Raw genomic sequence first — 139414 nt, 5'->3', positions numbered from 1 at the left:
CTCTGACATATGCACGGACTTAGAGTCTATATTTGTAACATCCTCCCCATGACTAGAGAATCTAAACTAGAATCAGGCGACCAGGCCTGCATGTACTTTAAACTAACTTCATGACATAGTGTTAGCTACTCATATTTTCTCTACCACTCTCCCTCGACCTAGGACAGTACTCTAATCAATTACATCTTTGACAGCATGGATGAGCACTCTCCCTAGCCATTAGTGCCCAAGTACATGTATTTGGTGACTTGGATGTTCATCACATTAATTGGCTTGGCTTCTCTACTTACACAGACACAGCTGGTAGCGTCATACATAACTTTTCTATATCCTGTCCCCTAACACAGACAGTGATGCTTTCAACCCATCTCCCAGATCGGCAGGACCAACAAGCCTCACTTCTGGACCTATTTCTGACCACAATTTTTGAGGATTGTGTGGTAAATGACCATTGTCCTCTCAGGAATGCTGATCACACTGATAATGATAGACATCACCTTAAACTCTCGACCCCAAGTTCAAGAGCCATTGCTCAAAATGACAAGGTACTACAATAAGGCTGACTGGGAAGCCATCAGGGATCATATCAGAGATGCTCCATGGAATGCTCCATCTTTTCTCTTCCTGCAGAGCAGTATGCAAATGAGACCACTGAATGGTTCAAAGTGGCAAATGAAGGGCATGTTCCCACACAGAAGTTCTATAGCAAACTCCAATCTTCTCATTGGTTTATTTCTACTTGCACAGTTGACATTACTCAAGGGCATTACAGATAGACAAATGTTTATAGAAGCTAGAAGTAATTGTAAGCCACAGCTAAGAGAGAATATACCAAAACCACCAGGAAAAACAGTCTATATATGAAAATAGATAGTGCATCTTGACGTTCATGTTGCAGCCAAGGTTTTTGAAAATAGTCAGCATGTTGTTAGCAAGTTCTAGATAGTTTTTAGGTAGTGCATTTTGACGCTTCGATTGTAACCCATGTTCTTGACAAGTTCTAGATAGTTTTTAGGTAGTGCATCTTGACGCTTCGATTGTAACCCATGTTCTTGACAAGTTCTACATAGTTTTTAGGTAGTGCATCTTGACGCTTCGATTGTAACCCATGTTCTTGACAAGTTCTACATAGTTTTTAGGTAGTGAATTTTGACGCTTCGATTGTAACCCATGTTCTTGACAAGTTCTACATAGTTTTTAGGTAGTGCATCTTGACGCTTCGATTGTAACCCATGTTCTTGACAAGTTCTACATAGTTTTTAGGTAGTGCATCTTGACGCTTCGATTGTAACCCATGTTCTTGACAAGTTCTACATTGTTTTTAGGTAGTGAATTTTGACGCTTCGATTGTAACCCATGTTCTTGACAAGTTCTACATAGTTTTTAGGTAGTGCATCTTGACGCTTCGATTGTAACCCATGTTCTTGACAAGTTCTAGATAGTTTTTAGGTAGTGCATTTTGACGCTTCGATTGTAACCCATGTTCTTGACAAGTTCTACATAGTTTTTAGGTAGTGCATCTTGACGCTTCGATTGTAACCCATGTTCTTGACAAGTTCTACATAGTTTTTAGGTAGTGCATCTTGACGCTTCGATTGTAACCCATGTTCTTGACAAGTTCTACATAGTTTTTAGGTAGTGAATTTTGACGCTTCGATTGTAACCCATGTTCTTGACAAGTTCTACATAGTTTTAAGGTAGTGCATCTTAACGCTTCGATTGTAACCCATGTTCTTGACAAGTTCTACATAGTTTTTAGGTAGTGCATCTTGACGCTTCGATTGTAACCCATGTTCTTGACAAGTTCTACATAGTTTTTAGGTAGTGAATTTTGACGCTTCGATTGTAACCCATGTTCTTGACAAGTTCTACATAGTTTTTAGGTAGTGCATCTTGACGCTTCGATTGTAACCCATGTTCTTGACAAGTTCTACATAGTTTTTAGGTAGTGCATCTTGACGCTTCGATTGTAACCCATGTTCTTGACAAGTTCTACATAGTTTTTAGGTAGTGAATTTTGACGCTTCGATTGTAACCCATGTTCTTGACAAGTTCTACATAGTTTTTAGGTAGTGCATCTTGACGCTTCGATTGAAACCCATGTTCTTGACAAGTTCTACATAGTTTTTAGGTAGTGCATCTTGACGCTTTGATTGTAACCCATGTTCTTGACAAGTTCTACATAGTTTTTAGGTAGTGCATCTTGACGCTTCGATTGTAACCCATGTTCTTGACAAGTTCTAGATAGTTTTTAGGTAGTGCATTTTGACGCTTCGATTGTAACCCATGTTCTTGACAAGTTCTACATAGTTTTTAGGTAGTGCATCTTGACGCTTCGATTGTAACCCATGTTCTTGACAAGTTCTACATAGTTTTTAGGTAGTGCATCTTGACGCTTCGATTGTAACCCATGTTCTTGACAAGTTCTACATAGTTTTTAGGTAGTGCATCTTGAAGCTTCGATTGTAACCCATGTTCTTGACAAGTTCTACATAGTTTTTAGGTAGTGCATTTTGACGCTTCGATTGTAACCCATGTTCTTGACAAGTTCTACATAGTTTTTCGGTAGTGCATCTTGACGCTTCGATTGAAACCCATGTTCTTGACAAGTTCTACACAGTTTTTAGGTAGTGCATCTTGACGCTTCGATTGTAACCCATGTTCTTGACAAGTTCTACATAGTTTTTAGGTAGTGCATCTTGACGCTTCGATTGTAACCCATGTTCTTGACAAGTTCTAGATAGTTTTTAGGTAGTGCATTTTGACGCTTCGATTGTAACCCATGTTCTCGACAAGTTCTACATAGTTTTTAGGTAGTGCATCTTGACGCTTCGATTGTAACCCATGTTCTTGACAAGTTCTACATAGTTTTTAGGTAGTGCATCTTGACGCTCCGATTGTAACCCATGTTCTTGACAAGTTCTACATAGTTTTTAGGTAGTGAATTTTGACGCTTCGATTGTAACCCATGTTCTTGACAAGTTCTACATAGTTTTTAGGTAGTGCATCTTGACACTTCGATTGTAACCCATGTTCTTGACAAGTTCTACATAGTTTTTAGGTAGTGCATCTTGACGCTTCGATTGTAACCCATGTTCTTGACAAGTTCTACATAGTTTTTAGGTAGTGCATCTTGACGCTTCGATTGAAACCCATGTTCTTGACAAGTTCTACATAGTTTTTAGGTAGTGCATCTTGACGCTTCGATTGTAACTTATGTTAGTTTTTAGGTAGTGCATCTTGACGCTCCGATTGTAACCCATGTTCTTGACAAGTTCTACATAGTTTTTAGGTAGTGCATCTTGACGCTTCGATTTAAACCCATGTTCTTGACAAGTTCTACATTGTTTTTAGGCAGTGCATCTTGACGCTTCGATTGTAACCCATGTTCTTGACAAGTTCTACATAGTTTTTAGGTAGTGCATCTTGATGCTTCGATTGTAACCCATGTTCTTGACAAGTTCTAGATAGTTTTTAGGTAGTGCATTTTGACGCTTCGATTGTAACCCATGTTCTTGACAAGTTCTACATAGTTTTTAGGTAGTGCATCTTGACGCTTCGATTGTAACCCATGTTCTTGACAAGTTCTACATAGTTTTTAGGTAGTGCATCTTGACGCTTCGATTGTAACCCATGTTCTTGACAAGTTCTACATAGTTTTTAGGTAGTGCATCTTGACGCTTCGATTGTAACCCATGTTAGTTTTTAGGTAGTGCATCTTGACGCTTCGATTGTAACCCATGTTCTTGACAAGTTCTACATAGTTTTTAGGTAGTGCATCTTGACGCTTCGATTAAAACCCATGTTCTTGACAAGTTCTACATAGTTTTTAGGTAGTGCATCTTGACGCTTTGATTGTAACCCATGTTCTTGACAAGTTCTACATAGTTTTAAGGTAGTGCATCTTGACGCTTCGATTGTAACCCATGTTCTTGACAAGTTCTACATAGTTTTTAGGTAGTGCATCTTGACGCTTCGATTGAAACCCATGTTCTTGACAAGTTCTACATAGTTTTTAGGTAGTGCATCTTGACGCTTTGATTGTAACCCATGTTCTTGACAAGTTCTACATAGTTTTTAGGTAGTGCATCTTGACGCTTCGATTGTAACCCATGTTCTTGACAAGTTCTAGATAGTTTTTAGGTAGTGCATTTTGACGCTTCGATTGTAACCCATGTTCTTGACAAGTTCTACATAGTTTTTAGGTAGTGCATCTTGACGCTTCGATTGTAACCCATGTTCTTGACAAGTTCTACATAGTTTTTAGGTAGTGCATCTTGACGCTTCGATTGTAACCCATGTTCTTGACAAGATCTACATAGTTTTTAGGTAGTGCATCTTGACGCTTCGATTGTAACCCATGTTCTTGACAAGTTCTACATAGTTTTTAGGTAGTGCATTTTGACGCTTCGATTGTAACCCATGTTCTTGACAAGTTCTACATAGTTTTTCGGTAGTGCATCTTGACGCTTCGATTGAAACCCATGTTCTTGACAAGTTCTACATAGTTTTTAGGTAGTTCATCTTGACGCTTCGATTGTAACCCATGTTCTTGACAAGTTCTACATAGTTTTTAGGTAGTGCATCTTGACGCTTCGATTGTAACCCATGTTCTTGACAAGTTCTAGATAGTTTTTAGGTAGTGCATTTTGACGCTTCGATTGTAACCCATGTTCTTGACAAGTTCTACATAGTTTTTAGGTAGTGCATCTTGACGCTTCGATTGTAACCCATGTTCTTGACAAGTTCTACATAGTTTTTAGGTAGTGCATCTTGACGCTTCGATTGTAACCCATGTTCTTGACAAGTTCTACATAGTTTTTAGGTAGTGCATCTTGACGCTTCGATTGTAACCCATGTTAGTTTTTAGGTAGTGCATCTTGACGCTTCGATTGTAACCCATGTTCTTGACAAGATCTACATAGTTTTTAGGTAGTGCATCTTGACGCTTCGATTAAAACCCATGTTCTTGACAAGTTCTACATAGTTTTTAGGTAGTGCATCTTGACGCTTTGATTGTAACCCATGTTCTTGACAAGTTCTACATAGTTTTAAGGTAGTGCATCTTGACGCTTCGATTGTAACCCATGTTCTTGACAAGTTCTACATAGTTTTTAGGTAGTGCATCTTGACGCTTCGATTGAAACCCATGTTCTTGACAAGTTCTACATAGTTTTTAGGTAGTGCATCTTGACGCTTTGATTGTAACCCATGTTCTTGACAAGTTCTACATAGTTTTTAGGTAGTGCATCTTGACGCTTCGATTGTAACCCATGTTCTTGACAAGTTCTAGATAGTTTTTAGGTAGTGCATTTTGACGCTTCGATTGTAACCCATGTTCTTGACAAGTTCTACATAGTTTTTAGGTAGTGCATCTTGACGCTTCGATTGTAACCCATGTTCTTGACAAGTTCTACATAGTTTTTAGGTAGTGCATCTTGACGCTTCGATTGTAACCCATGTTCTTGACAAGATCTACATAGTTTTTAGGTAGTGCATCTTGACGCTTCGATTGTAACCCATGTTCTTGACAAGTTCTACATAGTTTTTAGGTAGTGCATTTTGACGCTTCGATTGTAACCCATGTTCTTGACAAGTTCTACATAGTTTTTCGGTAGTGCATCTTGACGCTTCGATTGAAACCCATGTTCTTGACAAGTTCTACATAGTTTTTAGGTAGTTCATCTTGACGCTTCGATTGTAACCCATGTTCTTGACAAGTTCTACATAGTTTTTAGGTAGTGCATCTTGACGCTTCGATTGTAACCCATGTTCTTGACAAGTTCTAGATAGTTTTTAGGTAGTGCATGTTGACGCTTCGATTGTAACCCATGTTCTTGACAAGTTCTACATAGTTTTTAGGTAGTGCATCTTGACGCTTCGATTGTAACCCATGTTCTTGACAAGTTCTACATAGTTTTTAGGTAGTGCATCTTGACGCTTCGATTGTAACCCATGTTCTTGACAAGTTCTACATAGTTTTTAGGTAGTGAATTTTGACGCTTCGATTGTAACCCATGTTCTTGACAAGTTCTACATAGTTTTTAGGTAGTGCATCTTGACACTTCGATTGTAACCCATGTTCTTGACAAGTTCTACATAGTTTTTAGGTAGTGCATCTTGACGCTTCGATTGTAACCCATGTTCTTGACAAGTTCTACATAGTTTTTAGGTAGTGCATCTTGACGCTTCGATTGAAACCCATGTTCTTGACAAGTTCTACATAGTTTTTAGGTAGTGCATCTTGACGCTTCGATTGTAACCCATGTTAGTTTTTAGGTAGTGCATCTTGACGCTTCGATTGTAACCCATGTTCTTGACAAGTTCTACATAGTTTTTAGGTAGTGCATCTTGACGCTTCGATTTAAACCCATGTTCTTGACAAGTTCTACATTGTTTTTAGGTAGTGCATCTTGACGCTTCGATTGTAACCCATGTTCTTGACAAGTTCTACATAGTTTTTAGGTATGGCATCTTGACGCTTCGATTGTAACCCATGTTCTTGACAAGTTCTAGATAGTTTTTAGGTAGTGCATCTTGACGCTTCGATTGTAACCCATGTTCTTGACAAGTTCTACATAGTTTTTAGGTAGTGCGTCTTGACGCTTCGATTGTAACCCATGTTCTTGACAAGTTCTACATAGTTTTTAGGTAGTGCATCTTGACGCTTCGATTGTAACCCATGTTCTTGACAAGTTCTACATAGTTTTTAGGTAGTGCATCTTGACGCTTCGATTGTAACCCATGTTAGTTTTTAGGTAGTGCATCTTGATGCTTCGATTGTAACCCATGTTCTTGACAAGTTCTACATAGTTTTTGGGTAGTGCATCTTGACGCTTCGACTGTAACCCATGTTCTTGACAAGTTCTACATAGTTTTTAGGTAGTGCATCTTGACGCTTCGATTGAAACCCATGTTCTTGACAAGTTCTACATAGTTTTTAGGTAGTGCATCTTGACGCTTCGATTGTAACCCATGTTCTTGACAAGGTCTACATAGTTTTTAAGTAGTGCATCTTGACGCTTCGATTGTAACCCATGTTAGTTTTTAGGTAGTGCATCTTGACGCTTCGATTGTAACCCATGTTCTTGACAAGTTCTACATAGTTTTTAGGTAGTGCATCTTGACGCTTCGATTGTAACCCATGTTCTTGACAAGTTCTACATAGTTTTTAGGTAGTGCATCTTGACGCTTCGATTGTAACCCATGTTCTTGACAAGTTCTACATAGTTTTTAGGTAGTGCATCTTGACGCTTCGATTGTAACCCATGTTCTTGACAAGTTCTACATAGTTTTTAGGTAGTGCATCTTGACGCTTCGATTGAAACCCATGTTCTTGACAAGTTCTACATAGTTTTTAGGTAGTGCATCTTGACGCTTCGATTGTAACCCATGTTCTTGACAAGTTCTACATAGTTTTCAGGTAGTGCATCTTGACGCTTTGATTGTAACCCATGTTCTTGACAAGTTCTACATAGTTTTTAGGTAGTGCATCTTGACGCTTCGATTGAAACCCATGTTCTTGACAAGTTGTACATAGTTTTTAGGTAGTGCATCTTGACGCTTCGATTGTAACCCATGTTCGTGACAAGTTCTACATAGTTTTTAGGTAGTGCATCTTGACGCTTCGATTGTAACCCATGTTCGTGACAAGTTCTACATAGTTTTTAGGTAGTGCATCTTGACGCTTCGATTGTAACCCATGTTCTTGACAAGTTCTACATAGTTTTTAGGTAGTGCATCTTGACGCTTCGATTGTAACCCATGTTAGTTTTTAGGTAGTGCATCTTGACGCTTCGATTGTAACCCATGTTCTTGACAAGTTCTACATAGTTTTTGGGTAGTGCATCTTGACGCTTCGATTGTAACCCATGTTCTTGACAAGTTCTACATAGTTTTTAGGTAGTGCATCTTGATGCTTCGATTGTAACCCATGTTCTTGACAAGTTCTACATAGTTTTTAGGTAGTGAATTTTGACGCTTTGATTGTAACCCATGTTCTTAACAAGTTCTACATAGTTTTTAGGTAGTGCATCTTGACGCTTCGATTGAAACCCATGTTCTTGACAAGTTCTACATAGTTTTTAGGTAGTGCATCTTGACGCTTCGATTGTAACCCATGTTCTTGACAAGTTCTACATAGTTTTTAAGTAGTGCATCTTGACGCTTCGATTGAAACCCATGTTAGTTTTTAGGTAGTGCATCTTGACGCTTCGATTGTAACCCATGTTCTTGACAAGTTCTACATAGTTTTTAGGTAGTGCATCTTGACGCTTCGATTGTAACCCATGTTCTTGACAAGTTCTACATAGTTTTTAGGTAGTGCATCTTGACGCTTCGATTGTAACCCATGTTCTTGACAAGTTCTACATAGTTTTTAGGTAGTGCATCTTGACGCTTCGATTGTAACCCATGTTCTTGACAAGTTCTACATAGTTTTTAGGTAGTGCATCTTGACGCTTCGATTGTAACCCATGTTCTTGACAAGTTCTACATAGTTTTTAGGTAGTGCATCTTGACGCTTCAATTGTAACCCATGTTCTTGACAAGTTCTACATAGTTTTTAGGTAGTGCATCTTAACGCTTCCATTGTTACCCATGTTCTTGACAAGTTCTACATAGTTTCTAGGTAGTGCATCTTGACGCTTCGATTGTAACCCATGTTCTTGACAAGTTCTACATAGTTTTTAGGTAGTGCATCTTGACGCTTCGATTGAAACCCATGTTCTTGACAAGTTCTACATAGTTTTTAGGTAGTGCATCTTGACGCTTCGATTGTAACCCATGTTAGTTTTTAGGTAGTGCATCTTGACGCTTCGATTGTAACCCATGTTCTTGACAAGTTCTACATAGTTTTTAAGTAGTGCATCTTGACGCTTCGATTGTAACCCATGTTAGTTTTTAGGTAGTGCATCTTGACGCTTCGATTGAAACCCATGTTCTTGACAAGTTCTACATAGTTTTTAGGTAGTGCATCTTGACGCTTCGATTGTAACCCATGTTCTTGACAAGTTCTACATAGTTTTTAGGTAGTGCATCTTGACGCTTTGATTGTAACCCATGTTCTTGACAAGTTCTACATAGTTTTTAGGTAGTGCATCTTGACGCTTCGATTGAAACCCATGTTCTTGACAAGTTGTACATAGTTTTTAGGTAGTGCATCTTGACGCTTCGATTGTAACCCATGTTCTTGACAAGTTCTACATAGTTTTTAGGTAGTGCATCTTGACGCTTCGATTGTAACCCATGTTCGTGACAAGTTCTACATAGTTTTTAGGTAGTGCATCTTGACGCTTCGATTGTAACCCATGTTCTTGACAAGTTCTACATAGTTTTTAGGTAGTGCATCTTGACGCTTCGATTGTAACCCATGTTCTTGACAAGTTCTACATAGTTTTTAGGTAGTGCATCTTGACGCTTCGATTGTAACCCATGTTCGTGACAAGTTCTACATAGTTTTTAGGTAGTGCATCTTGACGCTTCGATTGTAACCCATGTTCTTGACAAGTTCTACATAGTTTTTAGGTAGTGCATCTTGACGCTTCGATTGTAACCCATGTTCTTGACAAGTTCTACATAGTTTTTAGGTTGTGCATCTTGACGCTTCGATTGTAACCCATGTTCTTGACAAGTTCTACATAGTTTTTAGGTAGTGCATCTTGACGCTTCGATTGAAACCCATGTTCTTGACAAGTTCTACATAGTTTTTAGGCAGTGCATCTTGACGCTTCGATTGTAACCCATGTTCTTGACAAGTTCTACATAGTTCTTAGGTAGTGCATCTTGACGCTTCGATTGTAACCCATGTTCTTGACAAGTTCTACATAGTTTTTAGGTAGTGCATCTTGACGCTTCGATTGTAACCCATGTTCGTGACAAGTTCTACATAGTTTTTAGGTAGTGCATCTTGACGCTTCGATTGTAACCCATGTTCTTGACAAGTTCTACATAGTTTTTAGGTAGTGCATCTTGACGCTTCGATTGTAACCCATGTTCTTGACAAGTTCTACATAGTTTTTAGGTAGTGCATCTTGACGCTTCGATTGTAACCCATGTTCTTGACAAGTTCTACATAGTTTTTAGGTAGTGCATCTTGACGCTTCGATTGTAACCCATGTTCTTGACAAGTTCTACATAGTTTTTAGGTAGTGCATCTTGACGCTTCAATTGTAACCCATGTTCTTGACAAGTTCTACATAGTTTTTAGGTAGTGCATCTTGACGCTTCAATTGTAACCCATGTTCTTGACAAGTTCTACATAGTTTTTAGGTAGTGCATCTTAACGCTTCCATTGTTACCCATGTTCTTGACAAGTTCTACATAGTTTCTAGGTAGTGCATCTTGACGCTTCGATTGTAACCCATGTTCTTGACAAGTTCTACATAGTTTTTAGGTAGTGCATCTTAACGCTTCGATTGTAACCCATGTTCTTGACAAGTTCTACATAGTTTTTAGGTAGTGCATCTTAACGCTTCGATTGTAACCCATGTTCTTGACAAGTTCTACATAGTTTTTAGGTAGTGCATCTTGACGCTTCGATTGTAACCCATGTTCTTGACAAGTTCTACATAGTTTTTAGGTAGTGCATCTTGACGCTTCGATTGTAACCCATGTTCTTGACAAGTTCTACATAGTTTTAAGGTAGTGCATCTTGACGCTTCGATTGTAACCCATATTCTTGACAAGTTCTACATAGTTTTTAGGTAGTGCATCTTGACGCTTCGATTGTAACCCATGTTCTTGACAAGTTCTACATAGTTCTTAGGTAGTGCATCTTGACGCTTCGATTGTAACCCATGTTCTTGACAAGTTCTACATAGTTTTTAGGTAGTGCATCTTGACGCTTCGATTGTAACCCATGTTCTTGACAAGTTCTAGATAGTTTTTAGGTAGTGCATCTTGACGCTTCGATTGTAACCCATGTTCTTGACAAGTTCTACATAGTTTTTAGGTAGTGCATCTTAACGCTTCGATTGTAACCCATGTTCTTGACAAGTTCTACATAGTTTTTAGGTAGTGCATCTTGACGCTTCGATTGTAACCCATGTTCTTGACAAGTTCTACATAGTTTTTAGGTAGTGCATCTTAACGCTTCCATTGTTACCCATGTTCTTGACAAGTTCTACATAGTTTCTAGGTAGTGCATCTTGACGCTTCGATTGTAACCCATGTTCTTGACAAGTTCTACATAGTTTTTAGGTAGTGCATCTTGACGCTTCGATTGTAACCCATGTTCTTGACAAGTTCTACATAGTTTTTAGGTAGTGCATCTTGACGCTTCGATTGTAACCCATGTTCTTGACAAGTTCTACATAGTTTTTAGGTAGTGCATCTTGACGCTTCGATTGTAACCCATGTTCTTGACAAGTTCTACATAGTTTTTAGGTAGTGCATCTTGACGCTTCGATTGTAACCCATGTTCTTGACAAGTTCTACATAGTTTTTAGGTAGTGCATCTTGACGCTTCGATTGTAACCCATGTTCTTGACAAGTTCTACATAGTTTTTAGGTAGTGCATCTTGACGCTTCGATTGTAACCCATGTTCTTGACAAGTTCTACATAGTTTCTGGCCTTATTGTTGCCAGGAAAGTTCTTCACTATCAAAACAAATGCCTTCCACGCTTCCAGTACCACTTTGTTCATTGAGTTTCCGAACTCTGGATCTCTGATGAGCTGCTGGATCTAAGGACCGTGAAAGATTCAACTTTCAACTTCTCCATGGTCAATCCTGGAAAAGTCTGGCACAAGTAAGTGGAACAGCTGCCATCCTTGTCTAGATCCTTGGTGAACTGCTTGATTAAGAATAGCTTGATGTGCAGTGGTGGGAATAGTATTCTGTCTCCGTCCATCAGAGGGTTTTTGATAACATTTCTTTCTTTGCAAGGCATCAATTCCTCCAGTCCAGTCCTTTTTTGTGTATCCTGAGCATCAATTTCTGGAAGATTTTGAGGTTTTATGACTTCAAACTGACCCCTTTTTGCATAATCACCCTACTATCTGACTTGAATACTTCTTGTCATTAAAATAATAATCTCCAATCAAAACATAGCATTTTACCCCCATCAATTTCTTCTAAAGTGCTTCACGCATGTGCACATGTGAACAAAAATATAAAAAAATGACATGTGACCATAGCTCAAAACCTTGATCAAATTGAGGGAAATCACATCTGGTTACTTCCTGTTGTCAGGGACAGTTCCAAGTTTTTCTTGTGTGCTAATCTGCTGGAGAAAATAACCTTCTACATCCTAAATGGTTAACTTCCGAATGAAAAAAACAAGTAAAGGTAGACTTTCAGTTCTTTTGTGAAAACGTGAATCAAAAACGTTACAAGCAAATATTCTCGGCAAACATATTGATTATATTATACAAGGTGTCGCAGAAATACCTCCCACATTTAAAACTTTCAACCATATATTGGTAATGAACTTATGCAAGTGCCAACAATGTTTTCATTTAGTTAATAACTTGCCTTTTTTTTCAGGTACCCTCATCAAGCAATATCATTTGAACTGGTGCACAACGTGCTTTTACTGTAGAAATGTTTTTGGAGAATAGTGAATCTGTAATTGCAACAGAGAGAGCTTTCTGAGGTCATTACAAGTTGGGACGGCATGATACTGTTCCAGATAAAGTCAGTACAGCTATGAGTTGCAAATTTCAAAGCTACAGGTTCGGCACTGAAAAGAAAGCCACCTGGAAGTGCTCAAATGCCAGACAGTATTCGAGAATTTCTGTTACTCAGTCTTCTACACGTTCAGCTTGCAAACATGCTTTGGAGATTGTCTGATCGAATGGCCAGAAGAATTCTACAAATTAATGATTGCTCAGAAACTGCGCAAGTGTGACTGCGAAGGTTGCATCTAAAAATGTAGAAAATATTTCTGCCACACCCTGTACATATCGGTATGGCCCCAACTTGCAGGGTTTGGGGAGTGTGGAGACACCCTTTAATTGCCATTGCTCCCAGGTCCAATCTGACCCAGAGTAGTAGTACCTGTTAGGGTCCCAACTATGGGTTAAATAGAAACTGACTTGAAAACTAAAATATATTCTATTAAAAATTAAAAAAAGATCTCTGGATTTGGCATTAAATAACCTGAAAAGGATTGATATGCCGTAAAACAAAAAACAACCAACCAACCAACCAACCAACCAACCAACCAACCATTCTTTTATTATTATTATTATTATTATTATTATTATTATTATTATTATTATTATTATTATTATATACATATCAATCTAAAGTTAATCTAATGCATAATCATCTTCAGAACATCACAGACTTTCATATTTAGACACCTCCCCGTCCCCACAGACACTCCTAAAGAAGATGTTGCAATAATTTTGGTATAACAGTGAGGGTATAATTTCAAAAAGTTGAAAGGTTCTATTCATAAACATGAGTGATAAGAACTGACCAATCAGATTGTACTATGCTCTACTATCAACCAATCAGAAACTGGAATCATTCCATAAAATATACTGAATCTCTTAGCATTTCATCCCATAGCTTTTTTGTCTTTACACAGGAAGGAACTCTTTGTCTATAAGCTTTTACAATTTAAAGTTACAGAGGGAGGGGAGATGGAGTTGCAGATGGCAGAGGGGACGGTTGGTTCTCTCTGGGCTTTCGAAGAAGACGTCAAAGGAAAGTTGGATCCAGGTGCCAGGGAATGATGTCAAAGAAGTCAAAATGGGGCACGTAGAATCCCTGGAGATTACATCAGTGAGACTGACCAACATTTCAGGACAATGTGTGGTGGAATGTTTTGACGCCATCTATGCCAATTAGATAGAGATAGCAGACAACTAAGAAGAGAGAGGAGAGTCACAGACCAAAGACAAATTGATACATTTTTCTTCACTGCCAAGCAGCCACACCCCTGCCACGAGCCTTCACTGATGTCACAACTGTCATACTGAAATCCAAAAGGTTGTCATTGGGAATAAACAAAATATTTTATAACTAGCTGTGTGTGTTTTATTTCGCTGCCAAGTGTATATATCGAGACAATGACAAAAGTTGACTGAATGATATAGACTGAAAAGCACATTGGACGAACGGCTGCAGCAAATATATGACAGCTTCTCTGGATTTATGCTGGCATTTTGTTTGGAACAACATTTCTTTCCTCTTCTGAAACTAAAATGGCTTACAGCTCAAAAGAAGATAAGAGCCACGTCACACATAAAGATTAGAACCGACATGACACAACAAAGATTTGTTACGTTATATTAGCCTCCTTCCACTTTTTGCCAAAATATTTGAGACCTTGATTAACCATGCTCTAGTCCATCACCTTACAGATGCTAAACTTCTGACTGACCAACAACGTGGATTTAGACAAGCCCGTTTCACAGCAGACATCCTAACTGTAATCTCTGAACGTATATACCATTCACTGAACAAAGCGGGGGAGGGCAGAGCGGTAGCTCTAGATATATCTAAGGCTTTTGACAAGATATGACACGAGGGTCTCCTCAGGAAAATTAGATCATACAGTATCACTGGTAGAATACTTAACATAATTAAATCCTTCTTAGATAAGAGAAAAATCCAGGTTGTCCTCGACGGTCGTACATCTAAACAGTATGATATAAATGTGGGAGTGCTCCAAAGATCTATCCTTGGACCTCTATTGTTCCTAATATTCATAAATGACCTCCCCGACAAAATTGACTCTGAGATGGGTATATATGCTGATGACACCACACTCTATAACAGGCATGACAGGAAAACAAAGGAACACATATCTAAAGAAATGTCAGAAACACTAGAGGATGACCTCTAATTTGTAGTGGAATGGAGACAAAAATGGATGTCACGTTCAATGCTGCCAAGACTAAACTAGTTTCCTTCAATAATTACAAGAAACCTTCTCTACCACCAATAGCAATGGCCAAAGACTCTTTATCTGAGTGTACATCTTTCAAACAGCTTGGCCTAACGTTCACTGGAAACATGAGTTGGAACAATTAAATTGAAAGCATTGCCAGGGCTGCTGTGAAGAAGGTAGGTTCTCTCTACCATGCTAGAAAACTACTAACACCTGAAAGTATCCTGTACCTCTATAAGGCCACCATTCGTCCATGTATGATCTAGACTGAAAATCACATTGGACGAACGACTGCAGCAAATATATGACAGCTTCTCTGGATTGGTACTGACATTTTGTTTCGAACAACATTTCTCTTCTCTTCTGAAACTAAAATGGCTTACAGCTTAAAAGATGAGCCACGTCACACATAAAGATTAGAACCAACATGACACAACGAAGAGTTGTTATGTTATGTTACAAATGCATGTGGAATCTTTAGGAAAGAAATAAGGGCTCACGTTACATATGTCTATGTAGGGGAATAAAGGAGGACACTGGTGGGATACTTCCACTTTCATAGCGAGACCCAGACAACTTGATGAGGGAGATTGGTTTCACCATGGTGAGCAGGATTCCATGTAGTTTAATATAAGGGAACTCTGTCTTAGACTCGAAACCTATCATGAGTGTAGAGCAACAAGCATTTTCATTGAGTTTTCTTTTATATTACATCTATTTTATATTTGTTAATATCTACTGCTGCAATATTTTAAAATGATAATGGGGTATGGTCCCTCACAGTTGGAAAATTCTATTTATAAACGATGCTGCTAGGAACTGACGAATCAAATTAATTCACGTTCTGCTACCAACCAATCAGAAACCAGAATTGCTCCATAAAAATTAAACCTTTTTCTTTAGCAACCTCACATATGTTTTTTTGGTGTCAACACGGGAAGAATCTTTCGCTCTGTGGCTTCCAACTCAAGAACTGTCTATTGAGAACCAGTCACCTCCAGGACTTGTGTAGAACAACTAACCATTGGAAACTGTTCTGAAACTAAACATGGCTTACAACTCAAGCCATGTTTAGTTTATATATATAAAAGACACTTTGTGTGTGTGCGCGTGCGCGCACGCGCGCGTATGTGTCTTAATTCTCTATGGACTCTGAAACGACTGGGCCAATTTTTAAAAAATTTCACACAAATGTACTATATGTGTCTGGGAGTGTTCGTAGATAGGTTTTGTATTAGAATGTTTTTGATACGTATCAAAAATCGATAATCGAAATCGAAAAAGTCTGATTAAAGAAGGAATAGTCCAATTTCGACCAAAGTTCAATTCGACTTTTGGCAATAGCGTTACCGAGTATCATCGCCATGCCTGTCATTGGTAGATTATCATAAACCATACCATATAACCCTTATCCCCGAGTGGCTTCCGGGCCTTGATAAGTGGTGACCTCCATGTAAAAAAAAAAAATTCCCTTGAGCTCCAATACGATTCTAAATTGACTCTGAACGTTTATTCCCTATGCAATTGTGATTGATTTCTCTTGGACTAATCTCGTTTCTCTAGGTATATGCTTTTTTTTTTTCACTAGGGACTGGAATACACCCATATCCCTTAAGATACTAATGGATTCCTTCCGGGATTTCTTTGTCCCAAGAGATATATCTTTTCTCAACAAAGATTTGTACTCCTTATCTACTCCCTGGCACACTCCATCTTATGGTTTGCTGTTATGTGCTAATTTGGAAATAAAATACCGACTAATTCCATAAAGAGAGTTGTTTGTGATGTGTGTATGTGTGTGTCTATGTCCAGATAGAAAGAAATGGGCTGGATTGGAGGAGAAAGACAACTCTTGGGAAAGGGAGGCGAAACGGGGATAGAGAGAAAGAAAGAGAGAAAGATAGAGAGAAGTTTTTAATAGAAATATAATATACTTTTGTCCTGGAAAACCCTGCCAGTGTATTATATGAAGGAAAATTGTCTGTCTGTGTGTCTAGCTAAAATAGTATGTAAGAACTTAGACACCAGGGTTAGAAAGTGGGATTGAGAAGTCAGCATCCCCTCAGGAGGGGCATTCTGACCTGCAAAAAATGCCTGGGCAGCCCCGTCGGCATTTCTCGATGAGGGCGCCTCAGACGATTAGCAATAAACTAACCCCTTATCAAAGAAAGAAGGCAAAGCCTGGGAGGGTGAACCTCCTAGAACTGCTCAGAACTTTACTCCCACTGCAAAATCAACAAGAACTTCAGGAATGGTCCACTCTGCTGATTTTGGGGGCCCAGGATAAAAATACACCCCTACCCTGCTCCCCGCCTAAGTTGACTGACCTAATGTGTTTACACATGTGATTATATTGTGCAAATCTATACAACATGGTTATAACTGGAAAGGGGGAAGAGTTAAAGTATACAACTTTAAGTGACATTCCACCTGGATGAAAGCACAGACTAGCATTAGGGTACAGATGAGAATGAGAAGGGGCAACAAAGAACAAATAAGTCTATATATAAAGTCAAAGTACTCAAAGCCTTTCTTTTTTAAGAGGAGGGGGGGGGTCACATAAAGTTGATTCATCTCTCCCTTCCTCCAGACGACGACCCTCCCCCATTTCCTTCTCCCATTCTCTTTCATCTCAAAGGTGATGTTTTGAAGAGCAGCTGCTGCTTGGTTGGAGTAGGGAGGAGACACGTGGAAAGTAATTTTTTTATTTTTTTCAAAAAAGGAGCACACACACACACACACACACACACACACACACACACACACACACACACACACACACACACACACACAAAATAATATTAATAAATAACAATGTTAACAGAAAAGAGAAGAAAGAAAACCTCTGAAGAGAGAGAAAAAAAACTTAAAGTTTTTATTTGGAGGATGGGTGTTCAAATGAAAGTTTGAAAATTGAGAAAGAAGGTGAATGAATGCAGAGTAGATTAACAGACTCCCAATACCCACATCTGCAGATTTGTCTTTTCTAACATCTAGAGGAAGAACACTCTGGCCTACAAACAATGCCTGGGCAATCCCGTTGGCATTCTGGTGATTAACAATAACTTAACCCCTTTTCAAAGGGTAAGGAGGTAAAGCCTGGGAGGGTGGACCTCCTAGAACTTGTAGGACTCACGGAAGGTTACCAATTGTAGGAAATGATCGTGGAGTCACTAACTTGTAAGAGTGTGAGTCGGTGTTCACAAATTCATAATCAAAATCTATCAATTTTTAGGGCCGAAGTTGCAGGTGCAGGAATATCTGGAAGTCGAAAGTAGTAGAGTATCCACAGGATCGTTAAAGGTAAATTTAACAAAATCGCCGATTAATAGAAGGTTTCTACCAAGGTACATCCTCACATACATAAAATAAAAATATAGAAATAACCCTAGAAACTGATGACACTTGACAAAGAACTCGAAATCACTGTATTAACATGAAATAAACATTTATTTACATGTTAAGAATATGAGTTCAAATTGTTCCAATGTAAGTGTTTTCGATCAATGCGCACTACTTGTCCAACCTGCAAAAGTTCTTTATTCCGAAAGCCGTTCTTAACATGGGGAAGTTGAAAATAAGAAAATGTGAGATAAAAACAGTCATTAAACCATGTAAGCGAAATGCATCAGAAAACAGTAGTTTGAAATAACATTGTTAAAAGAAGAATTAATTTCTCGTTTAATGTGGTAATTTTCCATGATGAGAATTAAAGTACATATGCATGGTGTGCAAATTCAAGACAGGGGATTTTAACCCCTCCCAGTGGTGGAATTTCATTGTCTTGGGGAACATAAGAGGGGAACTGGAATAAAAACTGGAATGAACGCAACTGATTTGATTTTTAGAGCCTTCTCAGCAGAGCTGTTTTATGTCTAAACAGACAGAGTCCAGCGTATATGATGACCACGTGCAGCAGTAATGTTTACTTGTAGATTGCATTCTGGACTGTTTGAATTTTGGTAGTTAAATCTTTGTATAGCGGTTCTTGGACGTTCCAGCCTGTTTACTATATCACTATGCATGAAAACATAACATAGTTCCTTTGTTCCATGTATGTGGGTGGTCAAATCGCAACGTTGTGTGCTTACATTCTGATACATGGGGGTGTGGAAAACGGTGATTACTATGAAAATTCTTTATTTCATTATTGTCCATTTCGCCCAGTGTACACTTTTTTTTTTCCTCCGATCGCATGCCGACCACAGCTAGCCCATTCTCGTCCTTGAATTAACATGCTCAATTTCATCAACATCGTCTACGTTTCTATCCCAAAATATGGTGCATTTTTTCTTCTTGTCCTATTTTTTCTTGTGCATACTTCCTAATTTGCATATGTGAGTTTTTTGGCTACTGCTGCTGCTAATCTCTTCACAAGCCAGCCATCCTTCGCTGCTGCTGATACTTCCGACGCTCTCATATGCACTGTGTTACATTTTCCTCCAAATCTTTAACTTAGCAAGCAAACCTTTAACTTAACAATCAAATCTTTCACTTAACAAGCAAATCTTTAACTTAACAAGCAAATCTTTAACTTAACAAGCAAATCTTAAACTAAACAAGCAAATCTTTAACTTAACAAACAAATCTTTACTTAACAAACAAATCTTTAACTTAACAAGCAAATCTTAAACTAAACAAGACAAATCTTTACTTAACAAACAAATCTTTAACTTAACAAGCAAATCTTTAACTAAACAAGCAAATCTTTAACTTAACAAGTAAATCTTTAACTGAGGAAGCTAATCTTTAACTTAGCAAGCAAATCTTTAACTTAAACAGCAATCTTAAACTGAAGAAGCTAATCTTTAATTTAGCAAGGAAATCTTTAACTTAACAAGCAAATCTTTAACTTAACCAGCAAATCTTAAACTGAAAAAGCAAATCTAAAACTTAACAAACAGATCTTTAACTTAAGCAAATCTTTACTTAACAAGCATATCTTTAACTAAGCAAGCAAATCTTTAACTTAACAAGCAAATCTTTAACTTAACAAGCAAATCTTAAACTTAGCAAGCAAATCGTTAACTTAACAAACAAATCTTTACTTAACAAACAAATCTTTTACTTAACAAGCAAATCTTTGCTTAACAAGCAAATCTTTAACTTAACAAGCAAATCTTTTACTTAACAAGCAAATCTTTTACTTAACAAGCAAATCTTTAGTTAACAAGCAAATCTTTACTTAACAAGCTAATCTTTAACTTAACAAGCAAATATTTACTAAAACAAGCAAATCTTTAACTTAAAAAGCTAATCTTTAACTTAACAAGCATATCTTAAACTTAACAAACAAATCTTTTACTTAACAAGCAAATCTTTACTTAACAAGCTAATCTTTAACTTAACAAGCAAATCTTTAACTTAACAAGCAAATCTTTAACTTAACAAGCAAATCTTTAGTTAACAAGCAAATCTTTAACTTAAAAAGCTAATCTTTAACTTAACAAGCAAATCTTTTACTTAACAAGCAAATCTTTAGTTAACAAGCAAATCTTTAACTTAAAAAGCTAATCTTTAACTTAATAAGCAAATCTTAAACTTAACAAACAAATCTTTTACTTAACAAGCAAATCTTTACTTAACAAGCAAATCTTAAACTTAACAAGCAAATCTTTACTTAACAAGCTAATCTTTACTTAACAAGCAAATCTTTAACTTAATAAACAAATCTTTAACTTAACAAGCAAATCTTTACTTAACAAACAAATCTTTAACTTAACAAACAAATCTTTACTTAACAAGCAATTCTTAGTCTTAACAAGCAGGTCCTTCATTATTTCACAGGAAAGTTCTCGTTAAGTCATCCTCTTTGATGATTTTTACCCAGTTTCCACCATCACTGATCAACACAGTGTTGTCTCACCTGACATTTACTGATCCTTATCCTTTAGTGGCCTCTGGGCCTTAATAAACAGTGACTCTATATTAAATAATATAAATAAATAAAATAAAATTAAATATAATAAAAAAATAAAAAATAGCTTGCTATTTATAAATGTCCAGTGCAAAACATAGCGGGAAATAATCCAAGGGAAAAGATAATTGCTCATAAAATGTGAACATTATTTTTATTTTATGTACATCGTTTTTAACCTAGGTCAAAAACGAGGTTGTGAAAATATGCTCAGCACAAAATGTTGCAGTGGGGGGGGGGGAGGTAGCTGGTTAATTTTAATGCATCTAAAACCAAGCTTCTTTCTTTTCATCATAATGGCTTTGATCCTCCTATCTGGCCCCAATTGAAATGAATGACCCTCGTCTTGGGGAAGGACCATGTCTTGACGAGCTTCAAAGACTGACCTTCACTCCTGATCTGAAATGGAACACATGCGTCAAATCTGTTGCGAAGATCCATGGAAAAATGGTTGGACAATCCCCTCTCTTCAAGATTATGCACACTCATAAACAACAGAGGGAAGAGGATAGAACAATATCCAAACGCTAGACTTTTTCGATGCCTCCATTCAGTCTTGAAAGAGAAAGGATACCCTTTGTAGGGGCAGCTGTGCATTTAGTTGTGTGGCAAGAGTTGCATAATCCCTAACCACACCTCTCCTGAATCGGCACTATTTGAGTCCAGTCACAAGGAGAAGTCTAGGATGACTGGAAACAATGCCGAGATAAGCGGAGAGCACATACATCAAGTACACTTTTTAGCCCATTAAAAATGAGCAAAAATTAAAGACCATTGATTTCGAATGAGTGCTTTATGCCAAACTGATGGTTGAATATCGTTAAATTTTAGCTCATTTTTGTATAAAATACTAATCCCCATTAATCACTAACTATATATCGAACAGATACCATAGTATTAAGTTCACTGAACCATATCATAATAAAGAGCCCTACAAAATTTCGGTTTGATCAGCCTAGTAGTTTATGAGAAAAAGTTAAACTAATCCCTATTAGTCCCTATTAATCCCTAAAATATGTACTGAGACTAAAATCGCTTTCAGGACTGCCAGCAACCACTGGAAAAAGAGTAATAAAGAACGCGAGAGAGTTGTTTGCTCAGTCCGTCAAGTCTAAAGTGGCTGAGCAGCAACTTGGTTCCTACCAGTTTTGGCAAATAGCAAACAGGATCCAGAACAGAAGCGTGTGCTCTATCTCAACTATCATCAATGGACCTGAGGTAATCTCATCAGTATCAGACGAAGCCAGACTCTTTGCCAAGAACTTGGCAGCTAATTCCACTCTATGCAACCAAGGCTGCCCCCCCTCCTGTATTTCCTGCTGTATCAGAAAACACACTATGCGACATACAAATATCTGTGTGTGATGCTGGCGAGCTAATCAAAAACTTTGATTCCAGTAAAGCAACTGGCCCCGACGGCATTCCTATTATAGTGCTCAAAAAGCTTCAACCAGAACTAGCTCCCATACTTACAAAGCTGTTTAAGCGTTATCTTAAGGAGAACTGCTTCCCAACACCCTGGAAAATCTCATCAGTATGCCATGTATTTAAGAATTCAGGTGATCGGTCATCTCCCTCTCAGTACAGATCTATAGGTCTCCTGTGCGTCATGAGTAAGTTACTTGAATCTGTGTTAAATAGAAAAGTAGTCAACCACCTCAGCAAAAATAACCTTCTTAGTGACATGCAATATGGTTTCCATTCTGCTAAATCTACAGCGGATGTGCTTACGGTTATTTCTCATAGGATTAGCGAAACTCTCAATGGAAGCTTCCTTTCTAGGGCATTTGCTCTTGACATATCAAAGCAAATCTTTAACTTTACAAGCAAATCTTAAACTTAAAAAGCAAATCTTAAACTTAACAAGCAAATCTTTACTTAACAAACGAATCTTTAACTTAACAAACAAATTTTAAACTTAACAAACAAATCTTTAACTTAACAAGCAAATCTTTAACTTAACAAGCAAATCTTTAACTTAACAATCAAATCTTTACCTTAACAAGCAAATCTTTAACTTAACAAACAAATCTTTACTTAACAAGCAAATCTTTAACTTAATGTTGTGGTGGCACACATTCATTTGCATATGTTGATAGTAATTACACATAAATAGGAAGATTCAGTTAGTCTGTGTTGCAGGTGAAATTGTACAATTTTTCTTCGTAACTGCATTACTGCTACTGAAGGATACAAAAAAAAAAATGGAAATTTATCTAGAATGTTAATGCAATTTTTATAGACGCAACAAAAGGCACAATCCGAGCTAGATGCACGTAGAGAGGAGAAATTATTGAAATGGCAAATGGAACAAGAAGAAAGGCAGAACAAATTACAATTTGAACAAGAAGAAAGGCAGAAGAAATTACAACTTGAACAAGAAGAAAGGCAGAAGAAATTACAATTTGAATATGAAGAAAGGCAAAATGAACGTTTTGCTAAAACACGGGAACTATTAAAGACTAATCAAGAAACTGTTGACAGTACAAATTTCTCGCATACAACTATATTTAATAGCATGGACACATTTAATTATGTGCCAGAGGAAGAAAAGACTTTTGAAGCATACTATACAAGATACGAGGATGTCTTTCAACTGGACTGCAAAAGTTGGCCAAATAGCCAGAAAGTGAGCCTTTTACTCAGGAAGTTGGGTGTAAGAGAACACAGCAAGTTCGTAGATTATATACTACCTAAAAAAACTACGGAATTAGATTTCATGGGAGCTGTAAAATTACTAAAAGAATTATTTAATCCAAATATATCTCTTTTTCATAAAAGATGGTTGTGTATGAATCTAAGGAAGATGGACAACCGAGATCATTTGACATACACATCAGTTGTCAATAAAAACTGTGATAATTTTAAGCTAGCGGAACTAACAGTAGAAGATTTCAAATGCCTAATCTTCGCACAAGGGTCAGTCTCTACGAAAAATGCAGAAATACGCAGACCAGTGTTGTCTAAGCTGGAATCTGAGCAAGATTTTACACTTCAGAAATTAGCAGACGATTGTGAAAGGGCCATTATACTAAAAAAGGATTCAAAAAAGATAGAAGAATCCGGAGTGGTATATGTAAGAAAGGTTAGAAAACCATACACACCAACCAAGAACTATACAAATAAAAGCAGTCAAAACAGAACGAGATATTCCAAATATAATAACTATAATTATAGTAAAGAATATAACAAGTCTCTTCCTAGATATAACTGTAAGAGATGTGCAGAAAGACATTGGGAATCGGATTGCCCTTATAAGAAGAAAAAAGTTGGACACAAAAGCGATTGTTGCAGATATAAAGATTTCACCAGAAAGAGAGTACAACAAACAAAATCAAATGAAAAATTAGACAAAAATCGGCGAAAATACATAAAAGCGGAAATATTTAAAACGCCAATAAAATTACAACTGGATTCAGGATCCGATATTTCTATAATAAACTTGAATACATGGAAAAAGTTGGGTAAACCAACCATGATGAAAACAAGTAAATCAGCTCGGACGGTAACTGGTGGTGAGATAAAATTTAAAGGAGAAGTTATCCTTCCGATAAAATTAAAAAGGATTACGAAGAAATTAAAAATGTTCATATTGAAAAATAGCGAAAACCTGTTTGGAATAGATTTAATTGAGAAATTTGGACTCTGGGATAAGCCAATTAATACATTCTGTAAAAAAATAGAATGTACTACTCCAACAACAGAAAATATAAAAGAGGACTTAAAAAAATTATTCCCTGATGTATTTATCACTAAATTAGGTCGTTGCAAAAAATTTAAGGCCTCGTTTGAACTTAAAGAAAACACCAGCCCAATTTTTAGAAAAAAGCGAAACGTTCCGTTCGCTGGGTTGGAAAAGATTAATAAAGAATTAGACAGATTGGAACAGACAGGAATACTATCAAAAATAGAACATAGCAACTGGGCAGCCCCCACCGTATATGTAAAGAAAAAGAATGATGAAATCAGAGTGTGTACAGACTTTTCGACAGGTCTAAATTCCATATTACAAGATTACCATTACCCTCTACCAAGCCCAGAGGAAATATTCACAAAGTTGAATGGTGGTAATATCTTCTCCAAGATAGACTTGAGCGACGCGTGTTTACAAATACCGGTCGAGGAGAATTGCTCAAAAATACTATGCATCAACACGCATAAGGGATTGTACAAATACAACCGGTTGCCCTTTGGCATCAAAGTAGCGCCTGCCATTTTTCAACAAGCGATGGACACCATGCTAAGTGGTATTGAGGGCGCATGTGCATACCTGGAGGACATTGTTATCAGGAGCAAATCCCTAGAAGAACATAAGGAGCATTTAAAACAAGTATTCACTCGAATACAAAAATTCGGGTTTAAAGTAAAAGAAAATAAATGCGACTTTTGTATGAGCGAAATTAAGTATCTTGGACATATAATAAATAAACATGGGCGACGTCCAGACCCAGAAAGATCTGCGGCAATAAAAAACATGCCAGCACCTAATAACGTAACAACCTTGCAGAGTTTCTTAGGACTCGCAAATTATTACCAATCTTTTATTGAAGGGATGCATAATTTGCGAGCTCTCTTAAATGAGCTGCTAAAAAAGGACACACCTTGGAACTGGACGCAAGAATGTCAAACCGCTTTTGACAAAATAAAGAGCGCACTAAAATCTGAATTATTTCTAACTCACTATGACACAAAATTAAATATAGTCGTCGCTAGTGACGCTAGTTCCTACGGCATAGGAGCATGCATTCAACATATCATACCTAATGGATGTAGAAAGCCGATAGCTTATGCTTCACGAATGCTGTTTCCAGCAGAGAAGGCATATTCACAGATTGAAAAAGAAGCATGTAGTATAATCTTCGCAGTGACTAAATTCCACCGATATTTATATGGTAGACATTTCATACTTGAAACAAACCATAAACCATTAGTCACAGGATCAAAAAAAGGATTGCCGGTATACACTGCAAATAGATTGCTGCGCTGGGGTACGATCCTACTGAATTATGATTTCCAGCTACAACATCTAGCATCGAAAAAGATTTGCCATGCGGATGGACTTTCAAGACTGATACCACAGAAATATAATTTGGAAGAATCAGTGATTGCAGCAATTCGAACAAACGTTGAAGTGAAAAATATGGTAGCAAACATCATTAAAGAACTACCGGTAACATTGTCGGACATTAAAAGAGAAGCCGATAAAGATGAATATATAAATGATATAAAAGAAAAAATTATAAATGACAAAAAGGTTCAGGAAATGTTTTCCATATGTAACGATGTGTTATTATATAGCGAGAGAGTAGTAATACCTAAAACGTTGCAGAAGAGGATTTTGAGAGACTTCCACACAGGACACCCGGGGATAAATCGGATGAAGTCTCTAATGAGAAGCTACGTATACTGGCGTAACATGGATGTCGACATAGCTACAACAATAAATAGATGTGAAGGATGCCAGTTAGCGGCAAAATCCCCACCTATAGTACACAAACCTTGGCCGAAAACCGACCACCCATGGTCGAGAATCCACATGGACTTCGCTGGTCCAGTAGGAGAAAATTACTACTTAATTGTAGTAGATAGTTATACAAAATGGCCTAAGGTAATGCGTTGCAGGAATCCAACAACGAACAACTCAATAGGATTCCTACACGAGTTATTTGCACGATTTAGTGTACCAGACACACTGGTCACTGACAATGGAACTCAATTCACATCCACAGACTTTAAGGAATTTTGTGACACGTTCCAAGTAAAGCATATCACTACTCCGCCGTATCATCCAAGATCGAACGGCCTTGCGGAGAGATTCATGGATACGTTAAAACGAGCGTTGAAAAAAATCCATTGGGATACCAACGGAAAAAGCTTTGCAACAATTTTTGCAAATATATAGGATAACACCGCACCCTAATACCCCATCAAACATTATCACAAGCTGATTTAATGTTTGTCAGAAAGGTGAAATCAGCGTTTAATAAACTATTGCCAAGACAGGCAATTGTCCGAAATGCTACACACATGATAAGAAAGAAATATAACTCGGGAGATCGAGTATATTTCAAGTGGTGCTACAGGAATAACAATTCTTACTGGGAATGTGGAGTAGTGGATACACGCATTGGTGATTGTACATACATGATTAAAGGTCCACAAAATATACCAAATAAAATGAACCAAATAAAAAAACGCCATATTCAAGATGATGATTATACAACAGCAGTTGAAGAGGAGGAAACCATGGACATCATATACGAATCCTTTAATTTGGAACCGCCTCAATATACACCTGAACCCCGAAGATCAGGTAGAAAAAGAAAGCTTAATGAACCATTAATGTTAAATCCCAAGAGAAAAAGATATTGAAATCTGTGCGACTTCAAATCTTGGGAGGAGGGTGTTGTGGTGGCACACATTCATTTGCATATGTGGATAGTAATTACACATAAATAGGAAGACGCAGTTAGTCTGAGTGTGTGTTCACCGAAGGCCGCCGAGAGCGGATATGTTTCTCCAGCAAAGACTCTCTTATTTGACACCATTATGTAAATATCCTGTAAATATACTTTTTCCTAATACACTTATTTGATCTACCTTTGTTTGTTGAGTCGTCATTTGTATTGCTTTCTACGTTACTTGTTTCAACCTACAAACTTAACGCTTAACAAGCAAATCTTAAACTTAACAAACAAATCTTAAACTTAACAAGCACATCTTAAACTTAACAAGCACATCTTAAACTTAACAAGCAAATCTTAAACTTAGCAAGCACATCTTTAACTTAACAAGCACATCTTTAACTTAACAAGCACATCTTTAACTTAACAAACAAATCTTTAACTTTTCAAGCAAATCTTTAACTTTTCAAGCAAATCTTAAACTTAACAAACAAATCTTAAACTTAACAAGCACATCTTAAACTTAACAAGTACATCTTAAACTTAACAAGCACATCTTAAACTTAACAAGCACATCTTTAACTTAACAAGCACATCTTTAACTTAAGAAGCAAATCTTTAACTTAAGAAGCAAATCTTTAATTACTGTGCCTCCATATTAAATAATATAAATAAATAAAATAAAATTAAATATAATAAAAAATAAAAAAACAACTTGCTATTTATAAATGTCCAGTGCAAAACCTAGCGTGAAATAATCCAAGAGAAAAGATAATTGCTCATAAAATGTGAACATTGTTTTTAATCTTCATGTACATCGTTTTTAACCTAGGTCAAAAACGAGGTTATGAAAATATGCTCAGCAAAAAATGTTGAAATGGGGGGAAAAGGTAGCTGGTTAATTTTAATGCATCTAAAACCAAGCTTCTTTCTTTTCATCATAATGGCTTTGACCCTCCCATCTGACCCCAATTGAAATGAATGATCCTCGTCTTGGGGAAGGACCATGTCTTGACGAGCTTCAAAGACTGACCTTCACTCCTGATCTGAAATGGAACACATACGTCAAATCTGTTGCGAAGATCCATGGAAAAATGGTTGGACAATCCCCTCTCTTCAAGATTATGCACACTCATAAACAACAGAGGGAAGAGGATAGAACAATATCCAAATGCTAGACTTTTTCGATGCCTCCATTCAGTCTTGAAAGAGAAAGGATACCCTTTGTAGGGGCAGCTGCACATTTAATTGTGTTGCAAGAGTTGCGTAATCCCCAACCACACCTCTCCTGAATTGGCACTGCTTGAGTCCAGTGGCAAGGAGAAGTCCAGGATGACTGGAAACAATGCCGAGATAAGCGAAGAGCACATACATCACATACACTTTAACTTTTGTCCATTAAAAATGGGAAAAAGTTAAAGTCCATTGATTTCGAATGAGGTTTGATCAGCCTAGTAGTTTCTGAGAAAAAATGAAACTAAGCTACTCTAGCCATTTTGAGTTTCAGAGACAGTTTCAGATGGTTCGCTGTTACACACAAGTCCTGGGAGGTGACTTGTTTGTAGTAGACAGTTCCACAGAACAAAATATTCTTACCGTGTCGGGATGGAAAAGAACATGTGAAATTGCTCCAGAAAAGGTTTAATATTTATGAAGCAATTCTGGTTTCTGATTGGTTGGTAGCAGAACATGAATTAATTTGATTCGTCAGTTCTTAGCAGCATCGTTTATAAATAGAATCGTCCGACTGTGTGGGATCATACCCCATTATAGAATCAAAATATTGCAACAGCTACTAATCCCTATTAGTCCCTATTAATCCCTTAAATATGTAAAATCGCTTTCAGCAACCACTGGAAAAAAGTAATGAAGAATGCGAGAGAGTTGTTTGCAAAAGTTAAAGACCATTGATTTCGAATAAGTGCTTTATGCCAAACTGATGGTTGAATATCGTTAAATTTGGGCTCATTTTTGTATAAAATACTAATCCCCATTAATCACTGACTATATATCGAACAGATACCATAGTATTAAGTTCACTGAACCTTATCATAATAAAGAGCCCTACAAAATTTCGGTTTGATCAGCCTAGTAGTTTCTGAGAAAAAGTTAAACTAATCCCTATTAGTCCCTATTAATCCCTAAAATATGTACTGAGACTAAAATCGCTTTCAGGACTGCCAGCAACCACTGGAAAAAGAGTAATAAAGAACGCGAGAGAGTTGTTTGCTCAGTCCGTCAAGTCTAAAGTGGCTGAGCAGCAACTTGGTTCCTACCAGTTTTGGCAAATAGCAAACAGGATCCAGAACAGAAGCGTGTGCTCTATCTCAACTATCATCAATGGACCTGAGGTAATCTCATCAGCATCAGACGAAGACAGACTCTTTGCCAAGAACTTGGCAGCTAATTCCACTCTATGCAACCAAGGCTGCCCCCCCTCCTGTATTTCCTCCTGTATCAGAAAACACGCTATGCGACATACAAATATCTGTGTGTGTGATGCTGGCGAGCTAATCAAAAACTTTGATTCCAGTAAAGCAACTGGCCCCGACGGCATTCCTATTATAGTGCTCAAAAAGCTTCAACCAGAACTAGCTCCCATACTTACAAAGCTGTTTAAGCGTTATCTTAAGGAGAACTGCTTCCCAACACCCTGGAAAATCTCATCAGTATGCCATGTATTTAAGAATTCAGGTGATCGGTCATCTCCCTCTCAGTACAAACCCATAGGTCTCCTGTGCGTCATGAGTAAGTTACTTGAATCTGTGTTCAATACAGAAGTAGTCAACCACCTCAGCAAAAATAACCTTCTTAGTGACCTACCATATGGTTTCCATTCTGCTAGATCTACAGCGGATGTGCTTACGGTTATTTCTCATAGGATTAGCGAAACTCGTCTGAACTCCAATCTCTGGTCCCCCTCGCCAATCTTTCACGAAAAACACCCGTCTAGTTGAATCCACTGTGAAAAATTTCCCCCACTCTTTATCTGTGCCTAAATCAAAACGTGGATTTCATGAACAAAGCTTCTTTCTTAGAACTGCACGCCTGTGGAACTTTGTTCCGTCTGCCTGTTTCCCACCTGACTACAACTTGAATGTGTTCAAGTCCAACGTTAACAAATTCCTAATGAACCCCCCCCCTTAAGTAAACACTTCATCAAATCTCCACACTAACATAATGTACTTGCAATAACCCTTATCCTTGAGTGGCTTCCGGGCCTTGATAAGTGTTGACCACTGTGTAAAAAAAAAAAAAAAAAAAACTCTCTATGGAAGCTTCCTTTCTAGGGCATTTGCTCTTGACATATCAAAGACCTTTGATGGGATATGACATAAAGGTCTACTTCACAAGTTCTCCAGCTATGTTATAGCTGGAAATGCCTTTTCAATCATTAAATCATTTCTCTCTGATAGGTTCATAAGAGTAGTGGTTGATGGGCAGAAATCAGAAGCTCATAGTATTAATGCTGGAGTCCCTCAGGGGTCCATCCTGAGTCCAACTCTCTTCCTGATCTATATTAATGATCTTCCATCCTTAGATCATTCATAGAAATTTTTGCTGACAATACTACCATCTATGGCAGTACATCAAAGACCGGAAATGACCAAGTTCTCTTTGATTCTCTCTCCTCTAATCTTGAGCATGTAGTACAATGGGGAAAAAGTGGCTGGTTACTTTTAATTCATCTAAAGCCAAGCTTCTATCTTTGCATCATCAACTCTCTGATCTCCATCTGGCATCAATTGAAATGAATGGCTCTCGACTTGGGGAGGCTCCATGTTTTGACAAGCTTCTGGGCTTGACCTTTACTCCTGATCTAAAATGGAATACGTACATCAAATCTGTTGCCAAGGCTGCTGGAAAAATGATGAGATCCTTCTATCGATCCAGTAGATATCTACCTGCTGATGCAATTCTCTATCTATATAAGAGCCAGGTACGTCCAATGATGGAGTATTGCTGTCAAATCTGGGCAGGAGCTGCTAGGAAGACCTTATCCTGCCTTGACAGAATAGACTTTGTAGCCTAGTGGGAGATGCCCTTTTCTCTTCCTTGCAACCTCTTTCTCTCAGAAGAGATGCTGCAAGCCTCTCTATGCTTTATCGTTATTTTCATGACAGGTGCTCGTCTGAGCTCCAATCTATGCCCACCCCCTTGCCAAACTTTCATGAGAAACACTCGTCTAGCTGAAAACACTATCAATAATTCCCCCCACTCTTTATCTGTGCCTACACCTAAACGTAGATTCCATGAACAAAGCTTCTTTCTTAGAACTGCACACCCGTGGAACTCTCTCTGTTTACCTGCTTTCCAGTTGACTACAATATAGCCGTCTTCAAGTCCAATGTAAACAAGTTCTTGATGAGCCATTCCCTTTAAATAATCCAATTTACCAAATTTACATTTCTAACGATTACTATGATATTGTCCTTTTGACCACTTAACACTCTTTAACCCCTGTCCTCAAGTGGCCTCTGTGCCTTGATAAGTGGTGATTCCATTCTAAAAAAACACAAAACAAAAAAAAAAACTCTCCATTGACCGGATACCATAATACTTACTGATTGTAAAAATTCTTCTTTTTTATCTATGAGAGAAGAATGATTTGAGTTTATGTTTAAGATCATGAAACCCAAATATCAGCTGACATGATATTTTAAACAGACACAGATAGAATTTGACAAACACCATAATTATAATTTTTTTCATTATTTTTACTAATTAGTCTACCAGGACAAATTATTCCTCATAATATATAATAATCTAATAATCAATAGATGATTGATTCTAAAAAAAAAATGCATATGCAATCTGCATAAATTAAAATATCATGTTTAAGTGTATTGTACAACCGGGCAACCAGCTAGTTTGGAATAAAATTATTAGTTCTATACTATTTCAAAAATAATGTTCCATTCAAGGGATACTGGTAAGAAAAAAGGTTAAGCAACTAACAGGCCATATTAACAAGTTATTTAAAGAATGATAACCTTCATACCCAAAACGAACAAAAGCCCTAGTAAATATGGGCGCATCTTTTTTTTTTTACAAAAGAGTTACCACTTATCAAGGCACAGAGGCCACTCGAGGATAAGTGTTAATAAGTGTACAGTGGTCAATGGGACAATGTCGTAGTAATTGGGAGTAGTGGAAATTTGGTAAATTGGATTACTTAAGGGGAACGGCTCATCAAGAACTTGTTTACATTGGACTTGAAGATGACCATATTATATATTTAAACTGGAAAGCCGGCAAATGGAAGAGAGTTCCATAGATGTGCAGTTCTAAGAAATAAGCTTTGTTCATGGAATCTATGTTTAGGCTTAGGCACAAATGGGAGAAATTATTGATAGTGTTTTCAGCTAGACGAATGTTTCTCATGAAAATTTGGCAAGGGGGGAACCATAGATTGGAGCTCAGACGAGTACTTGCCATGAAAATAACGATAAAGCAGATACAGGCTCACAACGTCTTTTCTGTGAAAGAGGTTACAGGGAAGAGAAAGCCTCACTACAATCTGCAAGCTCTTCACTGGCCTGGTTGCAGACAGTATCTAGCGACACCTCTCCTCTGAAGCATGCTTGGGGAAAAGAAAAAGCAGGATGCAGGAGGAAGTGTTTAGGCACCAAGGACCAGTTGTTGATTAATACGAACATTCTTGAAGAAAGGAAGCAACAGAGGAAGCTAAGCATGACTTGGATTGATTACCTGAAGGCATAAGATACTTTGGTGCCTTGATTTACATATGATCCATTCGGCAATCAAGGAAATCATATCTGCACATATAAAAATGTGACAAACAATCATGACATTAAGCCACACTAATGGAACAATAACAATTTCTGACATCAAGATCCAAAAAGGAATCTTTCAAGGGAAGACCCACTACTCAAAACAACGAGGTATTACAAAAAGGCTGATTGGGAAGCCATCAGGGAGCTCATCAGAGATGCCCCATGGCAAAATATCTTTACTCTTCCAGCGGAACAGTGTGCAAATGAGACCACTGAATGGTTCAAAACTGCAATTGAAGCACATGTTGCTGCACGGAAATTCTATAGCAAGCCCCACTCTCCCCAATGGTTTACTTCTGCTTGTGCAGCTGCCATTTGTCAAAGGCAGCATGTGTTCCGCAGATTCAACTGACATAAGTCCAGCTCAAATAAACAGAAGTTTATAGAAGCTAGAAATAATTGTAAGAGAGTGATAGAGACAGCTAAGACAGATTACTCTGAAACCACCAGAAAACTCATCGAAGCACAGAAATTAGGAACCCGGGATTTTTGGAAAATCTAAAACAGCGTAGTAAATAATGGACAGTCAACTATTCCCCCACTATCAAACAATCATGAGGTTGCTTGCACGGCAACTTACAAGGCTAATCCGCTTGCCAGCCAGTTTGCCTCAAACTCCACACTGAACTCGGTACACCACTCACTCCCTGATTTTCCTCTGTGAACAGACGCCACACTAGACGATTTGAAAATCACCCCTTCTCAGGTACATGCTATTATAAAAAAACCTAGACACCTCAAAAGCATGTGGACCAGATCTCATCCTGGCTGTGCTATTAAAAAAATGCTCTGCCGAGGTTGCTCCAGTTCTCTCCAAACTTTACAATAAATTGCTTAACGAATCTTGCTGGAAAACCGCCTCTGTGGTACCAGTCTTCAAGAATTCTGGTGAAAGAACTGACCCACTAAATTATCGCCCCATTAGCCTCCTCCCGCTTTTCGCCAAAATATTTGAGTCCTTAGTTAATCAAGCCCTAGTCCAGCACCTAATAGCTGCTAAACTCCTGACTGACAAACAATATGGATTCAGGCAAGCCCGTTCAACAGCAGATATCTTAACTGTAGTTTCTGAACGTATATACCGTTCATTGGACAAAACAGGGGAGGGTAGAGTGGTGGCCCTTGATATATCTAAGGCTTTTGACAGGGTATGGCACGATGGTCTTCTAAGGAAAATTAGATCATATGGAATCACTGGAAGAATTCATAATGTAATTAAATCCTTCTTAAGTAATAGAAAAATCCAAGTTGTCCTCGACGGTCGTACATTTAAACAATATGACATAAATGCGGGAGTACCTCAGGAGTCTATCCTTGGGCCTCTATTATTCCTGATATTCATAAATGACCTCCCTGATAAAATTGTTTCGGAGATGGGTATATTTGCCGATGACACCACTCTCTATAACAGATATGAGGGGAAAACAAATGAACACATATCCAAGGAAATGGCAGAAACACTAGAGGATGACCTCCAATCCGTAGTGGAATGGGGACAAAAATGGATGGTCACATTCAATGCTGCTAAGACTACTTCAATAACTACAAGAAACCTTCTCTACCACCAATAGCAATGGCCAAGAACACATTGCCTGAAAGTACTTCTTTTAAACTCCTCGGCCTAACGTTTACAGGGAATATGAACTGGAATAGATACATTGAGAGCATTGCCAAGGCTGCTGCAAGGAAGGTTGGCTGTCTCTACCGTGCTAGAAAACTACTTATGCCTGACAGTATCCTATACCTCTATAAGGCCACGATTCGCTCATGTATGGAGTACTGTTGTCACATCTGGGCTGGTGCATCTGCTTCTTGTCTCTCGCTCCTGGACAGGGTTCAAAAGAGAGTCGCCAACCTGTTAGGTCCTGAACTGTCATCTAGGCTTCAGCCTCTGTCCCATCGCCGAGATGTTGCATCCCTCTGCCTGTTCTACAAATACTTTAATGGTGAATGCTCTGACGAACTGCAAACACTTGTACCTCCCCGACGTAACTACCCCCGACAAACCCGACTAGCTACTAAGTCTCATCCCTTTACAATAGAGATCCCTAAGTGCAAGAAAGCCTTTTACTCCAATAGTTTCTTCCCCAGAACTGCGGGCCTTTGGAACTCCCTTCCGGGATTCTGCTTTCCCAACTGCACTGATATGCAGAAGTTCAAGTGTAATGTTAACAAACATCTTTCTACTCATCTCCCTTCATAATGATCCCGCTAATTAAGTCCCTGATAGTAGCCCCCTGCTTCAAAGTGGCACTGTGCCTTGTTTGGGGTGAAAATTGAATAAAAAAAAAAAAAAAAAAGAGCTTATCTTATTTACTCTTCTGCATGATGATAGATCTGTTAAAATCTATATATTAATACCATTTATGTATGTATGTATGTATGGATGTATGTATGGATGTATGTATGGATGTATGTATGTATGTATGTATGTATGGATGTATGTATGTCACGGTTTTCAGATTATAAATTATTTCACTGGGAGATCCTATTTATTAAAAAGGAGGACAGAAATGATAACTAGGGCTATGACAAAAGAAGGACAGAAATGATAACTAGGGCTATGACAAAAGAATATTCTTTTCATTCTATTGACTCTCGAGTATATATCCGACACAGTTAATCAATCGAGAACCACATCACTATCTAAAAACATATAAGATATTAACTGATATATACTCGAGAGTCAAAATAATGAAAAGAATATTCTCTTGTCATAACATACTACGAACATTAAATTAGTATATAGATACTGTAGCGACTCGCCGCAGACATTAGAGTGGCTGGACAAGGAATGTTCCAGTTACGTTTTTTTTTTTACAAAGTGATCACCACTTATCAAGGCCCGGAAGCCACTCAGGGATAAGGGTTATTGCATGTACAGTACATTAGTGTGGGGGTTTAATAAAAATGTCTACTTAAGGGGGCGGTTCATCAGGAATTTGTTTACGTTGGACTTGAAGACATCTAGGTGTGCAGTTCTAAGAAAGAAGCTTTGTTCGTGGAATCTACGTTTTGATTTAAGCACAGATAAAGAGTGGGGAAAGTTTTTGACAGTGGTTTCAGCTAAACGGGTGTTTTTCGTAAAAGATTTGTGAGGAGGGACTAGAGATTGGAGTTCAGACGAGCACCTACCATGGAAATAACGATAAAACAAGGATAGGCTCGCAACGTCTCTTCTATGGGAGAGAGGTTGCAGGGAAGAGAAAAGGGCATCCCCCACTAAGCCACAAAGTCTATTTTGTACTCTGTCAAGGCAGGATAGGCTGTTTTTAGCAGCTCCTGTCTAGATATGGCAGCAGTATTCCATCCTTGGACGTACTTGGCTTTTATATAGATAGAGAATTGCATCAGTAGTGAGATATCTTCTAGAGCGGTAGAGGCGTGAACATCTGTTACATACACTCACACAAATTCTGCGGGCATAAAAACTAAAATTCTGTCTTTTTGCCCGATGTAGTTGAAAGCAGCCCACATGACAGAGGCCTTGACTTTTCATTCAATCGGCATTCAAAGAAAGCCAATTTAAAAAATGTTTCCCTAACAACTTTCATTGGGAGCCGGTCTGTCACCTATAAAAAGGGCCCTGCATGTCAAACCCAGTCAGAGCATGCTGTAATCACCAGTCACCACTGACTCCATGGAGGTCGACGTTAAACAATCAACATAGTTTCGCGCACATCACGCATCTAAATTCTCCACACAGAAGTACCAGAATGACTATTTTCCCTTCTTGCTTCATTTGTCTCTCATTAACGTCCGAATCACGCAGAATTAACAATACACTAACTAGCTAATATAACGGATTTTAATACCGTTAAGAAAAGACAAAAAATAAATATTTTATATCAGAAAAAACCTTTTGTGCACTTTGCACTTGAAGCTTATAAATCTTTCTGGATTAATTACCAAAAAAAAAAAAAAAAAAAAAAAAAGGAGCTTTGTATTGCATCAGAAATATTTATGGAACTGATTAAAATAAAAAAAAAAACTTTATTTACATTAAAAATAAAAAGAAAGAAACATTTATTCTACAAAAAATAACATTCGGCCTCAGTCAGAGAAAGATTTCTCTCTTTTGCTCTTTACTGCACATTTCAATTTAAATCCTATCAGACTGTTTTAAACATATATATATATATATAGTCCTAACGACCATACAAACAGTTACAAACATTGTGAGACACTTCCTTTTAAGAACATTTATTATTTTCTCGTTCGTGTATTACATCGGAACACATTAAAAAATCCGTCAACAATAAAAACATGAATGATTGCTTCTTTTTATTGTTGAATAAAAGTCATAGATTGAACTTTTAAAATCATCTTCGCTTTAATGCTGTTTCGGACAACCTTTTTAATTTTATTTTTTGTTAGGCGTTGGGAAACATTTACCTATGCTCACATTACGACTGTGATACCAGGCATCGGTGAATGTCGACTAATTCCCCTACAATGCGCTAATTTAATGTTTGTAGTACGTTATCACCTTTTGTTCTTCTTTTTAATAAATAGGATCTCCCGATCACTGAAGACATAATGTAAAAAAAATGTAATAAAAATAAATGATGTCGTTTTTGGGTTGTATGTGAAACTAAAATATATTGGCTCGGTCTTGTGGCTGGGATCCAGGCATAGTATCTGTTCTGTCTAAAGATGGTATAATGATAAAATGCTGCTGTAGAATTTCCACAGGATCTGCTAGTACTGAATAAAAGCAGAAGTGACTACAACCTGAGCCAGGGCAGCATAAAAGGCCTGGACAAAACAGCTAACCACCTGCTCTTTATGGATGACCTCAAATTGTAAGCCAGCTGAAACAAAACTCAAGTCATCTCTTGCAGGTTGTACAGACCTTCTTCAAAAATACTGGAATAAAAGTTGCGCAAGCCTTTTTTAGTCTCACACAAAAACACGAGTTCACATCTCAAGCTATATTACTTGTCATATACATACGCACACACAAACATACGCGCACATGTACACACAAGTAGCTATATTAACGTTCGTGTACATACACCCACATTCACTTGTATACACACACACGCTAACGTATGCACATACACGCACGCATGGACAACGTCACTTCCCTTTCAAAGGAAATCCACACATGCGCAAAAGACCACTGGAAACAATTATAAAAGCAAGAGCAATAAGCAGCATCTTTCTTTTCTAACCCACCTTCCAAGGTGAGTGGTCGGCGCATCAGCCGCCGCCATTTCGGCAGGCATGCGCACTCGCGTGCCTCATGCCACTTGCTACTATGTGGGACAAAAACTAACAGACCATACGTACACTTTATACACTTTCTCTCTCCTTGAACTGGATTGACATTCTCACTCTTTCTCTCTATATATATACAACTTGTCCCTGAGAATACCTTCGTATAGCTGACTGCTAACTGATGTCAATCCTCTATCCTTTGTCTTTGTCTACACGCTGGACTATCATTCTCATTTCTACTATATTACTCACTTCTTTTCCCATGCGCGAACAAATGATAGTGAGATGAACACGCATTTCCTTTTCTTTCTACACCACCAGTCCCACAACAAACGATGGTTACACCCGCGCGGACATGAACATATGTTATATCTAAAACATTCATTCTTTCAACAGTAAATAAACGACACGTTTATCTTATCCATCAATTGAGTTTTTGTTTCCTTCAATTCCATTTATTTCATTATTTTCTTTTGTAACGGGATTAGGATTTATATATCCTAGTCCTCTTCAAAGTTCACCTTAACAAAAGTGCAAAGCGCTTCATCAGAGTTGGAAGATCCAAAGAGAAAACATACAATTTGATGAAGATACTGACATCAAAGACTTAGAAGAAGCAGAAAGAATACCTTAGCAGAGAAGAGAATGATTTGATTCAGCATTTCAAGAATATGTACGTTATGTAATAAAAAGTTGTAACTACAAAGGTAACTGCCATTAGCCAACTAGCCATACCTATGATAACATACAGCTTGGTCATTGTTGGTCACAAAAGGACATTAACAGACTTGTGACTAAAACAAAAAAAATGTTGACATTGTACAGAGCAACATACAGAAACCAGTGTCAACATAGGCTACCAGAAGAGCAGAAGGTTATGATTCTTTTAGAATTAATCGTCAACATTGCATCACTATAGTAAGTACCGAGCAATATCTGATGAGCTCCAAGAATCTAAACCTAATGATGGTACATCAAAATCAAGAAACAAGAGCCAACAGAGCTACCTCCATCATAAAACTGGGCAAACATTTTGGACAAGACTGTCTTACAAATGAAGAAGAAAAACACAACAAGTCTGCTATGGAAATAGCCCAAAAGAGTTGCCAAAAATACATCAAGATCTTCTATTGCAAAGAAAAATAAAATAAATAAATTGGAAGGAATAGGCCAATCAACAGTGTTCCAATTATTTTCTGGATGAATTGATGCAGGAATATATAGATCAGGAAGGCTTGATAAACTGGCTAAAAAAAGGATCACTCCACTGTGATCAGGAGAGTATTATAATGGCTGCCCAAGATCAAGTCTTGATAATCAACGCTTTTAAGAAGATGAGTTTTCTCAGTAATGACAACGAATGCAGGTTCGACCATTGCAGCAAACAATGATGCAATGGCAGAAAAGTGACTGATTAATATTAATACATCTAAAACCAAGCTTCTTTCTTTTCATAATAATTGCTTTGACCTCTCCTCCATCTAGTTCCAATTGTAATGAATTGCTTAAATTAGTATATAAATTAGTATATAAATTAGTATATAAATTACTATATAAATTACTATATAAATTACTATATAAATTAGTACATAAATTAGTATATAAATTAGTACATAAATTAGTATATAAATTAGTACATAAATTACTATATAAATTACTATATAAATTACTATATAAATTACTATATAAATTAGTACATAAATTAGTATATAAATTAGTGTATAAATTAGTATATAAATTACTATATAAATTACTATATAAATTAGTACATAAATTAGTACATGAATTAGTATATAAATTAGTATATAAATTAGTACATAAATTACTATATAAATTACTATATAAATTACTATATAAATTACTATATAAATTAGTATATAAATTAGTACATAAATTAGTATATAAATTAGTACATAAATTAGTATATAAATTACTATATAAATTAGTATATAAATTAGTATATAAATTAGTACATAAATTAGTATATAAATTAGTACATAAATTAGTATATAAATTACTATATAAATTAGTACATAAATTAGTACATAAATTAGTATATAAATTAGTACATAAATTACTATATAAATTACTATATAAATTACTATATAAATTAGTATATAAATTAGTACATAAATTAGTATATAAATTAGTACATAAATTAGTATATAAATTACTATATAAATTAGTACATAAATTAGTATATAAATTAGTATATAAATTAGTACATAAATTACTATATAAATTACTATATAAATTACTATATAAATTAGTACATAAATTAGTACATAAATTAGTATATAAATTAGTACATAAATTACTATATAAATTACTATATAAATTACTATATAAATTAGTATATAAATTAGTACATAAATTAGTATATAAATTAGTACATGAATTAGTATATAAATTACTATATAAATTAGTACATAAATTAGTACATAAATTAGTATATAAATTAGTACATAAATTACTATATAAATTACTATATAAATTACTATATAAATTAGTACATAAATTACTATATAAATTACTATATAAATTAGTATATAAATTAGTACATAAATTAGTATATAAATTAGTACATAAATTAGTATATAAATTAGTACATAAATTAGTATATAAATTAGTATATAAATTAGTATATAAATTAGTATATAAATTAGTACATAAATTAGTATATAAATTAGTACATAAATTAGTATATAAATTAGTATATAAATTAGTATATAAATTAGTACATAAATTAGTATATAAATTAGTACATAAATTAGTATATAAATTAGTATATAAATTAGTATATAAATTAGTATATAAATTAGTACATAAATTAGTATATAAATTACTATATAAATTAGTATATAAATTAGTATATAAATTAGTATATAAATTACTATATAAATTAGTATATAAATTAGTACATAAATTAGTATATAAATTAGTACATAAATTAGTATATAAATTAGTACATAAATTAGTATATAAATTAGTATATAAATTAGTATATAAATTAGTACATAAATTAGTATATAAATTACTATATAAATTAGTATATAAATTAGTATATAAATTAGTATATAAATTACTATATAAATTAGTATATAAATTAGTACATAAATTAGTATATAAATTAGTACATAAATTAGTATATAAATTAGTACATAAATTACTATATAAATTACTATATAAATTAGTATATAAATTAGTACATAAATTAGTACATAAATTAGTATATAAATTAGTACATAAATTAGTATATAAATTAGTACATAAATTAGTATATAAATTAGTATATAAATTAGTACATACATTAGTATATAAATTACTATATAAATTAGTATATAAATTAGTACATAAATTAGTATATAAATTACTATATAAATTACTATATAAATTAGTATATAAATTAGTACATAAATTAGTATATAAATTAGTATATAAATTAGTACATAAATTAGTATATAAATTACTATATAAATTAGTATATAAATTAGTACATAAATTACTATATAAATTACTATATAAATTACTATATAAATTAGTATATAAATTAGTACATAAATTAGTATATAAATTAGTATATAAATTACTATATAAATTAGTATATAAATTAGTACATAAATTAGTACATAAATTAGTATATAAATTAGTACATAAATTAGTATATAAATTAGTACATAAATTAGTATATAAATTAGTATATAAATTAGTACATACATTAGTATATAAATTACTATATAAATTAGTATATAAATTAGTACATAAATTAGTATATAAATTACTATATAAATTACTATATAAATTAGTATATAAATTAGTACATAAATTAGTATATAAATTAGTATATAAATTAGTACATAAATTAGTATATAAATTACTATATAAATTACTATATAAATTAGTATATAAATTAGTACATAAATTAGTATATAAATTAGTATATAAATTACTATATAAATTAGTATATAAATTAGTACATAAATTAGTATATAAATTAGTATATAAATTAGTACATAAATTAGTATATAAATTACTATATAAATTAGTATATAAATTAGTACATAAATTACTATATAAATTACTATATAAATTACTATATAAATTAGTATATAAATTAGTACATAAATTAGTACATAAATTAGTATATAAATTAGTACATAAATTAGTATATAAATTAGTACATAAATTAGTATATAAATTAGTACATAAATTAGTATATAAATTAGTACATAAATTAGTACATAAATTAGTATATAAATTACTATATAAATTAGTATATAAATTAGTACATAAATTAGTACATAAATTAGTATATAAATTAGTACATAAATTAGTATATAAATTAGTACATAAATTAGTATATAAATTAGTATATAAATTAGTACATAAATTAGTATATAAATTACTATATAAATTAGTATATAAATTAGTACATAAATTACTATATAAATTACTATATAAATTACTATATAAATTAGTATATAAATTAGTACATAAATTAGTATATAAATTAGTATATAAATTACTATATAAATTAGTATATAAATTAGTACATAAATTAGTACATAAATTAGTATATAAATTAGTACATAAATTAGTATATAAATTAGTACATAAATTAGTATATAAATTAGTATATAAATTAGTACATACATTAGTATATAAATTACTATATAAATTAGTATATAAATTAGTACATAAATTAGTATATAAATTACTATATAAATTACTATATAAATTAGTATATAAATTAGTACATAAATTAGTATATAAATTAGTATATAAATTAGTACATAAATTAGTATATAAATTACTATATAAATTAGTATATAAATTAGTACATAAATTACTATATAAATTACTATATAAATTACTATATAAATTAGTATATAAATTAGTACATAAATTAGTATATAAATTAGTATATAAATTAGTATATAAATTAGTATATAAATTAGTACATAAATTAGTACATAAATTAGTATATAAATTAGTACATAAATTAGTATATAAATTAGTACATAAATTAGTATATAAATTAGTACATAAATTAGTATATAAATTAGTACATAAATTAGTATATAAATTAGTACATAAATTAGTATATAAATTAGTATATAAATTAGTATATAAATTAGTACATAAATTAGTATATAAATTACTATATAAATTAGTACATAAATTAGTATATAAATTACTATATAAATTAGTATATAAATTAGTATATAAATTAGTACATAAATTAGTATATAAATTAGTACATAAATTAGTATATAAATTAGTATATAAATTAGTACATAAATTAGTATATAAATTAGTACATAAATTAGTATATAAATTAGTATATAAATTACTATATAAATTAGTACATAAAATAGTACATAAATTAGTACATAAATTAGTATATAAATTAGTATATAAATTAGTACATAAATTAGTATATAAATTAGTACATAAATTAGTATATAAATTAGTATATAAATTAGTATATAAATTAGTATATAAATTAGTATATAAATTACTATATGAATTAGTACATAAATTAGTACATAAATTAGTATATAAATTAGTACATAAATTAGTATATAAATTAGTATATAAATTACTATATAAATTAGTACATAAATTAGTATATAAATTAGTATATAAATTAGTATATAAATTAGTATATAAATTAGTATATAAATTAGTATATAAATTAGTACATAAATTAGTATATAAATTACTATATAAATTAGTATATAAATTAGTACATAAATTAGTACATAAATTAGTATATAAATTAGTACATAAATTAGTATATAAATTAGTACATAAATTAGTATATAAATTAGTATATAAATTAGTACATAAATTAGTATATAAATTACTATATAAATTAGTATATAAATTAGTACATAAATTACTATATAAATTACTATATAAATTACTATATAAATTAGTATATAAATTAGTACATAAATTAGTATATAAATTAGTATATAAATTACTATATAAATTAGTATATAAATTAGTACATAAATTAGTACATAAATTAGTATATAAATTAGTACATAAATTAGTATATAAATTAGTACATAAATTAGTATATAAATTAGTATATAAATTAGTACATACATTAGTATATAAATTACTATATAAATTAGTATATAAATTAGTACATAAATTAGTATATAAATTACTATATAAATTACTATATAAATTAGTATATAAATTAGTACATAAATTAGTATATAAATTAGTATATAAATTAGTACATAAATTAGTATATAAATTACTATATAAATTAGTATATAAATTAGTACATAAATTACTATATAAATTACTATATAAATTACTATATAAATTAGTATATAAATTAGTACATAAATTAGTATATAAATTAGTATATAAATTAGTATATAAATTAGTATATAAATTAGTACATAAATTAGTACATAAATTAGTATATAAATTAGTACATAAATTAGTATATAAATTAGTACATAAATTAGTATATAAATTAGTACATAAATTAGTATATAAATTAGTACATAAATTAGTATATAAATTAGTACATAAATTAGTATATAAATTAGTATATAAATTAGTATATAAATTAGTACATAAATTAGTATATAAATTACTATATAAATTAGTACATAAATTAGTATATAAATTACTATATAAATTAGTATATAAATTAGTATATAAATTAGTACATAAATTAGTATATAAATTAGTACATAAATTAGTATATAAATTAGTATATAAATTAGTACATAAATTAGTATATAAATTAGTACATAAATTAGTATATAAATTAGTATATAAATTACTATATAAATTAGTACATAAATTAGTACATAAATTAGTACATAAATTAGTATATAAATTAGTATATAAATTAGTACATAAATTAGTATATAAATTAGTACATAAATTAGTATATAAATTAGTATATAAATTAGTATATAAATTAGTATATAAATTAGTATATAAATTACTATATAAATTAGTACATAAATTAGTACATAAATTAGTATATAAATTAGTACATAAATTAGTATATAAATTAGTATATAAATTACTATATAAATTAGTACATAAATTAGTATATAAATTAGTATATAAATTAGTATATAAATTAGTATATAAATTAGTACATAAATTAGTATATAAATTAGTATATAAATTAGTACATAAATTAGTACATAAATTAGTACATAAATTAGTATATAAATTAGTATATAAATTACTATATAAATTAGTACATAAATTAGTACATAAATTAGTATATAAATTAGTACATAAATTAGTATATAAATTAGTATATAAATTAGTATATAAATTAGTATATAAATTAGTATATAAATTAGTATATAAATTACTATATAAATTAGTACATAAATTAGTATATAAATTAGTACATAAATTAGTATATAAATTAGTATATAAATTAGTATATAAATTACTATATAAATTAGTACATGAATTAGTACATAAATTAGTATATAAATTAGTACATAAATTAGTATATAAATTAGTACATAAATTAGTATATAAATTAGTATATAAATTAGTATATAAATTACTATATAAATTACTACATAAATTAGTACATGAATTAGTACATAAATTAGTATATAAATACGCTAATTTTATGTTTGTAGGATGTTATCACCTTCTATCCTTATTTTTACTAAATAGGATCTAATCACTTAAGACGTAATGTAAAAAAAAAATTTAATAAAAATGAATGATATTGTTTTTGAGCCGTATGCAAAACTAAAATATATCGGCTTGGTCTTCTGGCTAGGATCCAAGCGTAGTATCTGTTCTGTCTAAAGATGGTTTAATTATATTGTGGAGTTTCCGTCTGTTCCAGGCGTCCATACAAAGGAAATATATTACAGACTCCTATAAGGATATTGGAGATAAACTATAATAACCAAATATTAAGAATTGCTGAAAATATCTCAAGATCTATTGAAAAAAAAAAAAAAAAAATGGAAAGAATGGGCGAATCAACTGTGTTCCAATTATTTTCTGAATGAATTGACACAGGAATATATAGATCAGGAAGGCTTGATAGATTGGCTGAAAAGAGGATCGCTCCGCTGTGATCAGGAGAGTATTATAATGGCTGCCCAAGATCAAGTCTTGATGATCAACGCTTTTAAGAAGATGAGTTTTCTTAGCAATGATAACAAGTGCACGTTCGACCATACAGAAGTTGAAAGTGTGAGCCACCTGACACCCAACAGTAAGGTTCTGCTGGGTGGTGGCTACTATACAATGTGACACAATGGAGTATGTAAATACCGCAACAGAACCATCTGTAAAAAAGTTGAATATCGAATGTAACATCAAGTTCTGGAAACATATACCACAAAGAACAGTTGGAAATAAGTCGTATACCATTCACTATGACTATATAATTGCTACAACTAGATACTTAGAAAACAGACCTATTAAACCTGACATAGTAGTATGGAACAAGAAGGAGAAAGAAGCAACCTTAGTAGAAGTTAGTGTTCCAGTGATGCTGGGTTAAACAGAGCTGACAGGGAAAAGATAATAAAATACTAAGATCTTATGTATGACATAAAAAGAAACTGGAATCTTAGGAAGATCTGCATCATTCCAGAAATTATAGTACCAAGCGCACTCATGAAAAAGAATTTCAAAAACTACTCAACAAATATACTTGATGAACCAAGTGCAAGAGAGATGTAAACAATTGCATTTAAAGGGATGGTTAGAATCTTAAAAAGATCTCTCGGTTGTAATGTCTGAGATAGCAAGTGAATGTCTAGCATCTAGTAGGATGCCCCATCCCCAGGTTGAACAAAATAAGAAACTTGAAAAAAAGTGTTATCATGTTGGCTCCATAATTTTCTCTTTCATCAAGATGAGGTATGGTCTATCTCAGTTCTCAAAAGTGCATCTTCACCCCGAGCATTATCTCCTTGCTTGTGAGGGCATTGTTGTTTGATTGTCAATCATATGAAGCATCTGTACCAGGAAATGCTGGCAGGTCTGTTCATGGCTATTTTTGTATAGCGAGTGTGTATCTTTGGGAACGCTGGCTAGTACTTATGCAGTATACAGACCGTGCTGAAATAATACCGTTATTATTTAGAAACCCATTCTTAACATCGAGAGGTATGGAGCTTTACTTTCTTTACTTTCATCTAACAATTTAATAAACAAAAGTTACTGTAAAAATTGAATTTCAACTGAAACACCTATCCAAGAAATAGCAGAGCCCGTATTCTGCATACGTACTTGCTGACTTTTTTCCTCACCTTCGATTTTGTCCCACATCTCCTGTGCTGATAAAGAAATAAATGAATAGCCGAGATTCGTCTTGACATCATTCTGACAACCTAGGGTCTGTTTTGAATTATCAGACGCTTTGTTTTTTATTGAGTTTTTATCAAGATAAGTCACATCCTTCCAGGTATTATCTTTTTCTCCAGGAGGAGGGAGGTTATTTAGTAAAGTTTGCAAGTCCTGACATAGAAACAAAATGGCCGGTTCAGATAGAGTTTTATGTAAAAATGGAAATTGAGTGAAACTGAAACAAAATATGAAACCAGGAAACTCATTAATAAACTAAATAAAACTGAAACAAAATAAATTATAAGAACCCATCCCCACCCCCCATTTTATTCAAATGAAACGTTTTAATTTTACGTTAATGAATTTTTGAGATGAGGATTGGTTATTCACATTATCTCGATTCTTTGGATTACTGTTCTCATCTTGAGTGTCATTTACTCAACGTTCCAGTCGATGTTATCTCCAACCTTCTTCAGGTATCTTTTGTGGAACTTGGGAATTTGGATGGAATTTCGAATGGAACCCTTTATTTACTTCATGGGGGTAGCATGCTCTTGTTCCTTCCTGCAATGACCCGTGGCACAGTGGTTAGAGTGCGCGAGCCTTTTTTAGTCTCACACAAAAACACGAGTTCACATTTCAAGCTATATTACTTGTCATATACATACGCGCATACAAACATATGCGCCCACGTCCACACACGTACATATATTCACTTTTGCGTACATATGCTAACGTACACACATGTACTCACACACGCGCACATGTACGCACACAATGACAACGTCACTTCCCCTTTCAAAGGAAATCCATACATGCGCAAAAGACACACCGGAAACACCTATAAAAGGAAGAGACAAGCTGTTTCCAACCCTTTTCAGACTAGCCTCCGAGGTGAGTGGTCGGCGCACCAGCCACTGCCGTTTCGGCAGGCGTGCATACGTGCGTGCCTCACACCACTTGCTACTATGTGGGACAAAAAGCTAATAGATCGTACGTACACTTTATACGCTTTCTCTCTCCATGAACTGGATTGACATTCTCACTCTTTCTCTCTCTATCTACTACTTGTGCCAGAGAACACCACCGCGTAGCTGACCTAACATGGCGCACATTTTAACTGATGTCAACCCTCTATCCTTTGTCTTTGTCTACACGCTGGACTACCATTTTCATTTCTACTACTCACTTCTCTTCCCATGTGCAAACAAACGATAGTGAGATGAACACACATTTCCTTTTTCTTTCTACACCACCAGTCCAGCAACAAACGATGGTTACACCCGCGCGGACAAGAACACGTGTTATATCTAAAACATTCATTCTTTCAACAGTAAATAAACGATATATCTATTCCATCAATTGAGTTTTTGTTTCCTTCATTCCATTCGTTTCATTATTTTCTTTTGTAACGGGATTAGGATTTATATATCCTAGTCCTCTACAAGAGTACTTGGAAAAATCAATTGTAAAAGTGATATTCCCTAAGGTTGAAGGTTCAATTCTCAGTGTAGGCGACCGAAAAATACAATTGCGAATTACTTAAGATCTCTATCCAGTCGGCTGACGGAACAAGAGCATGCTATTCCCGTGAAGTAAATAAAGGGTTCTGTTCGAAATTCTGTCCAAGTTCCCAAGTTCGACAGAAACATTCTTGAGTTTGACAAGATACACCTGAAGAAGGTCAGAGGTTACATCTACCGAAACGTGAAACTGACGCTCAAGATGAGAATAGCAGCCCGAAGAATCCAAATAATAGGGATTTTTTAATTTTATTAAAATAGACTAATAAATTGAAATAGACATAAACTTCACCTAAACTTGTGTAAGAAATATATTTTGAAAGATTTAAATTGCAAAATAAAATAGTCTTGTAAATAATTGCACAACACTTTTAATTCTTTTCATCACTCATTGTTAACAATTTTTTTTTTTTTTTTTTTTTACATGGCGGTCACCACTTATCAAGCCTGGAAGCCGCTCGGGGATAAGGGTTAAATTGTTGCATTGATTTCTTTTTAATATAATTTTGGTGCAATTTTTGCTCTAATACATCAGAACCATACTTTCTAATATACGTTTTTGTAAAACATTTATCAAATTTTTTTTTTTTTTCATTTTATAAATCTGATGGATCCAGATAATACGAAAAGCCAATGCTCATCTCAAAAATTCAGAAACATTAAGATTTTTGTTTTCATTTTTTTCTTCTTGGTGCTTGTTAAGCTAAAATCGATAGATCGACTTTTTTTTTTTTTTTAATATGTCCTTTTAAGCAAAAACAATATCACGTACTTAATTGTCATGTCGAAAATAGTAATATATCCAAAAATTACGAAAATTCATTGTGTAGAAAGTTATTTTTAGTTAAAATGTAATTTTTATAGAAAGTTGTGTAAATTGCATGTTTCAAAACGTTATAAAGTAGACAGTAGGAGTCTACACACAGGGGACATAACTCCGAAACGAATATTTTAGATTACTTGTTTATGGCTGCAATATTTGTTATTTAGCGATAGACTTTTTTTATTACTAAAAAACACAATAGCATTTGTTCTACTCGGTGGATTTTCATAATTTTTCGAGTTATTATTTTCAACATGACAATTACATATATATATTGTTTTGGTAAATGTGTAGTTTAGCGGCGTAAATTATTTGAAAGACAAAAATTATAAAAACTGTTTATTTTTATATAAAACACAATATTAGACCTAAAGGCTGAAATAAAGCCAGAAAAAAAAATCACTTTTATCATTTTTTCATCATTTTTTATTAGACTAAGTGTACGACGACATTCGAGGCCGCCGTGTTGTTTAAAACTTGTCCTTTCTTAGGTTTGACAGATTGGCCTTTTTAAGGCCAAATTTGGCTTTTTTACGCTCTTTCATTAGAAAAAAATATGGCGGCCAAAAACAAAGTTTCATGAAAGAGCGTAAAAAAGGCCAAATTTGGCGTTCAGAAGGCCAAAGTGTGTTTTATATAAAAATAAGCAGTTTTTATAACTTTTGTCTGTCAAATAATTTACGCCGCTAAACTACACATTCACCATTGTTTTTGCTTAAAACGATATATTTAAAAAAAAAATCGATTTGTCAACTCTATCATAAAAAGCACCATTTTTTTAATAGGTTTAATTACGCAAGCCCTAAAAAGTTAAAGATTTTGAAAGATCGGTAGCGCAGAGCGCTCTCTAGTGGAATGGGTTGCCCATTATCAAGGGGAGATAACTCGGTTAATTCGGCGGATAGGGCGGAGATGGGGGCATTGAGCAACGTTTTCGAAACACAGGAAGGAAACGGCGGCTGGCGGAGGGAGATTCCTGTTGACGAGAAGTGCATTTAATATACAAACAACACCAAAAATAATAATAAAAAAAGACTTTACTTTCCCTAGTCGAAGGATTTGCTTTACAATTATAATAACTGGGGAAGGAACCCCTTAATTATCGATTCTGCAATTTGACGCAACTCTTTGTGGCTTTTGTTGACCATAAGCAAAAAAAGTCAGGCAACAGTATGATTCTAGCGTGAGACAAAACGTCGCACTGGTTTTGAAATAAATTAAGGTAGGTGCGTGTTTTTTTTTTTTTTTTTTTTTTTTTAAATCTAATTACGTTTCCTGTCATCTATTGTTTACCGTTATAAAAAATGGCCTTTAACGATCAGATGGAATTTTATAATGGAATATTATAAATAAATAAAACTTTTCGAGCTTTTAAAAAGTTGTAACTATTTATTGCAAAACAAACAAAAAATTACTGGTACAACATACAACAATAACGGTAAATTTATTTTGTCAAAAGTTATGAATAGCTTTTCTGTAACACGTTTATTTGTTTTAAAATAGCGCTTTCGCTTTTGCATCTATGTTACCGTGCTATTTTTAAAAAAATAGAATTTTCAAATTAAATTCAATCCTTACGATATTTTTTCGGTACTAGTGGAGTTATTGGCCCGTGCTGAAATAATAACGTTATTATTTAAAAAGCCATTCTTAACATGGGGAAGGGAGGGTGTTTTGTACCTATTCTATACTTTAACCTTACAATTGAATAAAAAACATATCATAGAACTTTAATTAAACTTGGAAATACGATTTAAAAAATAGCGCGGATCAGTAAGTGCACTAGCACCATTTTTTTCTATTAAATTGTTAGGTGAAAGTACAGAATAGTTACAGAACATTCTCCCCTCCTCATGTTAAGAATGGGATTCTAAATAATAACGTTATTTCAGCGCGTTAACACACAAAATACCTTTTAAATTTTATTTAGTTAATCAAGCAATGACACATTTTTAAAATTTATTTTTATACTGCTTTCTTCAAGCAAAGTCCCTCCGACGCTTAATGCGGGATTGCGGGACTGCCAGACTAAAATCAAACAATCATACATTAAAAAATAAAATAAAAAATAATACAGAATATTCCCAATATAGCGTTTTTATTTTATTTAAAAATTTTTTTAAAATTTTATTTTTAATTTCGATAAAGCCTTATGAATAAAAACTTGAGATATTCTGCATTGGATACGCTTTTCTTTTTATTTCTCATGATGTTCGATTTTAGCCTGACAGGTCTGCAGCAAGCGTCGGGTCGGGGGACTTTCCTTGAAGAAAGCCTTATATACTCATTTATAATAATAATAATAATAATAATAAAAAACGTATAGGTAATAATTTTGTTCTTGTAAGCCAGTGGATTTCAGTTCTTATGAAATCGGTTTCGAACATTGACGGAGAATCCGTAGTTAGTCCAGGAAATTGCCGAAGCAGTTCACGATTAGAAAGCCGCGAAAAAATGTAAGGCATAAAACACGAAGCATGCTAAGTGTTAAGTTAGAGTTCAAATAAATAAATAATTCTTAAAGATTTTTCTAATTGTAAATTGTTTCGACAGTTTCCTGGACCGACTCCGGATTCTGAGTCAATTCTCTGTCAATTCTCGAAACCGATTCTATAAGAACTGAAATCTTAAGGGTTCTTCTTTCTTTTTTTTACGAGTACCTTTTTCTTTCTTTAAGGATCTTGTTGAAAATGCTGATTGCAAATGTTCTTTGATTTGCTGGGTTTTTTTGTTTTGTTTTTTAATAATTTTGTTTGCAGATGCCGAAAATTACATGCAAAATTGTAATATATTTTGTTTACTTAATTTTTATTTGTTGATATTGCGAAATCAAATCCAATCTGGTAATAATTTCGTAAAAAAAAACAAAACAAAAAAGCCATGAATGCATAATTAAGCAATTAATTTACGTTTCTGCATTTTTTTTTGTGCTTTTAACAACGTCAATGATGAGGATGGCTTTCTCCCCTCCCCACCTTTCAAATAAATAATGATTCTTTTCTGTTTTAAAATAAAACCTTCATTAAAAGTAAAATAGTTCAAGTGCAAATAATAAAATAAAAATACCTCCAACCCTTAAATCTTTGGACAAACTAAACGATCAGCTTTCAGTTAGTAAATTCAGTGTTGATTCTACAGAATCTGAACCGAACTTATTTAAAAAAAATTTTTTAACCGAAATTAATTTTTAGTTTTTCTTAGGCAACAATCGGTTTGATTTGGTTCAAATTCTGTAGAAGTACCAATTTAATTCTTTGGCTAACTTTTTAAAGCGAATAATCCCGTTAAAAATTTTATTTTTAGATTGATTGAAACAAATTTTAGTTTGTAGATCAATAGCAAATTACTGGCAAAATATTTGTTTCGATTTTATTATAATTGTCATAAAATCGAAGACTGATGTAAAACCCTTAAAAAATATACTCCCTGTTTTTGTGGCCATTTTCATTGGACAAGCGGACGGACCATTCTTTAAAAAGCCGGTACCTTGTCAAATATTTAATCATTTAATTTTCCGTTTTAAATTAACTTTATCTCTTTTAATGTAACGAATGAACGATTCTTTGCTTGAAATCGACATTTTATATTCTTTAATTTTTTAAGGAATAAACATGCCCGATTTTTATTGGTATTCTTTTTTGTTTGTTTTGCTATCATCAAATCCATAAATTTCTTCCGCATCATCATTGTTGAAATGCGTTTTTGTTTATAAAAAATAAAATTAACATGAATTTCCAAGTTTAATGGATAATTTTTCATTTTTTTTTTTTTTAATAGTTTTATCTTTTTAAAGAAGAAAAACACGTCACCGGTTTGTTATTGATTTTTAAATTTAAGAAAATCATTTCAAGGATTAAGCAATTTTTTTTTATAAACACAAGAAGCTATATATTCAATTAATCGAATGTGTAATAATCAATCGAATAGATTATATATAAACGATATTTCGTTCATGAATTGTTAAGATAATCGACAGATCGATTTTTTTTAAATGTCGTTTTAAGTAAAAACAATACGTACTTAATTGTCATGAAAATATTAATATATCCAAAAATTCATTGAGTAGAAAATTATTTATAATTTAAAGTAACTTTTACGGAAAATTGGGTAAAATTGCATTTTTCTTAGACGTTATAAAATAGATTAAGAGTCTGCACACAGGGGACACGACTCTGAACGGATATTACTTGTTCATGGTTGCAATATTTGATAGACATTTTTTTTTTTTTTTTTTTTACTAAACCAATATTTAAATGATATCGATCCATGAAGCAATGCAATGCAGCATTGCAGCAATGCAGCATTCCAGCTTTGTTGACATAGGGGTTTAGTTATTTATTTTAAAATCATTTTTGTTTTTCAAGATTCTGATTGTTTTGATTCAAAGACAGTATTTAAAAAAAAAAAAATTATTATTATTATTACTTTTATTATATATTAGTATTTGTGCATTGTGCACTTATTAAACCGTGCTGAAATAATAACGTTATTTAGAAATCCATTCTTAACATGGAAAGAGGAGTGTGTTTTGTAACTATTCTGGACTTTCATTTAACAATTTAATAAAAAAGATGTAAAACTTTAATTGAACGTGAAAATACTATTTAAAAATAGCGCGGTTTGCACCAGTCACCACTCACCAGCACTAATATATATATATATATATATATATATATATATATATATATACTTGTTTATTGTTATATAAACATGTTTACATCCCGCTGCTACAAACAGCCATTTGTTTCAATCAAACAACAGATATCATCAGGCAGCGACTTGACTATTCAAATGTTCAATGAATAACGATGATAAAATAATAATGATTATTCATTGAACATTTGAATAGTCAAGTCGCTGCCTGATGATATCTGTTGTTTGATTGAAACAAATGGCTGTTTGTAGCAGCGGGATTTAAACATGTTTATATAACAATAAACAAGTATTATCAGCTCTTTTTATTGAGCACTATCTAACAACCTCGTTGAATTCACTAGTCTATTACTTTTGAATAAAAAAAACCCGAGTATATATATATATATATATATATATATATATAATTATAATAAATTACTACTACTACTAATAATAATAATACTAATTATTATTTAAGTAAGTACAAATAAATTTGAAGCATTTGATTTTTTTTTTCAATTCTGCGCATTTTTAGAATTTAGATTTTGATTCAAAGAATTAAATACTCTCCCACTCTCTCTAAACAAAGCTGTTCAAAGTAATCCCTTTTGCAAAGTGTAGCATCTTTTCTGGTACTGCACGTCTATCTTCGGACAGTAAGGGTGAATTCCTTCTAGACAGGCAATTTTAATTCTTGCCATAATCCAATGGCCTTTTATAGGGAGCTGGTTTTGTGTCTCTGTCCTCGTGGGGAGGCAAGTAATAGAATCTCCTCCATTTAATTCACAAATCGTTAGACAAAAGATGTATTATTATTTGTATTCACTAATAGTTCTCATTTAGACCATCATCAAAGATTACTCACTGACAACAACCGGTGGTGTTCTCTCGAGTCTAAGCGACAACAAGTCTCCTCGGATTTCTAATATTCTCTCCCTCTTTCACACTTTGCATTATTGCAACAGCCTCTTGATATTGACCTCTCACTGGCAATAACTCTTGGTTTAACATTTCTTGGCCTTCGGATCAAGATCAAGTATTTTCCCAACCTTATTCTCGACCACAAACTTGAGGCATGTCGACGGCATGTAGGGCCGCGCTAAGGAACCTCCCAAGGTCCAGCGACCTTTCATAGCTGACTAGAAAACTATATAAGGAACTAATGAGGGGAGGCTGTCGACGAGCATCTGGGGTTGTCGAAGGAGGAAATCTGCTCCCAGTGGATCTTGGCACCAGGTTCGAGTCATCTTAACAACTCTGAGTTTTCCTTCAGCTGACGATTGACCTGAAACAGGTTGCCCCTCAACGCCATACTGAAAAGTGCTGGACTAGTGAGTTCGTCAGGGTGTCTCCGTTGCAGCACTCCAGCCGAGGAAATGCCAGAACACGCATTTTTCGATTGCAGCAGACTCAGACGGTACTGGGCATATGTCAATGAGATGACGGCTCGCATCGATTCCAAGCAGCATCGCTGGCTCTGCACTGTGGATAACATAGGACAATGTTATCTACAGCGCAGAGCCGCCGAAGGACAGAGAGAGACGAATGGTGATATGAAGTTCAAGAATGCAAGAGAAGCGCGGGGTTGAATCTTTTGCGAATCAGGATCTGGTCCCTTTCTTCAAGCACCAGCTGAAGATAAAGATCAGATGTGATAGGAAAAGATTATATTCCGAGGCCTTTGACCGAAGACGGATAAAGATAGTGAATCCGTGTATGCGTAGAGGTGCCAAGTTGGAGTTTGCGTTCCCGTCTAAGCATGGCACACACAGTTCCAGATTCTGCAGGACTCCAGATCCGTAAAACAAGTGTTTAGACTAGGTTCTTAGCAAGCCGAGTGAATGCCCCCCCCTCTCCATCCCTGATAGAAAACCTCCAAGATGTTCACACCCTGATCCTTTCTTTTTCGTCCACAGTGGAGAAACTTCACATACCCCCCCCCCCCCCAATCCCAGTTTCTTTGATCCTACCTAGAATTTCAGCCTCATATAGAGAACAACTTGCTTGTTTTCGGCCAACACCAAGCTGGAAAACATTCTACCACCTAGAGAGGACTGGGAGGGTCTCACTAACATTAAAAAAACGTTTTTTGTACTTTTTTCCCCCATCCCAAGCCAATGAAATGAAATTAAACAAACGACGTTTTATAGAATTTTATGTTTACTCATTTATTCTATTGTTTAAAAATGCGCGCACGCGCGCTCCTTATGATTTGGGAACCTTAGGTAGGACGACCCCCCCCCCCGGTGTGCTTGTGGTATAGTGGTGAATGAGAACTTTAGCTAGGATCAAGCATAGACTATCAAAGGTATAGTGATGAGGATGACCATAGACACCCCCTCCCCAATTTTTGAGTGGCCTTGTGCCTAATATTTTGTTTATTGCTTTTTTGTTGTAAACTTTTCAGAGTAAATAACAAATATATAACTCAAAGTGTAGTATCTGCTATTCAGATGCTGCACTTCAATTTGTCAGTGGAGGAGAAATCCTTCACGACTGAGATATTTTTTGCTTTTGTCCCTTTTCTCTACATTAAAAAACGACCCTGGTGTCTAACTCTGTCCCGTGGGGAGGCAAAGTCAATAGGAACTCTTGGTTTTCACTGGAATTTCAGTGGCAACAAGCCTTTCCAATATCTCAGTCCTCTTTGTACTTATCCAGTGAAAGTTTGATCAATGCTTTCCCTTCTCAGTCTTTCCATCCTCCTGGACCCTTCAAGACTATTTGGTTTGGTGCAAGTCGATGCCAACACCACCATTTTGAGGTTTTAATTTTCTTTGTTCCATTTGGTGTTCCTCTATCTTTTTGTTTTATTTGCGTTACAGTTTCCATATGGCCAGTTAGCATTTGCAGCTCAAGTGGGTTTCTGTATTCAAGGGTTTTCCTTAAGAATTCAGCTGTTGTATAGTTTCAGTCTTCCCTTTAATTCCATTTTTTTTTTTTGTTTCAAATTTCTTTAGGCTTGTTTACTTACAATTATTGGTGTTTAATTGATTTTCTTATTTCAGATTCCTTTTAGTTTTCTGGCAAGTTCTACATATTTGTTTCGTTTTCCTGTCTCTTCGATCTTCACCTTGTGGTCTGCTTACTTTACTTAATTATTATAGTGTCCGATCTCCTTGCTTGAATGAGTTTATCTGTTTGTATCTCCGTGTCCCAAAAGATGTTGTGGGTTTCATTTTCCAGCACAGTCTCTGATTTGTACCTCTACCATTTGTATGCATGTTCGAAATGCAATCATCTACAGAATTCCCAGTTTATTGCTTTTCCCAAGCAGTTGTGTCTGTTCTTGTAATCTTTTTTGGGTTGTTTGTGGATTCGCTTATGTAGTTTATCGTTTTGTCTCTTTGTCCAGAGTCCACATTTACTGATTTCCTGTGTTTTATCTATTTCATCTTTGATGTGGTTAGTTCTAATCGCATTGTTCTGTGCTGCTGTCAATAGAAATTCTGTTTCTCTGTTCATGTGTCCTTTTCTTAGCCATGTCAGAGTGTTTTCATGAGTCTCTTCTTTTGTTATTCTTATTAATCTTATAATCGTTCATGTAGCTCCTTCTCGTTCCACTTTTCTTGTGCATGAGTTTTCTGATCAAAATACTGAAGTTTTTCTTTGGTTCAGCCTCTGAATAGTACAGAGTGTCTTATTAGTGATACTTCCTAAGTGTTTATTCTTTTAATTAAATTTCTATTGTATAGTCTTGTTTCTAAGAGTTTTCGCAAGTACTCTTTTTCCAATCTTCACTTCCATTTCTATAGATTTGATAGTGTTTGCTTCTGGAATTCATAAATATTGGTAAGTCTCATGTTCACCAAACACTCTCATCTCCTCTTTGTTGAGTAATTCTATGTCTTTTGATGTCTCTCATTTTTCCTTTTTCATCTCTAGTTGTGCACACTTTTCCATTTCCAATTCCATTCCAATGGCCTGGCTTTATATTCTGATTGTGTTTATCAGCTTTTCCAGTTCCTTTTTGCTTTTTGCAAATAACTTCAGATCATCCATATATATGAGGTGGTTTATTCTTTGTCTATAAACTTGTATCCGACATCACATTTCCTAAGTATGTTGTTGAGTGGCATCATGGCGATAAACAGTGATCGTGAGTCTCCTTAGAAAATGCCTCTCTGTTTTATTATTGTTATTATTTATTTTCTCTCTTACTATTGAGTTGATTTTAGTTTGTGTATATAAAAAAACAAAAAAAAAATGTAAGCTTGAATATATATTTGGTACTTGTGCAGTTTATGGACCATGTTGCAGTAATGTTATTTAGAAAGCCATTCTTAACATGGGGAGGGGATATCTTTGTTAACTATTCTGTACTTCACCCAAAGTCCATGTGTATGGTCAGGAGTAATGTTTCTTAGATATTCTCTCTGGTGTCCAGCAGGGATACATTTTCTTGCTTACACCCTCAATTATGCCATTGACTGGGTCATATTGAAAGCCTTGGGCAGCTTTCATGGTGTAACAGTTAGTCATGGTCGACAAATATCGAATCTCAACTATGCTGATGATATTGCTATGTTGAGTAAAAACTTTGCTGACATTGGTCATTTACAAGAAATCTTGATCCTGGATATGACCATAAACTATATCCGATGGTGAGGCTCCAGCTTGTGGGCTTTGGGGAGTATGGAGCCACCCTTTAATTGCTATTGCTCCCAGATCCACTCTGACTCTGAGTGGTAGTACCTGTTAGGGTCCCAACTATGGGTTAAATAGAAACCGACTTGAAAAAAAAAAAAAAAATTCTATTAATAAAATTTTCTTCAAAATCACTGGATTTGGCATTAAATAATCTGAAGAGGGTTGATATGCTGTAAAACAACCAAACCAAGAAATCTTATGCTTCAAAAGTCGGCATGAAGATGAATGCCAATAAGACAAAGATCCTGATGGCAGCTCTTCTTTGAAATGAAATACAACCTCAATACAGAAACCCTTGAAGAGATCAACCAGTTCAAATATCTTGGCTCCATTATCATCGCAACAGGCCAAGGGATGGAAAACATCCTCAACCGCATCAGTAATGCTCACACTGCCTTCTGTCGACTTGAATTGCAGCTCTGGGCTCAAAACGAAATAAAGCTGAACAATAAAGTCAAGATCTACCAGGTTGGCATCGTACAGTTCTCCTTTATGCGAGACTTGGCTTATGAGAGTAAATGACCTACACAAACTAAAGGTATCCGCTGGTGATAGTTTATCCCCAACAGTAAAATTTGTGTTTGTTGTAAGATCCACTCTCTAAAACCTCTTTCCTTGCCAGATGCCTTCATTGATTTGGCCATGCCCTTTAACAATACCCAGGCAACTTCATTTGTGAAATCCACCACCACCACCACCACCACCACCACCACCAGACTGGAAGAAATGTTGCAGTGGCCAATTCAAAACCTGGCTCTGGATGATGAAGCAGCATCCTGGGTCCTCACCTTTTGTGGGGTTTGTCGCTGGAACCATGAATGGCTTGCACTTATACTGGAAGCAGCCTTGAATTGCTATGCCTGGTCAGCCAGTGTTCGAGATGTAATGAACTTGTCAGAAAGAGCTGGCCTGACAGACGCAGAGTAAATGCCGCAGCCATGACCATGACTTCACTTAACAATTTAATAAGATATCGTAAAAATTGAATTAAACTTGAAAATCCTCTCTAAAAAAATAGCATGCTCCATAAGCTACACAAGTACCATATATTTTCATTGAGTTTAGCTCTTTTCTCTAATTAATTATGATGATGATGATTGTTCTACCATTTTTTGTTTTTTCTACTCTCTTCCCATTATCTTTGTAAACCTTTAAGATTTTTTAAATGCATTAATAAAATTGTGTATCTGTGTTTCTCGTCTATATATCACTTAGACATTTTTTCTTATTAGTTGATTATTTGACATCAAAAATGCTATTGCATAAAGTATTAAAATAGATTCTTAAAGAATTTATTAATTTATAATTCAATTATAAATTCAATCCACTGGAATGCATTTCGGTTACAAACAAGTTAGTCACTATAATCATTTGTTAATAGTTTAAAAACAAGTTGAAAGCCTTTACACCAGGGTTGAAAACTCATCTGAACTTGCGGGCCTGATCATATTATAATTACAAGTCATGGGCTGCTGTGAAGTCCTTCATGAAAAATGAAGGAAGTTACATATGCAGACTCCAGTTAACCTAAATGTTTAAAATCACATTGAAAATAAACATAAAACAAAAACAAAAGAAAATCTAAAAAAAAAAAAAACCCAAAAAAACTAACAAAAATTAGTTTTTATCAAGGAACATCAAAATATTCCAAAGTGAAAAAAAAATCAACCAAAATGAAATAGATGAAATTATGACTTGTATGTTTGAAACTGTTATTGAAAGTTACACCACAAACGAACCACACAAAAGCGAAACACATATGCCCATAGATATGAGTACAAATAGTTGCAATCATATGCACTTATGTATGTACACATGCGATATTATCCGCACATTCATGAGGCATGTATGTATAATGCGCATATCTAAGGGTCATAGTAAAAAGTAAATATGTCATAGTAAATAGGTATCTATTATTTGATATTAAACATAGGCAAAACGACTATTTACTTTGAAGCAAAAGTTGTGTCAAGTAGAGTTAGAAGAAAAAATAAATGGTAGTTTTGTTATAGTCATTTGGACTCTTGATAATCACTCAAAAATAGAAAATTAAAGAAAATACTGGTAGAACCCATCTAATAAATGTCAACAGTTGTGTAAAAATTCAATGTTTTACCAGTATTTTGTTTAATTTTCGAGTTTTGAGCAATTATTGAAGCTTCAAATGGCTTTAAGGAAACTGTCATTTTTAAAAATTTTACTCAAACTTGTCAGTACTTTTATTTCAAAGTAAATAAATGCAGTAAAATAAGTTAAAACATAAAAATAAACATTCAGGTAGACACAAAAGTAACTTGTCTCGTCTTTGGTAACATTTATTTGTTGTATATATTTTTTTCACCTCTGTTTTGTTAGCTATTGGAGAAAATACCCCACCTGAAGACTCCCGGGCAGTGCCAGTAGCCGGTATTAATAAGAGCGCTTCTACAGAATTTGAACAGAACTGCCCCCCCCCCTTTGGGTATAGTTTGGCAAAATCGGTTTAGATTCAAATTCTGTAAAAACAAAAATACTCTAAACGTGAATTCCATCAACAAAGCTTCTTTCCTAGAACTGCCGATCTGTGGAACTCTATCCCACTGGTCTACTCTTCAGTTGACTACAATATTGTCGTCTTCAAGTCCAACATAAACAGGTTCTTATTGAACTGTCATCACAAATAATCTGATTATATCAAATTTCTACCACAAACGATTACTGCACTACTATACCAATGACTACAATACATACATTAACCCTTATCCTCTAGTTGCCTTCGGGCCTTGATATGTGGTAACCTCTTTGTAAAAAAAAAAATGGGTTTGGAATAAAAATTAAAAGGCAGCCATGAGAAAGGTTCAGTAGTTCATCATTCATCAACAATAATTTTACAAAAGCCAAAAGTTGGTTCCTAAGTCTCAAGATTTAATACCTTAGCGATTGGTGTTCTTTAAAATAGAGAGAATACACACATGTACCCCCTCCCTTCCTTCCTCACATGTAAAGATAAAGAAAGGAAAATGATAAAAGTACAGTTTATGAAAATAGGGAACAGAAACTCCCTTTTTTTATCAGCTGCTGGTCGTTTCTCTAGAAAAAAAAAAAAAAACCAAGATAATTGCTATCATCCAAACTATTTGTCCCCTCCTCCTTCCCTGAAACTAATGGTAAAAACGCAACCATAGTACTTTCTTTCTTTTATGAGGTAGTTTCAACAAGTTTCCAGACTTTTTTTGTACAGGCATTTAAAATTGTCTTCTGTACATCTTATGTGATGACTGATCAATTTTCATGATTTCACGTTCAAATGAACAGTTGCAGAAAGAATTGGAATACACCCTACTAAATCCTGATTGTCACAGCTGGTGAATTTCGAAAATGCGATCTGGACCCTCAACAAGGAATATTATGTTGAGGTTTTAAGAGAGTTCAGGAAGAGATTCTGTCAGAAGAGGCCAGCACTCTTCAAATCGGGTCAGTTGCATTTCCACCAGAACAATGCACTAGTCCACAACTCAATCCTTTGTCAATCCTTTGTCAATCCTTTGTCAATCCTTTGTCAATCCTTGGTCAATCCTTTGTCAATCCTTGGTCAATCCTTGGTCAATCCTTGGTCAATCCTTTGTCAATCCTTGTCACAGACTTTGATCAAGATGGGCATCAAGACAGTTCCTCGCCTTCCCTATTGTCCAGACCTTGCTCCTTGTGACTTTTGGTTATTCCCTAAGCTCAAGGAGAACCTTAGACGATGTCATTATGAGACAATTGAGGAGATGAAAGGGGCTGTGACAAGGATCATTGACACGCTCGCACAAGAGAACTTCCATGGAGCTTTCCAGAAGTTGTTGGGATTGTACAACAAGTGCATTGCAGCCGGAAGAGATCACTTTGAAAGGGGACTAGAGTTTCATGCGTGTACTATCAATAAAAGTGCCCATACAAAAAAAGGCTGGAAACTTATTGAAGGCACTTCGTATGTAGTCGTGTAAGATTGTGACACTTAAGCAACAAATTGACATTGGTGTTGAGAAGATGAATTTTACTTTGTGAGGACCTGAAGGATAAGAATTTTGGGTAACATGGCTGTGCCATGATATTTAACATGCTTTCCACCACAGCACGATTTGACGAGGTCAGAGGGTGGGTGTGTTCAAGCTAAAAGAGGAGTACTTTGGCTTAACAAAAAAAAAAATTACCTGGACAGCCCCGTCGACATGCCCCACTAGGGGCGCTTCAGTCAGTAAGCGATAAATTTACTCCACTTGAAAGCCAAGTGGCCAGGCCTGGAGCGGTGGACCTCTTAAGTACTACTCAGGTGGCGTACCTCAGTCCGACAGGAACTGGATCAGTTTCTGGCCTTGCACCTGTCGGGCTAAATGTTAAGAACGGATTCCTGACTAATACTACTACCCAGGTCTCCAAGCAACTGAAGCAGCAAGGATACTCATCCTCATTGATATAATAAGGGTATATGGCCATTTGTATTGCGCATGGTAATAATACTACAAGTAAAAATGGCACAAGTGTGTAAATAGAGGGTAAAAATGGCACAAAAGTGCACTAGTTTAAATTTTTTACCTTAAAATGTAGATGTAATTTTCATTTTAATTTGACTTTTTGATTCCTGTGTTTTATTTTTTTATTTTTTTTTTAGACGATTACATGTGAACACTCAGAAAAACTTAGGAGGGAGGAACAATACATATGTAATGTCATTCTAGAATTTATAGTGAGGATGAGTTAGTTTTGTATATAAATTTAAAACTAAAAAATCAGCACTTTCCTCCCAGATTTTTTTTTTTTTTTTCAACTTCACCCCTAACAACTCATATCACCATTTAGACGTAAGGGACTACTATTTGGAACCATGTCTAGGAAAGATTAAGCTGTTGGTTCACGTTACATCTAAACTTCTGCATATCAGGGAAGCAGGTAGCAGGAAGAGAATTCTAAAGTTTAGCTGTTTGAGGGAAGAAACTATTAGAGTAGGAACCTTTCTGATATTTAGGGACCTCAACAGTGAAGGGGTGAGATTTTGTTGCTAAGCGGGTTTGTCGAGGATATGTATGTCAGGGTGTTATGAAAAGGGACAGACCCCAGTAAGCAAGAAAGCAAAACTAGATATTAAGTAGGAGAACTCTGTTGCCATTCAGACTTAGGGTTAGTGATAGGGTTAATGGAGTTTTATTTTATTCTTAATACTAACTTTTTGGCGTAAAAAATTACAAGAAAGATTCCTAATTTATATCCCTTAACAAAAAATAAAAGAAATATCTGAATATGCATCACTACAATATGGTGGTCCAGAAATGGGTGATTATTTTATATTAAAATTATATGCAAAACTGATCCCCTCCTCTCAATCCCCAAGTAATTGTTTTTCAAGTTGTGCACACATTATTGCCTAAAAATAAGTAGGAACTAATTTGAGGGAGGGGGGATTTAGCTGAGAGTCATTTAAAAACTTTTTAATGTTGTCTCTTTATGTACTGTATCGTAGATTTGGAGATTGTCATTTCTACTTTTACCGCGTGATAATGTCAATGGAATGTTTGCAACAAAAGAACAGGACAAAGGAGAAATGCTTGGAAATGCTATTGGCCAAAAATGTTGAATACTGAGTTTTGATAGAACTGAGAAATTCTAGAAATTGCAGGAACAGTATCTCGTCCAGCTATAAGAATTCTTGTTATATTTATCTTGAGAAACATACAAGAAGTACCTTGGTAAGAGGAAGCGCCTGTATTTTGCTTATTTATTTTTTTATTTATTTTATTTTGCATTTTGTCTGATGGGCTTTGCATAAATTAGGGCAAGTGAGTGGTTATTAAAGATTGGTCATATTTTTCCTTTATAAAGCCATGGTCATAAAACCGTTAACAATAAATAGAGGCTACTAAGCTAATTAGGGAATGCATAAAACGTAGGAATATCATGATAGTTAGCCATTACAGAACTTCTAAAATGTGACAGTGTACATGTTCATTCACACAATTTTGAGGCAGCACGCTCAGGATTGCAGAACACAATTTGAAAGGAGATTGTCAGTACATCTCTAAGCAAACACCAGTGTGATTATGCAGAAGGACTGATGTGAATGTCATAGGTTTGGTCTGTCCAGCCGCAGCACAAGGCAGTATTAAAGCATTGCAATGGGGCAAGCACCATGAAATAATCTATAGGCAACAGAAGCAACTGTCACATTCCAGTGAGTAGACAGCAGATCTAAAAAGAATAGAATCGCTGCAGGGAATATGTAGTATATATACCTGATAGCATGACGCTGTAGATGCTTAAGAGGATCAAAGGACACCTTGCAAACACAGGCAAACACTAGGGACCCGTATTCCAATTGGAGACGAATCATTGCCTTGTAAAGGTTAGTCAGCAAATGCCATGCACGAGGAATTTGGTAACTCAGGATACGCAACATGTAATGGGCAGAAATGCTCAAAAGCATGTTACAATTAAGAGCACGGTTAGTGACAGCTTTAACGTTACGTTACTTAAAGTATGTTAAGGTTCTGTACTGTCTCTTGTTTTTCATTTGTATCTTAAAGAGTCGCCAACCTGATAGGTCCTGAACTATCATCTAGGCTTCACCCTCTGTCCCATCGATAAAATGTTGCATCCCTCTGTCTGTTCTACAAGTATTTTAATGATGAATGCTCTGACGAACTACAAGCCCTTGTACACCCCTCGATGTAAATACCCCCGACAAACCCGACAAGCAGCAAAATCCCACCCCTACACAGTAGAAATCCCTAGGTATAAGAAAGCCTTCTACTCTAATAGTTTCTTCCTCAGAACTGCTAGACTTTGGAACTCCCTTCTGGATTCCTGTTTTCCCAACTGCACTGATATGCAGAAGTTCAAATGCAATGTGAATAGACATCTTGCTGCTCAACTCCCTACATAGTATCCCCACAGCTTTTGTCGCAGATAGTAACCTTCTACATCAAAGTGGCACTGTGCCTTGTTTGTGGAGAAAATGGAATTAAAAAAAAATCATTCCGGTAGTTTTGTATCGATTGTCCAGAAGAGAGGTTGTATGCTGATGATTTAGTATGAACCCCCTCTCTCTCTCTCTCTATCTATCTATCTATCTATCTATCTATATATATATATATATATATATATATATATATATATATATATATATATATATATGACTACTTCGTTTAATCACATAAAAATTAATATATGAAAGTATAAATTTATGCGTAAACTTAAAGTATTTACTTCAACAGTGCTCAATATGTAGGTAGAGCTAGATAGTAAGTTATAAAATATACATGGCAATTAAGCTACACAGAATATTCCGCGTTTCATCCACGCTAGGATTCATGAGGCATAAGCCTGATGAATCCTAGTGTGGATGAAACGTGGAATATTCTGTGTAGCTTAATTGCCATATATATTTTATAACTTGCATATATATATATATATATATATATATAGTATTGGCTGAAAGAAGCATATGGTCCTATCATCAATAAACAAACTGTTTGACAAATGTAATGAGTTCTTCTTCCCTGTGAAGAAAGAAAAATTAATTTATCTCTTTTTAGCCTATTATCTTGATTTGTTGAATTAAATATTGACAAGCAGAACCTGTGGAAATTCCACGGTAGTTGAAAATTTTTAAAACACATTATAAATAAAAAATAAAATAAATAACGACAAATTTAAAACAATTTTTTTTAGCAAATTCTTTTTTAATATTTTAAAGCTAAAAAGAAATGATTTTAAAAAACTAACATTTTTTTTCAATGAAAATTCAACTCATTGTTTTGTTTTGTGTTTTTTAAAATTATTTTTTTACATAAATTTAAAAGGAACAGATGTCATTTTTATTACATTTTAAAAAGAAGTTATAATAAATAAAACTTAGTCTCCGCAACATAATTTCTTTTTAATTATAAAGTAAATATACACTTGAAACCATAAACAGGCAGCCATGTTTTTTGAAAATTTTTGTAGAGGAAATTGTTTTAATGATTGTTAACTGATAAAAAGCGACTATAAAGGAAGGCAATTCGTTTCTTAATTAATGTTTGCGATGATGTATCTAATGCTAATTATGAGATTTCGTGCAAATTTTGTCTTTTATCTTGTTGATTAGTGATGTTGTATTCTTGGAGCCTGTGGAAATGATTTTTTTTTTCCATAAATCTAATTATTAGGTTGGTGGAAAAATGTTGTTTTCTGTCAAGTCAAAAAACGACATTATTTTTGCACCAACCTAATACTTTTTGCTTACACACACACACACACACACACACACACACACACACACACAAAATTTTGCAAAAAATTAAGACAACATATAAAATGAGAACATCATGTATATTTTCTTATGTGTTATAATTGTTTCATAACCATTTGGACAATTTTAAATATTATATTATTTAAAACTATTCCAAAATAGCAACTCCTGAGACGGCAAAATGCACTAGTCATACATATATGAATACATTCATAATCTCTATTTTTAGAGATCGAACAGTTTGACCTTTTGTTTTTTTTATTTTTCAATAGTATTTTGTTATTTTTTATTAAAATTACTTTATTTTTCTTGTTTAGGTTATAATTATTAAAATTTCTATATATTAAGTTGATAATTAATAATTTATTTATTGCATCATTTTAAAATTTTAATATTCAATTTAAACATTCTCTTTCCATACTTACATTTCAACCTCGACATACTCTGTAAATTTTTCCTTTTTAAATTTATTTTAATCAGGTTTTAGGCATGATAATAAGAATTTATTTCTATGAAGACAGCTTTGTATAACTGATTGAGATTGTCGGACTGACTTCCTCATCTTGGTTGTTATTGTCACAACGTTTCGGCCGTTTTGCCCTACGGCCTTCGTCAGGTGTTTTGTATCGAACTGGGGAACCGTTTGTTAGAAGTCTCGAACCTAACCCTTTTATTATTATTATGGGGGTACCGTGTTCGGACTCCAGCTAGGCTTTGGGACATAGTTGCTGATTCTCTGTTTTGAATGTTACTTTTTCACTGCCTTCGTTCAGGATTGAACTCAGCACCTTTGGGTAACTGTAAACTTTGATACAACGTCTAGGACCACTCAGCCATATGTCACTAGGACAATTCTTAGTTAGTTTTTGTTAATGTTAAACCTATGTTGTTATTCAAGGTTTTCTCTATCAGAGGTGTCCAAATTGCATTCAGCTCTATGCTTGGTTTGCTCAGTAGGTTGTTATGTCCGAGCATGTGAGCTGTTTCTTTAAGTTTTCTCACTTTCCAGTGGGTAGCTTTGTATAATATCTAACTTTTTTGTTTAAAATTTCCTCTTTAGAATTCTGGAATATTTTGGAATGATATAATATTTAAAATTGTCCAAATGGCCAGGAAACAATTGTAACGCATAAGAAAAATACACAACATGATGTTCTCATTTGATATTTTGTTGTCTTTGATTTTTGCGAAAATATTATAAGCATGCTCGATTATTAAAACTGATAATCATGAAGATTAAATAATTGAGTCGATTAATTTTGACTTTGATTTTATTGGTATATAAACATTATCGGAATTTTAGTATATTAAAATTTTGGTTAAAAAGAATATTTATAAGGTGTATGTACATATATAGTGCACACAATGTTTCAAGCAAACTATATACCTTCTTTATATTTATGTGGCGCATTGGTGCTCCCCTTTCCACACTTATTTTCGTAGTTTTATCATCTGCTTGTCATATCATGTAAAGAAATGAATAAAAGAAAAGAAAACTGTAGGATGATTCAACTTCACCCTTTTTTCATCATCATCATCATCATCATCATCGGAGGAGGAGGAGGAGGAGCGTGACTAACATGACAGCACGCCTTTAACAACTCAAAAAAAAAAAAAAGAAGCGGGATGTATGAAGGAAATAATCTGATCGTCTGCTGCTGTTTTTTTCTCAGTTCTTGTCATTTTTTTTGATTGATTAAACATTACTTTTAAGATTTTATTTATTTTTTATGTGTAATAGTTTACCTGTGATCTGTTGGGTCAGTATTTATTATATACTAGCAGTTCAGCCCAGCTTTGCTTGGGCCCTATGTACTGTTCATAACTTTATGTGTGTATATATTAAAAAGTATGACTCCTATCCAAGTAATCTACATCCAGAATTTCAAGTGTTTGGACCCAAAATTGGTGGAGGAGTTTGGTAGAGTCCGCAAAGGTCAACTCTTTCAACTTTGACCTCTTGGGAGCCAAATTTTCGCCCAAACACTGATTAAAAAGCTTGCTGCATGTCTGAATACCCTTTATGTAAAATTTAAAATGTTTAGACCCAAAATTGGCTGAATACTTTGCTAGAGACCGCAAAGGTCAAATCTTTTGAACTTTGACCTCTTGGCAGCCAAATTTTCGACCAGAAACCGATTAAAATGCTTGCTCTATGTCCGAATACACTTTATGTAAAATTTCAAATGTTTAGACCAAAAATTGGCTGAGAGGTCAAATTTTTTAACTTTGACCCCAATTTTGACCCCCTTAACATTTATTGTTTTGGACTCAAATGAAACTACAAGTTTGATCCATATCCAAGTAACCTACATCTAAAATTTCAAGTGTTTTAACCCAAAATTAGGGGAGGAGTTTGGTAGAGTTTTCAAAGGTCAAATCGTTGAATTATGACCCCTTGACAGCCAAATTTCTGGCCAAAAACTGATTAAAAAGATTTTCCCAAATCTCAATACCCCATTTGTCAAATCTCGAGTCTGTAGACTGAAAATTGACAGAGTAGTTTGGTAGGGAAATATACACTCAAACAATTTCACTTTTATAAATATATAGAGTTTTCTTCCTTTATATAAAGTAAAGATGGAAATTTTGTAAAGTTTGCAGACTCTTTGACATTTTTTGAAATCATCGACTGAAATATTTTAGAGAATTTGGTTTATTGTTCTGAGTAATAATTTTTTTCTAAACTGGTTGATAAAGTAATGTCTTAGTTTACAATAGATTTTTGATCAGTTTGAGTAAATTTGCTGTTACTCTCTGGTCGTTGCACTTCAGTTTGCTGTTGTCCCCTAGTTGATCGGTCGGTTGGTTGGTGTATGGTTGCTGTTGCACCCGGGTCAATCAGTCGATCTATGGTTGCTGTTGCCCTCTGGTCAGTCAGTGTATAGTTGCCATTGACCCCTGGTCGGTCGGTGTATAGTTGCCATTGGCCCCTGGTCGGTCGGTGTATAGTTGCCGTTGCCCCCAGTGGGTCAGTGTATGGTTGCCGTTGCCCCCCTGGTGGGTCTGTGTATGGTTGCCGTTGCCCCCCCTGGTGGGTCTGTGTATGGTTGCCGTTGCCCCCCTGGTGGGTCTGTGTATGGTTGCCGTTGCTCCCCTGGTGGGTCGGTGTATGGTTGCCGTTGCCCCCCTGGTGGGTCTGTGTATGGTTGCCGTTGCCCCCCTGGTGGGTCTGTGTATGGTTGCCGTTGCTCCCCTGGTGGGTCTGTGTATGGTTGCCGTTGCTCCCCTGGTGGGTCTGTGTATGGTTGCCGTTGCCCCCCTGGTGGGTCTGTGTATGGTTGCCGTTGCCCCCCTGGTGGGTCTGTGTATGGTTGCCGTTGCCCCCCTGGTGGGTCTGTGTATGGTTGCCGTTGCTCCCCTGGTGGGTCGGTGTATGGTTGCCGTTGCTCCCCTGGTGGGTCTGTGTATGGTTGCCGTTGCTCCCCTGGTGGGTCTGTGTATGGTTGCCGTTGCTCCCCTGGTGGGTCTGTGTATGGTTGCCGTTGCTCCCCTGGTGGGTCTGTGTATGGTTGCCGTTGCTCCCCTGGTGGGTCTGTGTATGGTTGCCGTTGCTCCCCTGGTGGGTCTGTGTATGGTTGCCGTTGCTCCCCTGGTGGGTCTGTGTATGGTTGCCGTTGCCCCCCTGGTGGGTCTGTGTATGGTTGCCGTTGCCCCCCTGGTGGGTCTGTGTATGGTTGCCGTTGCCCCCCTGGTGGGTCTGTATGGTTGCCGTTGCTCCCCTGGTGGGTCGGTGTATGGTTGCCGTTGCTCCCCTGGTGGGTCGGTGTATGGTTGCCGTTGTCCCCCTGGTGGGTCGGTGTATGGTTGCCGTTGCCCCCCTGGTGGGTCGGTGTATGGTTGCCATTGCCCTCTGGTCGGGTAGTCGGTCTATGATTGCCGTTGCTCTCAAGTCGGTCTGCCTAAGTTTCTCATAGACTTTTGATTTCTATCTATTTTCTATTTGGTGTACTAAAATCGTTTTCCCTCCAACCAAATAGATGAATCATTGATTTTCTTTTCTTAATAAACACAAATAAATGATTATTATTAGTTTTTATTGCATTTCTAGTCTATATTTGAAGCAATAATTAATATATTTGCTTGAACATGGATACTAAAATGTTCTACTTCGGCATCATCATATTGTGTTTTTGGACGCTAATTAGATTGTAAATTGGATGAGAAACAAAAAAACAATTTCTAAAAATGGATTCTATACTGATGATAGGCAATGCGGTGAGAGGGAGGGAGTGAATAAAATCAATTCACCTAAAAAGGTATAAATATGTGAAAACGGTATATATAAAAAAGGTATAAATATATGAAAACTGTATAAATAAGTATATAAAAAAGGTATATTTGTGGTTTTATAATATACTAGATGGTAAAAGCTGAAAATAAGATTTTATCGCATGCTCTTATTCCGTCAGTCATGAGCGGGTAGAATTCTTACGTCATTTGGTCTGATGATGATACTTCAATCTCCAGAAGCATGTCAACACTTACAACTGAATTTTATCCAAAACTGTATTGGTTACGTCACGGGTCCTTGTAGACAATTCTAATATGGATTTAGGAACCTTAAACCTATTTTTGTTTTTAGATGTACATTTTTACTACTTGTCACAATAAACCACTATTTATTACTACATGCAGTATTCTGAATCATACAAACAATCCGAATAATAACTGGTGCTACCAGATAAGGCTGTCTGAAGATATTGGCTTCCTGAGATGAAATGCACCTAACATTGCTTCTTTTTGTTTTTCTACTTCCTTTTGCAAAACTTAATTAGTTTCTGCAAAAACAAACCCCTCTTTTCCTTCTTCCCATTTCCCCTTTCTCTTTCTATCTCCCCCACTTCCTGACCTGTTTCCTAACTTATAATGTACCATATATTAATACTGTAACCTTTTTTCCATCTGCCATTGCAAAACTCATTCATGTTCTGCAGGGCAAGGAACAAAAATGATAAAATACACTATAAAACAACCAAAGCAAACACTACAAACTAGCGATTGAAGATACAAAGAGTTTGAAAAATAAAAACCTTAACTGGATGCAACATGAATGCTATTTCCAAAATGATTGGATTTGGCATTAAATAACCCAAAAAGGGTTGATATGCCATGAAATAACCAAATCAAATAAGTACATGCTGCATAAGACTGGTTTCGGTGTTAAAAAAAAGTATCCTAATACTAAATTTGACATGATTAATTCTCTAGATTAGGCACCATTTTCGTGTACTAAAAATCATATTTTATTATTTGTTATGAATGAAAAACAGAATTGTCAGTTTAAATAACATTTGTCCTCTTAACCCTCTTTGTGTTGAGTATCATCATGCCTTTTTATATTCCAGCAATAATCTGCTAGGGTTTCCATTTTCCCTTGAAACGTTTCTCCATCTTTAAAATATCCTGATGGAATCTCCTGCCATGTTCATCACTCAGATCACTAAGATTCTCTGTAAAATTCTCAAAAGTGACAATTTTGCAAAAAAAAAAAAAAAAAAAAACTGTACCTAATTCAACAAGGAGGCCAGAAATGGATTTTTGACGCCATTGTGCATATAAAAATGGCCACAGATGTAGAACATCATTGGCCGTTTGTGCAATACTCAAAAACAAGTTAACAATGTTAGCAATCCTCGTCTGTAGACTTGAGAAACAAACTCACACCAGCATGCAAAACAAAAGTTAAATTGCATATGATGATGATAATGATCATCATCATCATCATCATCAATATATTTATTGTCATAAGTTTGATTGGATAAATAACAGTGTAATTGATTTTGACATGAATGAGGAGACAGTTTTTTTACCTGTGAAAACAGAACTTGTATTTGCATGTACAGCTCAGTGGTAAGGGCATTTTTACGTTTAATCTTCAATCAGGTTTTTATAACAGTTGGGGTTGGATTTTACTTGGCCTTTTTTTTTTTTTTTTTCTTTAATCATTATACATTATTGATTTTTATTTCAAAACGGAAAATAAAAAATTATCTGTACTTATGAGTATTTAGTGTGGATCCTAACTTAGATAGGATGTAGGTGACGGTTGCATCTTTATAAATGTACTAAGGTCGACACCGGTAATTAAAAAGAGGCTATAAAGCGGCAAATGAGAAAAATCTGCATTTGTATATTTTTTATTTTATCCTTTTAGAATTTTAGACGTAACGTTTTTTGAAAAGAAAATAATTACTGTCACTGTGCATATCCATTGTTGCAGGTGCCATGGTCCGCGCGAGTCTGTCGCTCCAAAGTTTGACTATTTAAAAATTTCAAGAGTTGATATCTGAATTATTTGATTTTTTTAAATCATTTTATTACTTATTTATTTTTTTAATCATAATCTTTAGATTTCATTCATAAAAATCGACCAGTGAAGCCTTGAAAAACATGCCTGTCCACTTTCTAATCAAAGCGCCATACATGAATTATTGCTAATGGAATAGTTTTTGATTAAGATTTAGACTGTTTAAAATTTCAAGAGTCTGAATTCCAGTTGAGTATTTCAGCTACCAATTCCATAACCTTGCTTTATGCACTTCTTATTCACAAAATATTTTCAAAACAAAAACAAAACAAAAAACGAGGAGTAATGCCTGGGAGGATGGTCTTATACTAATAAAACGGACACTATTCTAACTCTGTTCCTCCCCACTCTCTAAAAAAGGTATTGATAATCTCTGAGAGTATGCTGTCATGACCACAGTACAGATACTACATTATCACTATTACCAAACGAAAACAGAGGGGATAATGCCTTGGAAGATGGTTTTGTGATAAAAAAAATGTACACTACTCTAATCCCTTCTCTCCCAACCAAAAGAAGTTTTGGTAATCCCTAGGAGTATCCGCTGATGCTGCCGTTCAGTCTCGAAAGACAAAGGATAACCCTTGTAGGAGCAGCTGAATGCATAATTATGAAGCTAGGGTTGCGCAATCACAACCACACCTCTCCTGAATCAGCACTGTTTGAGTCCAGTGGCAAGGAGAAGTCCAGAATGACTGGAAACAATGCCGAGATAAGCGGAGAGCATATACAGCACCTGAAAGTCCCAAATGGTCACCCATTTAGTACTGACCAGCTTCAATGTTGCTTAACTTTGGTGATTCAGTGGAAACAGGTGTGTCAACGTGATTTTGCCGTTTGGGAGTATGGTCTGATGATTATTGATGAGACAATAACACTTTGTTACTGAAATTCACTCGTTTTTTCTTCATAATTCCGGTGAAAATGGTATTAACGACTAATGATTTTTTCCAAGTCTGCTTATTCAAACATTCATAGTTAACCTGTATATCTAAAGGCCACTTTCCTAACTGCAACCGGAGGACCCAATGAATGGGAGGAGTTTTTCATCCATAGTTAGGGGGTGGGGTGCAGGTTCATATATTGCCCGACAGTATTTTTTTTCCGACAAGGAAGTCACTACTCAATAAGGCCCGAAAACCACTCAAGGATAAGGGTTGAGTGTTTGGTGTCACTTAAGACAACAGCATAGTGATCATTAGTGGTGAGAATCGGATAGAATTTGATTATTTAAGAGAACAGCTCAATAAGAACTTGTTTATATTGGACTTGAAGACACCCATGTTGTAGATAGCTGGAAAGTAGGCCAGCAGAACAGAACAAGAATCATGCCTTTTCCACAAGCATTTGCGGGAACTCGGCGGATGGCAGCGACCAGGCTGGCTTTGGTGTTGTAGGGGGTTATGTTGATGATGTTCTCAACATATGAATAAATGAAGTAGTCCAACGGGGTCGGGTTGGGGGAGTCCAGTGAGAGAAGGGCACAAAGATGTAGCAGTCCTTCTGAAGCCAAGACTGGATTTCTTTGGATTTGTGGGCTGGCACTGAGTCCTGCTGCCACAGTCAGGATCTGCCAGCAGCTACCTGCTTGCACCAGGGAATCACCACACTCTTCAACACATCCAGGTACACTTTGGTGCTGATTTTCAAGCCGACTTTGAAGATGTGAGGTGGCATGATGTGGCCCTCATTTGAAACCGCACCAAAGATCATAACCGTGGGTCGTTGAACCATCCGGATTTGCATTTTGAGGGTGCTGACAATGATCCTGTTGTCATAACTTGGATCGGAAGTGAGCATGAGTTGCACAGCGGTGCATCTCTGATCTTGGTCGTTGAACATTGTATCACTTTTAGACACGATAGAAGGCTCCTATTACTCTTGGGATTTGTACATAACTGGCAAACTAGTAGATGGTCTGCAATAATAAAAAAAAAAAAAAAATCAAACGGAAATGGAATCATGCCGTCTTTTCTATGGCGACAATTTGATTGTTCCACCCTCTATAGTATTTGTTCAGTTGGCATTATATCATCCTCCTAGACATTACTGGCTCTTTTCTCTTTTAGGGGGTAGTTAGTGCAGTATCTGTTCTGTGATTATATCATCGTTTCAGGGATTACATTCTCTCTCTTTTTCGGGGTAACGTAATATCTGTTCATTTATTAGTATACCATTCTTCCAAGCATTACCTTCTCCTGGGAGGGGAGTGTAGTATGTATTCGTTGTCATATATACTAGCAAAAAAAAAACACAAGCAGGGGGAATACGTTATTACTAATCTATAATGTACATTCTTGTTTTGTAACTTAAAAAAAAGAGAAGAAATTGCTTATCAATCAGGTGATTTATGGCATTAACATACCACCCTTGCCCCTTGTCTGTTTTTGTAAGGGGCCCTCCCCTCCTTCCGAACTATGCTACTCAGCAGGTTAACATCTACACCTCTGCTTCCAACCCCACCTCCCTCCTGCATAACTTTAGTCACTGCTATACCCTTACCCCTCTAATCGTCCCTGCCTCCCATCTAGCTACTCTCTTAGAAATCATTTTCTGACTGCTTAGTACCCTCCCCTCTACCTAACCCCCACCCGGCATCCCTTCCTCCTCCTCCTCCTCCTCCTCCTCCTCCTCCTCCTCCTCCTCCTCTTACCATGACTAAAATTTGTACCATTATTTCTAAATACTTCCCCTACCCCCATCGTCACAAATCTGCTTGGTTTTGCAGTTGAGATATGACTGTGCAGTCGATCGTCCTGTAAATGCATATTCTGTATTACTACAATTATTATTACTAGCGGGACCTGTGGAAATTCCACAGGGGACTCATTCATATGTCATATATTGATGTTGGCATTCTGTAGAGGCTCAGTGTAAATGGAAACGCTTTGATATTATTGTACCTATTTACTATGCCTCCCCACGGGACAGAGTTAGACACCAGGGTCGTTTTTTTTTAACGTGGAGAAAAGGTACAAAAATAAAAAAAAAATTGTAGCTCTTTTGTTAAAACTGCAAAAGTATTTATCTAAGCTAGCAGGGACGCCCGGCGTAGCCCGGTTGTAAAGTATGCTTAAGTATGATATTTTAATTTTTGCAGATTTTGTATATATTATTATAGAGTTAAACTTATGAAAAAAAAAATGTATACATATATAACTTTAGTTCCTTCAGCTATAATGGAGACCGAAACTAAAACTTATGAAGAACTCTTGATAAATTAGTTATAAAAAAATAAATTACTGGAGTGCCATCAGCTATAATCGAAACTAAAACCAAAACTTATGAAGAATTCTTGGTAAAATTATTTATTATAAGAAATGGAAGTCCATAACAATTAAACGACAATCACTCGGATATAAGCGTGACACGATATATATATATATATATATATATATATATATATATATATATATATAATCTCCTATATATAGATAATGTTTCTGAAGTTTTTGAGATGAAGATTGTTTGGACTACTGTTCTTATCTTGGATGCTTTTTTCATTAGTGTCGTTTTTATTAAGTCGTAATCAAAACACATAAAAATATTCAGATTTAATGCTTTTCATAAATCCATAATTACATGCAGAAAATGATTGAAATATTTAAGAAATTATGAACAACTAGCGAGCCTTTACTGTACAGTCGGGTACTTTTGCAGGCACCCTTGCAGTAAGTGGATACTGTAAGAGCAAGTATTGCTAAGGTGTTTAAAAAATTTTAATTACCTCCTGAAGTGACTGAAATCCAATATGAACTTTAAAGCAAATAGGTTATATCAAAATTGATACTTATGTTGTTGCACATAAAAATTGAAACAATTGCAAAAAATCACAATGGTTAACATTTGTTTTAATTGGTTGAGGGAATAGGGATGGAGGGAGGTGATCTGACCCAAATTCACAAAGAAGTTGGTCTGCGCCATGGTGGTGGCCCCTGGGATGGTCATGAACCCTAACTTGGTGTACACCTTCCCTACGTAGGGGAATTTTATGAAGAGATGCACTAAATATGACCTTAACCTTTGACTTTGACCTTGAAAAATGATGTGCATCATCCCTAGGTCAGAGGCCATCATCATGTCAGGTTTGGTCATGATCGGTTGAATGGTGCATGCTTTAGGAGAGTATATATACATAGGCTATGACCTTGACCATAATCTTGAAAAATGGTGTGCACTATCTCTAAGTGGGGAACCATCATCTTGTCAGGTTTGGTCATGATTAGTCCAGTGGTGTGGGCTGTAGGAGAGTTATATGTATTTACATGGTAGTCACCACTTATCAAGGCCTGGAAGCCACTCGGGGATAAGGCTTATTGCATGTACAGTAATCAATGGGATAATATCGTAGTAATTGTTAGTAATGGAGATTTGATAAAGTGTCTTACTTAAGGGAGCGGTTTATCAGGAATTTGTTTATGTTGGATTTGAAAACATCCAAGTTGTAGTTGGGTGGGAAACAGGCAAACGGAAAAGAGTTCCACAGGCATGCACTTCTAAGAAAGAAGCTTTGTTCATGGGATCTTCGTTTTGATTTAGGCATTTTTTTTTTTTTTTTTTTTTTTTTTTTTTTTACAAAGACATCACCACATTATCAAGGCCCAGAGGCCACTCAAAGATAAGGGTTAAAGAGTGTACAGTAGAAATTGGTCAATATAGTAATCATTAGTAATGAAAATTTGGTAAATTTAATAACTTATATGGAACGGCTCATCAAGAACTTATTTACTTTAGACTTGAACACAACCATATTGTAGTCAGCCGGAAAGCAGGAAAACGGAAGACAATTCCACAGGCGTGCAGTTCTAAGAAAGAAGCTTTGTTCATGGAATCTACGTTTAGGTTTAGCCACAGATAAAGAGTGGGGGAAATTATTGATAGTGTTTACAGCTAGACGAGTGTTTCTTGTGAAAGTTTGGCGAGGGGGGACCAAAGATTGAAGCTCAGTTGAACACTTTCCATGAAAATAACGATACATCAGAGACAAACTCGCAACATCTCTTCTGTGAGATAGAGGTTGCAAGGAGGAGAAAAGGACATCTCCTACGAGGCTACGAAGTCTATTTTGAACTCTATCAAGGCAGGACAAGTCCTTTCTAGCAGCTCCTGCCCAGATGTGGCAACAGTATTCCATCCTTGGACGTACCTGGCTCTTATATAGGTAGAGAATAGCATCAGCAGTGAGATATCTACTGGATCGATAGAAAGATCCCACCATTTTTCCAGCGGCCTTGGCAACAGATTTGATATACATGTTCCATTTAAGATCAGGAGTAATGGTCAAGCCCAGAAGCTTGTCAAAACTTGAGGCCTCCTGAAGACGAGAGCCATTCATTTCAATTGATGACAAATGTGGATTAGAATGTTGATGATGTAAAGAGAGAAGCTTGGTTTTAGATGCATTAAAAGTAACCAGCCACTCCTTTCCCCATTGTACTACGTGCTCAAGATCAGAGGAGAGAGAATTGGAGAGAACTTGCTCGTTTACTGTCTTAGATGTGGTACCATAAATGGTAGTGTCGTCAGCATAAATGTCTACAAATGATGTAAGGATATGATTTGGAAGATCATTAATGTAGATCAGGAAAAGAGTTGGGCCCAGGATGGATCCCTGAGGGACACCGGCATTAATACTGTGAGCTTCTGATTTTTGCCCCTCAACTACTACTCTTATGAACCTATCAGAAAGAAATGATTTAATAATTGAGAAGACATTTCCAGCTATACCATAGCTAGCGATCTTATGAAGTAAACCTTTATGCCATACCCTATCAAAGGCTTTAGATATGTCAAGAGCAATTGCTCTAGAAAGATTGCCACCGTCGAGAGATTTGCTAATCCTATGCGATATAACTGTAATGACATCTGCTGTAGATCTAGCAGAACGGAAACCATATTGAGTGTCACTAAGAAGGTTATTTTTGTTGAGATGTTTGATTACTTCTGTATTTAACACAGATTCTAGCAACTTACTCATGACGCACAGGAGACTTATTGGCCTGTACTGAGAGGGGGATGAGCGATCACCTGAATTCTTAAATACAGGGCATACTGATGAGGTTTTCCAGGGAGATGGGAAACTATTCTCCTTAAGACAACGTTTAAACAGTTTTGTAAGTATGGGCGCTAATTCAGGTTGAAGTTTTTTGAGTACTATAATTGGAATACCATCAGGGCCAGTTGCTTTACTCGAATCAAGGTTTTTGATTAGCTTCGCAACATCACGTACAGATATACGTATATCACATAGCGTGTTTTCTGATACAGGAGGAAATATTGGGGGTTGGCGGTCTTGGTCGCAAAGGGTAGAATTTGCTGCAAAGTTCTTGACAAAGAGTTTGGCTTTGTCTGATGCTGACGAGATTACCTCAGGTCCATTGATAATAGTTGGGATGGAGCACACGCTTCTGTTCAGGATTCTGTTTGCTATTTGCCAAAACTGGTGGGAACCAAGCCGCTGCTCAGCTACTTTGGACTTAACAGATTGAGCATACAACTCTCTTGCGTTCCTTATTACTTTCTTACAATGATTGCTGGCAGTCCTGAAAACGGCTTTAGTTTCCATACATCTATTACGTTTGAAGCAGTGGAAAAAGTGATTTCTGTGCGCAATGGCAGCAGCACATTCTGGAGAGAACCATGGCTGGCTGTTAGGTTTTTTCTGAAACTTTTTAGAGGGTATGAAATGGTCAATACCTACAATTAACCATTCAGTTAGGTCTAATACTATAGAGGACACATCCTTTTTAAACATGGAATGCAGAGGTAGATCAGATATAAATGTACGGAAGCTATCCCAGTCAGCCTTAGTGTATCGATATACTGTACGATGAAGAGGTACATCTGGGGACTTATTACATTTCATTTTTATCTTAATTGATACAACAGAGTGGTCGGAAGATCCAAGAGGCGACAGAACAGAAACTGAACATAGTTCAGGGCAAGTTGTGAGAAAAAGGTCTAGTAGGCTCGCATACTGGCCATCATTATCGGGCACACAGGTAGGTTCCTGAACAATCTGAGTGAGGTCATAGGCAATGGAGAAATCATGACAGAACCTCCCCTCATCATCGGTCTTGTTTGAGTGGGTCAACCATTCAACGTTGTGAACATTGAAGTCTCCACATACGTGAATGTTAGCTGAAGGATAAGTAGAAAGGACTTGGTCAATTTTCTCAGATATGCTTTGAAAGATAGTAACTCCACTGTTGTGGGGGCGATAGAGAGTAAATATAAATGCAGTAGTGTGAGCTAAAGCAACCCGGAAGCACATATAGGGTAAGTTAGGATCTTCCCTGGAGATGTCCCTCCCACATGGAAAGCTATCTTTAATATAGGCACATATTCCATGCCCATGGCGATCTTGGGGGTCAGATTTAGAAGTTAAGTTAGAGTATCCTGAAATTGCAAACTCATCTAGGGAAATAGCCTGTCCAATACCAGTTTCACTTAAAAATAAAAGGTCTGGTTTAGTCTCCTGTAATTGGGTTTCAACCTCTGGAAGGTTAGAACGAAGACCCCTGATGTTGGAGAAGGAGACATGGTAGGTAATAATGGAATACAGCTGAAACACCAGGGGAGATGCTGCTCAGAGCATCCTTTTGTGATCTTGAAGAGAAAAATATGTCTATTATTGTACTACATCTCATTTGTATTTTTTTTATTTTATTTTTTTTTTTTTTACTGCACTTTTCGTACATTCTTCATAATTGACATTTGGTGAATGTTATATTATTATTAACTAGCAATAACATCCGATCTTGCCTGATCGTAAAACATGTTTCAATATACAAGGTGCCTTAAATAAGTTTCTAAATTTTTTTTTTTTTTGTACAAGCATTTAAAATTGTCGTAGACTCTTGAAAATTCAGTATTTTATTGCTATACATCTTATGAGATGACTGACCAATTTTTATGATTCCAGATTCAAATGAACAGTTACAGCAGGAATTGGAATACACCCTACTAAAGCCTGATTGTCATAGCTGGTTAATTTTAAAAATGTGGTCTAGATGTGAGGACACTTTAGAAGAACAATATGCAATAAAATCCTGTTTTAAACTTGGAAAAAAAAATGCCACAAAAACGTATGGAATGCTTCAGACTGCTTTTGGATCATCTTGCATAAATCGAGCACCAGCGTTTGAGTTGCATAAGAGATTCAATGAAGGCAGGGAGTATGTGAGGAATGATGAGAGGCGTGGGAGAAGTAAGGAAGTCAGAACATCTGAGTTGATTGGCCAAATAAAGAATTTCATGGATAAATATTGTTGTGTATCTATGGAGACAATAAGTGCGCAGTTTGATGTCAGTGTGGGAACTGTACACACTATTATACATGAGGAACTGAAGATGTGGAAGATTTGCATGACTCCATCCTTATCACAGACTTTGACCAAAATGGGCATTAAGAAAGCTCTTTACCCTCCCTATAGTCCAGACCTTTCTCCTTGTAACTTTTAGTTATTCCCTAGGCTCAAGGAAAACCTTAGAGACTGTCATTATGAGACAATTGAGGGGATGAAAGAGGCTGTGACAAGGATCATTGACATGCTCACATAAGAGGACTTCCATGAGGCCTTCCAAAAGTTGTTAGAATGGTACAACAAGTGCATTGCAGCCGGAGGAGATTATTTCAAAAGGGGACTAAAGTTTCATGTGTGTACTATCAATAAAAGTGCCCATTCCAAAGAAACTTATTTTTAGACTTATTGAAGACAGTTTGTATTTGGTAAGTTTTTACTTTCTTTCCACCTTAACACTCACCTTTTAAATTGACGACTTTTATAGGTTTTTGAGTATGCTGAGAACGAATATCACATTGAAATTTAGGGTAGACAAGTAGTTTTCTGGATAAGACATTTTTTCCAATGTATTACTTAATGTCAGTAACCCTTGTAATTCTTAACATGAGGAAGAAGGGGTGTTTTGTAACACGTATGCACATTAGCATTTTTCAATTGGAAAAGACATGCCCACTAGTGAAAACATTGGATCACATTGGATAATAAGTTTTTATATTCAGAAAGCAACTTGTTTGCCTCAGATTTAAATGTGATATTCATTTTTAGCATACCCATATGTTATAGAATGGATCAAGAGAGAGAGGGAGGAGTGCGAGTTATAGTGTAGACACGTTGACCGGAAGTCAAGATCAGCTGATTGGATTGCGTGTGAGTCATGTGATCAGGTTAGCTGAATCGGGGAGATTTGGTTGGGACTTGGAAGAGAGCGGACGGATTTGCCGTTGTCTCATCCCCTTTGCTGGGGGAGGGGGACGAACGTTGACGTGGTAGAAATAACACCTAGAAGAAGAAACCACACAGGCGAAATTCACTTTCCATTCTTCTGCTATCGATCTGGAAGGTGAATAAAAAAAACTATAGAACCAATTTCTTGTCTTGGAGTGAAATAAATCTTCGTCCCCAAAAACAGGTACCAGTCTCCCTCCCAGACGAGAGATTCCAGATGGACCAACATCGAAGAAGCAGAGGTATCTTGAAAATGCCATTAACTCTGATAAGATAATCAAACACTCAATCCTTTATGATAGGACAACGTAACAAACACTCAATTTGGTGCTCCTGTAGTAGAATGTACCCCGTCTCTAGATGAACCACTAAGACTCTTCCTAAGACGAACAACAACAATAATACAGAATATACATCTTAATACCACCAGTATATAACAAATAAATGTATAAACGTCATCATTTTAAAGGTGAGTGTTGAGGTGGAAAGAAAGTAAAAAAAAAAAATCATGTATTTTAATTCATGCAGTTTTCATATTTATTATTACAGAGCCGATACTCTATTGAATATTTTTTATATATATATATATATATATATATATATATATATATATATATATACACACCTATAAAGTCGTTTTTCTTTTGTGTGTATTGATATTCATATTAAAAACCCTATTTTCTATTTATTTAAAAAGAAAATGCAATTTTCTTGTATATGGGTTGTGGAATTGCATTCACTAGCAAAAGATCTTGCTAATTTGCATATTCTTTTAAACATTCATTTTAATTAATTCCCTATTATTTTTTCGGTTTTCTTATGGGATGATCATCTAGAGTTAACTATTACGTGTAATTATATTCATGCAGATATTCTCCATGATTTATGCTTGCATAATATTTGCGTAAAATCTTTACAGTAAACAAAAAATTGTTTATTAATTTTATTTTTATTTCGGACTACTAGTCTCATCTTTATTAGTTGTTGTTTTTTTTTTTTTCATTTTTTATGGGATTGTTTATTCACAACGTTTCGGCCAACTAATTCCTCTGGCCTTCGTCAGGTGGTAACCGCGACGGATAGGAACTTCGAATCTCCTAACTGCATTCTCAGCCATCACTGCCATCCGTAGTTGTTGTCGTCTCACCACATTTTTTTTGCCAATTAACCTCTGGCACGCTTTGGGTGGGATTGAAACGGCTATCTTCAGACAATGTTTATCTGGAACTGTAGAGATTCAATGTCTCTATCAACTGCGCCACGGGCCCCGAAGGGCGATCAAGGTTGGATTCTTTGATCTTATAAATCCACGTTTATTTATCTGATCTTCCAAAATAAGTGATAATACGAGGGATCTAGGTCAGGAGAAAGAAGTGGATGGTTACTTTTAATGCATCTAAAACCAAGCTTCTATCTTTACATGATCAATGCTCTGATCCCCATTTGGCATCAATTGAAATGAATGGCTCTTGTCTTGGGAAGGCTCCATGTTTTGACAAGCTTCTGATTTTTACTCCTAATCTGAAATGGAAAACGTACATCAAATCTGTTGCCAAGGTCGCTAGAAAAATGGTGGGATCCTTCTATCGATCAAGTAGATATCTTACTGCTGATGCAATTCTCCACTATATAAGAGCCAGGTATGTCAAAGGATGGAGTATTGTTGCCACATCTGGGCAGGAGCTGCTAGAAAGACCATATCTTGACAGAGTTTGGAATAGACTTTGTAGCCTCATAGAGGATACCCTTTTCTCTTCCCTGCAACAGAAGAGACGTGCGAGCCTATCTCTGTTTTATCATTATTTTCATGGCAAGTGCTCATCTGAACTCCAATCTATGGTCTCCTTTACCAAACTTTCACGAGAAACACTTGTCTAACTGAAACCACTATCAATAATTTCCCCACTCTTTATCTGTGCATAAACTTAAACATAGATTCCATGAACAAAGCTTCTTTTTAAGAACTGCACACCTGTGGAATTGTCTTCCATTTACCTACTTTCCAGCTTACAATATCTTCAAGTCCAACATAAACAGGTCCTGGATATGACCTTAAACTATATCCGATGGTGATGCCCCAGCTTGCAGGCCTTAGGGAGTGTGGAGCCACCCTTTAATTGCCATTGCTCCCAGGTCCACTCTGACCCGGAGTGGTAGCACCTGTTAGGGTCCCAACTATGGGTTAAATAGATTACGACTTAAAAAAACAAATATACTATATTAAAAAATCGTTCTTCAAAATCACTAGATTCGGCATTAAATAACCTGAAAAGGGTTGATATGCCGTAAAACAAAACAACCAACCAACCAACCAACATAAACAAGTTCTTGATGAGCCGTTCTCCTTAAGTAATCCAATTTACTAAATTTACACTATTAGCAATTACTATGATATTGTTCCAGTGACTACTGTACACCCTTTAACCCTTATCCTCGAATGACGTCTGGGCCTTGATAAGTAGTGGGGGGGGGGATGTTTTGGGCAGGGAAATAAAAACCAGCAAGAAAAATCCAATATTGCGTTAATTCAAAAAATATTTCATTTAAATTATTAAATTTTTTTGGGAAAAAAAATCAAATTTTAATTCAAAAACTTTTTTGGAAAAAAAAAAAAAAATCCAATGTTGCTTTAATTCAAAAATTGTTTTATTAAATTATATTTTCTTAAATGTTTTTACAAATATATATTAATACATTTTTATACAATAAATGTTTTGGTTTTCAAATATTTTTTGTGTTCAGAAAAAAAAATCTTGTCAACTAACACGGCAAATAAATAACAATGGCAGAAATTGCATAACTTGAAATGAGAATCTTCATTGGTTGATATGAATTGATGCCTTGTTTTATTACAGCCATTTTAATTGGTTGATTTAAATTATAACCCCGTGCATACTTGGAGAATTCAAACATACAAAGTTAGTTCTTGGCTAGCTTTCTAACATGATGGACGTGAGTTCATGTTTATCGCAGAAGCTTCTTGGACTCCTCGATTTAAGGGTGATTTAGTCCCTTTTAGTCTCAGCACTGCAAGACAACCTAACTCATTAGGTTTTCCTTCCAGACAAAATATTGTCTTTTCAATCAGCAACTATTATGACATGGGGATTCCCACTTCAATGGAATATTGGCACCTTGAAAGAACATGGAAATTTTAGACTCTAAACAAGAAACCATGAAAGCTTTCACAGAAGAAGAAAAAAAAAGTTTATCTAATAGAATCAGACGAGTAGCTTAAATGACACGGAGCATTTTTGCAAATGATAGGACTCGATCGGCTGCATCAACCTGGTAAGTTTGCTTTTCATTGTTGTGTCAATTTTTCTGGACGGCAGAGTTCTACAAAAATTTCTCACAGCAAAGGAATTGGAGTTATCGCTCCCTAACAATGACCCTGTCCGTGTAATGCAGAAGTGCTAAAAATATCTGTATGATACGTACCCATGACTGAACAGAAATATTGTACTCCAAAAATCATGTAAATTGATCAAGTAGTTTTATTTTTATAAAAAAATTATCTTTAAGAGAATTTAAGTTTTTCTAATGTCACCCCCCCTTCCTCATGTTAAGAATAGCTTTCTAAAATCTTACAAATTGGAATTATTTAGAGTTTTTAAAATGGTGTCGCAAGAAAGTTACTCATTGATAAACCATAAATTTTATTTTCTTAGTCAAAAATAAAACTACTTGATCAATTTGTGATTTTTTTTGGAACACAATATCTTTCTATCACAACTGCACACATCATACAAATTTTTTCTTTTTGATTTTAATAAAGTGGAAATTCTGGACAAGCACCGATTTATCCACTGATCGAGGACCGAATAAATGAAATGCAGCATCAGGACAGATACTACACTTCAATTAAAGTTTTGCATTTAATGGTGTTTGGTTGACAAGAACACACGATTAACAGTTGTGAAGATTCTCTTGTAAAAAACGGTTAATACGGTTATTCCTGACTTTGCCTGACATTTCATCACTTTTAAATGTACGTGTCCAGCACCGAATCAGCTGATGTGTTTTTCAATTTCAACTTTAGAATGAATTTGCACAATTAGTTCAAAAGGAAGTCTGACCTTTTCTTTTTTAGGTTCGTCCGTGTATCTGTATAAGAGGCTTTGTTTGTCAGGCGATCTGTCTGTCTGTTACATTTAAGGTTTTTGAAATAGCATTTTCATTTGTTTGTCATGCTCAATTTTTTGAAATAGCATTTGTATTTGTCTGTTGCGCTGAAGTGTTTTTTAAATAAGATTTTCATTTGTCATGCTGAAGTTTTTTTGAAATAGCATTTTGATGTTCAATGACCCACATCATAAAAGTATCCATTCAATTTTTTAAAATCTTTCTTATCTATCTGTCAATGATTCAGATGGTAAGGAATGTGACTGGAGCAATAAATGTTTTCGTTTTGATTCTAGCTGATGGCACCTAAGTCAGTTTTTAAAAACTTTGGAAATCAGTAATATATTGGCTCTATGATAATAAATACAAAATTTGCACAAATTAAAATATATTTAACCATATTATTTTACTATTGGGCAAGGTCGGCCACCCCTCGCTAATCTGTGTTGGAAGTCTGATAACTTTTGTCTGTCTTATTATCTCCCTTTGTTTGTAAATATCCCATAATTCTTAAATGCATATGTTCACTAAAATTTCTTTTTATCCATCCACACATGTTGTATATTTCCTCTTTTTAATTTCTGACACTTGACAAACAAAAAAATTATAAAAACTATTTTAATATAAAACACATTATTAGATCCAGAAGCTGAAATAAAACCAGAAAAAAATTCATTTTTATTATTTATTTTCATCATTTTCATTAGACTAAGTGTATGACATTTGAGGCCACTGTATTGCTTTTAAAATTTGGCCTTTTTTTTTTTTTTTCACGCTTTTTCATAACAAAAATATGGCGGCCAAAAACATGGTTCCATTAAAGAGCGTAAAAAAAGGCCAAATTTCACCTTAAAAAGTCCAAATCTTAAAAGCAATATGGCGGCCTCGAATGTCGTACATTTAGTCTAATAAAAAATGATGAAAAGTTAAAAAAAATGAATTTTTTCCTGGTTTTATTTCAGCCTTTGTGTCTAATGTGTTTTATATGAAAAATAGTTTTTATGTTTTGTCAGTCCAATAATTTAGACCGCTAAACTACACATTCACCTTCTGTTTATTCCTAATCTTTTTCACTAACAATTCAACTCGCAATAGTCTGTAAATAAAAATTTCGACCCATTTAAAAAAAATGTTTAAATCTAAATTGGTATCTTACCTGTTCTGAAGAATTCATTGTAGTTTGCATAAAAATAATGCGTCTGCAACAACTGATTTGAGACTGTCACCTGAACAGTCAATCAACTGTGATTTATTTGGTTACACTCTGGGCTGACAATATATATGAATAAAACACTTAAAATAAGTAGCAGACAAAGCGATTCGATATACTTGAAAAAGATTCTCTGATATCTAATGAAATACGATCAGATTGACGTGATTGTTGAACATTTTTTATCATAAATTATCTTGTTCCCATTTTTTTTTATCAGATTTCCTGTTATTTTAATTTTGTTAATCTGTTTGCTGTCTGATATTTGCTTCGTCATTCTTTCTCCTTCAAATTATTTGAAAGTGAAAAAAAAAACCGTCTCATGATAAAAAAATAAGACTTTTTCTAGTATTTATTTAGAATTACATTTATTTAAAAAAAGCAAAAATACAGAAAAAAATCTTTGTATGTACTCATCACGGAATGAAAATGTCATATTCCAAAAATCACGTAAATTGATCAAGTAATATTTGTTTAACTAAGAAAATCAAATTTTATGACTAAGCAATTTTGAGCAATTTTGATTGAACATGTTGAATAAATAAGAGGGAGACAACTCAATGCAGACTATAGAGATGAAAATTAACCTTTATAATGGATACGTTTAGTATTAAAATCGCTAAAAATCGTAATTTTTTATTTTCTTAGTTAAAAAAAAACAAACTATTTGATCGAATTACATGAATTTTGGAATATGACATCTTTGTTATATGACTGGTACGTACATCACAAAGATTTTTCTATTTTTTATAAGTATAATTCTAGATAAGCACCCTTTTTCCACCTCAACCTAGATATAGCAATAGTAGTCTATCATAGGATGTATGTGACTTCTATACGTTCACCCATAAACAAAGCAGATTGCCACTTGGACGTAAGGGGCTACTATTTGAGATTATGTTTACATGGACCTATGTAAGGAAATGAGTGCGATATCTATTATCATTACATTTAAACTTCTGCATGTCAGTACAGTTAGGGAAGCAAGTAACAGGAAGGGAATTCCAAAGTCTAGCAGTCCAAAGAAAGAATCAATTAGAGTAGCAGGTTTTCTGGCATCTAAAGACTTCTATGATGAAGGGGTGGGATTTTGTTAAATAGGTTTTTTGTTGGAGTATGTACGTTGAAGAGGGGTACAAGTGCAAGGAGTTCATCAGAGTGCATTCCATTAAAATACTTATAAAATAGAAACAGGGATGCAACATTGCTGCAGTGATTGGACAGTGGTTGGTAGTGCAGGACCTATTAGATTGGAAACTCTTTTTTTGAACCCTGTCTAAGGAGAGACTAGTAGTGGATGCACCAACCCAGAGGTAACAACAACACTCCATGCATGGGTGAATAATGGTTTTTTAAAGATACTGGATACAATCAGGTGTGAGTAGTCTTCTAGCATGGTAGAGCAAAACCACTTTCTTTGCAGCAGCATTTGCAATATCCTCAATGTATTTGTTCCAGTTCATGTTGTATGTGAATGTTAAGCTGAGAAGTTAAAAAGGAAGAGCTCTTGAGTAGGGTGCTATTAGTCATGGCTATTGGTGGTCGAAAAATTAGAGTAGCAGGCTTTCTGGCATCTAGAGACACTTATGGTGAAGGGGTGGGATTTTGTTGCTAAACAGGTTTTTTGGGGGGATATGTGCAACTTGAACAATCCAAAATAAACTCAAGGAATTTCAAGACGTTAAACTGATGCTTTACCCAACATATTGTCTGAACCTAACTTTCTCAGATTATTAATTGCTCTAACCCGACTGGCTGACTTTTCATATTTTTAATTCTTCAGTAACCCAGAAAAACGTTGGTGCTATTTCATTTGAAGGATAAGAATTGGTATCCGAATGAAATGAAAGAATTGGTAAAATGGCTGCTTCAAACGGTGCAACACAATAGCTTCTATATAGAGTGCTGGGTTGCTTTTGTTGCAACTTGACAAATGAAGCAAATACGCTTTGTGTTGCTGAACATTTGACCAGGATTTTGCAATCTGAAAAAATTATATATTTTTTTCTTTTTTTTATGTATTTGACCTGATTTTTTTAGTCCCTGACTTTGCAGGTGCTTTTCATTGTGATACCACATCTTCCCTGCTCGATGATAAACACTAACCCCAACGTTGTGTACCGTGGATTTCATGTCCTCTTGTTAGATTATGCCAGGGCAACATCGGGTTGCCTTGCTGATAGTCGATTTAGGAAAATTGACTATTATTATTATTAAAAATTCTAAAATCTAATATATAAAAGGCACTATGTCTGTCTCCATATTTTAAAACTCTATCTCCACCGAAACTAAAAGCCACAGAGCAGCACTAGGGGCCACAAATGATTGGATTTTTTATGGACCATTCTTTTATGGGTCTTTAACTGGTTAAAATAGTTTTTAAGGGGTCAAAAAAGGGTAAAAATTGAAAAAAATCGTTATACATTTTATACATTCATCTTAGTTTATTTCTTAGTTTATTTTTGATCATTTCATATGCGTGTCATGTTGGTACAGTGGTAACGTCACCAGCTTTGAATGCTAATGTTTTGCTTTCGGTTTCAATTCTAGCTGATGGCACCCAAATATTTCTTTTTTTTTTTTTACTCTTGAAATCACGACGCTATAATATATACACAATCTGGACAAATTAAAATATCATATTTAAGCATATTTTATGACTAGTGTTAGATAATGAACATTATTATTTTTTTCACTATTATGTAGAAAAAATGTATGCAGAGAGAATGTTTTAAAAGAAAGGAATGTTTAGTAAAATATTTAGGTTAACTTAGAAACAATAACAAGGAAAGTGGACATAAACAATATGGGGTTTCAAACCTGGGGATAAAAACAATAAATTTGGCTAGAAAAACGTTATTCAAAGTAACATGTTAAAAGATGCAAGTTGAATTAGGTCATGGCAAGGATTAGTTTGAATATATACAAACAGAAGTATGAGTTAGAAAAGAAAGGGCTAGCGGATGTAGAAATTTGGAAACAGGGGTTGCCACTCCTAAACAAACTCTAAGTATATTGTCCTCTGTTGTCCAATTCTTTTGTTCCAATCACTGCCACACCTTGATTAACAATCCTATTTTAGTTTCCCGTGTGTGTCTTAGTAAACATCTTATACCATTTTTTTACCGATAAATTGTTTTTTTAAATTCTTCACACCTGGGACTGTATGGGAGGGAGGGGGGCGTTGATAGTATTACATTTAGATTTCATTAATTAAAATCAAACAAAAATATTAATTTCACAGAGCCTTGAAAAACATAACTGCTTCGGAGTTTAAATTTCTCCAAACTGAAGAATATGAGTCAGAGCCTCTGTCGTCTGAGAAATTGATTGTTCAGAGCTTATATGATCTGGTGAATAAGGGGGTTTGGAGCTTCTCCGATCTGATGAAGAAGGGGGTTTGGAGCTTCTCCGATCTGGTGGAATAAGGGGGTTTGGAGCTTCTCCGATCTGGTGGAATAAGGGGGTTTGGAGCGTCTCCGATCTGGTGGAATAAGGGGGTTTGGAGCGTCTCCGATCTGATGAAGAAGGGGGTTTGGAGCTTCTCCGATCTGGTGGAATAAGGGGGTTTGGAGCTTCTCCGATCTGGTGGAATAAGGGGGTTTGGAGCGTCTCCGATCTGGTGGAATAAGGGGGTTTGGAGCGTCTCCGATCTGGTGGAATAAGGGGGTTTGGAGCGTCTCCGATCTGGTGGAATAAGGGGGTTTGGAGCGTCTCCGATCTGGTGGAATAAGGGGGTTTGGAGCGTCTCCGATCTGGTGGAATAAGGGGGTTTGGAGCGTCTCCGATCTGGTGGAATAAGGGGGTTTGGAGCGTCTCCGATCTGGTGGAATAAGGGGGTTTGGAGCGTCTCCGATCTGGTGGAATAAGGGGGTTTGGAGCTTCTCCGATCTGGTGGAATAAGGGGGTTTGGAGCTTCTCCAATCTGGTGAAGAAGGGTGTTCGGATCGGGGGAACAATGAGGTGTTGAGCATTTGGGACACTAAATCCACAGGTATGTTCTTGATTCATTCTAGTACTCTAACATTTTCCCGACGATCAAATCTTTTTAATTTGTTGGAAAATTGATTTAAAAAAAATTTTTTTTTAAATTCTGGTATTGATTTTATCTTAAAAAAATCTTTGTAGATTTTTATCTATTTTTCTATTCTCAAACTTGTTTCTTTTAGATCAATGCCAAGCGCCAACAAAATGACACAAGAACTCGAACAAGGTGTGAAAGAAATTTTGGATTTTGCTAAACAGCAGCAAAAAGAACTTCTTGGATTATTAGATGCTCTGTATGAAGCCAAAGACCAGGTAAGTTCATGCACACATACATACACATACATACAACACTGTTTAATTATTTAAAAAATTAAATAAAACAAAATTACCTATGGGTGGTGGCAGTGATGCAGTGGATAATGACGCAGACCAACCACTTGGTTTTCAATGTTTAAATGGAGTCAATTCCATAGTAGTACTTCCATTGATCAGCATTCACACAGGTTTGAAAAAACCTTGGATTTTGAGCTTTGTCTTGAAAAGCCCTTAATACTATTGCTACCTTGAAAATGTGGGAAATGTCTTGAAAAAGCCTTGAAAATTGTATTTATATTTAGTAAAAATTCGTGCCATAATATTACAAATAAAATCGAAATGAATACTATTTAAATATTTTTTAAATATTAAAAAGTAACAATAAAATCGAAATAAACACATTTTTCTGAAATTGCATCACATTATTGTTGATATGAGATACGCCCTTTATCTTGAAACTACTCGATATTATCCACATACTTTATGGATGTGGCTGAAATGAAAATCAAAACTGCAATACTATTAAGAGAGACACTCCCGCATTAATGTTATGCTGTTTGGATGTACATCCATCAATGACAACCTGAATGGTCTTATTATCTAGAAAGATTTAATTATATTTAGTATACGTCCAGTTATGTGATAAGGTGTGGTGAACTAAGTATTACTAGAAAGAATCTGGAAACCATTGCGAACAACAGAATCAGCGCATAGTTTATGTATGGGTTGTATGTTATTAAATGGTTGTCAGCATTGACTCTGTAAACTCTGACGGCTTTTCTGTCCGATTCTTACATTGATGTCCTTAAATGGTTATTGCATGAAAGTGAAACAGAAAAATAAACTAAATTGAATGATTGAATTATTTAACATAAATCAATAACAGAATTTGGTTCTTGTCCAAAATTCTCTTCTATTGAACAGAACTACAGCTTTATTTAAAAACTTTCATTGAAAAAAATCAATTCAGGTAACTTGACTATATAATAGAGCTAACATATAATCAATGCAACTGCCTTCAGCCTCAATCACTGCCTCAATACAGGTCAGAACTGGGAGCATGTCTTCTTCACAAACACTGGCAGGAGCTCGGTGGATGACAGCAATCATGCTGGTTTTGGTGTTGTAGGAGGTCATATTGGTGATGTTCTCATCATATGACCAAACAAAGTAGTCCAGTGGGTTCAAGTTGGGGGACGAGGGGGGCAGTAAGAGAAGGGTACAAAGTCGCAGCACTCCTTCTGAAGTCAAGCCTGGGTTTCTTTGGACGTGGGCTGGCACGCTGAGGGTCTACCAGAGGACCACTACACTTTTTAGCACATCCCGATACACTTTGGTGTTGATTTTCAAACTAAATTTGTAGATATGAGGTGTCATGAAGTGGCCCTCACTTGAAACTACACCAAAGACCATAACCATGGCCAGAAACTTGAGGGTGTTGGCAATGGTCTGTTGTCATAACTTGGATCGGTAGAGAGCCGGAGTTGTACACCAACGCATCTCCAATCTTGCTCGTTGAACATTGTGTCATTTTCAGACGTGATAAAAGGCTCCTATCGCTTTTGGGATTTGTACACAACTGACCAGTAGATGGTCTGCAACAAAAAAAAGAAAACTGGTTTTCATCAAACAAACATGGAATGGTGTCCTCTTTTAACTATTTAAACAAATTCTGATAAAAAGGGAAATTTTATATTAAAATTAAGTAAGATTAAAGAAAAAAAAATGACAATAAAGAATTATAATTCATGTAATAATAAATTCAATCAAAATAGTAATAAAATTGAATTCTATAGGAATATAAAATTCAGATAAAATCAACAATTGATATAACCAGAAATAGAATGTATATATTTTGGAATTAGTTTCATATAAAATTGAATAAATATATAGATATTATCTAAGTAAATATATATATTTTAATTATAAATAATAAATTAATAAAATACTAAATAGAATATTTTTTTAGTAGTGTATATCAAAATTAATACAATTTATTAATGCGAATATTTAAATTTTAGTGATTTTACTTGTAAATTCAAAATGGCGTGATAAAGGATAAAATAAAAGGTAATTGCATCTTCTCTTCCAATTTTCAGATTTTGTAATCATGTCAAAATGCATTTTCTTTTATTTTAGGGAATTGATTGTTGATATTTCTTCTGATAAGTTAAGGGCAAAATAGATTCATTGATTGATATAATAATTAAATGAATTATTTTGCACTATGAAACAGTTACTGTCAAGAGTTGTAAAGGTCAATGTAAATAAAAGAATAAATTGTAAGATGGTCAACATCATGAAATTTGAAATATAGACTTTTGGCATTTGTTTGTTATATGCTTTGTAATTATATTGAGCTTCATAAAAATTAAGGATTAGTATATAAAAAAAAGAAGTGAAATATAATTGAAAAACTCATATTTCAACACAGAAATATATCGTAAAGACACCACTTTACAAAGAACACACTCATTTTGATGCTCATTTTCAAAATGTTGTTTTTTTTTACTGGTACCAACTGGCCACCTTTTTATATGCTTGCTCACTATGTAAATGAAATGCTTTGGTTGGATGTAAAGAAGAGCCCGACTTTTGGAGAAGTGGATTTTGGATTTGACTATTGAAGTGGCAAGTTGTGCCATATGCATTATGTTTTGCAGTTGGGAGGTTCTTGGTAGTACAATGTAGAGTATTAGAAATATGACATTGTTGCCTCTGGATTTTTTTTTTGTACCACATATGATAATTCATTAATTATAATTTTGTACAACTTGGCAATCTCATCAGCACATAGAAAAAACAATTTTTCAAAGTTTTCACATCCTATGAACAGGACTCTTATTAATATGGCAATATTCACTTTTTTTTTATCCACAACACACACATATATATAAACGTATCTGTTTCTTCATGGACATGCATTATAATATGTATATAAATATTTAAATTCTTTTCTCTTTCTCTTTCCCTAGATCACATCGAGCGGGAAAAAATCCCGGGAGCAACTCTCTTCTTATTTTGAGACTCTAAAATCTGAGTTGATTACAGCATTGGACAATCGGCTGGTAGAATTACTGAAACAGGTCGACACGATTGAACAGACGTCTTTGCCGCCATTAAATGAATGTGAAGGCATGATTACTCAAGGCATCACCAAAGTGAACAGGATCATTGAAGAGGGTAAGCAACGATGCCCCCCCCCCCACGTGACGTGATTTCGATCAGCTTCCACTATCTTTTGCTTTTGTTCACCTCAAACACGCCATATTGTAGGAGTATTATGACGTTAGTCAGATTTATATTTTGTGGGGGCAACTTTGGTATGCAACTGAGCAGCAAGTAGTTTGTCACAGTTTTATTTGTGCAACGTTTCAGTTGATGTAACCTATGACCTTCGTCAGGCATGTTGCCTGCCATCTTGGAAAAGAAAGAAAAGTTGCTAGAATACGAAACCATCTACAAAGCCAGCAACTTTTCACCTTTCTTTTCTAAGATGGTAACCAACATGCCTGACAAAGTAATACAATAAACTCGTTAGCATTTTATTTCTAAAAAAAAAAAAGAAAAGTATGCGCTTTATTCTTTAGTACCCATCTTATTCCAATTAATTTGTGTGCATATACACACACACACACACACACACACACACTATTATATAAAAGGAACTTTGTGTGTGTGAGTTTGTTTCCTATGGGATTGGAAACAGCTGGACCTATTTGTTTATGAAATTTCACATGAAGGTACTTAGTGTATCTGGGAGTGTTCTTAAATAGGTTTTGTACTGGAATGCTTCCAATAAGTATCAAAAATCGATAATTGAAACAATCGGATTAAAGAAAGAAGTCCGATTTTTGACCGAAGTTTACACTTTTATACGATCTAAAATCATAATTGCATTTGAGAAGATTTATCACCACACAAGCAAAAAAACCCAGCCTATAAAATCAACTGTAGATTCTTTTATAAGATATAGATGTGTTGCTCGAAATGAATGGGTTTTTTTTTTTATATTTTAGAGCACAATTGAACCATAATACTTGACTTTTGCATTTTAAACTTCAAATGAAGCCATTATTTACAGATAATTTTATAAAATCAGCATCAGATTCTCTACAGTGCAATGTAGATTACAATGTATTGTGGACTAAAGTACATTGCGGGTGTCCCTAAATAGTGCAAGCAATCACTTGATTTGATTAAAAAAAGTCGATTTCGATGACAATAAAAGTATGGGTGAGTGGAACATTTGATCCTCATTCAATCTCGAACAACGTTGGCTCTCCCTGCAAATATATACATATTTTTTGCATACAAAATCCAATCATTTTCTGAGAAATATATTTTTTGTCTCTGGTGAATTGTTTAGTGAGTTTCCACTATTCAACGAAACACGTATAAGACGTACTTCATAAAAAATATGAATTATGAGAGATAATTAAGTACATATTCTGGTTTTGAAATGTTAACTAACGATATTAATATAATGGTTTCTTCTGTGGCTGTTGTAAGCATGTTGTTACTCCACGCTCTGTTTGTCAGGCGGGCCATAGCGGTTGCTGCTTTCCCAGGAGAAGTCGAGAGCAGAGGAAACCACTGTACCTCGTTTTTATTGATCTCACAAAGACATTTGACCTGGTTAGCAGGAGCGGCCTCTTTGCGCTACTACAAAAAATAGTATGTCTCCCCCAAACTCTTGAGAATGATAACCTCTTTTCATGAAGACATGAAAGGCTCCGTCAAATTCAATGAATTACTTTCAGAATCTTTTCCCATCCTCAGTGGTGTGAAACAGAGCTGTGTTCTTGCTCCAACTCTTTTTGGCATATTTTTCTCACTTCTGCTACTATACGCTTTTCATGAAACTGAAGTTGGCGTCTATATTCGCACTAGAGGAGATGGAAGCCTTTTCAACTTGGTCTGTCTATGTGCCAAAACTAAAGTCTGCATAGCCGTCATCAGGGAAATGCTGTTCGCAGATGATGCAGCATTAGCGGCCCATTCTGAGGAAGCCCTCCAACAACTCATTAAGCGCCTCGCCCATGCTTGCAACAAGTTTGGTCTGACAATAAGCTGCAAGAAAACAAATATCATGGCTGAAGATGTCAGCAACGTCCCCTGCATATCCATTGGCGATCACACACTGGAGTTGGTGAACGACTCCATTATTTCCAACAACCTCTCATTGGACGCTGAGCTAAACGCCCGCATCGGGAAAGCAGCAACAACTATGGCCCGCTTGACAGAGCATGGAGTAACAACATGCTGACCATAAACACAAATATATATATCAAGCCTGCGTCCTCAACATCTTACTCTACTGCAGTGAGACATTGACCCTCTACAAGCATCAAGAGCGCAGACTAAATGCTTTCCATTTGCGCAATCTAAGAAAGATCTTAGGCATTACACGACAGGACCGCGTTCCAAACATTCTTGCCAAAGCAAATTTTCCAAGCATGTTTGCCCTCCTCTCAGAGACGTCTGCACTGGCTAGGGCATGTCGTTCGCATGCAGGATGGCCGAATCCCCAAAGACATCCTGTTGCACTTGGTTCACCGGTTTTTAAATTCTTTTTCATGAGTCCAGTTGCTCCTTTAATTACTGGAATGATGAAGATCTTCCTAAAATTTCAATTTCTTTTCATGTCATACATAAGACCTTGATATTTCATTATCTTTTCCCCTTTCAGCTCTGTTTAACCCAGCATCGTTGGGGACACTAACTTCTAAGGTTGCTTCTCTCTCCTTATTGTCCCATATCACTATGTCAGGTTTTATAGCTGTATTTTCTCGGTACATAACTCTATGAATTGAATAATTATATTTCTCAACTGTTCTTTCTGGTATATCTGTGTGTGTGTTTCTATACTTCAGATTAATTAATGAAATGAACTAGATTACATATTAGTGAATCTAGTGATTTCAAGTCTTACAAAATATTATTGGAAGGCAATATTTATATAAGACAATCCCAGCCAAATAAATATTGCTCAATATGCTAGATAGAGCAAATAAAATCAAAGTTTATATATTTGAATTTCATTTAGAAAGAATTACTTTTCAAAATGAAAAATTATTGTTTGAAGCAAAAAATACAATGTTTAAAATTTTAAACATTGTATTCTTTGCTTCAAACAATAAATTTTTATTTTGTAAAGTAATTCTTTCTAAATGAAATTTAAATATATAAACTTTGATATATAAATAATGAGATTATTGTTTTCCAGATGTTAAGCTAGCAATGAAGTTTAACGAGACCAAAGCAGAGCAGGGTATACTCTTTATTTATTTTTACATAAGCAGTAATATGTTGCTACACAATCATGAGCATGTTTCGGTCAACTAATTACCAGTAACTAGAGACCTGTTCTGGCGATACAGCTTATACAAAAACAAATTTTGCAATGAAAATATCGGGTCTTGCTTGTCACAGGAAGTTAATATCAGAAGATTTGGTCAAATGTTGTGCCAGAACAAATAAATGGCAAATGCCTATATTCCAAATTTCAAGATGTTGACCATTCCTTTAAATATGGTAACCTGGTGCTACCAGATCAGGCTGTCTACTGGCTTCCTGAGACGAAAAGCACCTACATCGATTTTCTGTTTTTGTTTTCTATTTCACCTTTTGTAAAACTTAATTATGTTCTGCAAAAATAAAAACAAAAACAACAGCCCCCATTCCCCCCCTTCCACTCTTTTCTTTTTCTATCCTTACTACTCAACCCCGTCGGTGGGGCATAAGAATACACCGACTGCCCTCCTGCAGAGAGTAAAAACCTCTCAATGGAGCCACCTGTTGGCCGTGAGTGGCGACCCGTAATGCCTAGGAAAGGGATCCTGGTGGCTGAGTAATTGATACCTAGGGAAAACAAAGGTATCAGTGGCAACACTCCACTTTGGCCTCGTACTGGGCCAGACGGGCGGTTGGACAGGCCCGATCCAATCAATCGGCTGGTCACGTCAAGCTCTAAACCTGACTAACATAACAAGAAAATCCACTCGTACCCTCCACCTTTTTACAATAAACAGATTTAGAAAGCGGTGGCTCATGGGTCAATCGACTCGCTGGACAAATGGACTTTTCACGGCTGAAAAACAAATATTCTTACTAAAAAGAGGCTTTTGAAAAATTTTTTAGTAAAAATGGACGAACTACAGGTGCTTAGGTCTACCAACGAGACGAGTATACCTCCCGTGTATCCCTGTTGCTGTTGGGGCGAATGGGTTCCCCCCCCCCCCAACACCTCCCATATAGGGCTCCGAGGTGGGTGGGGAGCACTAGAGAAGAAAAATTACGAACTACAAAAATGGCCCACTATAAGCCTCAAAAAAGAAGTCATTCAGAAGTTTCTGATCTAACCAGCTCAGATTCAGAAACTGAAATAAACAAACAAACCTTCCCGAGATTTTTTGTAATAGAAACAATTGAAGGAGAACAAATAACAAAAATGTCTCCTTTCAAAATAGAAAGGATACTATCAAAAGAAATCAAACCAAAAACTGTAAAAAAGCAAAAAAATGGCACACTGTTAATCGAAATAACAAACCAGAAACAAGCAATCGAAATTAAAAAATGGAAACTTTTTGATAATAGAAAAATAAAAACCTACCCCCATAGAACATTGAACACTAGCAAAGGTGTAATCAGGTGCCCCGAATTAGCCCTGTGCCCCTTAGAAGAAGCAAAAAATAATCTTAAAAATCAAAACGTCATTGATATCAAAAGAATTCAGACAAAAACAAGATCCGGCGAAATCATAGACACAAACACTTACATATTAACATTTGATACTCCTCAAATACCTAACAACATAAAAATAGGATATGAAAAAATAAATACTGAAATTTATATACCAAGCCCATTCAGGTGTCACAATTGTCATCGATACGGGCACCATAAAGATCGATGTACACAACCACCAACTTGCATGAGATGCGGAGACAAAGAAACACATATTGATTGTCAAAATGCACCAAAATGCGTCAATTGCCATCAAAATCATAGCGCAAACTCAAAAGAATGCGAAAAATGGAAAAAAGAAAAAGAAACTCTCAGAATAAAATACACCAAAAACATAAGCTTTCAAGAAGCCCGTAAACTAGCAGAAAACACAAAATACTCTGAGATAACAAAAAGAAATACACAGCCTAACTTTGAACCAAATAATACAACAAAAACAAATCCTTCAAACATCCAAATTGAAATATTCATGAAATTACTCAATGAAATGAGAGAACTAATAGAAGACTTCAAAAAAACTATGAAACAAACCATCACAGAAAGTAAAGATTTTTTAAAGAATATAACCGAAATAAAACAAAGTCCCCAAACTAAAACTCTACCACAAAAACCTATTAAACTCCAAACAACAGCATCCCTAGAAACAAACCTTACGACAGAAAAAATTAAGAAAAATAAACAGACCCCAAAAGAACCCCACAAGATAGATACCAATAAAAGCAAAATAAACAGATCCCGCTCATCCTCTAGATCAGGATTTCATCACCCACCGCGACCCCATTCGCGATCTGAAACCCGAAACACCCAAACTAACATCGAAACTATGGACGTAGACATAAACACCAACAGTCCAAAACCAAAAGAAAATATAAACCATGACTAACAAAATCCTACAGTGGAACATAAGAGGATTAAAAATTAATATCGAAGAAATGCAAATACTTATCAAATCCTTATGTCCTGCAATAATTTGCCTACAGGAAACACACTTAAAAGAAAATGACAAAATTAACATAAAACACTACTCAATATACAACCACATAAACAAATTATCATGCAAAGCCACCGGTGGATCATCAATACTGATAAACGAAAACATTCCACACAGCAAAGTGAACTTAAAAACAAATATGCAAGCTGTTGCAATAACTGCAACACTACACAAAACAGTAACCCTGTGTTCACTCTATATACCACCAAATGAAACAATAAACGAAACAGAATTAAACAATATAATCAAACAACTACCTAAACCTTTTCTACTGTTGGGAGACTTCAATAGTCACAATATATGGTGGGGCAGTAAAAAAAACAACAAAAGAGGCCAAACCATAGAAAAAATAATTAACCAAAATGATCTATGCCTACTCAACAACAAAGAGAATACATATATGCACCCACCAACGGGAACCCTATCAGCAATCGATATAACACTATGTGACCCAACTATATACATGGATTATAGCTGGAGAACACATAAGGATGCATGCGGAAGTGACCACTTCCCAATCATAATAGAAAACGAGAATCCCAAGCCAGAAGACAAAACACCCCGCTGGAATTTACAAAAGGCAAATTGGGAAAATTTCCAAAATACATGTCAATACAGATTAATACCTGAAGCGAATCCTAACTTAGAACACATCACATATTTCAGCAACACCCTACTCACAATAGCCGAGGAGAACATACCAAAAAGTTCCACCACTACAAAATATAACAAACCCTGGTACAATAAAGAATGCAAAGAAGCTATAAGAGCCAGACGTGCAAACCTAAGGAAATTCAAAAACAGTCCAACGAAAGAAAATTTGGACACCTATAAAAACAGCAAAGCCAAAGCACGGAAAACTATCAAAGAATCAAAACGGAACTCGTGGAAAGACTATGTAACAAAAATTAATCAAAACACAAAACCCAAAAAAGTATGGGAGATGGTCAGAAAAATAGCAGGAAAAAATACAAAGAACCCTATTAAACATCTTATATGCGACAACACAAAGATTACCGACAAACAAAATATCGCAAATAAATTAGCAGAACAATTCTCAATGAACTCATCATCAAAAAACCAAAATAAAAAATTCCAAGCTATAAAGAAAAATGAAGAAAAAATAAAAATAAACTTCAAATCAAAAAATGAAGAAAACTACAATCAATTATTCAACAGTGCAGAACTAGAGGAGGCAATAAACAAATCTCCCGATACAGCAGTCGGCCCCGACGAGATCCATTATCAATTCCTCAAAAAACTACCAAAACCATCACTGGACTACTTATTACAAATTTACAATGAGATATGGATAACTAACAACATTCCAAAAAACTGGAAGCAGGCAACAGTAATCCCAATACCCAAACCAAAAAAAGATCATACAAACCCAACAAACTACCGACCCATTGCACTAACTAGTTGTTTGTGCAAAACTTTTGAGAGAATGATTAACGAAAGGTTAAATTGGTACTTGGAAAGCAAAAATCTAATTACAGAAAGCCAGTCGGGTTTCAGGAAAAATAGAAGCCCCACCGATCACTTAATAAAACTGGAAACACGCATAAGAGAAGCATTTGCAAAAAAAGAACATCTAATAGCAATTTTTTTTGACATGCAAAAGGCGTATGACACCGCTTGGAAATACGGAATCCAAAAAGACCTGTATGAACTAGGACTTAGGGGTAGAATGCCAGAAATTATCAGAAATTTCTTAACAAATAGAAACTTCCAAGTACGGATGGACAACACTTATTCAGTCCAAAAAGATCAAGAAATGGGGGTCCCCCAAGGCAGTATCCTGTCTGTCACCCTCTTCAACATTAAAATAAACAATATCATAAAAAACATAGACCCAGGAATTGAAAACGCCCTATACGTGGACGACCTACTTATATACTACCAATCTAAATATATACAAACAGCCGAACGCAAACTACAACTCTGTCTGAATAAAATAAACAAATGGGCCATAGAAAATGGATTTACATTCTCAGAGGAAAAAACTAAATGCATCCACTTTTGCAAATTACGAAAATTCCACCACGACCCCAACCTGAAACTGGATAACAAGAACATCCCACTCACCGACCAACATAAATATTTAGGTATTATATTCGATAAAAAATTGAACTTTATACCGCATATAAAATATTTAAAAGCAAAATGCCAAAAGACAATGCAATTGATCAAAGTCCTAGCACACATCGATTGGGGTGCAGACAAAGTCACATTATTGAAATTATACCAAACTCTAATCAGATCTAAAATGGACTATGGATGCTTCATCTATGGAGCAGCAAGGAAGTCCTACATAAAAGAACTAAATACAATCCATCATCAAGGATTAAGATTAGCCTTGGGAGCATTTAGAACCTCTCCAGTAGAAAGCCTCTATATAGAGGCCCATGAGCCTCTACTGATTCTAAGACGACAGAAGTTAGCGCTACAATATTACCTAAAGCTGGTATCATGTCCAACAAATCCTGCATACCAATGTACCCTCCACCCACAATACACACATCTCTTCAACAAGAAAGAAAATATCAAGCCCTACAGCCTCCGGATAAAAAACCTTCTCACAGAAGCCCAAATGGACATTACAAAAATACATAAATATAACAAATCAAAAACTCCACCCTGGATGATCAAACAACCACACATAATATTAAAATTAAATAAATATCCCAAAACGAAAACCCACCCATCAACCTTCCATGAAGAACTACTTATCATCCAGAATACATACAAAGAATATACACAAATTTACACTGACGGATCAAAAGATGGAGATAAAGTAGGATGCGCAGCCATCCACAAAAAAATAAAACTAAAGAAAAGGCTCCCAAACGAATCTTCTATTTTCAGCGCAGAAGCAACAGCCATAGATTTGGCACTGAATATAATAACCAATGATGACCATCAAAAATATATCATATTTACTGACTCACTTTCAATACTCATATCTCTAAAAGAAAAAAAAATGACAAACCCACTTATTACAAAATTGCTAAACAAAATAGATGCCATAACCATAGAAAAAACATTATCTTTTGCTGGATACCAAGCCATATCGGCATCTACATGAATGAACAAGCAGATAAGGCAGCAAAGGAAACTCTGCAACAAAACCACATAAGTGGAAAAATCCCCTATACAGACCTAAAGACTAAAATAAACACATATTTGAAGAGAAAATGGCAAGAAAACTGGAGCTCATGCACCAAAAACAAATTATTCCAAATAACACCAAATATTGGAACAAGAGACACCAAAAAGTTAACAAGAAAGGAAGAGGTAGTAATGACCAGACTGCGAATAGGTCACACTCACATCACCCAAAAGGGGAGGAGACACCAAACTGTATAACGTGTCAAGAACCCTACACAATACACCATATACTGACAAACTGCATTGACCTTGAGCAAATCCGAACAAAGTATTACCAAGAAAAAAATCTGAAAACAATATTAAACAAGATTGATCCCAAAAAAATTATCAATTTTCTGAAAGAAACTAAAATATACTCAAAAATATAAGGAAAGCCCCCCCCCCAAAAAAAAAGAAACAAAAAAAAAAAACCTTAAGAACAAACCAATATTTAACACAACATAACGAACCTTTCGGCATTAAATGACCCCAAAGTGGTTGATATGCCGTAAAACAGAACAAACAAACGAACAAACAAATATGGTAACATGCAATCGTAAGATGGACAATTGTAAGATGAAATTTAGAATATAGACTTTTGTCATTTATTTAATATATGCTCTGTAATTATATTGAGCTTCATAAATTAAAGGATCGGTATTAATACAAGGTGAAATATTGAAAAAATATTTCCACATATATATACGAGATATATATATTAGACAGATTATTGTTGAACTTTTATATAACTTTTTCATTTAATTTCCTTTCCAGGCAATTTAATCCTGGGAAACAACTCTGTAGATGTTGAAAAAGTAATCAGCTTCAAAGAAAGTTCTGACTCTTGGAACCTTAACAAGTAAGTTTTTTTTTTTTGTTTTTTTTAACAATGAATTTGAATTATCTGATTATGATATCTTATACAAGGATCATTCCAAAAGTAAAACCTATTTTTTTTTTTTTTTTTTTTTTTTAACCCAAAAAGTTGAAAAGCTACAAAAATGGGAGTAGTACCATTAAAATGAGTTACCTTTTATGCTTCAGAATTTATTTTTCTACATAGCCACCACTATTCTCAGTGCACTTCTGCCAGCGATGGAGTTCTGACTGTGCATAAACATGCAGAGCGCATTTTGTCATATGAGGGTCGTTCCAAAAGTAAACTCTATTTTTTTACTCAAAAGCTGAAGAGCTATAAAGGCAGGAGTGGTATCATTAAAATGAGCAACTTTTTTCCAGGAATTCAATGACCCATTTCTGCTTCACATTCATGACAAGGTTGCTTTCTTAGAGTCTCACACTGTCAATATTCACAACAGAGAGATGGAACTTTCCAGTCATGAATACATAAGTTCAGTCGTCATCATAATGCAATTTGCAATACCTTCTGATCCATTCGGGTGGAATAAAAAAAATAGGAGGCATTACTTTTGGAACACCCTTTGTATTTAGTTTACTAATACAAGACGAAAGCTTTGGTTTCATTAATTTAATTTGATCAGATTCCGCATTCTAGAAGTGTTGTGATATCCAATTTCCCAATCACCTTATACTAACTACAATGACATATGATCTTAAAATAACTAAATAATATGATCTTAAAATAACGGGGGGCGTCGCCGATTATCAAAGCATAATAATGCTACTCAAGGAAAATACTGAAGAAAACATTTAAATATGCTAAAATCATCAGGAAAAAAAAATATAATGAAAATAAAAAAGAAATAACAACCTAAAGTAACAATTTCTGTTTTATTCTGTAACAAATTCTTTTAAGTGAAAAAAATAAACAAGTTGTACTTTTTTTTTTTTTTTTTTTCTTCAATCAATTTTTTTGGTCAAACAAAATTGAAGAAAACTAATAAGAAAACCAATTTTTTTGTTTTCCATAATTCTTTTTGAATAAAGCTTTAAAAAAAAGTACTTTTTTGTGTTTTTCATGTATTTGTTATTTTCATTTTTTCCTTTATTTTTGTAACTAATATAAAGTAAACTTTTTGTTTTGTTATTTTTTTTTCTTTTCATGAACATTTTTTTTCCTCTGGGGCTGGGCAACCGGATTTATTAAAATGAAATTGAATTAGGGCACGTGGAATATTCCCTTAGGATTAGATAGACTTTTCTACGTTCGCATCAGATGATTCAATGTGGAGTGAGAAGCGACAGTGGATGTGGAAGAAACTTCGCCAACCCAACTGGGTAGTTTTCCAATATATGGTTTAAGATGGAGACAAAAGAATCCAAATTTCTGTCTCCACATAAACTCGAAAAGATAACTGTCGAGAAGCTCTCGGCTGGTCCTGTTGATTTTTTTTTTTTTCTCCCCAATATTTTCCCCAAAGATAGTCTGCTCCTTTTCCATGCATTGATCAGTCTCTGATGTCAGATTACGGTCAAACCTGAGTGCATGACATGTTCTGAGCAAAACCGAGCAAACAGTTATGTCTTGTTCAAATTCTGCACAAGTATCGCCTGTAGATTTTCTCTGGTGATTCTTCTAATAGCATTGGTAATGTTCCCCTTTAGTTGGTCTAGATTGTGAGGATTATTTGCATAAACTTTTTGCTTTAAAGCCCCCCAAAGATAAAAATCACATGACAAGTCTGCTTTCTCTCTTCCATAAACATGTCATGAACTCGTGTCAGTGATCTGTGAGACGTGTGGCATGTAACGCCATCTTGTTGGAAAAAGAATTGCATTTTGTCTTGTGGTGTCAATTGGTCGTTTAGAGAAAGATTAGTGATTGGGCTACTTTTAAGTGTGTCACCCTATATATATGTGTGTGTGTGTATGTATATAGAAATACACTGTTTAAGCAAATTTTGTGTTTAATTGTATAATTTACCAAAAAATACAATAAAATTTTTTGGAGTTTTGATAATTATTAATTTACAAATTTGCAACACAAATTTCAGTTATAGTTTTAGCAAAAAAAAAAAAATAATCCAAGTAATGTTCAAAACTAATTTATTGTAAACACATGTAATTGTTTATCTAATAGCCTAAAAACATAAAATCGATTTGTCAGTGTTTCACCTAATTTTATATATTAAATATATAAATGAGTACATTTTAAAGATTTTCTAATGAATTCATTTTTACTTCTAATAAATTTCGACATAGACATTATTGATAAATTCTACTGATAAACTACCACTACCTTCCAGGCTCTTATTGCCACTATGGAATTGCGAGAACCACCTTTGTACTGTCAGATTGCTTGTGGATCTATCTCCTCCATGCTCTATAGATATCGGCAGAAGTTTCAGAGATATTGTGCCTAACATACAAAGCTAAAAGTCCTGTTTTGACATGCTCATCATTGAAGATCTATGCTTGAAAAATATTTTTTTTATCTGAAAATAAATTACAAAATATTATTGAGAACACATTATGTTACTGGAAATTAACTACAAATTTTGTGTTAAAATGAATTTTAAAACCCAGTGCTTAAAGCAACCATTATTTTTATAGCAACCTAATAAAATATTTACAAATAAAAATGTTTGAATTTTTAATATTTTAGCATTTGTTTATTTGTATTTTGAATTTGAATTTTGAAATTATTTGTTTAGTGTTCCTGCAATTCCAAGTTTATCTGAAGTAGCTTGTATCTCTGTTGACCGAACCGGATCTCGTAAAGAGAAACTGCTTGAATACATATCAAAGGAAAGTCGAGTGGTTGGTAAAGCCCCAGTTTATATTGCTGATATTATTGAACGGCCAGGTGCACTGCTTGTGAAGTGGAGTGAGGTAAGAGAGGTGGTTTCAGTTTCTCCTTTATTATTTATTTTTTTTTTTTATATTTTTTTATTTTTATTTTTTTGCATGAAAAATAAATATTTGGATCTTAGAATGTCACTATACTGTTATTCTTTTATATATGTTCTGGTGTTATATCTAACATACCTGGAGCTTCTAAGCAGAAAGGATTAGTATACACAAAGTGAAATATAATTAAAATACATGTTACCAAAAAAAATAAACACACAAATAATTATATATATAATTATTTTTTACTATAATAATTAAATACCTACAGACACTAGTGTTTCATCCTTTCGGGAATCTTCAGTGCAGGGTGTCACGATTAATACCAGTCGAACGATTTGAACCCCGCAACACGAGACATCTCTGGCTCAATATATGTCTCTGATCTGCTAACTCATATGAATCTATCTATCCCCAAAATTGCAGGTCTAAGGTGTTTGTAGCGATGGAAAGAACTGATTTTACGAGAAGCAGAAAGAGCAATTGATATAATGGAAAAAAAAAAATCCAAAAATATTTGAGAAAGACTAAGAAGTTTGAACCCCGATAATTTTCACACTTTAATCGATGTTCTAGTCACCTTAGCAATGCGTGTCTTTAATAAAATTAAAAATGGAGAAAAATCGTTGCTCTTTTTTTTTTTTTTTTTTTTTTTTTTTTTTTTTCAAGGCTGAAGATGATGTCGATGCAAGTGAATTCTGTCTTCAGTATGCGTCTGGTACGATAAAATCAAACGATGATAAACACGCTCCATTTCACAATGCTTATGTCGGCAGCAATTCATATTGTCTTGTGAAGCATTTACAGACAAATCATCCATATTCATTCCGTGCCAGTTGTCGATCGGATCCTGATTCTGCCTGGAGTATTTGGAGTGTACCTACCATTGCTTGCACGACTCTGCCACATTATGGTAAGTAACACCATGATTGGGTCCTCTTCCAATCTAATTTGCACTTTGACCCCCCACCCCCCACTGATTTTTTTTTTTTTTTTTTTTTTTTTTTTGTAAGATTTGAAGTTATTTTTTGTATTTTACATTATTGCATATTTATTTCAATAAATAAGCTGATAATGTTTAGCCATTGTATATATGAATTCAAATAGATACGTGTTGTATAGTGGCTGTGGATATATATCAGGATTTGCACAAACTTGAAAAGCCGTTGATTTTTGCCTTGAAAAGACCTTGTTTCTATTATTACTTTGTGTTGTATGGATGGGGTCTTTTTGGGGAGACATATATCGAGTACATTTTAAAGAGAGAGGGAGACATGTAATACATGATGAGAGGGGGACATGTAATACATGATGAGAGGGAGACATTTATACAGTTCTACAGTTCTGTTGCACAGAGGGAGGGAGTTCTTTTAACATATATTTAGAGAGGGGGACACATTTTCTTTTCTTGGAATGGAGAGAGACATTACTTAAGGATGGGGTTTATACACAAAGTTCATTATAAAGATGTGTGGAACAAGTTCATATAAGATTACACATTACCTTTGTTTGTTGAGAATGAAGCAACATGAAGATGAAATTACAAAACTGGTGAGATGTTCCTTTATTACTTCGGCTGGTTGCAATGATTTCACATCCAAGAATTCAAAAGTTTACTACATGATTGAAACTCTCTAACCCTTCGCTTCCAAAGGGGGATCCTGCTTCTCTGACGATGTCAGCTCTGTCTCACGTCTGTCCAACTCTCTGTCTGTCCGACCCTCTCGTCTGTCTAAAACTAGCAAACTATATTGAGAATTCATTTCTCCATGACGTCCTACGCATGCCGAAAACCGTGATCGAACTCACGTGGCCTGAACATGCATGATTCTCATATTTCTACAGACAAGAATTCTTACTAACCTATTTTTTGACCGAACTTATTTTTCATTATGTTTTTAATTTTCTATTGTTCGCTTTCTATATGACCTTATTTTAATTCAGTTTTCATAAAAAGAATTGAACAATAAAAATTCCTTTTTACAATAACATCTCTAAACAATTTTATGTGAAAACTGAACAATGCGAAAATTCCATTTCTGACCCTATTCCCGAACCTTGCTTACGACGTTCGAATCTCGGTCTATCTAATCTCATTTTTACTTATTTAGTGTTTTTCTTACTTACAAGAGAAGGGGACCTTTTCTTGTAACATTAGAAAAATACTTGAAAATATGGAACAGGCCTTGAAAATTGTATTCTTTATGTACAGTAAGAATTTGTGTCTAAATATCAAAAATAAAATCAAAATAAAAACTATTAAATTATTTTTTAAGTATTAATGAAAACACCATTAAAATATTTTTTAATTATTGAAAATAAAATCCAAATACAATGTTCTTAAGATGCATTGTATTACTGTAGGATACAAGAGTTTCATCCGTTTATCAAAAACTACCTTGGGTAGGTTTTGATAAAGGGACGTAACTCCATTTTTTTTCAGCCTGACACACCTAGTTTTCAATTATCACTTTTTCTCACTTTTTTTTTTTTTTTTTTTTTTTTTGTGTGGGATTAAAATCTCCCTCTATTTTTGCTTTCATTTATAATTTAGTTTTTTTGTGTTAGTGGCGGGCACCATGAATATAAATTACCCCCCCCCCCCCAAAAAAAAAATTGTGATTAACGAAAATGAAGCCAGCTGGGTGGAACAAATTGGACAAGATGGCAGTCATGTTGGTTAGAAATTTAAAAGCCATAAAGAGTAAATATTTGATATGAAATAAAAAGCAATTTAAAACTACTTAAAAACACCAAAAAATGATGCAAATTAACTTTTATTGGCTATGATAACATTTATTTATTATATAGTTGATTTTTTACCACTTTTTTTAAATGCTGTGGATTGTAAAACAAACTCCAAATTTTGTTTTGAAAAATTTGAATTTTGTCTGAAGAAGGCCTTGAAAAACTCTGGAAAGCCGTGAAAATCTGTACAAACCCTGTATATTCTATAACTCAAAATCTGTATGTTGTATAGTGTCTCTTTAAATGTATACGTGATCTGTATTATGTTATGGCAGTATTGTCTAGTGGTGTGTATACAGTCCTTACAATGTATGTACAAAATATATCATCGTTGTCTTCTTTAGTTGTATAGAAAGTGACACCAATTGTCTCTTGAAATGTATGTATAAAATCTATTCATTGTCAGGGTATATGTTTAACACCTTTGCACTCTTCAATTAACAGTTCATAAAACATATGCAATATTAATATAATCAGTTCACATTTAGTAACGGACTGCTAACCTCAGTTTCATACTAAGTTCCGTTTGTTCTTCGGCAGTTGGCACTTGGTTGATGGTTCTGTAAAAGAAGATATTGCTCCATGCGAAGGAACTCTGTGACCAACTTTGGGTTATAATCACTGTAGCTTTATTTCCATGATGTTCTGCATATCTTTGTTGAAGTTGCAACCTCTTCTCTACATTTCTTACATTTTCGCTATATGCATCCTTTAATGTTTTGAGAAGTCAAAAGAAAATCTCTCCTGAGCTAATCTTTCTGCTAAACATTTTAAACTGGCTTTAAAATTATATGTAGTCATGTAGAGACGAGAAACATACAGATGCATGAAAAGTGATTGCATAATTTTGTTATATATAGATTTTTAAACATTACTCTTTTCTGAAATAAACGTAATAATTTGGATGTTATTATCTTATATTAATTCCAGAATGGGATTCGGAAAAAAGTTCCTACTCGACAAGTAACGAGAATCAAACAGCCACAAAATGTTGTGGGGGTGAAGCAGTCGTCCTTTATTCTCAGACTCACTTATACACTGCGGGCCAATCAATAACATTTCGGATTTTAGATGCTGGCGACACATGCCCAGGAGATGGTGTCGGCCTATCACTTATTAACTCAGATTCACATACGCTCAGGAGACCAGGTGCTGCATATGTCACGGTGGATGGTAAATAAAATATATTTTTCTTTTTACTTTTCTTCTCTCTTTTCTTTCATTTTTTTTTTTTTTTTGCTGATAAATTTTTTTATCTTATTTTTTGTCTGATAATTTTTTTATCTTATTTTTGTCTTTTTTTTCTGATAATTTTTTAAATCTTATTTTTATCTTTTTTTTTGATAATTTTTTTTATCTTATTTGTCTTTTTTTTTCACTTCTTTTATTTTACACAACATGGAGCTTGTAATGCAAAGAAATGTATCTTGTATAGCAAGACAACAATTTATAATTTAAAAAAAATAGTTTATCAATTTTGTCATTTTTTTATGTCAACTTTTCTATCGACAAAATTCGTTTGAATTAAATTCGTTTGAATGAATGCCAAAGTTTGTGTTCATCTACTAGTAGTATCCTGTAAATTAGACCCGTATACCGCTATTTTTTTTTTAGCCAATCTGAGAAATTGTCTTCCGATAGATATATAGCATAGCCTCTTTTCAGTTGGGTGATTGGACAGTGTAGGATCAGGTGGTCTATGTCCGGGGAAACTTCCTTGCACTTTGGGAAGATTGGGTAGTCTATTTGTCCCCACCTGTATTTGTATGAAGGATCACCACTTTGTAGTAGTGTGCAGACTTTAAAACTAAGAGTGATCCACCGGAATTTAGAGACTTTCTGAATTCCCTCCTGACCAATTTTTCTACACAACCACAACGGGAATATCGGTATACTGTTATTAAATTACTGATTTGAAATCAATAATCTAATAATAGTTTTTTTTTTTTTTTTTTTTTTTTTTTAAATAATATAGTAAGTCATTATCATATGAATCTGGAAATTTTATTGTTGGCATTGGTTTCCCTGATATTTTTCTAGTCAAAATTATTTCTAGAAGGACATCAGGTACCACAAAAGTTTACCAATATCCTAAATGAAAGTGATTTTTGTAAAACAAACTAGATTATGAAATAGGAACACGCAGGTCGTCAGTCTGTGTCATTAATCACTTGACCACCGTAAGTAATGAAGATATGTATGGCAATTAAGCTACAAAACATTTTCTGCATTTCATCCTTTTAAGAACTTGTCAGGCTAATGCATGGAACCGATATTATTGTATGTTTTTATACACATTTTAAATTTAATTTAACATGGAATTAAGTTTACCAACCAATCAGGGTCTTTGGTATTCCTATCTCTATTTTCACCAGTTAATATTTGGGTTTTTATCAGACAAAAATTGGGTGACTTCTATTTCACCTTTTTTTTTTATTTTTGGAGAAGGATGTCATCCTTCTTTGTGAATTAAAAGTTGTTTTAACCTGGGTGTGCTTGGATATGTTTTATTTTTTTTGTTTAAATTTTAGATGTTAGTTTTTTATTTATTAATTATATAATTATTTCCACTGGCAAACAACATCGCAGCTCAAACTAGCTATGAAAGCCAACAAACCTTAAGTCCAAGACTCAAGTTTTGTCCTCGTTTGCACTCATCAGTTGAACATATCCGAACTCAAGATTTGAAACCTGAATCTTTTGCATATTAGGTAAATACCATGCCACTTGAACAATCGTACCACACACAAGAAAGTCTATTAGTTAACGCACATCAAGCAAACTGCAGCTAAATCCGACTATGGAATGTACCTACTTTGTCTCAAACAAGGAGTGTGGTCATCCATCCAGTGAAAACCCAATCTGATATCTCAGAAGTAGGATTTTTACACTCGCTAGGATGATGTCATTCAACAAGCTAACTAAGTGAGCAATTATTATTAGAATTTTCAGAGTGTGAAATGATGTAATTATTTTTACCGTCAAACAACATCACTGCTCACAAGTCATAAAAGCCGATATATATTTAATATGTATTGTTTATTTTGCAAATAACAAATCTTGCACGGTGACGTGTTATGTTTAGAACACTTCTAACAAACGTATTGTTTTTATATTACTTGTTTGGATCGGACTAATACGAGTCAAGCTCCTGACCGAAAGTCTTATGACAAAAAACTGTTATCCTCATCTCTTTTATTTGTTACTTCACGATGTTTCGGCAAACTATTCCTCTGGCTTTTGTCAGACCATGAAAGATTAGATAATAAATAAACGTGGATTTATAAGACCAAAAAAAAATCCAACGATGATCGCCCTTCAGGGCTCATGGCGCAGTAGATAGACGTTGAATCTCGACGGTTCCAGGTGAGCATTGTCTGAAGATAGCAGTTTCAATCCTACCCAAAGCCGGCCAGAGGTTTACTTGGCCAAAACGTGGTTAAACGACAACAAACATGGAAGGCATTGCTGCGGATGCAGTTAGGAGATTCGGACTTCCTATTCCGTCATGGTTACCACCTGACGAAGGCCAGAGGAATAGTTGACCGAATGTTGTGAAACAACAACTAAAAAAATCCGCAATAAATAAATAAATAAAAAAAAAAAAAAAAAAATACATACATACTCATCTCGATAATGAATTCCAATTAATTAAAAACTGCATATATGAGATTTCATACAAATGCAAAAAAACTATAAAAAGGTGAGACAAGTTGCCTCCTAAGGGTAAGGCTAAAACACCATAAAGCCGTGACACGGGGAGATCGAAAAGTCAGGACTCGTTGATCACATATGGAAAGAAAAAGGAACACGCGTCCCTTTGTAATAATTGACAGGGATGCAAGATGGAGAGTCAATAGACTCAAAGAAGTGGCACATATCCTAAAAAAATTACGAAGCAGACCAAGCATAGAAATTAGCAGCCTATGGGAACCTCTAATTGTAAGAAAAACAAAAATTTGTACAACTCCTTAAAATTTCAATGATGAAAGGGAGATAATCCCTATGTCGAACTTTATTAGAGTTGCCTCCCCTTTGTCAACCAAATTTTTTTTCACACATAAAATCACAGCAAAAAAAACCAAAAAACAAACAACGGAGCCATTAACTTTTCTCCTTTCTTTTTCAAGATAACGACCAACATACCTGTTAAGGGTCGAAGGCTACACTGACTGAAATGTTGCACAAATAACACTCACTTTGAGAAGAATAGTCCGATCAAACAAGTAAAATAAACAATCAGCCCTCATCTCAAAAATTCAAAACTGTTATTGTTATCTATCCTAATCGATTACTCTTTTCGTTTGTAATTTCACCTATTGAAATTATTAAGACTTTGTTAAAGGCAGATGTAAATCAAATCTAACTGACAAACATAATTAACATTCTGAATGCAATGTGGTTGAACTGCCATATTTTATTTTTACAATTCATCTTTGAAATAACAGAAGAAACTAATCTATATCTATTGTCATACAACCAGACTTAATCAAATTTGACTGACAGAAATGATAATTATACTTAAGCCATAATATTCACATACTATTTTTAATATCTGTCGTTTTTACTTACATAAGACATAATAGACAAGGCGCATTCCAAAAGTAATGCCTACTATTTTTTTTATTCCGCATGAATAGATCAGCATGGTATTGCAAATTGCATTGTTGTCCTGACTGAAACTTAATTGCATGTGTATAAAACACGTAGTTAACATCAATTCCATGCATTAATCAGATGCTTTCTTATGAGGATGAAATGTTGAAAATCGTGTTTGTCATATGTATTTTCATGACTTACTACCTCGCTCTACTAAAATATTGAGCACTGTTGAAGTAAATACTGAAAATTGATACATAATATATATCTTAAACAAATGTGGATGATCTATATAAAGTTGAGTTTTTTGTTGCACTGACATTGATATTAAAAGCCAACATTTTCTATTGAAAAATTACTAAAACGAACTTAATATATTCAGTCATGGATATGCAAGTGACTAAATAAAGGTTAACTAATTTGTATATATTTTTTTTAAAAACATACTTTTATCAATTAATTATTCATTTCTTATAGTTTCTTATTGGATTATTAGTTTCATTTAACTATTATGTCCTGTTCTATTGATGCATATTTTCTACATTGTTCCAGCACACACATAACACTTATATATATATATATATATATATATATAAGTGTCAGTCTGTCTACATTTCTCTACACAATAACTCGGTCAATTTTCAGTCTACAGACTCAAAATTTGATATACAGGGCATTGAGATTTGGGAAAATCTGTATAATCGGTTTTCAGTCAGAAATTTGGCTATTAAGGGGTTAAAGTTCAACGATTTGACCTTTGAGATCTCTACCAAGTTCCTCCGTCAATTTTGGGTATAAACACTTGAAATTTTAGATATAGGTTCCTTGGACATGGATCTAACTTAATAACTTGATTTGAGCCCAAGACAATAAATACTAAGGGGTCATAATAGGAGTCAAAGTTAAAAAAATTGACCACTTTTTTCTTTTCTCAAGATACACCTCCAAACACCTGGGCAATGCTGGGCTGAAATGCTCCTATATATATATAATTATTATGTGTGTGTGGAACAGTCTCTGCCAAAATCCTCTCAATTTTTAGTCTACAAACTTGAAACTTTATATATAGAAGATTTGAACAATTATATTTCTTTGAATATTTGTTTGTGAATTTTCAAAAAAGGTAATTTAAATTAACATTACATGTTGGAAAGAAAGATCTCATAGAAAGGGAAGACGGTTACAGCTTTCCCTCTTTCTCTCTCTTTTAAGTGAATTAATTTCTTCTTTCCATTTTATTTTTAATCTTATTTTATAGATAAACTAATAGGTCGCATGCCGTAGCTCAGTTGTAAAGTATGCTTAAATATGATATTTTAATTTATGCAGATTTTGCATTTATTATTATAGACCCAACTCCCTGTGGATATTGTTGACAGGCATATTGTTTATGTAAAAAGATGTTTGTCTTAAGCAAAATGAGTGAAAGTGCTTTGAAATCGCACATGGCTGGCACTAAACACAAAAACAAAAGCTGTAAACAGTTTTGTTGTGTGTTAGAGAACTTCATGTAAATAACTGATGTTAAAAATTATTTCATGAAATCTGTATATCTATAAAAGTGAAATTGTCTGTCTGTGTGTGTGTACATTTCCCTACCAAACTACTCTGTCAATTTTCAGTCTACAAACTCGAGATTTGACATAAAGGGTATTGAGATTTGAGAAAATCTTCTTAATCGGTTTTCAACCAGAAATTTAGCTGTCAAGGGGTTAAAGTTCAACGATTTGACCTTTGAAAACTCTACCAAACACCTCCGCCAATTTTGGATCTAAACACTTGAAATTTTAGATGTAGGTTCCTTGGACATGGATCAAACTTTTTAATTTGATTTGACCTCAAAACAATAAATAAGGGGTCAAAACTGGGGTTGAATAACAAAGTTGAATGACAAATTTTCTCCCATTTAAAAGTTGTATTTCTTTATTGATTTCTTTCAGGCAAAGTGTATGTGGATGGACAGGAAATGAAAACTAAGCTTCCTTTTTGGGGCAAAGGTTCCTCAGTGACCTTCGACACAGAAGTTCAACCAAATGGAAAAGTTCGAGTAACTGTGCAAGTGGAGGAGAAGGAAGTCGCATTTGACTGGAATCTGCCATTTATTGAAAAATACATGAACGAGCAGTACACGAAGGAGACTAACAAATGCCGACCAAAGGAAACTTTCTATTTCGCAATGGTGTTTGCTAACGAAGACTGGAAAGTTGGCGTTGAGTGAAATTTTTTCCTTGGAGAAACAAACAATCAGAAATTGAGTATTATTTGCCTAAGACTCCCTTCAGATTGTGTGAAAGTTTTTATCACTTAACCATTTTTTGGGGAAAATAAAAACTTTTTAGATATTTTTAATGTAATATTTCTTTTTATCTTTTGTTAAAATCGATTAAGAAAATTGTGTAGATTTTATGCATGGTTTTGTTAGCAATACACATGAAAAAATTGAAATAGCTTAAAATATTTCAATATTGGTATCTATAGAAAGAGCTTGATGAGCTAAGAATCTTTTTAAATTTTTTACTTCCAATTAAAATTAAGGAAGTTATGACTATTTTTGTGCCTTGCACGTTTGGATATTTTTCTCTCTTTAAGACCATATACGTTTTGTCACATTTTTTATACTACTTTTTCAGTAAAAATGTTATATCTTTGTTAAAACAAAAGATTAAGCAATGAAATTTACTATATAAGTATATTTTTGTGCAAGGAATTAGAATATACTACTGAAAATCTCCAAACATTAATGGTTTCCAAACAATCTGCAGTAAATGCACATATGCTGCAATTCCTTAAAAATGCCATGTATCCATTAATAGAAAAGAAGTTAACTCAAAGTTGAATTGTAATGCATTACAAATCTTACCGAAAATGCTGTTTTATGATGTTAACATTTTAAACACTTTATTTGCTTAAAATTCTTAAAATATATAACGTACGTTATTATTTATTAATTTATTTGAAAGTATATTCATTTTCGAACAAAACGGTGGTATTTTGTTTTCGGTTTTTAAAATATGAGGATTTTAACAGAACCCTCTTGAAATCCGTATTCATCCAAAGCATTTTATCGTCCGTGTGTATTGCTGTTTTTGTTTTGATGAAGGCTTGGATTTTTAGGATAACTGAAGTGAAATTTTGATTTTGATCAATTTGCATATGCAAATGATGTTGACTGATTTGCACATGCAAATGATGTTGACTGATTTGCACATGCAAATGATGTTGACTGATTTGCACATGCAAATGATGTTGACTGATTTGCACATGCAAATGATGTTGACTGATTTGCACATGCAAATGATGTTGACTGATTTGCACATGCAAATGATGTTGACTGATTTGCACATGCAAATGATGTTGACTGCTATCGTCAAGGCTAGAAAAATTGCCTTTAATTTAAAACTTTTTTTTTCACCTCCAAACAAGGCACAGTGCCACTTTGGTGTAGAATGCTACGATCTGGGACATAATTTTCAGAGATACTGTATAGGGAGTTGAGCAGGAAGATTTCTGTTTACATTACACTTAAATGTCAGGGAAGCAGGGACCCGGAACGAATTCCAAAGTCTAGAAGTCCAAGGAAAGAAACTATTAGAGTAGAAGACTTTATGGCATCTAGGGATCTCTACTGTGTAGGGGTGGGATTTAGCTGCTTGTTGTGTTTATCAGGGGTATTTTCATCAAGGGAGTACAAGGGCTTGTAGTTTGTTAGATACTTGTAAAACAGACAGAGAGATGCAACATTATATCAATGAGACAGAGGTTGAATCCTAGCTTACAGTGCGGGACCTACTAGGTTGGAACTCGCTTTTGAGCTTTGTCTAAGTGGAAGAGACTAGTAGCAGATGCATCAACCCAAACTCTGTTCCGTCTGCCTGCTTCCCACCTGACTATAACCTGGATGTCTTCAAGTCCAACGTAAACAAATTCCTAATGAACCGCCCCCTTAATTAAACACTTCATTAAATCTCCACACTAATGTACTGTACTTGCAATAACCCTTATCCCTGAGTGGCTTCCGGGCCTTGATAAGTGATGACCATCGTGTAAAAAAAAAAAAGAAAAAATGTAGCAACAATATTTCATACATGGATGAATGGTGGTCTTATAGAGGTACAGCATACTCTCAGAGGTAAGTAACTTTTTAGCATGATAGAGAAAGCCTACCTTCTTTGCAGCAGCCTTGGCAATGCCTTCAATGTATCTGTCCCAATTCATGTTAACGTTAAGCTGAGGAGTTAGAATTTATTTTACTTTCAGGTGCAAGCAAATTATTTGATGAGACCCTTTGCTGCAATAGAATGAGATGTTTCAGCCACATCCAGCGCATGACAATTGACAAATGACCAAGAAGAATCATTAACTTTGATGTCCCCGGAACCTGTCCAAGAGGTCGACCTATGAGGAGATGGATTGTTAGCATCAAGCAAGACCTGAAGCATCATAGGTTAACAGAAACATTGGCAATGGATCAAATCAAGTTGAGGGTAGCCATTTGATCAAGTCGACGACCCACATGTATAACTTTTGAATTCTGGGAACAGGTTATGATAAACGTGTAGTAGTAGTAGTAGTAAAATACTAATTAAACACTTCAAGAAGCAGACACCATTGTAGTAACACACACACACACACATCTGCGCACGCACACACACACACACATATGCATACATATTAGAAATTATTGGGGTAATTAACCAAAATATTTCTTGATCTCGTATAAGGGAAGAGCTATATTTTATATTTTTCCTTCATATAAGACTTGTCAATACTGCAATCAATTTTATGCGCAATAATATTTTAGTCCTCTGAAGCTTAAAAGTATTAATATCTTCGAAAGATTTCAAAATACATATACACAGTTTCTGAAGATAAAAATTACACGCATCCTGCATGTTGTATATATGTATTTGCAAAACAAACTACTTCATTTAGATTTAAAATTACATTTTTGGAAAAAAATTTGTCATATGAAGCTTTAAAGTGTTAATAGCTGAATAATATATTCCAAACATCTGAATGACATTTTTGGAAAATATTTTTTTTAATATAATAGTTATCATTTTGACTTTAAAAAAACAAAAACAAAACTTGCTACATGTGTGGCTCACTGGTTGAGGAGGCATTTGTTGATATGGATTCTGTGTTTAATCGTTTATTTGAATTGTACCACTATTTTTAGTAGTCATTACCAAAGGCAATAATTAATATTTGGATAGATTTGGATATTAGGCGCTTCTATATTATACAAAAGGAAAAAAAAATGAATTTCAAGTAAAACAAATGGTACTTATGTAATTGTCATGTCGCAAATAGTAACATATCCAAAAATTATGAAAACGATAAGGTAGAAAAATAATTATTAATGAAAAACTGGTTTTGATTAAGTTTGTATGGAAAATAAATTTTGTCTAACATTTTAAATTACGTTTGTCACGTGATTTAAGCAACAGAACTTAGTTATGTCCCCTGTCAACTTATCTCTTTTTTAGTACGCGTAATATAGTAATATCGCTTCCTTTCACAGATTTTTTTTTTTCATTAATAATTATTTTTCTACCTTATCGGTTTTCGTAAGTTTTGGATATGTTACTATTTAATACCTTACTATTACGGAAGTACTATTTATTTCACTTGAAATTCAATATTTTTTTCATTTGTTTAATAGAAAAACACTAGATTTTATACCAGTTTTTGTTAGTCTAGAGTTTTATTAGAAAATGCATAATTCGATAAAGGGGAAATAACTCTCGTAGAAATTATTTACGTAATAAATTTGTCTTGTTAACAGTAGGCAATTTGGCCTTCGGGTCAAGATCAAAGTGTAGTATCTGTTCTGATACTACAATTCAATTTCTTGTTTCCTTTCAGTGGAGGAGAAATCCTTCATGACTGAGACAGTTTTTATTTTTGTTCATTTTCTCCACGTTAAAAAACGACCCTGGTGTCTAATTCAGTAAATAGGAACAGCATGCATCGATTTTATTTTAGTCTTTAAGTAAAATCCTTGTAATGTTTTTTTTTCAGAAATTATGAAAAAAATCCCTTCAGTCAAACGTTAGATGTTTTCAAGAATAATCTAGGGAATCGTTTGAAGAAAAATGATTCAAAATGAACTTTTCTTGAAAACAGATTAGCAATCGAGTCCATTTCTAAATTACATCAAAATCTGGTTAACATTAAAAATGTGAGAACAATCTATATTAATAAAACAGAATATGGCATGTCTGTCTGTGTGTAAATATTTAACTGATAAACTCTTAAACTACTGAACACATAACACTGAAATTAACAGGAAATAGTAATCGTACACCAAAGATGGTTTATATTATCACACGTAAAGTTTTTGGATGGATGAATAACACATACAGACATATATCGGCAAGTTGAAATGCAAAATGTTAATCTCTAGTTTCTCCCAATGTGCAGTGAAATGACTCAAGCTTTAAACAAGAAAAAAAAAATGGTGTTTTGTTTGTCTGGTTCGAATCACCATTTATAACATGGCAGGTGCTCGTCTGAATTCCAATCTCTGGTCCCCCCTCGCCAATCTTTCACGAAAAACACCCGTCTAGTTGAATACATTGTGAAAAATTTCCCCACTCTATATCTGTGCCTAAATCAAAACGTAGATTCCATGAACAAAGCTTCTTTCTTAGAACTGCACGCCTGTGGAACTCTGTTCCGTCTGCCTGCTTCCCTCCGGACTACAACTTGGATGTCTTCAAGTCCAATGTTAACAAATTCCTAATGAACCGCCCCCTTAATTAAACACTTCATCAAATCTCCACACTAACGTAATGTACTTGCAATAACCCTTATCCCTGAGTGGCTTTCGGGCCTTGATAAGTGGTGATCAGTGTAAAAAAAAAAAAAAAAAAAAAAAAAAAAAAAAAAAAATATAACCTATTATGCACGGTTGAATCTCTATTAGAAAGATTGCTAATCGTTTCGTGTGAAAAATTGGGAGTTAAGTAGGACGTCCCCCAATATGAAAGGGTGAATGCGGTATTATGGTGAAAGAAGATACTAGCTGGGAGAAACTTTTGACTTTGTTCAGTTCTGGAGTGACAAGGATGACCAACGACCCCCAAAATCCCCCCTTTTGAGTTGGCCATGTGCCTAAGTTTTTTGTTCATCGTTGATTTTGACTGTATTTTTTTAACATGAATAAAAGATTTAATATCTCAAAGGGTAGCATCTGTTCTTCAGATGCTGCACTTCATTTTCTTGTTCTCTTTCGGTGGAGGAGAAATCCTTCACGACTGAGAAAATTTTTGTACCTTTTCTCCACGTTAAAAAACGACCCTGGTGTCTAACTCTGTCCCGTGGGGAGGCATAGTAAATAGGTACAATAATAAGAGCATCGGGACAAGATCAAAGTGTAGTATCTGTTCTTAAGATGCTGCGCTTCTATTTCTTGTTCTCTTTCGGTGGAGGAGAAATCCTTCACGACTGAGACAATTTTTATTTTTGTACCTTTTCTCCACGTTAAAAAACGACCCTGGTGTCTAACTCTGTCCCGTGGGGAGGCATAGTAAATAGGTACAATAATGAGAGCATCTCCAGTTACACCGAACATTTACAGAATGCCAACATCAATATATTACATATGAACGAGTTCCCTCAGGAATTTCCACATGTCCCGCTAGTAAATGATATATTTTTATTGTCAGTTGAACGAGTGTAAGTTAGTAAGGAAGATGAATGCAAACACTAGGGTTGACAGTGGTATTCTTGGGCTCGATCACCAGTAACTGATTGATCTTAGTTTCAGGTTTTTTTTTTTTTTTTTTTTTAGATTTAGCAATGAGATGTTTCCATCATCAACTATTGGGAGTGTTCATAGTATTACAGTGCTTTTATTTTGTCTTGCACCACAAATGTTATGCCTCAAATTAATTCCTTTCTTGAGTGTAATCTATAATATGGCTGCATTCTTATTGCAATCATGAATTCAAACAGACACAATACTAAATGCTTTTAATAATAAAAATAAAAATTAAACAAAAAACACAACACAGTTTTATAAAAAAATATAATGATTTATTTATTAACTGTTTAACAAGCCCCAAAAGCAAATTATTCCACAAGTATATTATCTTTGGTGTTGGAAATTTGTGGTTGAGAACTGGAGAGACAGAATGTTAAAAAAGATACGGTCATGTTAACTGCATTCCGTAAGTATGAAATCAGCATCCTTTAGTTTTCTTTTTTTTTTTATATCAGTAATGCCGGCAGCAGAAGAGATACATGTTCCTGGTTGTCACTCTCCTGTCTGACATTTTGTTCTCAGCTTTTTGTAATCTCCAACTTCCGATGAACTATTTATTCTTTTGATAGACCGTTCAATGTATTACATATCGATTCATAGAAACAAACAAAACTATTGCACATCAAATGCATGCAGACATACACTCATGCTTTATATATATATATATATATATATATATATAATATATATATATATATATATATATATATATAATATATATATATATATATATATATATATTAGTGTTGGGATGATTAATCGGAAAAAATTGTGCCTATTTTCTGATACTAAAAACGATTCCTTAAATTATCATTTTTTTTTTTTTAATTTAATTTTGTTTTAAAAATTTTCCACTGCTGGTAGTGATGATAAAATAATACATTTTTATTGATTTAAACTTCCAGTAAAACTAAAATCTCTAAATCACCCCCTCACAAAGTTTTTTTTTTTTTTTTTAACGTTTGAAGAAAATATATGCAGATTTAACGTGTTTTTTTTTTTTTTTTGTAATCGGGACAAAATAACTATTTTATAGTTAAATATGTTGATATTTATAAAGAATTGAAATCGGAAAAATATTAGAATTGTCCTATTTCTAATTATATATATATAGTCTATTTATTATACAAACATTATTGGTTACATATGTGCATACATGTTTCAGTGAAATTCCAATTCAGGATATATTGAGCACTTTTTAATAATCACGCGAGTTTCATTCGATTTACATCTCTGAAGCAAATCGATACAACCGTTTTTTTTTTTAATATTTATTATTTTATATATATATATATATATATATATTAATGATGGGACGATTCCAATATTTTTTTTATTTATTGGGAAAAATATTGAAATCATCCCATCACTAATCTGTGTGTGTATATATATATATATTAGTCATAGGATGATTCCAATATTTTTCCCTGATTCTGTTCTAAATTTTTAATTCCGATTCTTTAAGAATCTCTAAATATTTAATTGTAGATTTTTTTTTTTAAAGGATTACTGTTAAAACTTTTGCGATATGTACACATTTTTGTAAAAGTAAACCGGGAGAGGGAGTGATCTAGAAGTTTGAGTTCTACTAAGTCTAAAATCAATAAATATTTATCAACTTTTTTGTACCAGCAATTAAAAAACTTTGTTTTAAACATGAACAAAGAAACAAAATACAAAAGAATAGTTTTGGGTATCAGAAAGTGGTATAAATTTTTCCGATACTGATTCTGATACCAATTCTATTAATTGTCCCAACACCAATATATCTGTGTGTCTGTGAGATAGAGAGAAATATCTTTTTTTTTTTTTTTTCACACATGAAGAAAGTCTATATATCTGTAAAAGTGAACATGTCTGTGTGTCTGTGTACATTTCCCTACGCAATAACTCTGTCAATTTTTAGTCTACAGACTCGAAATTTTATATACAGGGTACTGAGATTTGGGAAAATTGATGTGATCGAGGTTCGGCCAGAAATTTGGCTGTTAAGGGGTCAAATTTCAACAATTTAACCTTTGAGAACTCTACCAAACTCCTCCAACAATTTTGGGTCTTAACACCTGACATTTTAGATATTGGTTCTTAGACATGCATCTAACTTAATAACTTGATTTGAGCCCAAAACAATAAATGTTAAGGGGCCATAATAGGGGGCAAAGTTAAAAAAATTACCTTTTTTTTTTTTTTTTTTGCTTAGCATTCGTCTCCAAACACCCAAGCAACGCCGGGCACCCATGGCTAGTATATAATATATTGAAAAGTCATACAGATAGAATAAATTAAAAAAAAATCTTTTGCAGAAAAATATTTTTAGTCATCTTTATAAGCTGTACCAGCAGAAGCATTTTTACTTTCAATTTATTTTTGGTTTATTTATTTATTTTTTTTATTCCAAAATATTTTTTTTAAACAAAGGGAAATAACTATGTATTGACAAATACATAGCTACATCCCTTTTTAAGATGGCATTTGTATGAAAATAGTTCAGACCCAGGGAAAGTATTTTGTGGAGAGAAATTTAATTGAATTACATTTTGTTGTTCTTAAGAACATGCTGCAGCAAAAGAACTGACAAAATCAAATAATTTAAAGAATGACAAAAATTGAGAGAGAATTAGACTGACTTTACTTTATATATCTATAAAAGTGAGAATGTGCTTTGAGGACACTTATCAACCTATATACTCAACAAATTTTTTATCTACAGACTTGAAATTTGGTATATAGGGTATTCAGATATGTGAAAACTAATCTGTTTTCATCTGGAAAAAAAGGGTTGCTAACGAGTCAAAATTTATAAAAAATGTTTAGCAGGAGTCATCAGATTTTTTTTTTTTTTTTTTTTTGCAACTGTTTTACGAATTTGCATGTGTAAATCATTCACATGACAGATTACTTATGTGAAGAATAAGTAGTTTGAAAACACTTTTTATAGATTGTGTCATGCTGGTTTAATGGATATCGTACTTGACTCACTGTCTTTAGGTTTTGGTTTCAATCTCAGCTCGAGTTATTTTTTCTTATTTTAGAAGTGAACAGTTAAGAGAAAACAATACTCACATGCACATATCTCAGTTTCTGTATCAATCAAAATATAATATTTATTGGTATTTTCTGACTGGGCAACGCTGGGCAGCTTGCTAGTGTGTGTGTGTATGTATATGTATGTATATATATATATATATATATATATATATATATATATATATTGTGTAGCCGCACTGATGAGCTGTGAAACAACAAAACAGTACTGTATGTGGATGACTAAATAAATATATATATATATATTACTGGAAGGAATATGCATTGCTGCTTGTGATTGAATGAAAAATCTTGTTTTCTCCTGCAACATCCCAGAACTTCATATTTTTTTCTTATTACTTATAATAGTAATAGCAATGACTTCCTTAGGCTAGTTAGTAAAATATTTTGTAAATAAAATCATTTTTTTTTTAATATGCTGAGGTAAAAGAAATGTGTCCTTTTATTTGTTGCCTATTGTAGGGTGCCTCAAATCTATTTGATCCCCCCTCTCCCAAATCTCATGAAAATTTACCTTGCTTTTATCAGTTACTAATAGGGATACCTAGTGTTGCCCAAAGTTCTAAAATAGAATAGATGTTAAAAGTGTATGTAACATCTGGTTTGTATTACAATCCACAGAAGTACGAAAAAGTTGTGTAAAAATAAATATATAACAAATAATTGTTCTCAAAGACAAGTTACTTTTCTACCTAACTAGATGTTTTTAGTGTTTTTATTTAATGTAAAATGTTTATTCGGTTTGAAAAATAATATTGTGCGCTGCCAGAGAACAAGAAAAAAAATGGACACAATGTTTCTCTACATTTTTGAAGTCTTAATAATCACTTCAAAAAATGAAATAAAACAAAATAATAGTAGTACCCCACCCAATAAATGTCACCATGACAGGTGATGAAAGATTCCCTATTTTAATAGCTTCTTTTCTCAAATTACTTGCTTTTAGAATTTCCTCCCTGCTCCTTGTCTCCTTGACCATACTAAAATGCGGAAATTTTATTTATTTATTTTTTTATTACATTTTCACCCCAAACAAGGCAAATTGCCACTTTGGTGTAGGGGGCTACTATCAGGGGCAGCAACTACTGGGGCACTATGTTGGGATTTGGGCAGCAAGATGTCGGTTCACGTTACACTTGAACTTCTGCATGTTAGTACAGTTAGGGAAGCAGGAACCTGGAATGGAATTCCAGAGTCTAGCGGTTCTGGGGAAGAAACTACTGGAGTAGAAAGATCTTTTACATCAAGGGATCTCTACTGTATGGGGGTGGGATTTAGCTGTCTGTCGGGTTTGTCGAGGGTGTTTACGTCGTGGGGGCACAAGTGTTTGCAGTTCGTCAGAGCATTCACCATTAAAATACTTGTAGAACAGGCAGAGGGATGCAATGTTTCGTCGATGGGACAGAGGCTGAAGCTTAGATGCCAGTTCAGGGCCTATCAGATTGGCGACTCTCTTTTGAACCTTGTCTAGGAGCGAGAGACTAATAGCAGATGCACTAGCCCAAATGTGACAACAATACTCCATACATGGGCGAATGGTGGCCTTATAGAGGTACAGGATACTTTCAGGTGTCAGTAGTTGTCTAGCATGGTAGAGAGAGCCTACCTTTTTCGCAGTGGCCCTGGCAATGTTTTCAATATAATTGTTCCAACTCATGTTTACTGTGAACGTTAGGCCAAGCAGTTTGAAAGATGTACTCTCAGACAGGGAGTCACTGACCATTGCTATTGGTGGCAGAGAAGGTTTCTTGTAATTATTGAAGGAAACCAGTTTAGTCTTGGCAGCATTGAATGTGACCATCCATTTAAATTTAACGTGAACAAACGCCTTTTTCCTAGTCTCCTTACCTAGGTTATATAAATGTGACCCCTATTACTGTGGCCCCTATTACTGTGGCCCCTTATGTTTCTGTATGAATATTCCTTGTTTGAAGTGACAGTAGTAAAAGAAATTTAAAAAATATTAAAACTATTATAGTGTGTGTGTGTATCGTTTTTAAATTCCCGAACTGTTTCATGGTAAACAACTGATGATCTCTTTAAGAACATTAGTAAAATTGTTTGTTCATGTAAGTAAAATTATTCAGCGATACGGGAGATTACTTGACTTACTGAAAAAATAACTTTTTGATGAAGGACATTTTTTTTTTTTTTTGTAGTTTAAAGGTTTTAAAGAAACTTCCAAAACACATATATTAGAGGATAAAATTCTTAACTTAAATGTGATTAAATGAAGTAGTCATATATATATATATATATATATATATATATATATATATATATATATATATATATATATATATATATAATTCTCCAAGTTCCGAATATCAAGTTTTCTCAGTCGGTCATTGTTTCATATTGTGACTAACAAATGAACAGGAACGGCAGAGCATATATACTCTCAAAGTTAAGAATTTTATCCTTATATATATATATATATCCTTATATATATATATATATATATATATATATATATATATATATATAAGGATAAAATTCTTAACTTTGAGAGTTTTTAATTTTTGATTTCTATTAAATGTTTTTGCTTTTAAAGTATTTTTTTGAGGGAAGTCACTTAAGACAAAGCATAAAGCCAATTGATGTGAGGAGCTAAGAAGAATGAAAGATGAGCCAAGCAAAGATAAGAAATGCCTATTGTATATGCGATATTAGTCAAAGATAAACTAATTTGCATATTGATTACAAAAATACATTTTTTAATTAACTATTATTTGTTATTATATTTTTTTACTTCAATGATTGTTTTTATTTTGATATAGAAATAGTTCTTTTTAGCGATACTGTTTTATTTCTTAGACAAGTTAGAATTTGTGTTCAGAATGTTCATTTAGATAGACTAACTTGATTTTAGCAAGTTGCAATCTATTTCTAAATTGCAAATGGTAAATTTCTTTTTCTTTTCTTTACGGTCCTATTGAAAAGATCAATAATTTGGAACCATAATTACCGAAATGTTAATGTTTATCTGTATATACATAAATACTAGCAAAGAGACCCGACGTTGCCTGTGATTCAATAAGGATCAACAAATGTTTTACCTCCCATATTTTATTGTCATTGAAATCTGTGAAATCGGCTGTTTTTCAATCAAATCGAATGATTGCTATCTTTATCTGGGGACACATCACAGTTCACCGAGAGGAAGTTTCACATTCCTTTCTGCGCTGAATTGTTCCATAATACACTGCACTGTAGAGAACCTATTTTTATAAAATTATTTGTATATATATATAATGACTAGAATCAAAGTTTAAAATGCAAAAGTCAGGTACTATGCTTCACTTGTGCTCTAAGCAGAAACATTAATCTTGTACGTACCTCTGTCATATCAAAGAACCTACTGTTGATTTTATATGCCTGGCCTTGAAGAAACACTGTCATAGCTACCGGTCAAAAGGCCCTATTTCAAATTAATTAAACTTTACACCATCTTTTTATATACAGCTTATGTATGTGCGAAATTAGTCACAAGGTTAACTAATTTGCATATTAGTTTTGAAAAGGTACATTTTATTAATTAACTATTGTTTGTTATTGTTTTTTTTTTTTTTAATTCAATCATTGTTTTGGCTTTAATATAATGAATATATCTATTTTTCAATATTGTTTTATTTCCTAGTCAAATCATTTGATTTTCAAAAGGTTGAGACAAAGCTACCCACCCAACCATTATCTTCCTTGCAGACTGATTTCTTCTTTTTTACCTTTCTTTATGGTCACATTAAAAAGATAAATTTGTATTGAAACTCCCAAAATGCCAATGCTTATCTATCCAAAATAAAATAAAATTTTTTTTCTCATTATTGTGTTTACAACAAAGTTATTCATGAAATGTTTATTTTAAATTATTTAAAATGTTCCAACGTCAACAAGTTCTTGATGAGACGTCCGTCCTCTTTAATCTAATTTCCCATATCCCTGACAAATCTGCTTAGCAACAAAATCCCCCCCCTCTTCACTGTTGAGGTCCCTAAATGCTAGAAGGCTTTCTACTCTAGCTGTTCAAGAGAAGAAACTATTAAACTTTGGAATTCCCTTCCTGCTACCTGCTTCCCTGACTGTACGTATATGCAGAAGTTTAAATGTAACGTAAACCAACATCTTGTTAATCTTTCCTAGGAATGGTCCCAAATAGTAGCCCCTTATGTCCAAGTGGCGATATACCTTTTTAGGGGTGAATGTGAAAAAAAAAAAAAAAAAAATTACCAAATTTCCACTTAACGATTACTACGATATTGTTTCATTGATTATCATACACTCGTTAACCCTTATCCTCGAGTGGCCCCCGGGCCATGATAAGCGGTGACTTCTTTGTAAAAAAAAAAAAAAAAAAAAAAAAAAAAAATTCAAGAATTTCAATTAGCGAACTTACTTTCTGGAAAGATAGTGAGCCAACAAAGTTGTAAATAAATATGCAATTTCGGCAACCTCTTAACTCTCGCTCCCCCCTATCTTGTCCTTTAGTTCTCACAGTCAATGATGTTTCTGACAAAGAAAGAAGAATTACTGTTTTCTATATGTGGAGATATTCACTCCTCTCATAAGGTTTATCATTCATTAACCCTTATTTGTGAGAATCTTTAACCTTGATAAGCAGTTACCCATTAGTATAAAAATAAAAAAAAAAAAAAAAAAATATAAAGTCCTATGGATTTCATTAACTTCAGAGTCTGGCGACTCAACCATAAGGCTGCTGTTTTAGCACAGGCAGCTGACCTTCGAATACGAGAAAAAAGATAACAAACGCTGAAACGTAGGTAAGAATACCAATTACAATTCCGATCACATTGAAGATCAACGCCTTTTTGGCCTGTTTCTTCGCCGTCTCAACATCCCCCAATTGCCAGGCATAGTTAGATTTTTCTGAAAAAGAAAAAATATGAAGAAATAAATAATTGTAACAGTATTGTTTCATATACAAGGTTCCTTCAATAAGTTTCTTTACTTTTTTTGTACAAACATTTCAAATTGTCATAGACTCTTGAAAATTCACTATACTATTGCTATACATCATATGACTGACCAATTTTTATGATTTCAGGTTCAAATGAACAGCTACAGCAGCAATTGGAATACACCCTACTAAAGTCTGATTGTCACAACTGACGAATTAAAAAAAAATGCAATCTGAACATGAGGGCACTTTAGAAGAACAATAAAATTCTGTTTTAAACTTGGAAACAATTCCATAGAAACGTATGGAATGCTTCAGACTGCTTTTGAACCATCTTGCATGAATCGAGCATAAATTTTTGAATGGCATAAGAGATTCAAGGAAGGCAGGGAGTATGTGAGTGATGATAAGAGGTGTGGGAAGAGAAAGGAAGTCAGAACACCAGAGTTGATTGGCCAAATAAAGAATTTCATGGATAAGGACTGTCATGTGTCTATAAAGATACTAAGTGCACAGTTTGATGTCAGTGTGGGAACTGTACACACAATTATTCGCGAGGAACTGAAGATGCGGAAGATTTGCATGAAGTTTGCCCCAAGGTTGTTCAGAGAAAATCAATTCTTTTCACAGACTATTTAACCAAGATGGGCATCAAAACAGTTCCTCACCCTCCCTATTGTCCAGACCTTGCTCCCTGTGACTTTTGGTTATTCCCTAAGCTCAAGGAGAACCTTAGAGGCTATCGTCATGAGACAATTGAGATGAAAGAGGCTGTGACAAGGATTGTTGACGTGCTCATACAAGAGGACTTCCATGCGACGTTCCAGAATTTGTTGGAATGGTACAACAAGTGCATTGCAGCCGGAGGAGATTACTTCAAAGAGGACTAGAGTTTTATGTGTGTACTATTAATAAAAATGCCTATGCAAAAAAAATATGGCACCTGGTACATACAAGGTAATTGGAAAGTAACTTCCTATTATTAGGTTGGTGCAAAAATGTTTTTTGTATCTTTCAACTTCAAAAGATCATAACTCATTTCATAATAAACTTTATTAATCGAAATAAAAACATTAGAATGGACACATTTCTTCAAACGAGAAACAAGTTTATTTATTCCATTAGCAGAGAAATCCGGAGTTCTGGAAGCGATGAAGTCATTGAAGGCCAATTTGGCATCATCTCGGCTTTTGAAGCATTTTTTTGCACAGGAAGTTGTTGAGATGCTTGAAAACTATTACAGAACAAGAAGAATATATCAACACATTTGATATGAAGATTTGATAATAGTTCCTGTTGCAATATATGCAAGTGAAACTTGAACATTTAGTTTTTTTTAATGGAAAGTTATGTGGTTGGCTGCTAAGGATAAGGAATTTATTTTGGTAAAGTTGCATCTGAATAGTGAACAAGAAAAAAGAATTCTATTTGATAATTTTCCATATTTTTTGATTGGTCTGATACGTTAGAATATCAAATAGTTTTCCTGTGATTTTATTTTGAACCGTCACCATTTTCCATGGATCTCCAGAATTATATAGATATCAATTTTTATTCAAAGAAAAACTGGAACATAACAAAAATGATTCAGTAGGCTGGCTTTTTGTAACAGACGCTGTAGTAGCAGCAGCAGCTCATAAATATATGCAAATGACCAAGCCGGCTGAGTGAAGTGTTGTCACAGCAGAGATAAAAGGCCACACATGTTTGGCAGAGTAGTGTTTGGAAAAGCATATGTTCGAGATGTGGGTGACGTCACAGCATAGACAAAAAGTCACACATAGCTGGTGAAGTAAAAATAAATTGTTTAAATATTTAGAAAAATGTGTTGTTGGAAATACTAGATATAAAGGTTTTTGTAAAAAAAAGAAAGTAAATCAAACTTTTTTCGGTCCTTGTTTAATGTTACATTTTGTCGATAAAAGAATGCTGTATTCTGGGAGTTCCATTCTAGTCGACCACTTGCAGTGAAACAGTAAATACAGGATAACATTTTAGCAAGAGGCAATCATAATTGATTTGAATTGTCTTTTTAGTGGTGAAATCTAAATTAAAAAAAAAAAGAAGCTATTTTCGACAAGAAATGAAGGGGTTTTAATTATGGCTCAAATGTATGGAACCAAAGTGAACACTGGGGTTTTTGAAGTCGTGCGAATGCTGTCAGTTCATTTTTTTTCTTATTAGATTACAAGTGCATAGACATGTCTATGTGTATTAATCTTACTTCACGCATACACATGAATTATTAAACAAAACAATAACAGAATAATAACTAAAGATTTCGTATGACAACAAGGAAAGAGAAGTGATCTGCTGTGATTTCGTAGCAGAGCACAGTTCCAAATCTTCATGCTTTCAATAGTCTCCCAAAAACATTCAATGGCTGACTTACTTCATACCTGGACCATCATCATGTCTTTCTTTAAATAATCTCCACTTTCTGTATTCAAGGGAAGTAATTCGTCTGCCATTTTACATTAACAATCTCCCTCTCTTAACTCTCTACACTATGCTATAGATGTTTTTAATCGTCTTAAAGTATTTTGGAGCGTGTTTCGATTCATGCAAAATGAAATGTGGCCATTCAAAATAATTAAAAAAACCAAAACAGGAAAACTATTCATATTTGATATATTTACATATCAGACAGAACTCTTTGTGTACACCAAAAATTGCAGAAAATTATCGAGTAGAATTTTCATTAAAAAAAAAAATTATTTTTACTTTATGTAGTCCGAGCGATTTTACAGATTTCAGTGAGAATAAAAATATAGGAGTGTGAAATATTCATGGATCATCATTCAGTCCCGGACAACGTCAGGCCTCTTTGCTAGTAAAAAAAATAACATTATTTTACAATGCTGCCGAGACTAAACTAGTTTCATTCAATAATTACAAGAAACCCTCTCTACCACCTATAGCAATGGCCAACGACTCTTTATCTGAGAGTACATCTTTCAAACTCCTTGGCCTAACGTTCACAGGAAACATGAGTTGGAACAATTACATTGAAGGCATTGCCAGGGCCGCTGCAAGAAAGGTGGGCTCTCTCTACCGTGCTAGACAACTACTAACACCCGAAAGTATCCTGTACCTCTATAAGGCCACCATTCGCCCATGTATGGAGTATTGTTGTCACATTTGGGCTGGTGCATCTGCTACTAGTCTCTCGCTCCTAGACAAGGTTCAAAAGAGAGTCGCCAATCTGATAGGCCCTCAACTAGCATCTAAGCTTCAGCCTCTGTCCCATCGACGAAACGTTGCATCCCTCTGCCTATTCTACAAGTATTTTAATGGTGAATGCTCTGACGAACTGCAGACACTTGTGCCCCCACGACGTAAACACCCTCGACAAACCCGACAGGCTGCTAAATCTCACCCCCACACTGTAGAGATCCCTAGATGTAAAAGATCTTTTTACTCCAATAGTTTCTTCCCCAGAACCGCTAGACTCTAGAATTCCATTCCTGGTCCCTGCTTCCCCAACAGTACTGACGTGCAGAAGTTCAAGTGTAACGTGAACCGACATCTTGCTGCCCAAATCCCTACATAGTACCCCAGTAGTTGTTGCCCCTGATAGTAGCCCCCTACACTAAAGTGACAATTTGCCTTGTTTGGGGTGAAAATGTAATAAAAAGGAAGATATATAGTCAATGAACTCCAAAGTCCAAGATCACATAGCATGTTTATATTAAAAAATGGAAGATAATCTTGAATGATGTGGTAGCTTAGAAATGCATAATGGAAATATGAGTAAAAAAAAACAAAAAAAAAACTAATGTAATCTAATAAGATATAAAAAAAAAAATGATTGACTTCTTAAATTCTGATGTGTTCTCTTCAATGCCAAACGCTTGATGCCCTCTTCTCCCGAATTTTTGTTCTCCTTAATGTAGCTAATTCATCCATATGCAAATTAATGCATTTCAAACCACAGAATCTATATATTAATACTGTAGTAGATTTAACGTACATATGTCTGTCACGGTTTCCAGATTATAAATTATTCCACCAGGAGATTCTATTTATTTAAAAGGAGGATCGGAAGTGATAACATACTACAAACATTAAATTAGTATATAGATATGATAATTTTATGTCCATACTATGTGATCACGTTCTATCCTCCTTTTTATTAAATAGGATCTCCCGATCACCGAAGACACAATGTAAAAAAAAAAAAAAATGTCGTTTTTGGGCCATACGTGAAACTAAAATATACTTTCTTGATCTTCTGACTAGGATCCAAGGGTAGTATCTGTTCTGTTTATAAATGCTATAATATGGGGTTTCCGTTTGCTCTGGCAATCCATACAATGGTAATATGTCACAGACTCCTACAAGAATATTGGAGAGAAACCATAATAACCAGATATATTCTGACACTACATTAAGCAGATTATTTAGATAAATACTTTTACAGTTTTAACAAAAGGGCTACAATAATATCGCCGGGTCTCCATTTATGCTGAATGTTTACAGAATGCTCAGCAGCATATTACATATGAAAGATGCCACTGTGGAATTTCCATAAGTTCTGTTAGTTTTATTTATTACTAAAACTAGTGTGGGGGAGGGCGCCCGGCTTTTCTCGGTCATAAAACATGCTTAAATATGATATTTTAATTTGTCCATTGTTGGTTTGTTTGTTGGGTTTGTTTTACGGCATATCAACCCTTTTTGAGTTATTTAATGCTGAATTCAAAGATTTTGAAGAAAATTTTTTAATAGAATATATTTGTTGTTTTCAAGTCGGTTTCTATTTAACCCATAGTTGGGACCCTAACAGGTACTACCACTCCGGGTCAGAGTAGTCCTGGGAGAAATGGTAATTAAAGGGTGGCTCCACACTCCCCAAAGCCCGCAAGCTGGGGCCTCACCACTGGATATAGTTTAAGGTCATATCCAGAACCTTAATTTGTCCAGATTTTGTATGTATTATTATAGTCATGATTTCAAAAGTAAAGTTCAAAATAGACTTCGTAGCTTCGTAGATGTCCTTTTTTCTTCCCTGCAACTTCTTTCTAACAGAAGAGATGTAGCGAGCTTGTCTTTGCTTTATCGTTATTTTCATGGAAAGTGCTCGACTGAGCTTCAATCTATGGTCCCCCCTCGCCAAACTTTCACAAGAAACACTTGTCTAGCTGAAAACACTATTAATACTTTCCCCCACTCTTTATCTGTGCCTAAACCTAAACGTAGATTCGATGAACAAAGCTTCTTTCTTAGAAGTGCATGTCTGTGGAACTGTCTTCCGTTTTCCAGCTTTCCAGCTGACTACAATATGGTTGTCTTCAAGTCCAATGTAAACAAGTTCTTGATAAGCCATTCTCCTTAAGTTAACAAATTTACGGAATTTCCATTACTGAAAATTACTATATTGTCCAATTGACTACTGTACACTCTTTAACCCTTATCCTTGAGTGGCCCCTGGGCCTTGATAAGTGGTGATGCCTATGTATGCATAAATAAAAAAAAAAGTATTTGAGTACCATCCAAACCGAAAGCAAAACTAACATTCAAAAGCTGATGACGTTACCACTGTTCCAACGTGACACACATATGAAATGAAAAATAAACTAAGATGAATGTACAAAATGTCTTACGATTTTTTCACTTTTGACCTTTTTTTACCCTTAAAAAATATTTTAACCGGTTAAAGATCCATAAAAGAACAGTCCATAAAAAATCCAATCATTTGAGCCCCTAGCGCTTTTCTCTGCGACTTTTAATTTCAGAAGACATAGTTTGAAAATATGGAGACAGACAGACGGACATAGTGAGTTTTATAAATTAGATTCTACTTGATAATTTTCCATAATGTTTGAAGTACACAAATAGTTTTGTCTGCCATATAAGCATATCAGGTAGTTTTCGTGTGATTTAAAAAAAATTTTTATATAAAGTTTTCATTTTAGTTCGTTATTTGGCTCATTTATTATTGGTCAGTTTTCCATTTTCATTACAATTTTTACCATTTGCATTATTTCATTGCTTTATTGTTTTACTCATCATTTCAACAGTGTTTGAAAGATAAAATTTATAATTTATATTAAAAAAAAAACTTCATTTTCAGCGTTCTGACGAAATGGAAGTTTTAAGAAATTTGTTTTCTTATTCTACTGATCTGTTCAGTGTTCTAAATCGGTTCCAAATTATTTCCAACAAAATAATTTCCTTGGTAAATGCTAATTATCTCCCTTAGATCAATCCCAAATCAAAATCGGTTTTTAATGAAATTCCATATTTCGATTTATGATTTTCGCTCTAATAACAAACAAACAAAAAACAAAAACAAATCACACATGGTTTTCTTAAATTTCCACTTTTAATTTTCATTTCATAACGATATTAAAAAAACGTCATACTATTTCTTCTAACATTTCCCCATAAGCTGCATGCTTCCAACCATCAATTTAACATCCCAGTGGATTTACCGTGTATGAAGAGAAAAAAATTATTAAAAAAAAAAAAAAAAATTCGATTAACAAGAACCCAGTCGAATCGAAAGTTTGCTTGATATTTTAAGATACATTAATGTTTACGAAAAAAACCCAAAACAAACAAAAACAAACAAAAAAAAAAACGAAAAGGCACATATCGGTTTTGGCTTTCTTCAATTTCAAATTTGAATATTTAAGTTTATAATGATATTTAAAAAAAGTGTCACCTTATTTCTTATAGAAATGTTTTTGACTAACTTCCCAACTATGTTTCCTTTAAAATAATTTATGTCACTAATAGTAATTATGACCAAACTAGCACGAAGCCCCGACGCTGCCCGGGATTGAATTAGTACCAATGACTGTTCCACACTTCCAATACTTTTATTGGCATTGAAATCGTTGAAGTCACCCATTCTTCAATCAAATAGATCGATTGCCTACTCTAGTCAGGAGACCCATTGCGATGCACTGGAAGGAAGCTTCATATGCCTCCCTGCAATGATTTAGTCTTGAATACATTGTAGTCTACATTGCATTGTAGAGGAACTACTATTGATTTTATATATTGTCTTGAATTAAAGTTTAAAATGCAAAAGTCAAGTATCATGGTTCAATTATGCTCTAAACAGAAATATTCATTTCGGACGTACTCCTGTCTTATCAAAGAACTTACTGTTGATATTATAAGCCAGGCCCTTCTGCTTTTGCGGTGATAAAACTGTTCAAATACACTTGTGGTGTTAAACTATCAGATTGTTAACTTTTGGTCAAAATCAGACCGTACCTTCTTGAATCATATTTTTTCGGTTATTGATTTTTCGTTACTCATCAGAGGCATTCCGATACAAAACCTATCTAGGAACACTGCTAAAAACATAATGTACATTTGTGTGAAATTTCCAAAAGATCGGCCCAGTTGTTCCCAAGTCCATAGGGAACTCTCTCTCTCACAACACACACACACACACACACACACACACACACACACACACACACACACACACACACAAAGTGACTTTAATATATGAGTAGAAATAGATTTACTTACGCCCAAAATGGTAACCAAGGAATCCGAATATGAAGTTACATCCAAGAATAACAAAGCAAGAGAAATTCACAAAATCTTTAGGTTTTTTAACTCGTTGATTTTCTGTCACGACAACCGTGGCTGATGAACTGTCGACGCTTGATTGGTTGTTACCCTTATAGTAAACATAGTCCTGATTGCTGACGTGTTGGGAAATGCTAGGAATTTTTGTGTGGATTTCTTCATGACTTATAATTGGTACTGGTTCTTCGTCGTGGAGCCGCTCCATCAGGGATTTCAAAACTGCAAAAAAGAGACAAAAAAATTTTGATACCTATCTTTTTTTTTTTTTTTTTAAATTTTCTTATCAGTTTGTTCAATCTGGAGATGGGGCATCCTACCAGATGCCAAACATTCATCTACTATCTTATATATTCCAACCGAGAGATCTTTTTAAGATTCTGACTAGCCCTTTAAGTGCAATTGTTTGAATCTCTCTTGCACTTGGTTCACCAGGTATATTTACCAGGTAGTTTTTGACATTCTTTTTCATGGGTCCAGTTGCTCCTATAAGTACTGGAATGATAGAGATCTTCCTAAGATTCCAGTTTCTTT

General features: G+C 34.3%; 2 protein-coding genes across 7 annotated transcripts in view; one reads left to right on the top strand and one right to left on the bottom strand.

Moving 5' to 3' along the window:
• The first annotated feature begins 50528 nt into the window (after positions 1 to 50528).
• Positions 50529 to 117949, top strand: LOC145294080 (cytokine receptor-like factor 3). Of its 3 annotated transcripts, none has more exons than XM_080141136.1 (8): positions 50529 to 51081; positions 92458 to 92587; positions 95566 to 95773; positions 105252 to 105336; positions 108053 to 108230; positions 108918 to 109161; positions 111927 to 112169; positions 117536 to 117949. In XM_080141136.1, the coding sequence occupies exons 2-8, from the start codon at positions 92462 to 92464 to the stop codon at positions 117811 to 117813; spliced, it is 1362 nt and encodes a 453-aa protein (XP_079997262.1). In that variant the 5' UTR covers positions 50529 to 51081; positions 92458 to 92461; the 3' UTR covers positions 117814 to 117949. The 3 variants fall into 3 exon arrangements, with proteins under 3 accessions (XP_079997262.1, XP_079997263.1, XP_079997264.1); XM_080141137.1 differs by having other exon boundaries at positions 50728 to 51085; XM_080141138.1 differs by lacking the exon at positions 50529 to 51081 and adding an exon at positions 85880 to 86244.
• Positions 117950 to 124652: 6703 nt separating this feature from the next.
• LOC145294081 (uncharacterized) overlaps positions 124653 to 139414 on the bottom strand; it is an 89436-nt gene continuing 74674 nt past the window's right edge. For all 4 annotated transcript variants that reach the window (XM_080141140.1, XM_080141139.1, XM_080141141.1 and 1 more), the window contains exons 2-3: positions 138821 to 139102; positions 124653 to 131295 (exon numbers count right to left, since the gene is read on the bottom strand). In XM_080141140.1, the coding sequence (XP_079997266.1) occupies positions 131111 to 131295; positions 138821 to 139088 (453 nt within the window). In that variant the 5' untranslated portion in view covers positions 139089 to 139102 and the 3' untranslated portion in view covers positions 124653 to 131110. The remainder of the gene's footprint in view (positions 131296 to 138820; positions 139103 to 139414) is intronic.

This window comes from Euprymna scolopes, chromosome 15, assembly GCF_053919585.1.
Source record: "Euprymna scolopes isolate OS-2025 chromosome 15, ASM5391958v1, whole genome shotgun sequence".
Lineage (NCBI taxonomy): Eukaryota > Metazoa > Mollusca > Cephalopoda > Sepiida > Sepiolidae > Euprymna > Euprymna scolopes.
Note: the sequence above shows the minus strand (reverse complement) of the source record. Positions and strands in the feature narration are given on the sequence as shown.

Bases quoted from the DNA above. Each gene is read 5' to 3' on its own strand.
- LOC145294080 (XM_080141136.1), top strand. From the start codon at position 92,462: ATGCCAAGCGCCAACAAAATGACACAAGAACTCGAACAAGGTGTGAAA. The intron at 92,588-95,565 runs GTAAGTTCATGC...CTCTTTCCCTAG, and splicing joins TGTATGAAGCCAAAGACCAG to ATCACATCGAGCGGGAAAAA. The intron at 95,774-105,251 runs GTAAGCAACGAT...TTTCCTTTCCAG, and splicing joins GAACAGGATCATTGAAGAGG to GCAATTTAATCCTGGGAAAC.